Source organism: Lissotriton vulgaris, unplaced genomic scaffold (assembly GCF_964263255.1).
Source record: "Lissotriton vulgaris unplaced genomic scaffold, aLisVul1.2 SCAFFOLD_1853, whole genome shotgun sequence".
Lineage (NCBI taxonomy): Eukaryota > Metazoa > Chordata > Amphibia > Caudata > Salamandridae > Lissotriton > Lissotriton vulgaris.
Genome location: NW_028249619.1, coordinates 1,170 through 145,348, shown reverse-complemented (window position 1 = coordinate 145,348; position 144,179 = coordinate 1,170). Strand labels below are relative to the sequence as shown.

General features: G+C 43.2%; 1 protein-coding gene across 1 annotated transcript; it reads right to left on the bottom strand.

The window, feature by feature from the left end:
• Positions 1 to 25,616: 25,616 nt before the first annotated feature.
• On the bottom strand, positions 25,617 to 143,063 carry LOC147663525 (netrin receptor DCC-like; the record flags this gene model as incomplete). Its single annotated transcript, XM_086950388.1, has 13 exons — positions 25,617 to 31,497; positions 33,795 to 33,937; positions 78,107 to 78,319; positions 80,493 to 80,648; positions 83,337 to 83,453; positions 93,143 to 93,369; positions 94,893 to 95,055; positions 110,847 to 110,912; positions 112,023 to 112,055; positions 124,502 to 124,696; positions 136,385 to 136,492; positions 141,570 to 141,708; positions 142,825 to 143,063. Coding segments are annotated over 13 exons (1,889 nt in total), but the record flags the coding sequence as incomplete, so codon positions are not given.
• Positions 143,064 to 144,179: the final 1,116 nt, after the last annotated feature.

The following is a 144,179-nucleotide window of genomic DNA, read 5'->3' as shown; positions in this document are numbered from 1 at the left end:
AAAATCTGTGTGTGCTCTGTACTTACAAGTCTGTGATTGATCGCAACCTGAAAAAAGTGGCACTTCGTACCTTTTTACTCTGTGGTTCGGTTTCTCTGTTCATTAAGCTGTCTCCTCTCAAACTCGTTTCTTCCTAGAGGCAATACTTCAAGTTGTTTACTCTGTTGCTACAATTCAATTAGCAAAAAATGTAGCGCAATCCCATTTCTACCAATTAGGTGTACCTTTCCAAATTGCAGCAATGTCCGGGTATCAGCGGCGTTTTTACTCATCTAACTTTAGCAACTGGTTGCTGCCGTCTTCCCCCTTGTAATTTTCCTGAGACAGGGGCGTTATTTGTTAGTGATATTCAACTAATGACGTGAATGCATATTGTAAAGACGAGGATTTGAGCTCCGACTCACTTTTGTCACATTTTATTCCCAGCAACGGCTGCTCCGGCAGCTCGTATTTTCACATCCCGACCAACTGTTGTAAGGCGTGCCGTCCTCGCGTCTTCCTGTGTAAATATGGACTTCCGCTTAGTTAGTTTATTGAGACACCTTCCTATTGCATTCTGGGATTCATAGTTTTAAATGGCCCATTTTTACAATGTTTCCAAAACTGCGACAGTGGGGGCTATCAAATGTCTATGCCTTTTAACAGTGCACACCTCACCTCTTCTCTTTGAACCGCAGACTTGCGCTATTGCCGGATACCCTCTTGTTATGTAGTGAAATAAACGGTTTTCTGTGTGCCACCTTTTTGTAGGCTCAAAAAGCCACATTATAAATGCCTTCAATACTGGAGGTATCACATGGATATGCCTTGGAAAGTTCAGACATCTAATTTGATCCTGTAATTGTGCAATTAAATTTTAGGATCAAAAACGCTTATTTTCTTATGAGCAACATCGCCTCCTCTGGGGCCTGCCGAGACGGCTTTCAGGATCCTCCATTTTAAGTCATTGGGTCCATGATTTATTTATTTCTTTCCAAAAAATGAGCCACCATGGAGGCACTGGGGACCTTTTTATTTATTCTGGACCGATGGTGGACAATGCGTTGGTTGACTTGTTGGCTTGTCTTCCCAACCTTCGAGCATGGGCATACCACTGCATATACGACATTTTTGTTTTGCAATAAGTAAATTCCAGATGTTTCTACTTTATTCCATTATTGCAAAATTCTATGCCTTCAATGGGAATGTTACACACTGAGGACCGTGGGTACCCTTGCTCACTGTGCCACTGGATTCAAGCTAGCCTTCCTGAAGAAGGGTGACATACCCTGAAACTGGTCCCTGGATGCTTGTTTCCGGTCCAGGGAAAACCTGGCCTGGAAGATCGGTCTGGACTTTTCCCATGAGGCACAGGGTCAAGGCTGATTTGCATATGGCTGGGTCCAAACTGGGGTGGTGTAGTGGACAAAAGAACAATGGATTTAACCCAGATCTTTTGACTGGGGGAGAATGTTTGCATTGTCTTCATTCTGTCCATCATTTGTTTGCTGTAACACTTTTCGCCCTAAGTGGGATGGGTATGCACAGACCTGGGTCCCTTGCTCACTGTGCCACTGGATTCAAGCTAGCCTGGCTGAAAAAGGGTGACATACCCTGAAACCTGTCCCAGGATGCTTTTTTTCCAGTCCAGGGAAGACCTGGCCTGGCAGTTCGATCTGGACTGTTCCCATGAGGCACAGGGTCAAGACTGATTTGCATATGGCTGGTTCCAAACTGGGGTGGCGTAGTGGGCAAAAGAACAATTAATTTAACCCAGATCTATTAACTGGGGGAGAATATTTGCATTGTCTTCATTCCATCCATCATTTGTTTGCTGTAACACTTTTCGCCCTCAATGGAATGTGTATGCCCGGACGTGGGTCCCTTGCTCACTGTGCCACTGGATTCAAGCTAGCCTGGCTGAAGAAGGGTGGCATACCCTGAAACCGTTCCCAGGGTGCTTGCTTCCAGTCCAGGGCAGACCTGGCCTGGCAGTTCGGTCTGGACTGTTCCCATTATGTACAGGGTCAAGACTGATTTGCATATGGCTGGGACAAAACTGGGGTGGCATAGTGGGCAAAAGAACAATGGATTTAACCCAGATCATTTGACTGGGGGAGAATGTTTGCATTGTCTTCATTCCGTCCATCATTTGTTTGCTGTAACACATTCCTGGCCAGGGAACTGGGTGAGTACCATTCCTCCCTTCTTCTCGTCATCCATAATCTCAATGCAGTAATGTGGGAGGGACTGCTAGCAGCTGTACGGTCACGTCAGGAAGGGGGAGTCCATCCAGATGGTAGCGCACTGGCCCTTGCAGCCTGGTATCTTCATCCGGGTGGCTCCCGGGTGACTCCTGATATTAACCCAGGCCCACATGCATATGTTGCCCATTGGTTAACAGCCGGTAGCGGGCCCAATGTGCCGGAGTTAGGAAAGGTCCAGTATGTAATTATTAATGAAATGATGGTAATCCAAAGTGTTTGGCCTACTTTCCCTAGTGTATTTGCCCTATTTTTTTAACCAGTAATGTCATCAACGTGATTTATAACCAGTTCAAGATATGAGTAATTGCATCCATGCACTACCTATGATATCATCATTATTGCCTAATGGAGAAGTGTGGGTCAATGGTTAGAGCGGCAAACCCTGATGCAGAAGTCTAGCCCGGGACCAGGGTTCAATTCCCCGCCTCGGCCCCCACAACGCTAAGGATGCCTGGCCTCCACCTTGGGGGTGCCCAGGAGTGGACGCCTCACAGGGAAAACCAGGATGGGTTCCACAGCGGTATTCGTACAAGCACCTTGAGACCCTTGCGGGTGAGTAGTGCGCTATACAAGTATCAATTTACATTACCTAATGGTGGCAAAGTGATTATGATTTATGTCTGACCGATCCTGCATAATATGTACAGTTCGGATGCACTAAATGTGGTGCTACGCATAATGTTTTCACAATGTTCGTAGAACATGTGCAGCTTATAAGTATTTACCCAATGTTCTACATGTTATGTTTATGACGATGGCCTAATGGCAAAGTGATTCTGATACAGGTGATGTTATGACAATTGCGTAGTTGGCAAGGTGATTTGTGGTTCATGTAACTGTGGTCTGTGTGTTTCTATATAATACAAGTGATATTTTTATATAACCTTGTGTAGAGTCTCTTTTTGTGATGTACCTAGTGTGTCACTGGTGTGTGTGTTGCTTAAATGCTTTGCACATTGCCTTTTGTATAAGCCTGACTGCTCTGCCAAGCTAACAAGGGGATGAGGAGGGATAATCTTGGGTGTGTAACTCCCTTACCCTGACTAGAGTGGTGGGTTCTGCCTGTGTAAGGGGCGTACCCTAGCCAAACAGAAACCCCATTTCTAACAGGGAGCCAACTGTTAGACCTGGCATCTTTGGTGTGGTTTTCCCCTATCTTTTTGCCTCTACCTCCTGTATTTTTGATGCTGTGCTGGATTACGTTGTTGCTGGTTTAAATGCTTTGGGCACTTTGTCACTGCTGTTCAGTGTCAAAGTGCAAGTGCTCCCTGTGTAAATTGTTATTGTGATTGGTTATCCATGATTGCCACATTTGTGTCACCAAGAAGTCCTTAGCAAAGTGCTCTGAATGTGCCCGCGCTGGTGATAACAAATGCTACTAGTGGGCCTGCTGCCTGATTGTGCCACCCACATGAGTAGCCCTAAAATGGTGTTTCAGGCCTGCCACCCCAGTGCCTGTGTGCAGTCTGTGAACTGCCATGTCCTTCTGGTCAGTGTCCCTACTGGCCCGGCCTAACCCTTCCCTTTCTGTACACATTGGTCACCACTATGGAAGGCCCAAGGTACCCCCTTGGGCAGGGCACAGTGTATGTGGAAGGTAGAGCAAGTACTAGTGCAGGTGACATGCTCTGGTAGTGAATTACAACCATTTTCGTTTTTCACTATTGTAAGGCTATCATGCCCCATCGGCTAACATGGGGAATGCTGGCTACATTGGCTACCAGCACATCTTCCCATAGGAGCAAGATAGGACATAAAAGTCTGGTATCCCTGAACTCAGAATTTAATAACACACCTTTTAGGAAGGGTTGATTTTAAATCCTGTGTTTGAGAACAGCACTTTTAGAAAATTGCTGTTCTCTTGTCTGACCTTTCTGTGTGCCTTAGCCGGTTTGTGAATTGACTGTCTGGTTTGAGAATGACAGAGGCTGGGAGCCCCCAGGAGGCTGGCTGAATGACTGCCTCTGCATCTTGAGTGGTGAGAGGGGATAGCACCTGGGCCTCAATAGGGCTGTGCCTGCCTCCCACAATGCTGGCTCCACCTCCTGCTGGGCGGATGATGACCCTGCCCCTCTCCCTGAAAGGAAAGGAGAGGCCAGGAAAACAAAGTGCTAAAGGAACACCCAGAACTGGTTCAAAGCCCTCCTGCCCTCCTGCACAAAGGGATCAAAGACTTTTAGGGGTATAAGTACAGGACCCCTGACTACAGAAAATTAGATCATCCTGGAATCAAGGAACCTCTGCCCAGGAGAAAGCTGAAACTGAAGAAGGAAGACTGTCCTGCTGTTGCTCTGCTGGACTGACCTGCTGTTGCTTTGCTGCCAATAAGAGGGGAATGACTTTGCTTTGTGCTGTGTCCCCTTGCTTGAAGGAATCTCCAAGGGCCTGAGGAGAGCTGGCTTCCTGTTAAGAAGTCCCAGGAACAAAAGGACTTCACCCCCAGCTTCTCTGAACTCTGCTGAGAGAGTTATGTCCTCCCTAGAGTGCTTGGGCCAGTTGTGGTGCCTCTGGAAGTTGTACCTGTGTTGGGAAGCTGGAAACCAAGACTTTCTGCAAGTTTTGTCGCATCGCTTGCTTGCCCGCCGCCGCTACGAAGGCCAAGATCCTCACAGCGCCTGTTGCCGCTGCCAGAGTCGTTGCATCCTTCATTTGCGGGATGCACCAGTCCGGTGCGGGAAGATTACCATTTCTGCGAGTGTCATCGCAGAGCTTGTCATCACTGGGTGAGATCGTCGCACCGCTTGCTTGCAGAGCGCATCACATCGCTGTGAGCATCGTCGCAGAGCCATCGCATCGAGGAGCTGCGAGAGGAAGATGGCCGCTAGACCGCGCATCATCGCCCCAGAGTTTGTCGCAGCCCCAAAGATCATCCTATCGTGTCTTTGCAAGCTTTTTCACTACGGAACCTCCAAACCGGAATCCATACAAGGTACCACATCCCTCCCCATACAGACTGGAGTCACCGCAACATGCCCGCTACATCGAGCGGGGTTGTCGCATCGCCTCCTTAGGTCTCAGGAGTGACGCATTGCTTGTTTTCCACCGCACCAGCTTCTGTTTTGGAACTTTGTCGCATTTAAAGGTACTGTTGGCTAAATGTGAAGCAACTGTGATTTTAGTGTAGGAAATGGCATTAGCTAGGGATACATACTAGCCCCTTTGTTGTTTTTCCTTTTCATCAATGGAGTGGATGAAGCCTAGCAGGCGGATGTACCCCTTATTTCTGGGTTCCCTATTCCAGTGTTGTTATATACCGATGATGCTGTATAAATATCTAGGACCCAAACAGATTGCAGAAATTGATGGTAGCCTTCAGCCATTTATACAGCATCTAAAATATGCTTATTAATAAATCTAAGACTTTCACAGTGATATGCTGGAAACAGCCAAAAAATATAGGCCCTTTTATATCTAAGGCTTCCTAATCAACAGAGTGAATACATTTTGCTATCTGGGGGTCCAGTTTACAATTAAAGGCATAATGGTGCAACAGATTGCAAATGCTAAACTTAAAATGACCAGGAATTGTGAGGGGATTTGTAATCTTTCATCTAAACTGGATGAGCGCCCTGTTAAAGAAATCATTTAGATTTACAAGGCTGAAGTATTACCTGAGGCAATATTTGGGGCCTGACTGCGGGGCTACACTCCTAGTAAATCTCTTTTTTTCAATGTATTTTATTGGTTTCATAGAATATTACATGTTATATACAAAAGTCAGTAAGATAGAAATGGTCTCACTGAGCTGCTTTTGAATCACATAACTTTTGACTAACATGTATGACTGTAACTTGCTACACAGTTCAACACCAGCATCTTTGCATTTTCTAAATATACAATGGGGGACACAATATGGTCATATTGTACAATGTTAAGCGATACTATGAGAGCAGGATTGCCATTTGCATGGGCAGGGAGCGGGTGAACAGGGTCTGTGTCGTCATGTTTACATATGATGGTGTACAGAATCTTTAGTGAATTTGAATGTTCAGCCCGTAACGTTATAGGCGTCCAACCTGGGGGAATGGTTTCTCCTTTCGAGTGGAAACATCTGTAAGTATGTTTTCAGGGGCTGCCAGATGGTTTTTTGGTATTGATGCAGGGGGTTGGAGCGAGGCACATATATCACTGGTAGTATCACAGTTAACCAGGGGCTGAATCAAGTGTTTGACTTTGGGGTGGGATGGTACTCCCTAATGCAAAGATAATTGGTGCTTAGCTAGTACTAAGGCATTGGCAGATTCCCTTTGGCAATAGGAGGACATAGCCTAGAAGGGCTAAAAGTGTTGAAGGATCTATATCGGTTTCTACCATCTGTGATAATATGTGGAATACCTACTCCTAATATGACAGTATAGGTGCACAATTCCAAGCTAAATGTACGAAGCGGCATGGTCTGATGTGCATCTTGGGCAGTTATGGGGTTTGGTGGGATCGAGTTTGGATAGAAGGTGTGGGGTGGAACATGAACATTGCAAGTACTTAAAATGTAATAATTTGTGCCAGTGGTTGTTTGAAACTAGTTTGGTTTGCTCCCATTTGGTCAGGCAAAGGGAAGCCCAAAGTCACTTTCCCAAGCTGCCCTCAAACCCCTGTCAGTGATGGGCTTCATGTTGGATGCTGTATGGTAAAGTCTGGATACCAGATGAGTACTATCAGCTTTTGTGATTACCTGCGATAGTGATGAAAAATCGGGCAGTTCAAGGTGGGGCAGTGGGGATCGCAGCTCGAAGCGCACTATGAAGTCTATGTAGAATGAATTCTTCCATCTGCAGGGCATTGCATCCCTCATGAAGAGATGAGGCAGAGAGTAATCCAGTCTCATTGAACATATCGCCAATTGTTTGTACGCAGCAGGTGTGGAACATTTATGGAGTTTTTCCGTTCTGACAGGTAACTATGGATTGTTTGTGATAGGAATGTGTGGTGAATAAAGGTGTTCATTGAAGTTGTATCCATGCCCAACAGGAATTGTTTGAATATCCAATACATTTCTGGGTAGTCCATGTGATAAGATTGTTGCTAGCAGATAGGGGTAAATCTGCGAGCTCTCAGGCTTAAGGAACTGGAGACATGCATCAGGATGGTACCAGTGATAAGAGAAATTTACTTGTGCTACTAAATAGTAAAGATAGATCTCTGGGACTCCGAATCCTCTGCGTTCATAGGGCAATATTAGAGCACTCCAGCCGATCAGGTTTTCTCACCCTGTTTTCTAACCCATAACAATCTAGTAAGTGTGCCTCGGAGGCTATCAAAAAAAGGGTTAGTGAGCGCAATGGGGACATTTAGAAACCAATATAAGAACCGGGGAAGTACCACCATCTCTAGTATTGCGATTCTCCTGGCCATGGACAGAGGGAGTTTTATCCATTTTTCGATTAGTGTGTTCATCCTATCTATCGTGGGGCTGTAGTTCAGTCCTATTACCTCAGAACTTTGCCGGTGTAGGTAGATACCAAGGTACCTGAGGGAATCTGAGCACCATTGGAGGGGAAAGTCCAGAGGAGTCTGAAATGTGGCATCTGTCAATGGGAACATTTAAGACTTAGTCCAATTAAACGTAAGACCAGACTATGCTCCAAAACTAACCACTTCTCTGAAGACTGGAGAGAGGTTTGACTCAGGGCTTCTGAAAAACAGCATAATGTCATCAGTGTATAGTGATGCTAACAATGGGCTGCATTGAAATCTCAGGTCTCTCGCCAGATGACGCTCTTGTCGAACAAGGGAATCCATTACTACTATGAATATTAGGGGGGATAGGGGACATCCCTGCTGTGTACCTTGGGACAGTGGGAACTGATTCGTGGTAGTACCATTCATCCTTAAAAGTGCTATGGGAGCCATGTACAATAGGCGAACAATTTCACAAAAACCCTTAGGGAAAACCAAGTTTGCTCAATGTGGCATATAGGATTGGTCATTCTAAGGAATATAATGCTTTTTCAGCATCTAATAGGACTGCAGCTGCTGGGAGGTTAGGGTTAATTTGATTAAGGACTGCAAGTAAAGTCGCAAATGTACCAATGTAGAGCAGTCTAGAACAAAACCTGGCTGTAACAGGCAAATTATTGTAATAATTAGGAGAGCTAGTCATGTGGCCAGCACCTTGGTCAAAATGTTATTGTTGTGGTTTATAAAGATAGGTAAGATGAATAGTATTCTAGTGCTTTGCCAGGCTTCAATAGGAGGGCTAGAACTGCTTCTCGCCTTGTTTAGGGGAGGACACCGCATGATAGAGCCTCTGCATATACCTTGAGTAGGTACGGGGTTAATGCATCTTTATATGACTTATAAAAAACACCTCGAAGCCGTCTAGACCTGGGGTGTGTGCGCCATTAAGGTCATCATTGCTTGTGCAATCTCCTCACAGGTGATTGGCACGGTTAAGAACTGTTCTTGTCTCACCTCCATCCAAACCTTAGCAATTTCTGCAAAATAATCTGCATTGTTATCTGCGGTGGTATTGCATTTAGACGAGTATAAGTTAGTGCAATATTCCATGAAAGTGTGCGCTAATAGTTTTGGTGCTAGAGGAGATCATTGTTGCCTGGCATGGGTGATACAGGGTATTGGCTAATGTGTGGCCCGGCTTCTCCCCATCTCCATATATATTCTTTCTCTGGTATATTTACTTAAGTACTTAACCTCGCTGTGGGCTATGTCTTGAAACTCCTGCATTAACACAGCCTTCTCTGTACATCAGAGAATCAGTGCATCCCATTGTGACAAGTGGGTGTCTGGGGGAGGGACAATAAAATGCCTGGTTCGGGCCAGAGGCACAAAATCACTGTATTAGGCTGAAAAGGCCTGCTCCATGACAAGATCAGCCCACAGTCAACATTTGGTAGCAGAGTGGATAAGTCCCGGTGCTAGTGCGTATCAAAGGTGCCGCAGTGTCTGTAATCCTCCATCTACCACACCACAGCCTTTCGAGCTGCCAGATGTGAGTCAATTTAATGCTATGGGATGCATGTGGGAGCAGTATCCAGAAGTGACCATTCAGCTAGTCTGGGATCCTTACTTACAGTCCAAGGAGGGAGTGTGGTCTGCAGTAGTGCCTCTGAATATCCGCGGCTCTCCTACCATCCTAGAGTGCACTAGGATAGTGCAGTGCATGTATTTAATGTTGCTGTGCAGGTGTGTGCATACCGCAAGGCAGGCAATTGCCCAGAAAGCCCCAGGCAAGTGTTAGGAGGGGGAGCAAAGTCGACACTGTTGTTGTGGACATTGTGAAGTATTAATCTACATATTGCACATATTAGGAAGACCCCAGGTCTCCCCTAGGTGCCCCAGGGGCGGGGAGGGGTGGTCCTGTAATTATAGGCAATGTCCTTAAAAAAAGATCTTTTATAAACCAACCCTGGTGAGGGAGGAGTTGCACATTTCAAATATTTCCCCATTGTAAATACTTGGTGTCATAGGCTAACATGGCAATATGTTACAGATGCATGACTTGCTATCAAATTATGAAAAATATAATTTAAAGACTTAGCATAGGGGTATTGATATTTCCAAAAGATTGCTCTTGCTGAAATTATCATAACATGTACTAAAAAAAGTTATAACACTTTCTTCTCTGTAAGCCAAAATCCAGCCTTCCTGCACTTTTCCCCGATTTGTCAATGTTAACAGGCTTAGCAAGGCTGCCTTGATTAGGTGATAGTTGCCTATCCACAGGGGAGGCTATCTGCTGGAGAGAGCTATGCAGCCAACCAGGAATGCCAGGGCAAGGGGGGAGGGGTCATAAAGCATGAGGCCTCAAAGGAGGGCGGACAGGCAAGGAAAGCCAAGTCTACTTATCCCCAGTCACATGTGCCCCAACCAGATAGCAGGTTTAAGGAAAGAATTTGCAGATGTTTGGGGAGGAGAGCAATGGAAACCAGCGACTCTGATAGTTAGTTTAGTTAGCTCTCACTGCTGATATTTGAGCCATTATGGATTTTGAAAGAATAGTGCTTTCTGGGACTAGAAGATGCCACACTTCGGAGGAAGTGGCCATGCGCTCATGTGCCTGTGTGGCACCCAACATCTGTTTTGTCAGGGGTGTTCCCCTCTTGATGCCAGAAGCTGAGAATAAATATATGAGAGGTGCATAGCCTCTCAGGTCTACTGCCTGAAACCCCATGAAGAAGGAGAACTGTTCTGCTGTGACCCAGATCTACACCAAAGGGCCTGCCTAGGGAAAACTGTGCCTGCTGCACTATCTGGTACCACAGCTCTGAGGACTTTGCCTTAATTCAAGAAGGAGTAAGGAGTGGGCTCCCTAACGCTACAGGTTAACAGAGATTAACTGACCCTGAACTCCTAGCTCTCCATTACCCGCCAGATCAACTCTGTTGCCTCCACCATCTTCAACTTCCTTGGCATCCTCCGAAAGACCTTCAAATGGATACCCCCCAAATGCAGAAAGACCGTCACCCACGCACCCATAACCAGCAGACTGGACTACGGCAACGCCCTCTAAGCCAGAATCAACAGAACTTTGATACACAAGCTCCAAACCATCCAGAATGCTGCAGCAAGATTCGTCCTAGGGACACCACGACACAAACACATGACCCAACACCTACAAGACCTCCACTGGCTCACTGTTGAGAAGAGAGTGACCTTCAAACTTCTCACCCATGCCTACAAATCCCTCCACAACATCGGACCCAAAAACCTCAACAAGAGAGTCTCCTTCCACGTACCCGAAAGAAACCTCTGCTCCGCCGACCTCGCCCTGGCAGACACAGAGCTGGCAGACAAGTCTTCTCCTACATCACAGCCAAGATCTGGAACGGGCTCCCAGCAAACATCAGACGCTCCCCGAACATGTACACGTTCAGGAAGAGCCCCAAGACCTGTCTCTCCAAATGAACCAGAGCTGTGCCTCCCTCCGCCCCCAGTGGGGGTGAGCTTATAAAGCACGCTGCTCATGGGTGAGTAGCTTGCTTTATAAGCCCCTGATAATTTATTGATTGACTCTTCTCCAGTCAGAGTACCCCTCCTGGAGTGCGTACAGTGGACCTATTTGGGGTTGCCAAACTGCATTGTGGGAAGTGTAGTCCAGGCATGCCAATGACCATCTAGGAAATTCCAGACTCTTGGATTTGTGCTTTGGACGTACGTACAAGGAGACCTTCTGGAAGGACCTCCAGAAGTTTCTGAACATTTTGGAAAAAAGCTCCATAAGGTGCCCAACCTGACTGTGAGGGCCAAGATGGCCACCTTCAACTGCAACAAAGTCCGGATTCCAGGTCCGTCCAGCTCAAGAGCTCCGGAGGTCCAATTTGACTGGGAATTCCCTGAAATTCAAGCCGGAGAACCCTCACCGAATCTGGCCTGGTAAAGAACAGCAGACAACCTCAGAGGACAAAGCTCGAGAAAAGTTTCAAAGTGTGAAGGTAAAATTTTGACCAGGGCCTCCCGCTTAGTGTATCCGAGCAGGGCTCCATCACGGTTAACCTGAAACTTTGACTTTCAAGCATGACCAGAAGTCCTAGAGTGGCCCTTTTGGTTTCTAAGCACAAGAAAGTGTTTTTCTGTAAAAATTCATATTTCCGGTTCTCTATATTGGACCTTGATGGCATTGGTGTCATTTTAAAGAATAAAATATTTCCTATTTTTATAAATCGATGTGTTGTGCCTTACTTATTTACTGTATTGGTGTCTTTAAATGCATTACATGGCTGTCTCCTTAGATAAGCCTTATTGCTTAGTGTCACCTACCAAAGGTTGAGCAAGGTACTCATTTATAGAGACCCATTTTAGGACCCAGTACAGTGTTGGTGGCCTTGTTAGCGACCACCACCAATATACCATCTTCCAACAGCCTTTTTTTTTCGTGGTCACCCCCATTTGTTGTAAAATGATGCTGATGGGGTTTTGACTGTACAGTGGGACTCAGCTAACCAAGCCCCAGTGCATGCGCTCTGATTCCTAAAACATGTTGAAATTCGCTATGGAGATAGGAGCAATAGTGACAGAGGCAGCCAGGAAGGTTAATGAATTTTTTCAAGAGATTTAGGGATCAGAAGGCTTCTGGTCAGTGGCCTTTCATGTTGGAACATGCCACTAGTTTTACAATATTGAAAATCTCACCCAAATTGGTTCAGCAGGGTTCAAAATATCATCCTTTGAATTTGATGGTCTTGCACGGTTTTCTGGAACTACAGGACTACTGGGGAATTTGGGACTAGGGACACCTACCGCTGATGGAAAATTACATGCACAATTGCATTTTTACTTCAATTTATCTTTTTTTTATGATGTGTACTCTGTGAATTTCTGCAATTCCATACATTCAATGGATATTCACAAAGAAGGGTGATAACTATCGCCATCACCAGTCATCGCCAGAAAAGTTAACGCTGCCTAACTCTGATTAATATTGCCATGTTAGCGGGCTATTTTCAAGCACACAGTACATGGCAAGAGTAACCGGAAATTGGTGTCAAAACCCACATACTAATCATCGCGATGGCAAATTAAAATTGTGCGTTAGCCAGCGATACGTTGTGAATGGCCGATAATCACCTGAAAAGACCCAGCATCACTACTTTAAGCTCCCTGCCCAACACTGCCGCTGATGAAAGCCAAGTGTCACTGTGAGACTGGCAGCATAGTGATCACAGAAATCAGCTTCCTCGAAGTCTGTCCATTTGTTGTAACCACAAATACGGTCATTTTAGTGGGGCTAACTTAGGCAGACACCTTCCAGCTGGAATACCTGCATCTTAAAAGGCGTCTGGCTGTGTTCCCTTCCATGCTGCAGGTAGTCGTCCTGCTTAGAACCAGCAAAAGGCAGGTGTAAAATCACTGGTGCTACAGAGGGTTATTCTTGTTTTTGCTTCACAGATCTGGCTGTTCATTGTGAATGTGGTGTCTTGGTTTTCTTGTGTGTTTTTGCATGGTAATGCCTACTCTGCATCTCGTTAGTGTTAGTTGGTGGTGTCCACGGTGGTGATAAATTTGGGGGCAGTTATCGCGGGAATACTGGTGTTGTCTGCAATTTGCACCAGCTTGTGAATGGGGTGTTAAATATATCTTCACTTTTGCTGCGCTAAGCCGGCGATACATCGGAGTTAACTCCTTGTGAATATGCCCTTCAATTGTTTATGCTTAGAGAAATTCTCTCCTGCCCCAGGAGAGTTCAAACCCTCTCCTCAAAGCCAATCCTATCCAATCCAATCCAATCCAATCCTTCTTTATTTCGGTCTGTGGACCATAAAATATATAAAAACAGATTAAAACTAATAAAACCCAGGTAAAACCATGATAAAATTAATACAAGGGGTGTTAAAAAAGTCAATCAGCATTTAGTCCAGTACTGGTTCCTAAAAAAACTTACGCGCCCACAACATGAAAGATAAAAAACTAGATATAGCGTAAACAGTTGGCAATTGAGTATTATACTTCAGGAGTCTTAAGGTTTCATTCACAACGCCTTGTACCCAGGTTCCTACACAGTTCTACCAGCCATCTTTGTCTTTTTTTTAAATATCCTGACAAAACAAACCATACATGGAGTTCGGTCTCCTCTTCCATACTGCATGCAGGGCACCCCAAGGCAGTGCTGCCGGCCCATTTGTTAGAAAAGGCACGCACGCAAAGGGAGAAAACCGTGCCTTAACTGTGAATAAAGTTTCCTAGCCAGGGCTGGTTGTATTTCATGTACAAAGTAAACAGAACAAATTGGCTGGATAGGGAAAGTTTGAATCATAAATTTAGGTCACGCAGTCAATTTGTACTACGTAGCCAAGGTCTCTGTACCAAAACAAATTTATTTAATTTTTATCTGGTTTTTCAGTTTTTTCAAAAACGCATGGGCAAACCAAAAACTGTCACGACAGTGAGTACATGAATACAATATTTACATATATACACACGTACCAATATACATTATTTACAGAGTGAAAGAAACACAATTGAATAAAGACAATTTATAAATGACACACCAAAAAAGCAATAACGTGATTCAATATTCAGATATTAGTTGCATTTATGTGCAGTTAGAAAATTCATACAGAACACAAGGGTACAACCAGTCCATGGAGATGTAAAACCAAGGGACAGGCGGGGACGGATGGATTAGTACACCTGCCTGCCTAACAACACTGTGGTTTAATGTTTATATTGGGTTGCACCGTTAGGGTCCCAGATGGTATATTATTTCTTTTCCTAGGTGCACCCTTTTGAATAACCACAGGGTGGAAGTGTCGACGCGTTTCGAACCGGATTAGTGACGGTTCTCTTCAGGACGGGGACTGGGATCAGTAAGTCTGTAACAATATACAGAATGGGTGTCAGAATTGGAGACCATAGAATTCGTAGAAAAAACTTTTTTAATGACTCCACACCATGGAATAGACTTTTACCTGCACGTGGCAAAGAGTGTGCCGTGGTGTCGGTAAATCGCCAAGGAAGGAGAGATTTCTGTGAAAACATACAAAGGTGAAGCTTAGCACTCTAGTCCGTGGTGGAACGTTCGAGATCTATCCTAGTAATGTCACCTAATACCATCAAAGGTAAGAGCTCATACCTGTAGTTTAGCCGGTTCAAGTTCTTTTACAATATGTTGTCCGCCACCCGGTACCAACACGAGGGAGGGGGGCCGCTTACATGTTGGTTATTTTTTCTTAGCGCAAGCTGCAAATGACACACAAACATTGGTGCGCGAAATTAGGAGACTGCTTCTGTGTAGAACAGAGCATGAAAAAATGCGGAGCCTTGAAACGGTTCCTACCTGAGTTACTAGCTTGTAACACGTGTAGCGTCGGCTGTCAAAGAATCAGTTCGGAGCTGGTGTCCGAATGAGTCGGGACCTACATTGAAACAAGGCGAGTGTGTTAAAACCCAACATTCCCATGAGGCGAGGGGTTAAAGCGATGTGGCGCTAAGCGCGGTTAGCAGGAGACCTGCAGTGCACTTACTTTTTCTTTTTCGGCAGGATTCAATCACTCGGAGACTCTTGACGCACGGTCTGTCTGTGTGTCTCAGCGTTTTCCCAGAGTATTTGAAAACTCCCTACTCTGTTGGCTTGTGGGTGTGACAGAGGAACCGAGTGAAGGATCATGGTCCATGTAGTTCGGGGCATTTTTACCATGAACATTGACAAGCTTTTAGAGTAAAAATCAATGTTACATTATTGTCGACTTGTGCACAGCCGATGGGGCAGCCTCGAGCATTTGGGGATTCAACGCGTGATCATACCGGAGCGTTGGTATTTATAATCATATTATCAGCGTATTGGGCGCTATGTCAACCAGGCTGATCGATTTGGGGATACTCAGAACTTTCAAAGATAGTGACACGGTGCTAAGACAATGAAACAGCATACATGCTATGTACACCATGTAGAAAATGAAAAACATAATTGAAAAACGGTATTAAAAAACAGCAGCACAACCAAGCTCAGCCGAGAGGTTAGATAGGAATCACAGACTGGAAATTTCAGACATTTCGTTCAGGCCAATGTTAGACGTGTCAAATTTTAGGATGAGGTATGCCCAATGCGCTGATAATATGATTATAAATACCAACGCTCCGGTATGATCACGCGTTGAATCCCCAACTGCTCGAGGCTGCCCCATCGGCTGTGCACAAGTCGACAATAATGTAACATTGATTTTTACTCTAAAAGTTTGTCAATGTTCATGGTAAAAATGCCCCGAACTACATGGACCATGATCCTTCACTCGGTTCCTCTGTCACACCCACAAGCCAACAGAGTAGGGAGTTTTCAAATACTCTGGGAAAACGCTGAGACACACAGACAGACCGTGCGTCAAGAGTCTCCGAGTGATTGAATCCTGCCGAAAAAGAAAAAGTAAGTGCACTGCAGGTCTCCTGCTAACCGCGCTTAGCGCCACATCGCTTTAACCCCTCGCCTCATGGGAATGTTGGGTTTTAACACACTCGCCTTGTTTCAACGTAGGTCCCGACTCATTCGGACACCAGCTCCGAACTGATTCTTTGACAGCCGACGCTACACGTGTTACAAGCTAGTAACTCAGGTAGGAACCGTTTCAAGGCTCCGCATTTTTTCATGCTCTGTTCTACACAGAAGCAGTTTCCTAATTTCGCGCACCAATGTTTGTGTGTCATTTGCAGCTTGCGCTAAGAAAAAATAACCAACATGTAAGCGGCCCCCCTCCCTCGTGTTGGTACCGGGTGGCGGACAACATATTGTAAAAGAACTTGAACCGGCTAAACTACAGGTATGAGCTCTTACCTTTGATGGTATTAGGTGACATTACTAGGATAGATCTCGAACGTTCCACCACGGACTAGAGTGCTAAGCTTCACCTTTGTATGTTTTCACAGAAATCTCTCCTTCCTTGGCGATTTACCGACACCACGGCACACTCTTTGCCACGTGCAGGTAAAAGTCTATTCCATGGTGTGGAGTCATTAAAAAAGTTTTTTCTACGAATTCTATGGTCTCCAATTCTGACACCCATTCTGTATATTGTTACAGACTTACTGATCCCAGTCCCCGTCCTGAAGAGAACCGTCACTAATCCGGTTCGAAACGCGTCGACACTTCCACCCTGTGGTTATTCAAAAGGGTGCACCTAGGAAAAGATATAATATACCATCTGGGACCCTAACGGTGCAACCCAATATAAACATTAAACCACAGTGTTGTTAGGCAGGCAGGTGTACTAATCCATCCGTCCCCGCCTGTCCCTTGGTTTTACATCTCCATGGACTGGTTGTACCCTTGTGTTCTGTATGAATTTTCTAACTGCACATAAATGCAACTAATATCTGAATATTGAATCACGTTATTGCTTTTTTGGTGTGTCATTTATAAATTGTCTTTATTCAATTGTGTTTCTTTCACTCTGTAAATAATGTATATTGGTACGTGTGTATATATGTAAATATTGTATTCATGTACTCACTGTCGTGACAGTTTTTGGTTTGCCCATGCGTTTTTGAAAAAACTGAAAAACCAGATAAAAATTAAATAAATTTGTTTTGGTACAGAAGACCTTGGCTACGTAGTACAAATTGACTGCGTGACCTAAATTTATGATTCAAACTTTCCCTATCCAGCCAATTTGTTCTGTTTACTTTGTAGTTGAGATCCGGGCTGGGTAGACGTAGGATCCAAAACCTTTCTTGTTTCACAGTGTATTTCATGTAGGCATGGGTCCAATTTATAGGTATCCTTTATGTTCAGAAACTTAACTGTGAGAGAACCGAAGGCAGGATTTTCATGGAGTTGGACGAGTTAACCCCCCGTACCTACTACCTAATTGTTTACACGAGATTGTACTGCAAGCAACCTGTGAATTACTCCAGAGGCTGTCTCTACCTATTGTGAGAAAACCTTCCTTAATGTATGCAAACCAGGCTAGTTTACCTATACTAGGGAATCCCAATATTTCTTGCAGCTCTGACCTATATTCGGCCAATTCGGGCAACTCACAATTGCTGCCAGAATTTTAGGGGTTTACATCCAATTTCTTCTGCAATTGGTCTACCCCTAGGTCCATGCGCAGTGTGAAAAGTGGGGAGCTCACTGGTAGGCCGAACAGCTGTCTAAAGAGATTATTCTCAGTCTTAATAATGTTCTTGGGAAGACAATGCCCCGAGAGTTTGGCCCCATACATGACAGCACTCCATAATTGGATTTTATAGATCTCTATAACAGGTCCTACTGGCTCATGAAAGGAATTTCTGCATAACTTGGCCAGCCTGCCTGTAGTGTGGGCTAGCTTAAAAACTCACAGCAATGTGCATTGTTACCCCGAGCACCAGGAGCATTGGCTGTCCCCAATGCTTGAGGGAAAAAAGACAGCATGGCCTTCTGATAAAATGTGGGCACATGTAAGAGGAAAGCAGTGTATCCCTTAATGCCTCAGTCCAACCAAGGGAGCAGCTCACCGCAAATCGTCTAGGTCCTCACGGCAGGCATTTTAATACTGACATGTGTGCCTCGTTAATCCAGGTGCATCCATATTGTAATAAAGGCTTAACTGTCAAAAGGAACATTAAAGATGCATCAAGGAGGTTGCAGGAGCTATGGTGAAGCCATGGGCGTCCCCAGACATTTTTACAGGGGGGGGGGGGGAAATGTTAACGTCATCATCATCCTCCGACATGATGTGTGTCAGGTGGGGCACAAGAAACTCTGGGGCGCAGAACTAGAATAGACTCAATTAAATGCCAGGAATCCAGGACATGTGACTGATCCTGTCATAGACCAACAAACACCACCTGTAGGGAAAACGCTAAACTTTCTGACGAGGTGCTTTATCTCTGTCTGCTAGGTGTGCAGACTTCCGGGTCCTCGATCCAACACCAATCAAGGCTGTCTTCAGCACGATTTGATTTTTATCAGAATACTTTAAAACAGCCTATGATTAAAGCACCAGATTAAATATACTGTATGCACAGTGTATGTTAGGGATTATTTGTAGCACACATATTTACCAATATTGGCTTCTTGGTGCTAGAATTCATGATAACTTTTATCCAAAGTTAAAGCACAGCGTCAAAGTTAGTAATAAATAATGCAGCAATCATACACGCTAGTGATTCGCCAATGGGTGCTCCCTTTATTAGAATTCCCTGGGCATTGCTAAATTTTACACACATTCAATTAATTTATACAAAATAAAATGTATCGGTCCAAATGTTAGCTATATTTTTTAAAAGAAACTTAGAGTCCCTCTACGTGTAGTCAATGTCAAACTGACAACGTGCGCACGTTTAGGGATATAATAATGGCCAGCTCCCTTATGCGGAAGCCCGGCACCATAAATGTGTGGCACATGCGGTGCCCGCAGCGGCGGCACATCACAGGTCCAGGGATGCTGAATCTTACACAGTGGTCGAAGTGGGGAAAAAAAGTAGGGGAACAGTGGCTGGAGAATCAGAGGGTGGGAATAACCCAAGGATTGGATCTGTGGGTGGAGCCAGAGGTGTGGCCAGAATGCGCAGACATCCCATTTTTTTTGTATTTGTTTGGCATTTCACTGCCCAGTTTAATCAACCAATGGATACACATGAATATTTAAGGTTATAATGAGTTATTGACATTAAAATATATTCACAAAGTGGGATATGCTTCTAATCACAGAATGTGCCAAATACGATAAAATGTGGAAACACAAGCCATTTGTCTCCGAGCCATGGAGTTTCTGTCATCAGCACTTCTCCCTTTTTCCACAACAGCAGTTCAAACATGAATGGTAAAATATCCTAGTTTGCAAATGTTTTCTCTAAAATTATGTCTCCGCCATATTTGCCTCATAATGCAAGATCTGCTGCATGATCTGACCATTTAAACTAATGAATTGTTTGTAGCTCAAACATATCAAAAGTAAATATAAAATGTGACTTGTGTTGCTGCGGAGTGGATGGCCTATTGTAAAGGTTGACTGGTCACCTTTCTCACTGCTGCGTTTGTATGTTACACTGGTACTAATAAGGCAACATCTTTCCAGAGACTGCTAGCGTGTGTACACACGTCAAAATAATAAAATATCTAAAAATATACTGCATTACGCTGCAACCTTTTTTTTAATGAATAATTTAGTCAACACTACGTCATAATGTTGTCATCCTTTGCTGCATAATTAATTCCAGGGGCCCCATAGCAGGCAGCACAGGTTAAAAGTGCTTGTGAATGAAGCAGGGAGACTGTGAAGTTTGAGAACTTAGTTTGGTGTGCATGCAAATCCAGCATTGCCAATCCCTGGTGAGTTGCAGCTACTACTGCTGAAACAAGGCCAATGGAGGTACCAATCGGTGAGGCAGACTGGCCTCCAGGGCAGGGCCAGCCATAGCACTGGTGGCGTCCTGTGCATTAATGTTTGTTAGTGCCCCCCAAAGACCACCTCTGCCAAGGATTCCCTCACTACCACCCTTTAACTGTGCCCCCCAAGTCTCCGTACCCATTGTCTCTCAGATGCATTTAATTTACAGCGCCACTCATACCATTGTAGGGTGTCAGAGCACTTCACATCACACACATTACACAGAGACAATCAATATGTGTGTAAATCACTTTATAGAAAATGTTATATAAGACTAAGGACTACAAGGTGTAGGAGTCACATGACAACCATACTAGTAGCCGGTATAGTTTCATAGGGATTGGTCTGGAGAAACAAAATACCCGGAATTTAAAACGTAATACCATGGTTGGGGGTTCTCCTTAATAATCAGAATTGATTTCTGTCCAAAAGAACACTTTTTGGGACATTAGGATAATCAAATACTGGGGGTGGGGGGGACATAACGCTCTAATTTATACCTTGCAGTTTGTATGCAGATCTTAGATGACAGTTAATAGTTCACTGTTCTAAGTTAGGATTTTACCTTATAAACTGCAAGTAACAAAAGGATCTCTATGACAAGAGCAGTAGCCCACTGACCCATTTACATTATGTGCACTTTGTGATCTGCATGGCGCATGTTCTTTGCAGCCGGTACATTAACCCTCTGAGCTACCTTTGCATGAGTCAAAACTCCCACTAGACAAAATTCTGATCTCTCTCTAGGAAGAACATTAATCACCAGAGTCGTCATGACATTTTTATTGTTGCCGAAAAGTGCTGGAGACAAGGAAGGAGGCAGCAAACGTTTTTAAAACCATAATATATTTGCAAACATGATGCCTCCACCTAAAGTCAGCACCCGGTGCGGTCACACTGGTTGCAACGCCCTAGAGCTGGCCCTTCTCAAGGGTCCTGTGACCTCAGTGACTGTTGTTCTAGGGTGTGCTGCTACATAGGCCTGGCCGCAAGACTGCAGGTGAACTTCAGTATGGATAGTGGTGGACAAGCCTTGAAGGTTAACCTACACTTGTCATGCTAGGGTCCACCTGCTTGTGCGAAAACACCAGGACTTCTAAGGTGTTGCAAAGCCTTCTAAGGTCTAGCATGTGATTGTGCTCTCGCAGGAGAGTGGTCTGGTGGACTGGTTATTAAGGCTGAACCTGGTTCCCAGTTCCAAATTCTGCAGCTCTGACCGTAGTGCCACATCCTTTCCCCCACTGAACACCGTACTGCCCCACTGAGAAAAACTCCCACTGTCTTCAACTACAACCCAATTGTTACCTGCTATAAACACCTGGATGCAACTCAATTTATATTATGCACTAGACAAGAGCAATATGCGGCCTACAAAAAAAAAGTAACAACATCCTGGAAAAAGCAAACACTTATAGGAAATGCAAAATTTAGCAAACCATGGGAAATGTAAGCAGGAACAACATGGTTACCTTAATGTTTTTACACTCACTATTCAGAAATCAGTGAGTGCTTTTGACTGAAAAGTTAAGGACACGACTACAGGGCCGTGAATGGACCCATTTCAATGGCTATTGCTTACATCCTTACAAAACGTAAGCAGTATGGTAAAAAGATCACATCCCTGGCGCAGAGCACACATTTTGTTTTCCAATCCACACATTGCAGTACATCCAGGATTGGTGCACTAGTTCCAAGTCCAGGGAAAACAAATACAAGAAAACAAAAATAGCGCTTCACTGGCAAACTCTGTAAAAGTGGCGCTAATGTGTTTCACTGTGAATAAAATCAGTTTTGCCAGTTTGCTACCACTCTGTCTTACTTTATTATGTATCTATTTTTCATATTTTAGCCTTTTATTCCCAATGCTGCACTTTGGAATTAAAATGCAACATTTCCAGCAAAAGCGTCTCTTTTTTGGATCCATTTCAAAGGGAAGCAAATAAAAGAAAGGAGAGGAAAGAGAGTGAAAACCCCATCTTGAAGTCACGGTTTTCATGGGCGTCCATAGGGGGGGCAAGAAGGGTCGCTCCAGGGGGGGGGCAAGCGCCCCTCCTTGCCCCCCTGTGGACGCCCATGGGTGAAGCCCATACGTTCTCTGAAGAAGGAATGAGATACATTTTTGAAAATTAAGTGCTTCTGAGGGACTTTGCCACTCTCCCACCATCAGAGAAATTTTAGGAGGTAATCTGAAGTTGGGAGCAATCCCCCCACAAGAACCCAAATGCAGGAAGCAAATGAGCCACCAGAGGACTCCCTGGAGGTGAAATGGTTGCCAAAGAAGGGTAGAGCACCCACAGCAAGTAGGGTAACCAGGGCCTGAGAATCAATAGTGGCTGCTACCAGACCTGGGTGGTCAGGCGGGAGCAAGGAGGTGGGTGGGGGGATGTAAAAAGTTTTTTAAAAACAAAAACACTTACCTGTGATGGCTGACCGGCTACCGTCTCTCCTCCGTCCTCTTCTACCTGACTCTGTTCCCGCAGCAGGACTCCACTCTGCAGGTTTTACCACTGGGATGCCCCGTTGACGATTGTTTGACATAACATAACATAACATAACAGGAAGTAGCAGGAAGCACCCGGCTCCCAGCCTCCCGATAGCCAATCAGATTGCTGCAATGCAGCGTTGTGATTGGTCTGAGCACTGTGGATCAGTGCTCAGCCAGGGAATGGAGGCCTAGGCATGTTCTTCACACAGGTTGTAATGCAGTCTGCATGGAGAAGATGCAAAGTGCACATGAGTGTTTGGCTGGCCCCAGAGGGCCAAAAACTTATGTGCTATAAGGTGTGGGCAAACCACTCCTCCCCTGCTCCTATCTCATGGGAAGAGCCCCAACCCAAACGCAAAGCTGCAGCAGAAGGAACCAAGAAATGTTGATAACACAAGTTATTTCATTTTATGTTTATTTTACTTAGTGGAGGTGCCACCACTGCTGAGACTAAATGAAACCAAGGTGGTTGGTCGCTTGTGTTGTGAGCTCAGAACTGGTTGCTGGACAACCTCATACCCAATAATAAAAGTGGTTGATATTTCCTTAAGAGGAAATCTTGTATCATGATAAAGCAAATAAGCTCGGTTTTTACATTTTAAAATAAGAATGCATTCATGTAATTTTAGACCCTCTGGGCTTATATTTTGATTCGACCGATAAGAATTTGTTAAGGCTGTAGGCATGTGATTTTTATCATAATTACCCCTGACAATGACAGCGTAATTGTGAAATTCCATGTATGTCTTTTCTATAAGCCTGCTTGTATAGAGGCGTTGCTGTTTTAGGATTAGGGTTATTTGGTGTGTAAATTATTACATAGTACCTTGCAAATAACAGAATCATACTAGATTTATGGAGTTTGTTGATCAATGACTTTTCTGTAGGTTACTTTATGTGTACCCTGGTTATTCTGCAAGATACCTGCATGAAGGGTTCCAATATGTACTGCCACCTGGCTTACTATAATTTTGTGCAAAATATTTTGTTGTGTTTGCATGAAAGTAGAAAAAGCATTGTCTGGACAATGATTTCTCAAGTGTTATTGTGCATGTTGCTGTGTTCAAATTTCTAGTCCACCTCCTTTAACCAGTCTTGAACTGCTCCACCTCATTACCCGAGAGTCAAGAGTTTAAAAAGGCTACGTGGTCCTCAGTTTTAGAGTCTGCAGTAAGGAGGCCCCTGGACACCAGCGGTGAAAGGCCCCCAATAACTCAGTGGAGGCCCAGTAACATTTGATTGCCTTAGAGCTTCCTAAACAAGATTTCTCACAGGCATAATGTTTGGAATGTTACCCTTTAAATAGTGAATATAGCATTAAAGCCCAGCGCTCATGGTTATAACAGTTGCTAAAGGTCACAAGCCCAAGTTAATGACCTGAACCATGAATGACTGCCTATAACGAGGGAGAGGGTCCAAAGCATAAAGCCAATAATGCTATTAGAACATTCCACGTACTGGGGTAGAATGATTGAAACAACCAGAGACTAAAGGGGAGAACATTATTGAAATGTTAGAGGCGAAGACTAAGCCTGCCATTCTTGACTATGAGCTGCTACATTGTCTTCAGTGAAACCCCCAACATTCCAATGTTCTAATTGTGATTAAAACATTGGAATATTGGCGGCTCCACTGAATATAATGAGGTATCAGAAGGCCAAAAAGGACTGATAAAGGCTTTCTGTTTCAACATTCCAATGTATCTTTTCTGTTTCTTCGGGCCGGATTCACAGAATGAACTTAAGACTCAATCCTAAACTTACTACTGTGTTGGTATTCACAGTTTGCACTTACTACTTTTGGTATTCACAGAATGAACTTACTCATTTCGGTATTCACAGAAGTTAGGAATCCAAACTTTAGGACTCCTAAATGCCTTCTGTGAATACCAAAAGTCTTAAAATTAGGATTTTTCTCAGTTTAGTAGTAGTAAAGTTAGGACTCCTAACTTTCGGACTCCTAAATGCCTTCTGTGAATACCGAAAATCTTAAACTTAGGATTTTTCTCAATTTAGTAGTAGTAAAGTTAGGAGTCCTAACTTTACTACTACTAAATTGAGAAAAATCTTAATTTTAAGACTTTCGGTATTCACAGAAGGCATTTAGGAGTCCTAAAGTTAGGAGTCCTAACTTCTGTTAATACCGAAATGAGTAAGTTCACTCTGTGAATACCAAAAGTAGTAAGTGCATTCTGTGAATGCCAAAAGTAGTAAATTCATTCTGTGAATACCAAAAGTATTAAGTGCAATCTGTGAATACCAAAACAGTAGTAAGTTTAGGATTGAGTCTTAAGTTCATTCTGTGAATCGGGCCCTTCCTGTTTAACTTGTAGCATACTACCCTCAGTGGATGAAATGTTATAAGGGAGAGTGCATTTATTTCCCATTGAAGCACTCGTGAGCAGATCTGCTCTACTAAGTCACTTGTCACTCAACCTATCTGCTGAGAAGTGCTTTTTCCACTGTGGATTGCTTTAAAGCAATCCTATCCCAGTTTGAGGTAACCTCACTACATTGCACTAATTCCTGGATTATGTGTGAATTGGTGAAAATTGAAGAATTTTCTGCATCATATGAATATCATTATTCGAGGGCGAGTTATTTGCACAGTGTAGTATATTCCTCCCGTTATGAGTGCACACATAGGGTACTACATTTTAAAACGGTATTTACTGTACTGAATTCTGCTTGCAGCATATTCCCCTTCCCCCAGTTTTTTTTTCTAGCAAATTCGTACTGACGAAATCTGACAGGGGAAATTCATGAGTGGAGTTTACTGCAAAATCTGGTAATTCAATTAATGTAAAACCCCATAATCAGGCTCAAGGACTGAAAACTTTGCTATTTACTGTACTGAATTTTGCATTCGAAACAGTTCCCTCTGCACAATTCTTTTTAGCAGATTCGATTTAAAGAAATCTGTCAATGAAAATTCAAGAGCGAGTTTACTGCAAAATCTGGAAATGTACTAAATGTAAAAACCCATATCAGACTTGGCGCCTAAAAACCACATTGTGTTGAAAACAAATTGCAGTTATTTAATGTTAAGGCTCACATTACATAATGATGCTTGAACATGTTTTATGCGGTAAGCGTCAACAAAACACAACACAGAACGCCCACGTATGTATCAAAACTTTATTTTTTAAACAAAAGAATCCACCATCGGAATAACATTTCTATAAAAAAATGAATATGGGACTGTTCTACAGCGCATTACAAAACCCCCATTTTTTCCATGTTGTAGTATACAAGATTATGTGTAGAAACAGTCATTTCTGTAAACTGTAAGCAAGATTCCTTTTTGTGAACAAATTGTACACTTAAATATTGCAGTTACTAATCTAATTTGGTTAAAAATGCTAGAGTTTGACAATTTGAAGAAAACTGCTATTTCAGAAAACCTGTTTCTAGGCTTTTTGAAGCAGCAAAATTCTTCTGTAATAAGGCTCGTTAAAGCTATAGTGTTCCCATGTCTGAGCAATGCGATGAGCAATCCTCGAGTAACATTTTGGGTAATTTAAAATACAAAAGCTTCTTCAGATATGAATGCCATGGCTGTGAGGAAAACTGCAACAATGGATGTATAGAATAAGTCGACAAGTAGCCAGATGCTGAGAATAACGATTAGGAAAATATGACACAGAAGGCATGGAACACTGCAGCTTTAACAGAACTTTCCTAGATGTCTGACAGATAGCTCTTTCATCATAAATTATCTAAAAGGAAACACTCTAAATAATAAATTAAATATTACTTATAAAAAAGTAACCCCCCATCTCCCCAACATGGTGACAACTCACCGAGATCGGAATTGTCAAGTATATTTTACAATGGGAAACACAGCAATTTCCCCTTCCTGTGTTACCACACTTTCTCGCACATGGGAATACAGGGACAGAACAGCAATAAAGAGGCTCTTGGTGAACGGGTCATTCCAATTGGCTGGCTGCAGTCAGGTCTGACCAATAAAGTAGGTGTTGGCATGGATTGTGCTGGGAGCCAGTTAAGTTATCTGTAAGTTGAGTGGTTCTTGTTGTGGCATGTTGGTTGTGTAAAGGATGTGCAAATTGTTACTCTAGCGATTATATAGGGCGCTTTCCTAATGCCTTGCACTAGAAATCAGTGACCAACGGCAATGCATGAACTGACGTGTTTTAACAATGGGAAACTCTCTCTTGAGCATTCCATTCCATGACATTTGATCTGTATTGTTTAAAAAACAGAGAAATACAATTTACTTGCAAATCACCCTAAAAAGAGGGCAGTCCAGGCAGAGGCGGTAGGCCACCTCCTTGCGGCAGAAGACTGCAAGAGACCCCGGACACAGGGATCTGTCTGCACCTGTGAAGGGCAGAATGTAGTATTAGCAACTCATACAGAGTTCTTCAAGTTTGAATGAGACATAGAGTGGGGCTAACAAATTTCACACACTTGATTAGTAATTTAGTGTTTAAGAATATGGTGGTGCACTACTGCATTTGCTCATAGGGATGCGTACATTTCTCGATATACTCACAGAAACATAAATGTTCCACTGAATGTTAAAGGAGGAGGTGATGCTTCAATAGTAATGAATATTTTGAAATGCATGAGGTTTATCTTTTAATATTAAATCATATAATAACCACTCCAGAGGTCTTTGTGTCTCAGTATAATATCCTATCCGTATGAGGCTGCTCTCCTGAAGCCAGCGTTTGATGTCCTTCAAACGGAGGGGAATGTTCATTACACATCTCTCAGAGCCCGAGAGATGGAGTGGATGAGATGCAATCCATCATAATTTAGAATCTGCCACCGACAGGTTTTCTGGCTCATAAACCGTGTGGATTGCTGAGTTACCCAGTAGATGGCAGGACATGAAGTTTATAATCTTGATTATAAGAGACCGAAGCTTTGTACTGTGCACATTTATAAGCATTACAAATACCAGCAGTGCCATTCACCACTTCATCACTCCCAAGCTAGTGCTGACACAAAGTTTCCTTCCTTCTGATACAAAGTAATGAAAAACAAGGAACAGTATACTATAGGCAAGAATGCATGTCCCGGAAAATTGTGGGTACAAATTGAACAGTCGCACTTTAACGATACAATGGGTTGCAGCAAAGAGTGAGTGCACAATCTGCCCCTGATTCTAAGTTGCATTCCACACACTCACTGTGTAATTATGCAGCATTTGCATACAATTGACACATTCTATGGGGGTGGAAATCAGGACTGTACTTATAAATTGTAATAGTTTTTAACTGATTTTATGACACCGTTTGGGTGGAACGATGAGCTTTTGCCTGAAAAGAGATTTTAGGCCCAAATGTAATCAAGGCCCTTAGCTAAAATCAGTTCCTTTATTATGAATAAGTCTCTTGTAAAGTGATAAAATCTTTTTATGTAGAAACCCAAGGAATAGAAACATGAATATATGCGTTAACATCTTCAGACCCACAGTAGTAAACCACATTTTATGAACAACAGTTTATAGCACTAATTCCTGGATCACAAGTGGGCCATAAAATGTCTATCCCCGTGCAAATATCGGTTTGTACAGGAGTCAGAATTTCAAGTAGTACCTAGTATAAAGCACCCAAGAATTACAAGCTGTAATGCACTATTTACTACCACACTTTTCCCGACATCAATGTCGGCATTTTAAGGTGGTCAAAATTTACAGTGGTGAAAATTCCTGGTAACTACCGGGAATGTGGAATGGGGTGTAGTAGGCATGAAACTCCATACCTTTCACTACATTTCCAAGTTTGAACTCTGGATGGCAGGTTTTTACTGAACCAATTATGTGCCTCACTTCATGGTATTGGTATTGACTGGGCCTGGTGAAAATATTGTGCCCCTCTGCCCTACTTGTGATTAAGCAGAAGAGGAGGATACATGAGAGGAGAGAATGAAGAAGTTTGGGTAAAGAATGTCAATTACCAATAAATGTAAGAAGTAGGTAGCAGTGACATAAATGCTCTGTATTTATTAATTTACTCTATTTACAAATGTGGAAGAGGCTCTCCTTATGGTATAGAATGCCGTCAGTAGTTGCACTAACAGTAATATATATTATGTTAGTCCTCTAAAAGGTATCAACCAATACTCAGAGTCTATTTGTTTTTCACGGACCAACCTCCTATAGAAACAATCTTTTTTCCCAGTCAGCAACGTGAAAGAGCGAAGATATTTCTCTCATACATATTAATATTTTTAGAGTCATCAGGCCAGAATACACATATTTTGATGAAAATATCAAGGCCTCAAATTAATCTTATTGTATTATTTTTTTATTATAACGTGGACTAGCTGGACCTGATTTATAAAGTTATTTTGTGGTTCAAATTACATTTGAAAAAAATTGTCTTTTCAAGCAGCTTTACATTTTGGGATTGAGAAGAGGACATCAGGCTATGGTCCGGGTTCACAAATATCTTTAATGAGAAAGATATTTTCACTGTGGAGACTAAAAATGCTGAAAGCACCCGTGTACATGTGGGCCATATAAAATGACACAAGCGAAAAACCCTTTCTATAGTAAGCAGTAGGAAGTCACAAAGAATTCCAGAAGTACTTCCAGCAAATTTAATTGTTGCAGCTTCTCAGGAGAACTCTTGGAAACGTTTGTGAATTCAAAAAATTGTTTCAAATAGGAGAAAACCTTAGGAGGCAGACTTTACATTGTGAATTGTTCATACAGTGTTTTACTCCACATTAAGGTGACTGACTTGGGTAAAGGCGTTTGTGAATCAGTCCTGATAATAATTTACACGGCAACTTACTTGCAGAAAAAAACTTTGCGAATTAGGTCCATAATTAGCGTGTTCGAAATTTACAACACTAATTTATAATAGGTATCAGATATGTATTTGAAGAAACCATATTCCGTGTCTATATGTGTGAGATTTTTTTTCTTCTACCAAAGTAGAATGTAATACGGCGTTTGAGTGCTGTTCAGCACCTCCAAATTGCGCCAGATCCATTATTCTATGTGCCTAAATAATTTCAAAACACACAAGGGCTAATATGAAATGTGGATACTTTGCGTATTTGATATTTTGATAGGAATTGCATTAGTCTAATTCCTAATTCATTTGATTATGGTTTTTTCATTAAGGATCCTATAGGTGACTGCGATTCCCTTTCATTGCTACCGGATATTTATTCTCATTTATATCCTCTTTTCCCCCTTTATTCAGATGTCTCTCTCATGTTTCAGTGCTCTGTATTTCAACAATTTCCATTCGTCATGAAGTATAGCATATAATTACTCTCTTCATAAAAGGAGCAATTAGTTGGTGAAGAATCAATCCCATCCAGGTACTTTTAAATTATGAGCCACTCAAGCTTGTAATAGAAGAGAGAAGTGAATGAAATAATTCAGCTGAATCTTTCTTATTATTCAAGCTTCCTAACCGACAAATATGCAAAGCCATTGCTTAATTTGAGTTGGTGGTTGCCGGTGGGGGTCACCAGACCTTGTTTTTGGGGTCCAGCACTTATTTTCCTAATCAGACACTTCCTGATAGGAAGAGATGGAAAAACACAACAAACAGCGTATGGAGTATCTTGTACTGGATTAACGAGGTATTAGGTGTATTTAAGACTACCTTTCTTGTTATTCGGATGCACCCATGTCTATTTGCACCAGCCGTGGGCTTCTTAACAGACATTCGGGCAATGGCACTCTTTCTTTTACAAATTAAGAATTGTCAAGAGAGAAATTTCTTTTAGGCAACACAGGTGTACACTGCTTTAAATGTTTATGTTATGGATGCACAGATTGGTGAATCAATGAAGAAGCAATTGTTATAGATATTTGCAGTAGGATTTCACAGAGACCATCTATCACAAGGGTTAACAAAGGCCGTGATTGGTTATTCAAGTGATCTTTCATGTGCTGCGTGTGGTCACTGGGACAAAACAAGAAGTTTATTGGTGGGATAAGAATTCCACCATTTATGAATTTAAACTGATAGATTAAATGGGTGTCTATGTTATGTGTTTGTGTACCTATAAGCACCGTCATGGACAAGCACGTTGGAGGCATGTTAAATTCCCTGTGTTATCTCTTATACCACATTCTGGTTCTTAAGCTTCAGGCCAAATAATGTTTATTTAGATGACCCTGAATCCATTTTGATAATTTGATTATAGGAGAGAAGGAAGCTGGGAAAACATTTAATTCAACTTATGATTGGGTGGTTTCAAAAGCTACGCATCCATAATTATAGTGGTTCAGGTTGAAAAGGAAGATTACAGCGTTGTCTGGAAAACAATTGTCACTTTTTTGAATCTGTGCCTAAAATTGATGCTTTCAAGTCAAATGGATGCTTTTGTCCTTATTGTTTTTCTGCCCATCACAAGCATGGTGTCCACAATTACTCTGGCCACAGAGAAATACTTCATGTTTGTGCTGCTGAGATTGTTTTCAAATATTTGAATCACTAAATTATAAAAAAAGATGTTGTCCTGGGCCTTATTCACAACATTTGAATTCGAGGAAAGGTACGAAAATCTGGTACTTTTGAAATGATCTGTGATTTCTTTGCGAATTAAATTCCGAAATGTCCTCAAGCACACCAAACTGGAATTTGTAGTTGCAATTGATTTTATACCGGATTCCGCGGATAGATAGTGAACAAAGACAGTAAAGTGTTCTCAAAATACCCAAGTTCCCACAGTGAAAGAAGTATTCGATCGTTTACGGCAGCATCATATTTGTATTTGCCAGCGAAAAGTATTTTCCACGATTTAGCATTGAAAGACTCGATAGAAAACATTGTAATGTAAAGTCATTGGCACTGATGAAGTTTCTCTTTTAAGACATGGCCACTTGTGGTGACTGTGTATCACAAATTCGGGTGTGCTGCAGTGTTCCCCTGACACTTGATCTGTTTAGCCAGCAGCATTTTTAGAAGCACCTAGAAGGCAGAGCCTGTGATAGCGTTCAGTTGCTTCATTAAACCCTCCAAGCTTGCCATCTGCTCGCTCAGGTCATCTTGTTCATATACCTGTGAAAACCCCAGAAAAAAAGCTTGCATTAGCATACTGTATTGTAATCAGCAAATGTACAGCAGTCAAAGTTAATAACTCCTAGCACGATGCCTGGGCTTTGTATGCACAAAAAAACTACTTGTGAATTAATAGCTAGGAAAGGTGGTGGCAGTGTTATACTTAGAAAAGAGACCAAATACTATTATTCAATGCAGGGGTTTTTGAAATAGTGATTGACAGTTTCAATGTTCATTTGAATTACTGCCAGCTGTGCAAAGGGACAAAATGCTCTTGACAACACGTCAGCTGTAAGTTTTTTTGTTTTCTGACTACAGGGCTGAAAAAATAGAACATTCAAGTTAATACTCATTCAAAATGAAACTGTTTGCTAAGTTTAGACTCCACTGGAATAAAATGAGGTTGAGTTTAAATATTTCTCTGAAACCAATCCCTAAGCGTAGGCTTTATAAACACTCCTCAAAATCCCTTTACATTTCTAAAATTGATAAAGTTCAGATCAAATATTTGTTGAGCTTGGCAACTCTTTTTACTGATAAAATGTTAGTGTAACCACTACTCTCCAAGGAGGGATGGCATAATTTAATTTGTAGAAAAGTGAATTCGGATGGTTATAAGCCCAAATCGTCCTACCACATGAACTGAGAACAAGCATCTTTGTGCTGCTAAAAAAATGGTAAAATATAATAATCCTTTACTCAATTCATTAAAAAAAAGTTAGCAAAATGATTTGGACGAAAATGATGTTTCCTAACAAACAGAGTGATTCTGTAGAAAGGCAATTATCCACATACCAGGAACAATTTGATAAAGAAGAAAATAATAGGCATAAATAAATGCTCTACATGTGATAGTGAAAGCATTTCATATTTCATATGGTGATTCAGCAAATATTGTGTCTTTTTAGACCTTTTCAATTAAAAACAATTAGTATCCCCACTCCACTACAATATAATTATTATTCCTCACATGATTTGTCACTTTCTATATCGACACTAACCAAATGCAGGAGGATCTTACGGTGAGATAATGCAATTGGAATTATGTTTGTGATTTGAGAACTATCGGACATCAGTCCTGATATGCACTACACTTTTTGAATTAAAATTCTCATTTGTTGGTTTACCATTACTTTAAATTGCAAATAGGCAGTTCTAGAACAAAATCAATTTTTATATAATATTGGGAACCTTTTCAAATCTGAAAAATATTTGCTTTGATAATGCAGATTGAGTCACGGCATTGAAAACATTTGATGACCTGGATTTCTGTGGTATCTAATATTTCCATAGGTTGAGTGCCGTGATTCCTACATCAACTGAGTTTTCATGGACATCCAAGCAGAGGCATGTAGTGGAATAGACTGTTGTGCCTTGGCGGAAAATATAACTCGGTGGGAGACTAGATATGAGGCAAAGGTAACATTTGATTCACAGGCCCTGGCACACTTCAGTGCACTTTACTAGGGGCTTACCAGTAAATCAAATATGCCAATCAGAGAGAACCAATTTTAACAACAATTTACATAAGGAGCACCTGCACTTTGACTCTGATCAGCAGTGGCAAAGTTAACAAAGCATCTAAGCCAGTAACAATGAAATCCTGGGGTTGAAGGCAAAAAGTATGGGGAAACCATGCCAAAGATGCGAAGTCTAACAATGGCATTGTTTCAATAAAAGTTTAATAAGTTTATTGCAAATTAAGTTGGATCGTTATCTTTTTTTATTTTCTAACTATATATTTTTCTACTGTGCTTTTAAACAACATATTGTGTTGTCAGGTACTTCTAGCCTTGCTTTTCTCAGGCCAAGCTACCCAGAGTAAGAAAAGTAAATTATAACCTTAAGTAAATGCAGTTTACAATTAATTGTCCCATTGACAAGGTGATGTGGGAACTCAGTCAAACCTCTAATGAAGACGCCCCTCTCTATCATAAGGTATGAGATGGATTCATATAAACAAACAAAAATTATAGTTTAGAAATATTTCTCCTGAAAAATACTATTACAAAATACCTTCTGTGAATATTTAAGGGATATTACTTTTTGCATTTTAAGGCACTGAAAATATACTATTTTTTACTTGGGTATAACTGAAAACCAAAATGGAAAATAGCAAAATCTGTAAACCAATATAGATTTTGAACTAATTATCACAATATATCTTGGAGAATCATGTAACTTTTAGCTTTCAACAAAGGCCGTCAATGTATTATCTTTTTTTTTTAATCTGCTATATCTCAAAGTGGTTTTGTGTGAATGGATATGTGAAAGAGACTATTATACACTACCCTTACACTGGAAGGGTCTTCTGAATGTTTGTGGCCTTCTTCTGTTACTTCAGGTGCTGTTGGCACAGAAACCGGAAGGAGAGGAGATCTTGCCTTTCCTCCCAATCCCAGAGATGCTGTTTTTACTTGGGATTTAGGAAGGTTTGACCCTGAAAATTAAAAGTAAACAACAATTAAACATGTTTTTTTAAAACAGCAAAATTGTGACAAGCATGAATTCATTATGTTTGCTAAATATAATCTCTTTATTTCACAACTTTTCTGGGTACCTTAACAGAAGAGCAGATGTCTGACATCATGGTACAATTTTGGATTTTTTATAAGGATAATCATATACTGTATCAAAAGGATTTGCCAGACCGTGTGCCAAGAGAGAGGCAATGTCAATTGCAATGTAAAATCTGAAAGGGTGTATTGAGCGGCATCCAGTTTGTCCACAAAGTCAGGAGCTGTGACACATTTGTAACCTAAGCACTGACCATGTTTCATGATTCCAATGTACATGACATATATCTGCATCTGCCTCACATTAATGTTCCTAAACCTGCCCCTTGTGAACCAAAACTGAGCCTGCATACGACGAACAAATGTTAGTTCTGAAGTCTTGATTATAGTAAATAGAATTCTATCACTTTAATATGCATAGTCTCATGTTAGTAACCTACATTTAATGCATAGTATCTATTTCTGACTAAAAGTAAACCCAGGGCTAGGTTCATCAAGACATTTTGCTGAAGCACAAAATGTAAAGTGAGGCCAACCTGAGAAAAAGTATTTACTTTCCAGTGCAAAACCTTTGTATAAGTTGTTCATAACAATATTTAATATGCAGATGCCATGCACACATGAAGGATAGAGAATAGAGCATGGTAATGTACCTCTGACATCACTACAAATGGCTCTGTGATGATTGCTCCTTGAGCAACACAGCACAGCAACATTGGTTGTGCTACTAGAGGGAATACAAATTCTGCAATGTGTTTTCTAGTGTCTGCATTCAAAGACTCTTATGTAATTGTACAAAGACACAGAATTATACTGGCCAGAAAAACAAAAAGATAAAATCTGAAATAATTATTTCATAACAGAAGGGGAGTGCATTGAAAAAGTGAATGTGTAATACTACTTATAAGAGAAAATGCCATTGCCAATTGGAGTGTGTAGAAAAAAATGAAGTTCTAAATGAGAATTTGACTGATTTCTGAGGATTGATCAATAAGTAGAGTTTTGACTAATATTTATGATGGATGGCTGAATGAGTGATGGCTAATGAATTGACAGATCACGATGGGCATATGGATGATGATGAGAAGAATGAATATGAGTGTGACAATGGATAGAAGAATTAAAGTAATGATGAATGGAAAATGAGAATGACTGCTTTAATAAAATGGATAGGTGGGTGAGCGTGTGAGGATGAATGAAGGTGAATAGGCAAGTGTGATATTTTAAAAAGAAAAATAAATGCAATTGATAGTAAGGATCAATAAACATTTTGATAAAAAATGTAGAGGTAGGATAAAAGGTGAGAGCGTGAATATTGATTTTTAAGTAGGATTATAAAGAGATTATCGAATCCCTCTAGATGTCAAATAGCTGTATGAAGGCAAATGACCTATTCTCGCAAAATTGCCCATTCTTTACAAAATAATGAAAGCTACGTTAGATTCTGAGTTCGGTGAGACATTGCTAAGCTAAAGATACTAATTTTCTGGTGGCTTCTAATAAAACACTCACATTATAGTTATAATCTAACCATTCAAAATGCATTGCATACCAATCAGCTCGTCTGCCATGCTGAGACTATCAATGATTATCAATCGATGGTAACTCTACCGCCCTACTGCGAAAAGCATCATGAAACATGTCTTCTTTGATAAAAGATGTCTGTGTCAGCACTTACATCGGCTTTGCAAGCCACTGCCTGTCGTAAAGGGCCTCGAACGGTCCGAGTGCAAGGCCCTGGAGTGACCTTCAGTTGAGATTAGCCTCAAAAGGATCTTCCATAGACATGGGAATGACTCTGTCGGATCCAGTGACGTAACAAGCCCAGTGGTGCGGGGGGCCAGGCTCTAATGGCCCATCTGGCACTGTGCATTGGCGGCAGACCCTGGCCTGAGAGCTCCTGATTGGATCGCCAAATGGGATGCAGCGTAGGCAACAAAAATGTTTTTTATTTATTTATTTCGGTACTTAACTGTAATGGTCCATATCCCGCATTTTACAACCCCCCACCCTGACCCTCCTCTGCCTGACATCACCGCCCCGGTATAACGCCCTGCACGGGCCGGGCCTGCATATGGGGACCCCTCCATGTACTTTGCTGTGGGGGGGCTTTCAAGTTTCGTTTCACCGCTGGCCCGAACCTCTTGCTAGAAGTAGTTTTTTATGAAGAGTGGGTGGAAAGAACATTTCAAAGACTCACATCCAAGCAGCTGCTGCTGGTGACCTCTGTCCCTGGATAGTGATGAGCTGTTCACTATAGTTATGTAAAGTACAAATATGAAAAACATTTTTGAAGCTCTGGGGGTCAATCACTTTTTTCAGCAGAGTCGAGATTCCTTCAATGACAGCCGTGCTCACACATACATATGCTTTATTTGCTGCTCCTCGTCAATCACACATAAGAAATCAAAGGCAGAATTTGGTTCTAGTGAATTATGTCAATGAATTAAATGCATCTGTCACAGAGATGTGCGCACAATCCACAGGACATGGATTATAATCCAACCTGATACAGATGGGTTTGTTAACTATTAAATTAGGTAATAGCATTACTTTTGATGTAAAGTACTAGAAATGACAGAAATGCGATGTGAACTAATTTTCTAAAAACAAGTTATTCCAAAAAGTTACACACTGTGGCGGGTTGCTGCACTGCATTATGTTAGGCCTTCTATACCGTAGATAATTGCCCCGTCGGAGAGATGGTGATTTCTCCCCTCCTGTAAACACAAAGGAGAGCTGGTGCGGCTTCTAAAACATTTTACTGTGTGAAAGCGACCAGGCCTTTCCATCCTCAGCAGACAGTGCAATGCCTGTCAAAGCCCTGTTTGAAGAACTGACAATGCCAGGACAACTGAACAGCCCCCAAGCACAGCCAATGAGATGAACAGAATTTGTTTATACACTGCTTTCAAAATTAGCATAAATAGAAATCGAGAAACTGGCATGGGGAAAGCGGCCTAGAGGGCAGCAGACCTACTAGGTGAAGACAGTCACATGGGGCAAAGGCTGAGTAGGGTAAGAGAGAGAGGGTGTGAATGAAAAGGGAACTGAGAATTGGCCTCGAGCTATTCTTCCAACCTGTTACCCGGTAAACTGATACCCAGTATGCATGTCACAGATTAATATTTCACCTATTTAAAATTGTGATTTTTATATTCCAATGCAATCACTAACATTCTACCTCATTAATGAGAGTTATATCATAATAATGGATGATGAATGTGAGAGATCGACACGCTAATAGCACTTAATCCCACCAATGCCCTGGTTAATGTAATGTGAAAAAGTATTTTTACTGAATGCCACTTTTCATTTATTTTTCACTTTCAAATAACAAACGGTGAAAATGACAATTTTATTTGGGATTCATTAAAGTGAATGTATGAGGCTAATTTGTGAAAAAATGAAAGCATCTTAATCTCTTGAATAGTGTTTGTTGCACGACGAAAACTGCATTTGTGCAGCAACTCCTGAGGAAAACTGCCTCAGTAATGCATCAATATGATTAATATAATTAACATCACCCCCAAACATCATTCCTAAGTCAATTAAACTTATGACCGTTAACGTTTTTCTATGTAAAAGGTGAATTTAGACTCAAGGATGATAGCTACCCACAGCAACACTACATGGACAGCCCCACAGAAATACGTTCTTCCCCATTCTAACTTCTCTGTCTTCAGTGTCTCTCTGGAAGGAAGACTCATGCCTTTCCACCAGAGGCAACCCTTGAAGCCTCTACTTGTTTTTTTTAGTTTGATATAGCGCAAACTCACCCTGAAGGTATCAGAGTGCTTTACACGAGCACCAGTTGTGTTACAGATGGACACATTCGCTTTGTGAGGCACAGGGATATTAAGTGAGTTGCCCACAATCACAGGAAGTTGAGCATCCCTACTGAGACTCAAACCCGGTTCCCCAGCATTGAGGTTGACTGCTCTAGCCATTAGGCTACACCCTCTCCCCTCTTACCGAGTATCTCAGAGACACCAGCCCTCACTTTATATCTTGTATTTGTATTTGTAATTTGTAAGATGCATTATACCCAATAGAACCAACCTAATTATTAAGGGAGGGAGAAAAGACAGATTTTCAGTTTCTTACAACAAACAGCATGGGAATTGATGCCAGAGCTGCAGGTGGGTAACGCATCCCACAGCCTGGCTGCAGCTACTGAAAAGGTACTCCCTCCACCTCTGGCTTTTCGAATTCTTAGTGCATTCACCTTCCTGAGCGAAGACCACCTCAACGGTCTATTAGGGGTATACCACTGAATCCCATTCTCAGAGCAAGCAGTCCCTCCAACTGCAGAGGTGGAATGAACCAAGTAATACACTTTACATTCTTTACATTGAAGATTTACATTTCAACGCATGGAAGGCCTTCTCTGCCCAGCATTATGGAAACTCTTCAACTTTTTTTAATTCAGTAATGCACTGGCACTAATTAACAGTGGTCTGCTGCACAAGTGCCAAGGACAAGGCTTAAAAGCTACATCCCCACTTCAGAAACAAGAACGTTTCCAATACCACTGACCTGTGAGGATCATTCTATGGTACTTTCTGAATGTAGAACTACATGATGTCCATTGCACCTAGTCTATTCAAGAGCAGATATGCTGCTCAAACTTCTCATGTCTCAAGTCAGCCCACAGAATTCAAAACATCATGGACACAGAGCACCAAAAAGCATGGTTAACCCTTCATCAGAAACTCCAGGAGTTTGGCACAGTAACCATGCAACTGCAAGTGCAGATGAGTAAAGTATAGCTCTTCCTGGCACATGAAGGCCTTCGCTGAGCCAGATTTTGCTTTGTTCATTGCTATGCCACTTTTGGTAACTATTCTCCCCAATTTCCCATGAAATGTGAACAGGCCCACCATTGCCCCTCAGTGGCCTGGGCGCCAGAAGAAGTGTCCCCGCACTTGGAGCTCCATTGACTAGCGTTTCTGTTCAAACGTTTAGCATCCGACTAACTTGTGAAATAATCATTTCTTGATGTCCTGCATGCTTGAAAGTAGGACTATATATTTTGGTGCACTAGACTGTAATTCTCTTTGTGCGTACTTTATCAGGGCAAGAATTTCTTCCTTTTTCCTATTTGATTAAATCTTATTTTTGAGCTCTCATTGCAAATTATAGTGCATATTATGGTGGGTGTGTGTGTGTGTGAGCAAGAGAGTGAGAGAAAGAGGGAGGGAGAGAGAGTGCAGACATTTTTCATTTTACTGGTGAAGCCCTCAAAAGCTTTCAAAATATCCCGCTTAGTATAGTTCCTGTCGGTCGTTTGGGCAAGACTACACCTGTGAGCGCCATTACCCAAAAAAGGTGTCTGTGCAAGATTTGCCCCCCATAAGTTATATCCTGCAGGTTTGATTGCAAAACCTAGTTTTCACAGTTTGTAAAGTTGGTGCAGTGAGTGAAGGTGCATGAATTTTTTTTAGCACTGCTCTGATTACAAATGAGCTCTAACAGCATTGTAGGTTCAGAGACAGAATATCGAATCAAAAATATCGACTTGCACAAATATCGAATTGAACATTTTGTGGGCCAGAAATATCGATATACAGATCCTCGTAGTCAGGAATATCGTTTTTAGGTAACTAATATTGATGTTAAAAATATCGAAGTGTTTAATATCGCTGGCAAAAATATAGTTTTTAAAAATATCATTTGTTTATTAATGTTATGAATTTTAGTATTTATTTTATGTGTGTTTTGTGTTTTTTTTGTATGAGAGTTGTTTGTATTTTTATTATATGTGTTACATTTTTAGTAGTTATTAAAAAAATATATTTTAATTTTGTGTTTTTTGTTTTGTAGCGGATTGTGGTTTTATGGGGGAATAGGGTAAAAAGTAATTTAATTATATTACATTTATTGATTTTTTTTATATTTATTATTATTTGTTTAATTAAGATTTTCTAGTGTTAAATCTGTAAAGGATGGGAAGTAATTTGTATTTAATTAATTAATATATAGTTGTTAATTAATTTCAAATATTTTATGTCTTTTGGGTAATTGTTTAATGTTTTGTCTGTTGTTTTTACTTTTAAAGGGGTAAAGGGTGGGTTTTAAATACATTTTAATTGCTTTATTATTAGTTGTTAATAGTAATAGTTTTTAATTTATAAATACGTTTTAACTGTGTTTTAGTATTTTTGAGTTTAATTTAGGTGCGTGTTGTGGATATCATAGTGTTAAAGGTAATGTTTATTCGTTTTTTATGCATCTTTTTTTATTCATTATTAATTATGTTAATTTTAGAAACAAATGTATTAGAAATGTTGAATATTTGATTATTGGTGTTGTGTTATAAGGTAGGAAATACAATAAATACATGAATGTATTAATTAATGTATTTGTTTGTAAATATATCCAGTTTAAAAGAATGTCATTTTATAAATGGATTTATTGTTTTATATTATACATTATTTGTAAGTTTTTTATATGTAGTTAATATTTTATTTTTGATGTTTAAATAGTTAATATATTTGATTTCTCATTTCTAAATATTGTTTATTTTTGTATGATTTTTTTATAATTGTTAATGTTTTTATTCTTGTTTTAACTGTTTGAGTTTGAATAGTAATTTTTAGCCCTCTTTGCTATCCAGCACTTTCCCTACGGTTGCTCTCACTGGAGTGGGAATAGTATTTTTTACCTCTCCGCTATCCAATAATTTCCCTACTGTTGCACTAACTGGAGTGGTAATGTCCTATTACTTACCGGTAATCTTCATTACTCCGGGTTCCGTTGTCCTCGTTCCCTTTATACTGACTAGTGAGATAACCTATCTCCATGACAGAAAAAAGAAAAGCAGGAATGCTGTTGCACCCCTCCCCCTCCCCACTGGGAGTGCATAAGGTTACAATACCCAGCATTCCTCCTGAACCACCAAGCCCCAGATGAGGGCCGGAAAGTCCAGAGGGAAGGAGGGATGTTATGAAGGGGACGAGGACAAAGGGACCCGGAGTAATGAAGAATACTGGTAATAGGACATTAGCCCCCAGTCCCTCCTGTCCTCGTCCCCTTCATACTGACTAGTGACAATACCCAAGTAGCAACCGGCCATCATCACACAACAAACCACCAAGACACAGAACCACAGCAAACCCAGCAGTTTATTGAAAACAGCACAGTATCAATGAAAAAATGGGAATCAGAAGCATACAGCCCGAAGAACCCCCAAACCAAATTTAGTGTCATCCCCCTGAACATTCTGAATCTGGTAATGCCTAACAAAGGTATTAGCAGAGGCCCAAGTAGCAGCCCTACAAATCTCAGAAAGGGACACACTACAAACCTCTACCCAGGAAGCCGCCACCCCCGTGTAGAATGCCCCTAAACCCCAGCCGGGGGAGGGGTGCCCGAAAGGGAATAGGCCAACACAATAACCTGCTTCAACCAATGACCAATGGAGGAAGTGGAAGCTCAGCAACCCCTGGAGACCACCCCAATGAAAACAAACAGGAAGTCAGTACACCAAAAGGAATGAGTACGGTCCACGTAGACCCTCAAAGCACAGCAAACATCCAGCAGGGACCACGGAAGGTCGTCCTCATCCACTTGAACAGAGCAGGCAAGACCAGCTCCTGAGAGCGGTGGAACTCGGAGGAAACCTTAGGAACAAAAGAGGAACCCAAACAAAGAACAACCCCATCCACAGAAAAAGAAAAAAAAGGCTCCCGAGCCATCAAAGCCCCCAGCTCCCCCAGGCGACGAGCAGAAGTAATAGCCACCAAAAAAACAACCTTAAAGGTTACAAACTTCAAATCAACCTCCTCCAAATGCTCAAAAGGAGCAGCCACCAAGGCCCTCAAAACCAAAGGGAGGTCCCAAAGAGGAAAAGAAGGCCGAACCATAGGACGGGAATTTGCAAAACTGCACAACAAACGCGAAACCAGGTCATCAACATTGGGCAGATTCCCCAAAGGGGCACGGAAAGCCCGAATAGCAGTCCACTGGGCCCGCAGAGTCGAGACAGACAAACACTTCTTAAACCCATCCCAAAGAAATTGAAGAACATCAGACAAAGGACAAACCAAAGGAGACAATGCCAGACAGAGACACCAGGTACAAAAGGGGGTGGTGATGGACGGAGCATCTGAATCAATCAAACACTCACACCCAGTCAAAAGATCTGGGTTTAATCCATCACCGTTCTTTAGCCCACTCTGCCACCCCAGTTCAGACATGGCTATATGCAAATCAGTCTGACCCTGTGCCTCATGAGAACAGTCCAGCCCGAATTGCCAAGCCATGTTTTCCCTGGACCGGAAACAAGCTTCCGAGGACCGGTTTCTGGAATTCCAGCCGTCTACAGCCCGGCTTGCTTGAATCCAGTGGTAAAGTGAGCAAGAGACTCACGTCTGAGCATACCCTGCCACACTTATGGGGGCCAAAAGCGGTACAAAAGGGGGTGGTGATGGACGGAGCATCTGAATCAATCAAACACTCACACCCAGTCAAAAGATCTGGGTTTAATCCATCACCGTTCCTTAGCCCACTCTGCCACCCCAGTTCAGACATGGCTATATGCAAATCAGTCTGACCCTGTGCCTCATGGGAACAGTCCAGCCCGAACTGCCAAGCCATGTCTTCCCTGGACCGGAAACAAGCTTCCGAGGACCGGTTTCTGGCATTCCAGCCGTCTACAGCCCGGCTTGCTTGAATCCAGTGGCAAAGTGAGCAAGGGACTCACGTCTGAGCATACCCTGCCACACTTATGGCGGCCAAAAGCGGTTCAAAAAGGGGTGGTGATGGACGGAGCATCTGAATTAATCAAACACTCACACCCAGTCAAAAGATCTGGGTTTAATCCATCACCGTTCTTTAGCCCACTCTGCCACCCCAGTTCAGACATGGCTACATGCAAATCAGTCTGACCCTGTGCCTCATTGGAACAGTCCAGCCGAACTGTCAAGCCATGTCTTCCCTGGACCGGAAACAAGCTTCCAAGGACGGGTTTCTGGCATTCCAGCCGTCTACAGCTCGGCTTGCTTGAATCCAGTGGCAAAGTGAGCAAGGGACTCACGTCTGAGCATACCCTGCCACACTTATGGCGACCAAAAGCAGTACAAAAGGGGGAGGTGATGGACGTAGCATCTGAATCAATCAAACACTCGCACCCAGTCAAAAGATCTGGGTTTAATCCATCACCGTTCTTTAGCCCACTCTGCCACCCCAGTTCAGACATGGCTATATGCAAATCAGTCTGACCCTGTGCCTCATGGGAACAGTCCAGCCCGAACTGCCAAGCCATGTCTTCCCTGGACCGGAAACAAGCTTCCGAGGACCGGTTTCTGGCATTCCAGCCGTCTACAGCCCGGCTTGCTTGAATCCAGTGGCAAAGTGAGCAAGGGACTCACGTCTGAGCATACCCTGCCACACTTATGGCGGCCAAAAGCGGTACAAAGGGGGGTGGTGATGGACGGAGCATCTGAATCAATCAAACACTCACACCCAGTTAAAAGATCTGGGTTTAATCCATCACTGTTCTTTAGCCCACTCTGCCACCCCAATTCAGACATGGCTATATGCAAATCAGTCTGACCCTGGAAGAAAGAACCGAAGCCGACCTCTGACCAAGGATCCAACGCCGGCAGCTAGATAGTCAGGAACGAGGCTTCGTAGGAGGGAACTTCACCTTCTTGTCACTACCCGTTCCAGACTGAAACGACCCCTAACCCTGGAAAACTGCCTGCGAGACAGAGAATGGAAGAAGGGCTTAGGCTGGGAAGAAGCCGGCACAGAGGAAGACTGCTTGAAAGAGGGAGAATGCTTCTTCTCCTTAAACAGCCGATGCAATTTGCCCTCCAATTCCTCACCAAACAACATAGAACCCTGCAAGGGCAACCGAAGAGCAGCAGATTTCTGGGCCGGATCCGTCTTCCAGTCCTTCAGAACCAAGGAACAACGAGCAGCCACACAAGCACCCCCAGACAGGGCCGAGATACGCACCACATCGAAGGAAATGTCAGACAGAAACTCAACCTGCCGCTCAACCTGAGCCAGAAGTTCCGAACAGTCAGTGGCATCATCCATAGATCCATACAAAGATTTCAAGTCCGAAAGCAGAGACGGAACCACATAAGACCCGTAAATGTCAGCCCGGAGCGCCAGATGAGAACCAGAATAAATCTTCCGCAGGGAAGCGTCCACCCTTTTGTTCACCGGATCCCGCACCACACATCCTCAGCCAAAGAAGTGCGCCCAACGAGACTAGCCACAAAAGAATCCACAGGAACAGAGTCTGGCAAGTCCTTGGTCATATCCTGAAGAGCTTTGCCATGAAGCAAGGGAGCAGGATGCGATCTGGATCCTTCCATTCCCGGTCAAGTACCTCCTTGACACAATGATGAACTGGCATAACCACAGGAGCCGAGCACTGGAACTGGTGAAGCAAGGAACCCGCAGAAGTACTAGGGACTTCATCAGCTGGAAACCCCATATTAGCCGTAACATGACCCAACAAGTCCGGCAACGTGTCCTTGTCTACATACTTGCCCTTCTGAGCATCACCCCCCCCCAACCATTCATCCTCAGCCCCAGAGGAAGAAGAAGGAGGCGGAGCTCGACCAGTGGACTTGGACCTGGGGGGCAACCCACCTCTCCAACAAAGTCTCCTTAGTCAGCCGCTTTATCCTGGCATCAGCACCCCGGAAAGATGCCTGGAACGCGCAGGAGAAGGAGATGAGGAAGATGAAGCCAAGGAAGAAGAGGAGGACTCAACCACATGCCTGCTCTTCTTTGCATGTTCACAAGTGAGTGCAGGAGCACAGGACAACGAGGTGCAGCAAGCCACCCCAGGAGCAGGATGAAAGGCCACCAAAGCACAGCCAGTCACCACAGGAGCAGGACCTCAGGCCACCCAAGGACAGAACACAGGCAGTCCACCTGCAGCCCAGGACCACAGGAAAAGCGATCCAGCAAGGGGGCAGCCCAAACGAAGGAACAGGCAGCAGCAGAACAACCCCAAAACAGCAGCACTGCTCAAGAACCAGTAAACATAGAAATGCAAATAAACAACCAAAAATACCAATACTGATAACCAGTTAACACACCTTGAACAGACACAAAAGCCACTGGTCAGTCTGTGTCCTGAATAATCACTGATCTTTATTTCATTTGAAAAGACAATTCATTACATGTTACCCTCTTTCTGGAGGTAGGTTATCTCACTAGTCAGTATGAAGGGGATGAGGACAGGAGGGACCTGGCGGTAATAGTAATTTTTACCACTCCACTAACCAACACTTTCCCTACTGTTGCACTCACTGGAGTGGGAATAGTAATTTTTACCTCTCCGCTAGTCAACACTTTCCCTACTGTTGCATTCACTGGATTGGGAATAGTAATTTTTGCCTCTGCGCTATCCAAAACTTCCCCTACTGTTGCATTCACTGGAGTGGGAAAAGTAACTTTTACCCATCTGCTATCCAACACTTTCCCTACTGTTTCACTTTGTGGAGTTGGAATAGTAATTTTTTCCCCTCCGCTATTCAACACTTTCCCTACTGTTGCGCTCACTGGAGTGGGAATAGTAGTATTTACCACTCCACTATCCAACACTTCCCCTACTGTTGCACTCGCTCAATCAATCAATCAATCTATCAATCAATCAATCAATCAATCAATCAATTCAGGGTTTATAAAGTGCGCTACTCACCTGTGAGGGCTCCAAGGCACTGAGGGGGGCGGGGCAGCGGCTCCGGATCAGTCAAAAAGCCAGGTCTTGAGGTCCTTCCTGAACATGTGCAGGGTCGGGGAGCATCTGATGTTCACAGGGAACTTGTTCCAGGTTCTGGCTGCGATGTAGGAAAAAGCTCTCCCGCCGGTTCTGTTTCTACAGATGCGGGGGACCTTTGCCAGGGCGAGGTCGGCGGAGCGGAGGTTTCTCCTGGGTACGTGGAAGGATAATCTCTCGTTGAGGTGTTTGGGTCCAATGTTGTAGAGAGTTTTGTAGGCATGGGTGAGGAGTTTAAAAGTGACCCTTTTCTTGACAGGTAGCCAGTAGAGGTCTCTGGAGTTGGAATAGTACATTTTAATATTTTGCTATCTAGCACTTTCCCTACTGTTGTACTGATTGCATTGGGAAATTTAAGTTTAAATATTTTCTAATAGTTCAACATTTTAAATTATTGTAGAATTTATTCTATATTTTACATTATTGATAGAAATATATTTTATTTTTATATAATTTTAAAGTTTTAAAATAAATTAAAGATAATAGTTTATTGATTATTTTAAAGTAAATATATATGTATAAAATATTATGTTTACATGTGTTTTAATTAAGTTTATTTGTTATATTTTGTTAAAATGTATATTAAATGTAATTTATTTTGCTAAAATCAATATTAATATTTAATATATTTAATATATGTTATTTTATTTTATATATTTAAAATAATATTTGTTACATCTATATTTTTATTAAATATTTTTGTACTTACCTGTGTAGGTATGAGAGTCAATATGTTTGTATTCTATATGTTTTTTTCTGATATTTTTAACATCGACATTTTTGTCATCGATATTCTATCAGTGAACCAGCATTGTGCATGCCAAGTCACATTTGCTTTTACAGGAGGGCACACAGCACAAAATATCAGTTTCAGCACCTTGGAGATAATACAAATTGCAAATTTTCTCACCCATTCTGAAGTCTGCAATCCGAACAGTGTGGAAATAGCTAATCTGCCAATTACACATGTGCAATTACTAAAACTAGCAAGTGTGCAATGTATGCCCATGATTGCACCTGTCCTGTCATTAAATTTAATATATTTTACCCTCTCGGAAGAATGTTCCTAAATGGCAAGAAGGGAGTACCTTGCACAAAATGTAAATAACGGTTTCATTAAAAGTCAATTGTTGTGCTTTGGTATGTATTCCACATTGCAACGTGATGCCTAGAATCAGTCACTAAAAGTCTCACTTATGTTCAGGTCTGCATGCACTGAGTTGAAAGCCTGGGTCACAAGTTCTGCCTTCAATATCTTTACATATGCTCAAAGCACTTGAGGGGTAGGCAGGTACATTTCATCTACACCTGGACCTTGATGGAAAGTCATATGATCAAAGGGAATGATGCTGAGATGAAGGAAGAAGCAAAGTAACATCAATAATAGAAACAAAAGGCTGTACGATCAGGGCCCAACAGTACATTGCGGGTATCAGGTGTCTCCCTGGGATGCTGAAAGGGTGGGGCCAGTTTTGGCCTGGCGGGGGCCAGTTTTGTTAATGGGGGATGTTGTTTCAGCAGTGCTGCAATATCAGTCCCCAGTAACAAAAGCAACAGTGCTGGGGGACAGTTTAGTAAAGCAGGAGTGCTTCACACTACATCTAGGCATGACATTCTGCTCTGCTCGTGGAGTTAGCTGCGTTTTTCTCACTCCATGCTCCACGCAACGTACAGAGTTCCTACCCCGGGTGGAGGTTTTTCCTCGCTCGCACTCGCCAAAGTTAAGTTGGCGAGCGAGGAAAATCTTCCTCCAGACCAACTCCCGGCAAGATTTCCCAAAGCGGGCGGTTAAGGTTGGCCACTACCGCTCACGTCGAGAAACCTTCCATTTGCGTTGAGGAAGCTGCCACTCGAGTAGGAAATCTACTCGAGCGGCCGAAAGAAGCAGCTCCCTCTTGTACTGGACATGGTGCCATTCATGCTGATTTTCCAGTACGGGACGAACACCCGGCACAAAAAATCTGCGCAAATGACACAACCTAATGCATTTCGCTGAGTTACGCATAGAGGCACTCCGCAAACTTCACCCAGGCCTACTTCACACTCGCCTGTCCCTTGCCCCCAACCTCTTCCCCCTCTTCCTAGGGATGGTCACATAAAACTGCTGGGACTGCTTTGTGCTCTCAGTCAGGCCCTGTGTAAGATGATGTTCCATGAGCCTGGTTCCCTGTTGAAAGGCTGAAGAATACACTGATATCTGATCTTAGCTTTACTGATACCTGAAGCCACATTCAAGCTATGTACTCAATATATTTTCCCTAATGCCTCTCAGTTAAAGAGACTTGTTTATTTCTAAGCTTCCGTACACTGGTTTCCTTGAACAGCAAACCCATTACTCCCGCTGATATTGATTGTAAACCTGCTGAGGCGAATGTAGAGAGCACAAAAGCAGTGACTTTATTGTTTTGCATTTCAGCTCCACATTCAACATGTAAGTGAAGTGGTAAATCTGCGTGGGGGTATTTCAAAGTCATTAGTTTAATTGTACATTTTGGAGGTTCTTTCCTGCTGAAAGATTGATGTTCTCTTTAGAAAGGAAAAGGTGTGTTTAGAGCGTGTTAACAATTTTTATTAAGAGGGTTGAAGTAATAATGCAGACAAAGTGCACAAATAAACCCTGAGCTTAGCACTGCCTACACACTGAAAGCACACTGGGGGTGGTGGGATCTTTGATCTACCCAGAAGTGGATGCAATGAATTGTCACACAACAAACAATATTGCATTCAAATCTGATAATGCTCTGAAGGGGCTTCAATGTGCTTGCCTTTTTGTCCTATATACACTGCTAGTCACCTCGGTATAATGTGCAAAGCTTGTATGGGTTGTTTCAAATGGGAGCCAGCTCTTCTGTACCAGACGCAAAGAATTTCAGATAGCATCATATTTGGACTATTACATATATTTTCGATTATACCAGCCATGAGAAACGTACGAAAAAAAATTCATTTGATATATGTTTCATATATAACCCCCCCTCTCAAAAAAAAAATTGTGTAATTTGTAGCACACTTTACTAGTAACAATATAATGGGCAATAAAAACAGACTAACAAGCAGCAGTGTGTTCCAAAGTCCGGTTACTGTGATCACGGGCATTGTGAAGTGAAATCTAGACCCATAGATCAAGGAAACACTTGAAAGGGTAAGCGCTTGCACTAGAGTCTCAAACAGTAAGAAATTTCAGGACTGGTAAATCTCGAAGCCCCCAAACATTTGGGTGATTCATGCTTATGTCCATTCAAGTCACCCACTTTTTCTAAAATGATCAGGTTTTTATTTTGAAAATTCCTTTAAGAAAATGATCACCTTCGGGTGTATTAACTGTATAAAAAAAAACAGATTAACATACCAACCCTACAAGATGCTAGCATGATTGTTTAAAATGTTATACCGTAGGATGTGTGTTTAAAACATATGTACTTTTGTATATGAACTAATGGTACAAATACACGTTCATGCTGTTATGGAGAATGTACTATAAGCACATCCTTAGTAATTAGATATTAACTACTGATAATGACAAAAGATTTATTTTCAACTTAAAACAATGAAAAAGTACAAACATATTAACTCTATAATTTTTGGGTTGTGTCACTTTAAAAACACAGCCAGTGTTAGGACAACGGTGATCATTAAGGCTAATTGGTCAAAGTTAAGGCTGGGGTTACAATAAGGATAGGGGAAGAGAACATTGGCATGTTTAATTAGGATATGGGAAGGTGAAGTTCTCCACAGGATAAATGGAAACATTGAAATGATGTGTTAGATGTCTTCATGTAGAAAGTGTGTTAGCTCAGCTGGTGTGACTGTTGTGAAGACATGTGGGGCAGATTTACAAGAGAATGAAGCATCTGTAGAGATGCAGTAGTTTCCCTGCACCTCCATGCGAAAGCCTTGCGCCACCATGGATGTGCAAATTTACAATACGGCGCACCGTGGCGGAAGTATTGACAGAAAAAAAATACCTCCCAGCGGCCAGCTGGCTGGCCACCGCCGCTTCTCCTGCGTCCTCTTCCTGGGAGAAACAGGAAGCAGGAGGCACTAGGGCTCCCACGTTCCCTGAAACCAGTCACAACGCTGAAATGCAATGTTGTGATTGGTCTGAGCGCAGTGACATGGAGCTCAGCCAGGGGCTGGAGGGATGGGATGTTCTCCATGCAGACTGTAACGCAAGCTGCCACTGCAGGAGGACGAAATAAAATGATAACATAACATTACTCTCATTTAATTTTTTCCTTTCTTTTGCTGCTTTATGGCAGTGGGACCGCGCCACTCTACATTAGCAGAGGAGCCACCACTGTTGGCCACCCAAACAGTCCATGTAATACATATTTGCACCTCACAGTAACATTTCTGCTAATAACTCATGTTTCCACCCAAATTGTAGTGAGATGCCACTCATAATAAGGCCCAGACTTCATTACCTCCTCGTTAGAACAAGTCCCAAGACAGGAAAGAGTTAAAGTTCATGAAAAATGGAGGTGTACTTTAAAAAAAATGAGAAGTCTACTTTGCAGCACCCAAGGCTTCTCACTACAATGAGAAAAGTAACACATGTATTCCTACATCCATTTGACACAAAACAATTACGATTTCACTGACACAAAGTTCAGCTGTTCATATTCCTTGCTTGTGTTTCCTATTTTTGCTATCATTCACAACAAATTTACACTTACCAATTATGAGTGCATTCCTAAATGTTTTGAATTGTTAGATGTTGATACTAATTACAAGTGATAATAATAGTTTGTGTTTTATATTAACTCACTACCCCTTTGTTGATCAACTGCTGTATTAGCAGATGCTGGTATTGCAGAAGAATGTGGTCCACATTTTACCAGTATAACAAGGATAACAATCCGAACAAACCCAACTTGTAGTCTACAGAATACAGAGATCATTAAAGACAAAACCTCCAACCAATGAAATATATTTCCGGAGTTGAAATACTGAGCAAACTGTGTTTCAAAAAGAAGACTTCCTCACCATTCCTTAGCAAATACTTTGATGACAATTTTTTTATACTCAACTCAGTGCCAAGATATCTTTCTTGCCTTGCTCTCCTAAGCAGGACTCATATGTATTCAAGGCTTATAAAGCACGGCCTTTTAACCGTGCTCCTGAGCGGTGCCAGGGAATTCTCAGCGGTACACTAAGAATGAACTCTTCTCCAATGAACAAAATGTACATCTCAGTTTTGTCCCATCAATTATTAATTTCCAAACGGATTTTGAACTACTACACCAATTTACAGAGATAAATGCCAAAGCGATGGTTCAAAAATTCATAAAATAAAACGGATCTCTGACTCAGCCAAACAGTATCACTGAAACGTTAAACATAGCAAGATAGACAATTTTACTAAGAGGAAGAAAACACGTTTTTAATGTAATTGTCTCATCTTGTCTCTATACATCTTTATTTTATTTCAGTTTATTATGTTTGAACCAACTTCTCCTTCGTCTGTCCTGTGAACTGATGATATGCTGTTGACTATGTTTTTTTCTTTCAATAGCACTGAATAAACACGTATTTCAAAAAAGAAAAAGATATATATACATGTATACACACACTTGCATATATCCATGTAGAATTTTCTATTTTATAGATCTATTACTTTTCCCAGCAAATACCATTTAATTCCATAGAGTATGTATTGCATTTAAATAACAAAAACATAGGTGCCTAATAAACTAGTAATTGAGGATGAAAGAAACATCTGATTACAGGTGACAGTGATGAAATAATGTGGTACCTCACTTGTTCTTATGTTGTTACACCTCAACGCTCACTCTTTGAAGAGTTCACCCTAAATAGCCCCATCTACATACAAGGACAATTATTATTCAAAGTATAATTTTATTACTGCAGTGGTTGCCTGTTGTTTTATGTTCTCTACCATCAAATAATTATCATAACCCAAGTGGATTGATGTCAGAACACAGTGTAACTGATTTAAATGTTCTTTGGCTCTTATGGTCCGGAACATCTGTTATTTACCCTTGTAGCCATATGGCGTATCTTTTTTTGTGAGCTGATCCTCTGCTCAGGATCGATGTTACAACATCACTTCATTTGTTAATGTAACAACAGATGCATGTGTAACACATGTTGTTGTTTTTCAAATCACTGCAAGACATTTGAAGGTGTTATCTGTTTAACTGTTCAGAGAGCAATATATATATATTTATATATATATATATTCACTGAAAAAACCATAGGCTTCAGGGGCGTTATAGTTAATTGGACATTTCACTCTTACAAAACCAGAGAAATTCCCCCGTTATAGTTAGTTCAGCTAACTATAACTCACGCCCCCGCAATGCACTGCTGATGACGTAACATATTACATCACTCATGACATGGTCAGTGACATCACTGATGACATCACAATGACATCTCAAAGTACATCACTGATGGGCCCCCCTTTCTCAGGCCAATTATGGCCCCGGGGACTCCATCCCCCGGGCCGCCGTGCCTTTTTGTTTTTGCCTCGGATATAAACAAACCAAAGCACATCTTTTGATAGAAAGTGTTATGCCTTTTAGTGATCTTGCTATTTTAAATCCTCGTTAAAAATGTCTCACAATTTTCAAAAGAGGTTCACTCCATGAGAAATGGAAATGGAGGAAATTATAATTTGGCAGAAGGTATTGAGGGAAGCCTGGCTCATTTTAGTCAACTAAGGAACATCTGAGACTTACTGTAGTGCACTCTGGGGTTATGTGGATGCCATTCAATTGCACAAAATTGAAAATAGTTCCCACTGAAAGCTTTTAGATCTAGCACAGATGCAATTACATTTAACCCCTTCGATGCTAATGACGGAGTGGTTCCGTCATGAGCGTCAGTTGGCCTGTGCTCATGACGGAACCGTTCCGTCATGAGTCCATAAGCCCAATAAAACTTTCAGCACAGCGCAGGAATTTGCGCTGCGCTGAAGAGGTTAAGAGTCAACTATAAACATGTTTATATTTTATTGAGGATCATTTAGAATTGAATCCTGTTCTTCGTTAGATTTCAAAAAGGATTAAAGGCTGTGTGTTCAATACCAAGAGGACACTGGAGACTATAGGCCAGATGTACAAAGCCTTTTTCCGGTGGCAGACGCTCCAATTTGCAGAATCGGGCTGCTGACAACTCTGAAAATGGTTTTTTAAATATACAAAATGCAAAATGCGATTCAGTAACTTGCCACCGAATTGCATTTGCGCAATGGCACTTTGGTATTTGGAAGGGAGTATCTAGAATGCTCCTTCCAAATATCGAATTGGTATGGTATGTTTTACGGTTTTGCGACTGAAATCTGGTTGCAAAACAGTACTTCTGAACCAGTTTAAAACTTGTGGTAACCCATTCGCAAAAGGAAAGGGGTCCCTTGGGTACCCCTTCCCCATTGAGAATGTAAATTTTAAAAAAATTCGAAAGCAGGCAGTGGTCTACCCTTCAAAAAGAAAATGCAAAGTTTCATTCTTTCTTTTTAAATGCATCCCGTTGTCCTTTAAGAAAAATGGGCAGCATTTAAAAAAGAAATGCTTTATCAAAAAGCAATCACAGACATGGTGGTCTGCCGATTTAAGCAGGCCACCTTCCCTGTGAAGGCTGCAATTCCTAATGGGTCGCATATTGTGACCTACCTCATTAATATGCATGAGTTAGGTCTATTTGCGACACTAGGAATCGCTAATGAAACTCAAAGGAGAATCATACATTACGAACCCCTGTTTCCTAATTGTGATTCTGAGAGAATCACAATTTGGAAATTAGCATTCCTAATGTTAGTACATCTAGCCGTATGTTAACTAAAAAACTAATAGGATGTGCCCTGGATTTGTTGTATCCATTGTTCATGCCCTTTTCGGAGATCTGGTATTATCTCAAATCCTATGGGAGATGCTAATTCAGAGTTTAAGAATCCTCTCTAGCACACAGATTGTGTACATAAAGCACAATACATTAACATAACAGACAAAAAAGCATATGTTTCCTTCACTTCTGTTTTTCAGACTGGGCATGTGTTTCCTTCACTTCTGTTTTTCAGACTGGCGTCTTCTTTAACTACTTTTCTTTATGGGGAATTACAAATATTTTGATAATGTGTAGATTTCAAATATTCATAGGGGATATAAGTAAAAGGATCCAATGGGTTGAATGCTAGGATTGCATTTGTGTGCATGATATTAGTTTTGAAACATGTATGTACTGCCTGTTGTCGGCAATCACTTCAATAGAATTTAGTTAAATTGCGGCACACCTACAACGTTTGCTGCCCATCTGAGTCATGCTTAAAGATGTTCTATAATGTTAATAGTATGCAGTTGAGTACCTGAATTCCAAGCCCATTATAAAGGGTATATATTATCTATGTGATACCATAAGCATATATCTGAGCTGCCCCTTAATGGACGTTCTTTCTCAAAGAGTCACGAAAAGAAATGTGCATCTACAGATATCTGCAATCCTCTGGAGGATCTTTACTGTGTTATCACCAGGAGTTATGCACAGAACCCTCTAGATATTATCTGATAGGTTACAAATCATGAAGATTTGTGTTATCATTTTTTGTTGAATTTTTACATAAAATGGACTTACAGAGGTTTAGCTGTCTGGCAGGTGATGGCCTCAGGGACGTTAATGGTGTTAATCAACCTGAGACGATAGTGACAAGTTTTTCTTTGTGGTTCTTATGAAACGTTTTGCCTCTAGCCTGTCAATCTCCTTTGTTTGTGATTCCAGGAGAGGCACCATTTTGAATGAATTAGTCGTATTCACATACTTTTATATTGACCTGCTGACCTAGCTCCCATATGTTGTAAACATGAGTTCTGGAATTACCATCTGGCATGATGCAATAATAGATGTTAGGGAAGCTGTCAATATGGCAGGTTGTTCTCTGTTTGGCACGATAGTCAGGTCAATGTGTGACCATCTTCTAAAAGCATTAGTGTTGTGTTTCCCTTCTACCTTTCTCATCAAATGACCTAGTCTTCTATTCCTCTTATCTTTTTTTGTATGTCTCTACATATTTTCTATATCAGTTGCATCAACTCCATCACTTTGGAGATTTTCTCTATTTTCTCTTTCATCCCCTCTCCCATTCCCACCAATTTATCCAAGATTGTGAAGAGTGCAGACAATGCAACTGGGATCATGAATATAAGAATCATGAAACCTATTAAAGGGCTTAACACCTTGGCTGCTGGCAGTTTTCCCGTCCTGTGCTGGAAATTGCCATTTTGCTGGTGTCATGACGAGCTCAGCTTGTCATCAGCACAGCTCAACCATGCATCATGACGAGCTGAGCTCGTCATCAGCATCGAAAGGGTTAACCTCTGTGTTACTATGTGTTAATGACCGGTGTAGCTAGCAGGGGTTTGTAGTGCAGCTGCTGTGACAATCAACAATTGTCTGCAATTTTCTTTAGTTTTGGGGGTGTGGATGGTGTGGGCAGTGCCAGCAAAATTCTAATTAGAAGGCAGTGCAGCCAACTAGTACATGTTGGCTATAGGTATGCACCCATGCCAGGAAGGAATCACCACTCTAGTAAGGTTAAACTAAGTACACACTAAAAAACAGGCTGTTATAACCCTCCTGTAGCTTGGTACCAAGCAATCAGGCTTATCTAAAGCATTTGTAGAACACACACACACACACATACACCTACACACGCACACAGAGTAGCACAATGGGCTTCGAGATTGTGAACGGCAACGCTTGCTGTGCGATGAGATTATCTTGCAGTGGCTCACACTGATGCTTCTAATGAGTGGCGCAGTTCCAGAGTGAACTGGTCTGTTTGTAGGTGCAAAGCACCCAAATGCTTGATTTCAAGGGTTGAAAAATCACTTCTAAGGGCCCAGGACTGTAGAAGTGGCTCTTGGGGGGCAGTGGCAAGTTGGAGATTGGCCCGGGAGCTGTAGATGATGAGTTGGAAGTCTTTTGTGTCCCTGTGACTTCAGAAGAACAGGAGGCAGGGATGCAAGACCTTGGAGAACACTTGGGAGAAGGCAGAGTGCAGCTCTCCTTCAACAGAGTCAGAAAGCAGCAGGCAGCAGGGCAACAAACAGAAAAGCAGACCTTCCAGATCAACAGTCCAGTTGAGTCCTTTAAGCAGCACAGCAGTTCCTCTGTCAGAACTTTAGTTTCACACTCAAAAGTGTCTGATGTAAGGGGATCAGAGACCCAGTGCTTATGCCCACAGTGCCTTTGATGTGGGGAGTGACTTCAAAGCAACCCTCTGAAGTGCAGAAAGATCGCTTTAAAACTGTGGAGGGTAATCAGTTCTTTGTGTGGGGTCAGGACACAACCTATTCAAATGAAGTTTTAGCCCCGCCCTTCCATCCTGTTTAAGCCAGGAAATCAGAATGCAGATGTATGTAGATGGGTACTCAGACATACCTATCCGTTCTGTATCTGTCTAGAGAGAATGGAGGGGGGCACAAATTGTAGCTGTCATCCACCCGAGAAATGTATTGGAGTCAGCTTGTCAGGCACACAGAACATTAAGAGCAGAAAACTGTCCACTTTCTAAATGTGCCATTTTTCAAACAGTAATGGTAAATTGAACTTCACCAGTACGTAGGATTTATCAATACTATTCCAAACATATGAAACATGAAAAAGCTACATGAACACTGTTCCCCTCTGATCAAGAATTACACTCCTAAAAGTGTATTAAAGTACATTAAATATGTCAATCAGTAAATACAAATTACACACATGTTTAGGGAGGAAGCACATGCACATTAGCACTTACTAGCAGTGCTAAAGCGCATACAGTCCTAAAGCCAACAAGCAGATATAACAAAATGTAAAGGACAAAAGCAAAAAGATTGGGGGAAGACCATCCTAAGGCTAACAGGTATAACACATGTCCCACAGCTGAAAGTGGGGTTATCTGCCCAGTATCTAGGGAGTTTTCTTCACTAAGACGGAAAAACCTGGAGGGTCCATCAGCATTAGAGTGGTCTATCCCTGGTATTGGTTCTATCATGAAGTCCTTACCCTGTATCTCAACCCTTATTTGTATGAGCCACCTGAGGAGTCTGTGGTCAGTCTGAGTCAGGAAGTATGTGCAAAACAATCTAGCTTCAGTTTCTTCAGTGCCCAAACTACAGAAAAAGCTTCTCTCTGTATAGTACTCCACCTCTATAACCGGGGGAGTAACCTTCTGGAGGAACAAGTTACTTACCTTCGGTAACGCTTTTTCTGGTGGATACAATCTCTGCCTGTGGATTCCTCACCTTGTGAATATCCCTTTGCGTCAGCAACATTCGGAAATTCTTTATGTAGCTTCGCGCTGACGTGGACGACGTCACTGAGGCACGGCATTGCGCGCGACTCCGCTAACGTCACCGACTCTATAATAGGCCCATGCCGGCGTGATGACATCAGTTCCGCCCTTTTTTCTGTGCCTTCGAGGCACACAGACGGACCGCCAATGGGAGATAAAAACACAGTATACACAGTACACAAATGTCAAGATAACACATATAGTGTGAAACCAATGCAGGAAAGCAATTGAAATAAAACATTTCATTTGACAATAAAAATATTAACATTACAGTAACTCAGGTATAGAAGAGTGAACAACAAGGAGGCGGGTGGGTCAGTGAGGAATCCACAGGCAGATACTGTATCCACCAGAAAAAGCGTTACCGAAGGTAAGTAACTTGTTCTTCTGATGGATACATCTGCCAGTGGATTCTTCACTTTGTGAATAGAGTCCCACAGCAGTCCCCACTCCGGGAGTAGGGCGTCCACTCTCCTATACCAGAAAATCTTGGAGGACATAGCGCGCAAAGTGGCTGTCCCTCCTCACCGCGGAATCCAAGCAGTAATGCTTTGCGAAAGTGTGGAGGGAGGCCCAAGTCGCCGCTCTACAAATGTCCTCTACAGGTACACCCCTGGACAAAGCAGATGTAGAAGACTTCGCCCTAGTAGAGTGAGCTCTTATACCCTCTGGAGGTTCCTTACCCGCCAGGGTGTAGCAGATCTTAATGCACAGGATAATCCATCTCGATAGCGTGCGCTTGTGCACCGCCTTCCCCTTCTTGCTGCCAGTAAATCCAACAAAGAGCTGGTCATCCACTTGATATTCTTTAGTCCTATCAAGGTAGAAGTTCACCGCCCTCTTCGGGTCCAAGCGGTGAAGGTAGGGAGGGTAATGGACTGCCCTAGATGGAAAGGAGTTACCACCTTCGGCAGAAAAGCAGCCCTGGTCCTGAGTACCATAAATTCAGCATGAATGGACAAGAATGGGGGCTTAGAACTAAGAGCTTGAAGCTCACTTACCCTCCTTGCCGAAGTAATTGCAACAAGAAAGACCATTTTAAAAGACAACAGCCTTACGGGACACTTGTGCAATGGTTCAAAAGGTGAACCCATTAAAAAAGTGAGCACAAGATTCAAATCCTATTGAGGAACAATAAAGGGAGTAGGAGGGAATTTATTCAAAAGACCTTTAAGAAACCTCAAAACAATAGGAGATTTAAACAAAGATGGCTGATCCGGCAAACAGAGAAATGCCGATAATGCCGATAAATAACCCTTGATAGTAGCAACCGCAAACCCTTGCTGAGCCAAGGAAAGCGCAAACTGAAGTATATCAGATAAACGCGCCCTCAAAGGATTGATGTACTTCTCCCCACACCAAGCAACAAATTTAGACCATCTATAAGAATAAATGGACTTGGTGGAGTCACGCCTGGCCGATAAAATGACATCCACCACATCGTGCGGGAGAGAAAATTAATTCAGGTTGCCCCGTTCAATCTCCAGGCATGAAGGTGTAAGGTCTGGAGGAGGGGGTGTAGAACCTGCCCCTCCATCTGAGAGAGGAGATCTGCCCTGAGAGGGAGACGGAGCAGTGGGCACGCGGAGAGGTGGAGTAGATCTGTGTACCACACCCTTCTTGGCCAATCCGGGGCAATCAATATGACTTGGGCCCGGTCTTGGCGAATCTTCCTCAGAACCCGAGGAATCAAGGGTATGGGAGGAAATGCGTAAAGGAGTTGTGAGTCCCAACTCAACTGAAACGAATCTCCCAGTGCTCCCTGCATTGGAAACTGGGGACTGCACAATGACGGGCAGTGCGCGTTCTCGTGAGTGGCGAACAGGTCCACCTGAGGAGTCCCCCACGTCTGAAAGATGTGACGAACCACCTCCGGATGGAGCCTCCACTCGTGATCGGCTGAAAATTGCTGACTGAGACTGTCCGTACGCACGTTCAGAACTCCGGCCAGATGATTTACCATCAGACAAATCTAATGGTCCTGAACCCAGGACCAGAGTCGCAGAGCCTCTCTGCAGAGACACTGCGACCCCACTCCTCCCTGCTTGTTGACATACCACATTGCGGTCGTGTTGTCCATCAGGACCTGTACCGACCAACTGCGAAGGGAAAGGAGGAAGGCCTTGAGCGCCAGACGAATCGCCCGCAATTCGGGAAGGTTGACATGAAGCAACCTTTCCTCTGGAGACCAAAGACCCTTGATCTCCAGATCCCCCAGATGAGCACCCCACCCTAGAGTGGATGCATCCATTATCACTGTGGCCACCGATAGAGGCAGTTGGAAAGGATTTTCTTGAGACAGATTGCCTTCCACGCTCCACCAAGACAGATCCGCTGCAGTTTCTCTGGAGATCAAGATAGACTCCCTGAGATCTCCGTTGTGTTGAAACCACTGCCTGGGGAGGCACCACTGGAGTGCCCTCATATGCCAGCGTGCATGGTTGACCAGCAGATGCAGGAAGCCATCAGACTGAGCAGACGGAGGACCTTCAGGACTGGAACGACCGCTCCATTGTGAAATAAAGGAATAATTTCCTCTATGTCGCGAATCCGCTGTGGAGGAGGGAATGCCCGACATACAGTTGTAGTCAGTACCACACCAATGAACAGGTTGCGCTGTGAGGGCACCAGGTGAGATTTGGGTACATTTATCGAAAAACCCAACCTGTACAACAACTGAGTTGTGACTTGCAAATGATGGAGCACTTTCTCTGGAGATTCCGCCTTGATTAGCCAATCATCCAGATAAGGGAATACTGGAATCCCTGACCTTCTGAGATGTGCAGCCACCACAGCCATCACCTTGGTGAAGACTCGAGGTGCAGTAGTAAGACCAAACGGAAGGACCGCAAACTGGTAGTGTTGGGACCCCACCGTAAAACGGAGATACTTCCTGTGTGACTTCAGGATCGGGATATGAAAATACGCATCCTGCAAGTCGATCGACACCATCCAGTCTTCTTCCAGCAGCGCCTGAAGAACCTGTGCAAGGGTGAGCATCTTGAACTGTTCCTGCTTCAGGTAAAGGTTCAATATCCAGAGATCCAGGATTGGACGAAGTCTGCCATCTTTCTTGGGAATCAGGAAATACCGGGAGTAGAATCCCTAACCCCTTTCCTGCTCCGGAACCACCTCTATTGCGCCTTTTTTTAGCAACGCCAGGACTTCCTCCTGCAGGAGCAGCAGATGGTCCTCTGAGCAAAAGCCTTGGCAAGGAGGGTAGTTGGGAGGGAATTCCTGAAAGGGAAGAGCATACCCATTCTCCACGAGATTGAGAATCCATAGGTCCGAAGTGACCGATGCCAATCTCGTAGAAAATAGGTAAGCCGGCCCCCCACTGGACCCGCATTATCCGGAATGGTGGATCTAGGGCTGCTTTGCTGTGTTGGGAGGGGGGTGGGTAGAGGGAGAGGAAGAGGAGGAGAAACTTTACGACGTCTAGGACAAGCTCTTTGCGTGCCCCTGTATGACTTGAACAGCGTATTTTGCTGCGGCTGCTGTTGCGATTGTCTGTAGGTCCAAAAGGAAGACCTGCCAAATCCTCTGAATCTTTTTCCCACAGGACCACTGGACTGTAGGCCCAAAGATCTTGCCGTGGCTCTGCTGTCCTTAAACCTCTCTAAAGCAGCGTCAGCCTTTTTCCCAAATAAACCTGACCCATCAAAGGCCAAATCCATTAAGGCAGCCTGAACATCCGCAGAGAATTCAGAGGACTTCAGCCATGCAGCTCTCCTGGTGGCCACTGAAGATCCCATCACTTTTGCCACAGAGTCAGCAGTGTCCAGCCCACTCTGAATGACCTGCCTAGCAGCAGCCTGAGTGTCAGCAATCACCTCTTGAAAGTCCTTCCTATCCTCCTCAGGAAGCTTTGGAACCAGCTGTTTGACGGAATCCATCAATGCATGGATATAGCATCCCATAAGACAAGTAGCATTTGTTGATTTGAGCGCCATACTTGCCGAGGAAAATACTTTTTTCGCAGCCTGGTCCTGCTTCTTCGATTCCTTATCCCCAGGAACCTGTGGAAAAGCGCCCACAGATTTTTTCGAGCGGGCAGCCTGCACAACCAAGCTCTCTGGTAAGGGGTGCGTGGATAAAAAGTCTGTGTCACCAGGCGCCACCCTGTACCTTCTCACAACAGCCCTCGATACAGCAGGGGCTGTAAGCGGTCTTTTCCACACCTCATATATAGGCTCCGCCAAAGCATCATTGAAAGGGAGCATAGGCTCGACAACAGAGAAAGGTGAATGAAGGACCTCTGTTAGTATATTGGACTTATACTCTGCAGTAGGTAGTGTTATATTCAACAAATCTGCAGCCTTCCTTATAACTACGTGATAAGGTGTCACATCCTTAGAAGGGGCATCAGAAACAGAGGGCAATTCCCAATCAGGAGACAGCTCAAGGCCACTAGCCTCTCTTAGATCGTCAAAAAGATCCTCCGAATCCTGCAGCTCACCTTCTTCTATATCTGCATCACGGTACCTCTGCTCTTCCAGAAGCCTCTGGGTCTCACGCCTCGACCTCGCCTTCAGGAATGACGTCGACGGATCCGGAACCGACTCCGCAGGAGCCGGCATCGAACTCGAAGCCGGAGGGCCAGACCGCTGAACACGAGGTCGGGTCGGATTCGGCGTCGAGGGTATCGGCGTTGATGGTCTTGGCGTCGAAGGCTTCGGTGTCGAAGGCTTCGGCGGCGCTGATAAATGCCGGTGCCGAGAAATGCCATGGCGGCGTCGGAGGTGAAAGGTGCAGGAGCGTAAGCCTGGGGAATACCCAGATTGTATGCCAATGGACCCGTGGGACCAACCGGTGAACCAGAGGGGTACATAGCTCTGGAATACACTCGATATATAGCATTCAGGAACTGAGTAGGGTCCTGACCTGGAGCTGGAAAAACTGGATAAGAGCCCACAGGTTGCTCTCGAGGGAGCAGAGTCTTCTCGACTTCGACCTCTACCTCAGGCTGGTGCACCGGGGTCGACGAACCCGCAGGCAATGGAGCCTCCTCTTCTCCTTCTTTTTCTTCTTCTCCCTCATCCTCCTGGACAGGTGAATTAGATGGAGCTAGAGAAGGATTCAACAACAGCTTCGGTGAATGAACGGGCGAATCCACAGGCGAAGCCTCACCCTCAGAGTCTTGAACTTCTGGAGTCGGAGTCACCTCATCCTTGCGAAGCAACTTTATCTGCGACTTCGGTCTCGAGCTCGAGTCCTTCCCAGAGTGATGACGAAACTCATGACTTCTCTTCTTATGCTTCTTCTTTGATGACCTTGAAGCATGCGCTGAAGACGACCTTGAGTGCAATTTCGAACGAGACCTCGACCTCAACCGTCGAGTCCGTGACCTCGATCTCTTCTTGTCCTTCTTCTTCTGCAACTTGGCAACAAGGAGCTTTGCCTCCCTCTCATGAAGTGCCTTGGGATTCATCTTCCTACAAGAAGAACATTCTTCGATGTCATGGTACGAACTCAAACACCAAACGCAGCACTCGTGCGGATCCGTAATCAACATCATCTTACCCCATTCTCCGCACGACTTGAATCCGGTCTTCTTCGTGGACTTCTCGACAGGAGACAAAGAAGCAAGAAGACACCGAAAAGAACAAACAGTAACAAAGTTACTAAACAGCTACAGAGGATCCCTCAATAACCGTTAGCGTCAACGATGCGGAAAAAGGAAACTGATGTCATCAAGCCGGCGTGGGCCTATTATGGAGTTAGTGATGTCAGAGGAGTCGCGCACGATGCCGTGCCTCTGTGACGTCGTCCACGTCGGTGCGAAGCTACACAAAGAATTTCCGAATGTTGCTGACGCAAGGGATTCACAAGGTGAGAAATCCACTGGCAGATGTATCCATCAGAAATAAAGGCTACAGGTGGGTGTTGGCCTGCCTCAATAAGTTGATATAGTCCAGCCCCTATGTCATGCTCTGAGGCACCTGTTTGTACAAAAGAGCCCTAAGCACAGAAGCTGTGCACATGGCTTGCTTTCAGTGAATCAAATGCAACTTGGCATGCTCTGTCCAATTTACATTTCTGGGCCTCTGGTCCTAAATCTGGAAAATACAAAATCATGATGATAAACATATTCATAAATTTAGTTATCATGGAATTGATCATGTTAATGTGGATAAGAGGGGTGGTAATAGAACATTGCAATTAAGACGTAGAGAGGCCATGTGGATAATGAAACTTCGGGCTGTGGAACGGGGATTTAATCTTGATTCAGAATTACAATACTTTTTGGGCCAATAATATGAGAGTTTTTGATGAAGATAAGAATCAGTAGAACAATAGATATGTACAAATTGCCTTTTGTATTTACTACATGTGAGTGTATATGGTTATATTCACATTAGTTTATTGACTGACCATATGAACTATGTTTGTATATTACTGTTTTTTACTAAATTCACTTTGCCCTTGACATGGTTTCTTATATATATAAATATTTGTCCTAGTTATTGTAACACTTCCTTTTTCTTCTCTTGACCTAAAACTTCCTTTTCATACCTTGTCACTTTAGTTGTGATTTGCAGCTTTGAACATGTGAAGGGAACAGAGCTGTCTCTCAAATATGTACTCAACCAAGTGTAAAATGATTGGCCCAGTGGAGCGGTCCTTATATCTTTAGTGCAGGACGTAGCGGGCTCGAGATCGGGTAAGGACGTGCCGATGGACCCGACTTTAACTTCTTATTTAAGAATGTATATTTTATTTTAATAATTAGAGATGAATATGATTTGGTGTTTTTTCACATTGGGAGGTTTTGATTAGGTCATTATATTTCTAGTTTTCGGTAAATTTGCAAAAGGAATCACTGCCATTCACAATAATGAAAATAGATGACAGACTTAGATACTTTATGAGGAATATAAATGTGGATTGAGTGTGAGTTTTATATAACTTTTCAAATATATATCACAAATACAGACCAGCATAAATACATTTATGAGTCTGGTAAGAGTAGAAAAACGGTAATGAGTCCTTTTTGTACACTTCATTAGTTTTTTACTTCTCTAAGATGGCCCCCACTGGTTTTAGCGTATAAACATTGTCTGTAATGGCGCACATGCAGTACGCGAATCAACTTTGTCGGAGGGACAGATATGTTGGTCTCAGTGAGTGACACTTCTACTGTTTAGTACCGATGAGAATTAGATATGTTTATGGTAGAGTCCTTGTTGACTGATGTTTTATTTATATTTTTTTTAGATCTCACGTACATGTGAACTGATTACGAGATATTTGTAGGAGAGATGAAGTAGGTGCTTGAAAATTATTATTGCACTTTCATTACCATGAGTATCAGGATATGGGATATACATTAATATCAATTTATGTTTTCAACTTTGATTTATAGGAATGGGAGTTAATTTACAGACGTCGTAGATTACAGAGGTATTGAGTGTAGACTTAAAAGTCACAAGGTGAGCGGATTCTCATGCAGCTTTTTAATATTTTGGAAAGGACTTTGGAATACGGGGAGTATATTGTTTTTTCTGCCCACATTGTAGGATATTATCGGATTGACTTTTATTATTGCTGATTGCTGGATATATGCGGTTACACACTGCTCTCTTATTGTCGTTTTGGATAAAAACCCAGGTGAGCAGATAACAGTAAAGTTTATAGATATTTACATAAGTGTCGGTTGGATTAGCGCTTCAGCATGAAACTTTGATTAAAACAGCTTACGGTCTGAGTGCCATTTAGAGCTAGATTCGGATAGGGTAAGAATTGAGGGAAACCTGTGTGATATATAACAAGATATGTACTTTTTGAACGATAATAACAAATATAACAATCCTTATGATATCGAAAAGGATGTTGTCCCTTAAGGAGGAATGCTTATTATTACTTTACAAAATGCTTTTGCGTATTAGTAAATTTTAAGCAGTTTCTTTCACAGTGGCGATAATTACATATTATCTAAGGATGTTAAATACTGGAAAGTTTTGAATTTGAGTTTAAAAGTGAAATATACATATTATCCCAGTAGTTTTTACTTCTTGGTGGAATTGTGCACTCAACCCTTGGTGTCTTTTGTATATCTCTGTTTCTCTATACTTTTGTTTCTCTCTCTGAACACCAATATGGAGATAACTCTCGATTGGTCTAAACTATTTCTTAACTTAGTTCACTTTGACTCTGAAATTGTGACTTTGACAATAGTGTTAACATTTATATTATATTGATTTGTGTATTGATGCTTTTGGGTTGCAGCCCTGCCGAAGTCAAGTAGCACAGATTAGTGCTTGACAAAACACGTGTTGGCTGCTTTTTGCTATTGATGATGAATTGGGTTTGACCTTTGGATTTATTGGAATTACTGACATGTGTCAAATAAAAGACATTGGATGCCCCTACTGTTGGATCATTTGTTCGAGACAAATCTGGAAGAATCTACTATTTGAATAACAATAAGAACTGATTGGCGATCCACCATATGTGCTTTGAGACCTACAACTTGTGACTAACATTGCTTCCTTTTGGTTGTACCTAATGGTAAATAATTCATATTATTAATTCACAGTCTATTTGTGGAAGTGCTCAGAGAGGAATTATCTGTGTATTAATTGAAGACTGTGGGGTTGTCTGGTAACCGACCACTTTCCACCCTTTTGAGGCACTATAAATACATGAGTTATAGTTACTATACCCTTACTGACGGTAGTGCGCCCTGTCTACACCTGGTTGCCAGGATTTTTTTTATAGTGCAAATGTAGAGTGGTTGAATTTTTGCCATACCACTCCTTCATGACAGCTTGGCTGGTTTCTAGGATGTTGGAAGCTAACTTCCACAGCTTAGTCATTTTGCTCCTGAAGGCCAGTATATAGCTCACTACATCCTGTAGAAATTTTCTGGGAGATTGCTCCCAGCCTTCCTTGACCAAACTCAGAGGTCCTTTAACAGGGTAGCCAAACAGAAGTTCAAATGAGGTATAGCTCACTCTCTTGTGTGTTACTTCCCTGTAGGCAAACAACAAGTATGGCAGGAAGATATCCCACTTTTTCCTCAAGGCCTCAGGCAGGCCTCTAATCATGCCTTTAAGGTTTGTGTAAAGTTTCAAAGAATAAAACAAAAGGAGTGCATGGAAGTCAATAACGCTGATAGGTTACTTGAGGTCGCGCTAGAGTGGGGTAAATTCAAAGTTTAGGGCGACCGCGATGGAGAACGGGCTGGATACTGTTCCAAACAGGTCCCTCTGATAGTTTTACCTTCCCAAGTTGAGCCAAGGGTCCCATTTGCTGGGGAGACAGTTGCCAGGAGCAAGTAGAGTATCGTTAGCAATGATCCTACAGGTGCAAAGAGTTGGCCTGGTGTCGAATAAGCAGACAGGGCCTCACGATCACTGGTGCTCTATGCTCATGGTGCAACAAGACGATGTTGCAGCGGCTCATGCTGATCCTTCGAGCAAGCGGCACAGTTCCCAGCAAACGGGCCCTTTCACAAAGATCCCGAAAGCCTGATTTCAAGGGTCTAAAAACCATATCCAAGGGCCTAGGACTCTAGAGGTGCCTCTTGGGAGACGGGATTGAGTTGAAGACAGGCCCAGGAACTGTATGGGGGTGTAGTATGTGATGAGTTTGAAGTCTTTTGTGTCGCTGAGATCACAGAAGAACAGGAGGCAAGCCAGTAAGCCCTTAGAGAACATTCGGGAGAGGGCAGAGTCTAGCTCACCTTTAACAGAGTCAGAGAGCAGCAGGCAGCAGGGCAAAAAATTGGAAAACAAATCACCCAAATCAGCAGTCCAGTTGAGTCATTTAAGTAGCACAGCTGTTCCACTGGCAGAGCTTCAGTTCCAGACTCAATATTGTTTGATTTTAGGAGGTCAGAGAACAAGTGCTTATGCCGAAAAGTGCATTTGAAATGGGGGGGGCGGGTGACTTCAAAGCAACTCTCTGAAGTGCAGAAAGATCCCTTTCAACCCAGTCCTGTATGGCAGGCTGTCTGTGGGGGGTAATCAGTCCTATGTGCTGGTACAGGACACAAATATTCAAGTGAAGTGTTAGCCACTCCCTTCCATCCTGCCAAAGCAAGGCCATCAGAATGCAGATTATGCAGATGGGTACTCAGACACACCAATCCTTCCTGTGTTGTGGCTATTGAGAGGGAATGCACAAAGTGTGGCTGTCACACAACCCAGATGTGTATTGGAACAGGCTGTCAGGCACACAGAATAGTAAGTGCAGAGAAATGTCCACTTTCTAAAAGTTGCATTTATTGATACCTTTCCTGACATGTAAAACATGAAAAGCTACTGCTCCTCTCTGATCAGGAATCAATGCTTTAAATGTTATTAATTAATTCCCAATGCTAAACTATGAGAGGAGTAGGCCTCGCAATAATTAAAAACAAAATAGACTGTGTGTCACCACCAGGACATGCAAAATATAAAAGTACATGCCCTACCTTTTACTTCCATAGCACTGTTTCCTTAGTGATGACCTATATGTAGTAAAAGGGGAGTGTAAGGCTTGGAAAGTCGTTTTCAATGTCAAGTCGAAGTGGCAGTAAACTGCACACACAGGGCATTCCAGTGGCAGGACTGAGACAGGTTTGAAAGGCTACATCTGTAGGTGGCACAGTCAGTGCTGCAGCCCACTAATAGCATTTAAAATACAGGCCTGGGTATATGATATACCACTTTACAAGGGACTTATAGGTAAATTACATATCTTCTTCAACTATACAGCAAATACATACATTTAGGGATGAAGCATGTGCACTTTAGCGCTGATGTGTAGTGGTAAACTGCTCAGAGTACTAAAGTCAACAAAAAAATAAGGCAAACCGTGGAGGTCAAAACCAAAAAAGATTAGCGGAAAACCACTCTAAAGCTGCCAGGTCTAACATTACTGAATTTAAGGGGGGCCAGAGATATATTCTTAGATTTAGAGGAAATTCATTTGAGCATGTAGTATGAAAATATTTGATACCGCTCCTTTGGCTTTTTTTTAACTTTAGTTCCTTATGTCTGGGATTCTAGAAATAGCTAACAACACACACATGAAGGCAGTAGAAACGTACAGCAGCATAGCAAGAGTTCCTGCTTTTAATTAGAACTGCCCATAGCTATTGTTCTGGTTATGCAAGCCCAGTTGGTGGTTTGTCTCTCTTTTTCTTGATGTTGTTAGGCTAGAGAAAAGCCTCACAAATATGAGCAGTATCAACTAAGTCATATAAACACCTCCTTGTTTACTCTTTGGTCATCAATTCCTTGTCACTGTCATGCTCCAAGCTGCTCTCCATGCCTCCTGCCACTGACACTATCTACCAGCACATGTCATAGTCCTCCCTGTGGGGCTCTTGATCTTATCGGTCTAGATTGCATGTTGTAACAAGCAATTGCAATGCAATAGGTCTCGCATTAGGAAAGTGTGAGCTATCGGTATTGTAAATGACAATTCTTTTATTTATGTGTTGGTTTTGAAAATAGCGAAACTAATAGCTTTGTCATTTACAATGCCAATAGTTTTAACTTTTGCAAATGTGACACCTATAGCATTTGTAATGCAATATGTGTTGTATTTACGGGACTTAAATTTATTGATATTACAAATAACAATGGCTTTTAATTTTTTGTAATAATTAATACTTAAATAAAAGTTATTGTAATTTACAATTGCAATAGCTTACATTTTTGTAAATAACTTTTGTGAAGATTATGTTCAGTGTATTTTATTGTGACGAAAATCCAAGAACAGAGGTGAAATAAATAACATCTTTTTGTGACATTTGTAATAAATCTTGAAACATTGAGAGAACATATTTGAACTAGTTGTTGTTGCACAGATTGATACTGTGGTGCCCCTGAGTGATGCTGTGGTGAGGGCGATAGATAGAGTGAGGGCGATAGAGTGAGGGCGATAGAAAGGACATGGATCGGGATGCAACAAAGAAGGAGGGAGGGAATGTGGGAGGCAACACAGAGGGAGGGTGGATGGTAGGCAACACAGAGTGAGAGAGGGCGGTCAGTAGGCAACTCAGAAGGAGGGAAGAGGCACTACAGAGGGAGGGTAGTCAGGATGCAATACAGAGGGAGGGCAGTCAACGGCAACACGGATGTAGGAAGGGCGGTTGGGTCGAAACACGTTTCGCAACAGGGAAAGAGCGAGGGTGGATGAGAGGCAACAGGGAGGGATGGTTGGTGAGAGCCAACAGTGAGAGATAGGCATCAGTGATGGAGGGTGGGTGGTTAAACAACAGGGAGGCAACACAGAAGGTTGGTGGGCGGGATGCAACATGGATTGCAACACAGTGGGTGGGATGCAACACAGAGGGTGGGTGGCCGGGATGCCAACACAGAGGGTGGACTGCAATACTGAGGGTGGGTGGGTGTAATGCTACACAGAGTGTGGGTATAGCAACGCGGAGGTTAGGCAACAGATGGGGCTAGGCAACAGAGGGGGTTAGGCAACAGAAGGGGTTAGGCAACAGAGGGGGTTAGGCAACACAGAGGGTTAGGCAACACAGAGGGTAAGACAACACAGAGGGTTAGGCAACGCAGAGGGTTAGGCAACATGTAGGATGGGTGGGCCAGCGGTGAGCCCCACGGAGGGCGGGTAGGCAGTTGGCAACACTAAGGGTGGGAGGTAACATGGAGAATGGGTGGGTGGGCGGCGGGCAACACAGACGGTGGTTGGGGGTTCGGCAGGCAACACGGAGGGTGGGTGGGTGTTAGGCAACACAGGGTGTTTGGGCGAGAGGCAACACAGAGTGGGTGGGTGGGCAATAGGCAACACATTGAGCGAGAGGCAACACATTGGGCAAGAGGCAACACGGAGGGTGGCTGGGTGAGAGGCAGCACGCAGGATCAGTGAGTGAGAGGCAGCACGGAGGGTCGGTGAGAGGCAGCAGCTGCCCCTGGTGTACTCGTGGCCAACTTGGCTGTTCAGGACAGTCACATTGGTCTGTGTGCTCACTTGACAAAGTTGTTTCCTGTAGTTGCACCACCCATCCCCTCTCAGAGTGCTACCAACTACAGAGAGACTCAGTGCCCTGTTATCGCAGCCAACGCATGCGCGCTGGCTAAAACAAGACCTAAAAAGGACTTTAATGCCTTGCTAAAACAATGTGCGAGTTGACGGTAATGCCAAAAGATATCTTACCCATCTGACAGTAATATGCATCTGCTCCTAAATATGCATGTCTGTCCCAATGCAGTACTCCGTGTCCTGGAAACTCAAATTAGATACAACATAAATCCAATCTTATTCAAAACACCGAGAGGCAAAGCCAACTGCAATAATGAATTATCGATAGTAAATGCCATGATTCTCACTGTGTCTGTACGATGTCTGAAACTCAGCCTATGGCGCATGACGATCCCCTTCCAAAGACAAGTAGTCCGTATTCTAAAAAATGTAAGTGACGTTCAACATGAGCCTAATCTTATGAGAAAGCGGTGTAACACGAGCAACATCAATGTTGTTTCATGCACGGTAAACCTCGTAATTCTCACCGTGTCAGAAAATTCAAAAGCCTCTTTCTCCTCCCGTGTGTGTCACGCAAATGCCGAAGTGCATGCAGACTACTCGTCATGCTCAGTATATTTAAAGGAACGGCATGTGTATGAAAAGACGGCGCCTGAAAACGCAAGCCTACGTATGAAAAAAGTTCATATCAAACTTTATTATGCAAGAGTCCGTGAGACCAAATGCAGGTTACTCGAACTGAAAAACGATCTGTATATATTGAATAAAATATTCATAGTATGAACCTTTAATTGGCATGCAGTGTTTACCGCTCCGTGAAACCAACTAAGTCGACCTCAAACATAACAAATATTAAACAAGGCATCCCTGTACCCCAACATCCCAAATTACCAGGTTTCAGAAGACAACCCAATATGCACGAACCCCAATGCATAGAACTTCTACAGCATAGGCAAACTAGCAACTGGAAGTTCGGCAACGTGAAGCTGGTCGTGGGACGGGACTTCCGCCTTCTGCATGAAGCCCGCATCCACGGAGTGCCAGAGAGCAGCATTGGTGACGCGGGGCTCCGCGGTGGCTGCAGAAGTCAGGAGTGGTGGCGATGAGGTGAGTGGGGCATAGTTGTAAGGGGGGGCGGGTGTGTGTGTGCAGCGGGGGGTAGGGGGCGGCGGCGTGTGTATGCGTGCGTGTCTGTATGTGTGTGTGTGTGTGTGCAGGGAGTGTGGGGGGGGCGGCAGCGTGTGTATGTGTGCGTGCGCCTGTGTGTGTGTGCAGGGGGGTGGGGGCTGGCTGTGTGTGTGCGCCGTTAGTGCATGCGAGCCAAGCGAAAGCAGGGGCTGTGTGTGCGTCTGCGCAAGCGCGTCTCAGAGGCGCGCTCCCGCGGTCAAAACTGAGAATGGAGAAGCGCGCGTCTGACTCGTGTCTTCATTCCCAGAAACGGGTAACAATAGTTGTCGATCTCGACAATCAATGCTTCGCATTGATTACGTCGAGCTCGACCTAAAAACTGGAGACAAAAGAGAGTTTTTGCAGCTTTTGGTGGTTCAAAGATGCATGCGGCAAGTTGCATCCACTGTCGGAGCCCTTATTTGTCACTTTCCACTGCATGCATCCAAAGTTGAATGCCAAATCAACCAATGCCCAGCTATCAATATTTGTCATCAGAAAATGTTACTTCCCTTTACATTATATAACATATTCTATAAACATCTATTAATGCGCTATGACATTAGTTACCAAATGAAAGATTTAAATAAGTCGTAATCACGTGATTTATTTATTTGTTTCTCTACGAATTAGGCAATTTTGAATGTTATCTTGGAGTTTTTGGAAGTTTCAAAGCTTTTCTAGGATGCAGCTTTTTAAACCGAACTCATGTAAAAATGTTGGAAGATTTTAATTTTCAAGCAAATATATATACCTGCTTCCTTTTTTCATTGCCACATGAAACAGTTTTTATCTATGGAGAAAACCCTTTCCATAGACCCCCACTAATATTGACCTGGAGTGGTATGTATTACAGACCTTTTCAGGAATACACCTCTGACTGTTTTCAAGGCCAGAAAGGGCTTAGAGTGGAATTTGTGACTACCCTTAAAGTATTTACTGCTAGGACATTCCTGCTCTAACAGGAATGTCTCCTCCGCAGAACATCTACTCACATGAAACTCTCTGTGTGAGTAAAATCTTTTAAGAGTGTAGAATTGTATATTTGAATTAAGAAAGTTATTTTGTACTCATGAAAGGAGCGTGTGAGTGTGTGTTTAACGTAAAAGTACAAAGTACACAGTAGGTTTTATAATCAAACCCAATATTTGAACCACAGAGTTTAACATGCACATATGGCGTGATTCTATCTGAATAAAATCTAAAATAACATTGCTCGAAAATCTCCAGCAAATATGTCAATGCCACCCTGTTCTGAAGCAAGTCCGAGATATAATTATATATTGCTGACTGAATGCTTTTGTTTCTAGCTCCCACGCTTTTTATCACTAATGTACAGAATTAGCCTGTTTTAAGATTGTGTTTGATTTCATTTCATAATTTAATTGAAAATCTACTATGCTTTCTTTGCCACCACATCACTTTGAAATACCACATGTATTGCAACAGAGTGCAGCCAATGGATTATTATGAATGCATTGAGATTATTAATGTCACATGACACTTGCATGGATAATGAATTTATTACCAAACAAGTTCTAAAGACCTAACCTAAATTTTCCAATCGCATTCACCAACACAAGACTCTCTTTATCCTATTTCCCCAAACAATTTAATTTGACAAACAAAGAGAGAGAGAGAGAGAGAGAGAGAGAGAGAGAGAGAGAAGATAACTGGAGAAGTGGACCTGTGTACAGATAGGGCACACTTTCCATGTTTGCGCCATGGTGCACCTTAAAGCAGGTACGCTGGGTAAAAACATGGAAAGTCTCAGGGAGAGCGTGCTGCCCTCTGGGCAGCCGGGAACTCACGCGGCCCCCAGTGCAGCACATTGAAGAGGAATGTAGAGCAGCTGTCTAAAAGCTGCTCCTTCTTTCTCTGTGCAGGTGGCTCCTCACCTGCACTTTTAAAAGTGACTGCACCAACCTTGAAGGGAATGTCTGAGTGCCCAAGGAAACCCCTTTTCAACTGTTTACAGGACTGCATTTAAAAGGCACATTGAAAAGGCTCCACCTTTTTGTAACTCACTTTCAGTGCGCATTCTACATACATGTTTGTCTCTGTGCCCACACCGGTACAAAGGCATGAGCGCACACTCAATGCAAATGAGGAAACACCCTCTAATGATAGCGATGTATGTGTGCCAGATCTATCTGTATTACAAAGGGGCCACAGAAGCATCTGCAGCCCTTCTATAATTCCAAAGAGCACCGGGGGTGCATAAAGTGGGCGAAAACACCCATTGTGCACCGGGGCACTTGTGTAATAGGGCCCCTGTTATTCTAATTATTTAAGAACCCCAGTGCCTCCAGCAACTAACTGTGTTCTATTCTTTCCAGTAATTGACAGGCAAGGTATTGAAATGCATCCTACTATTTAAGCGCAAGATCATTTCAGTCCTCAAAGCACAGCGTGTTAACATTCAGGAATGGCTCTATGCATACATAACACGGGTTTGTGGGTTTGGCATGCTCAATGGAGGAGCTGGTGCATGAAAAGTTGGAAAGGTCCATCTGATAAACTACTAGTCTAATGTTGTTACCAGAAATTGGGTTATTAATTTGTAAGGGGTGGGAGATCATGCCACCTTATTAAGCACCATCTGGTTAGATCAAAACACAGTTCTTAGAAATTCTCAACTTAACCCTGGTAGCCGTGAGACAAGCAGCAAACAATTCTACAGAGAAGTGTTTGCTATGTTCAAGCAGCACCAACAATTTTATAGTAAAGAACACAACAAAATATAATCTCAAACCCAATATATAAATACAAGTTCTTGGGTCATCAGTTGAGAGGGATGAGAGGCCCAAATTCTTGGACTGGTAAACCATAAAAGTTACTAAATAAGCCTGTGCTTAACCCTCTAGTAGCTTGGCAGGAAAGCAGTCAGGCTTAGCGGAAACGTGTAAAGCATTTATACAGCACTCAACAGTTATAAAGTGAAAACTTATCACAGGAAAACCCCCAAATTAATTTAGAAAAATAGAGTACATTTCAACAAAGATAACTACACCAAAAAGACAAAAATCCAACAATTAGAACCAGAGTTAGGACTCTTTCAATTGTCAGTTAAGAATAGCTCCAAAAAGCACAGGGCAGGACAAAGTCAGGCTGACCATGATGGAGCACAGTGGGATGCAGGGACCAGGTTCATCCTGGTGGAGAGTTTAACTTCTCACACAGTCCAATTCCTCATGAGGAACCTCAGCCAGAGCTTTGGTTTGGCAGGTGCTGCAAAGAGATGTGGTCAGAGCAGAGAGCAGGTCACTACTGGAACATCACGTTAGTGGGAGATGCAGTCAGTCATTCGGGATAATGAAGAGACTGAACATCTGCATTTTACACTGCAGCCCAGTTCTTGCAGATTTTAAGTAGAACTATTACATTTTGACACCAGCCAAGGGCTTAGGACTTGGGCTAGCTCCTATTAGGGGTCAGGAGAGGCCAGCACAAAGACTCAGGGAGGTCCAGTTGGTGCTGGTCAGCTGGGCAGTTTCAAGGAAGACCTCTGGAAGCTTGTTGTGATCCTGACCCTCAAACAGGAGGGCAGCTAACTGCCCTTGAAGTCCCTCCTGGGGATCCTGGGTTAAAGGCAAGCAGGTCCAGTTTTCTTTCTTCAGCCAGCAGGGCAGTCTTCCTTCTGAATATTCCACAGGCCGAGCACTGTTCTGATGAGAGATTCTGAGTGTGCAACTTTTATACCAAGTGCCAGTTTGTTTATGAGGGTCCCTCTCTTTGTCTAACCCTAAACTAGTTCTGGTCAGTTCCTACCTTTTCCCCTTTCTTGGCTTAAACTGTCTACTGTAATAAAGGTCTAGACAGACATGTAAAACGTAAGTAAACATCTGACTTTTTAAATACCATACACCCTACCCTATGAACCTTTAGGGCCTACCTTAGGGGTGACTTATAGGAATGAAAAAATAAAGGCTTAAGCATGGCAAAAAAGTTAATTTTGCTAGGTACAAATTGAACTTTAAAACTATACTACATACTGCAGTGCAGGCCTCAGACCTGTTTTAGGTGCTACTTTACTGAGTAGCACAATGAATGCTGCAGCCCACCTGTATTTAATTTACAGGCCTTGGGTACGTGCAGTACCAATTACTATGACTTTTAACTAACTTTATAGTGCCAATTAGTTGTATACCAATTTTACAGTGTCCGGAATAGAGAAAGCACAAGCACTTTTTCACTGGTTAGCTGGGGTAAACTGTGCGGAGTACTAATGCCAACAAAAATAGGGTCAGAAAAAATAGACCAGGTAAACAAAACATCTGGGGAAAAACCATCCAAAAGATGGTTATTTCTAACAATAAACAATTTGAGAAAATGTTAACGAGCAGAAAGACACCAAAGTCATCAGAATAGGTTAAGGAGAATTGAAGATATGATTGCTTTAGTTTTTTAAGGCAAACCATTCCTAGAAAAGTAAAGCACCATTGAAAACAACAGTTCATGGTTGACCAGGACCTAAGCACAATTCCCTTAACTTACAGGAAAAACTACTGTGGTGCCCAGATTCCAACATGTCAAAACCCCACTGCCACTAGGCAGGACTGTCTGTTGCTCATAAGCCTTTCAAAATGCGTTAATTCTAGAAGAGTGCTCCTGCCCTTGATTTTTCTACCATTGTGTTAGTTCTCTGCCAAACATTGCACAGAAGCTAGTGGCGCTGAGAGACGCACTCTAAAATCTAACTCTGTCTCACTGGGAGATTAAACTCACACTTTAGGCACCTCAACCTGAATTGTATCCAGGCTTGCTCAGCTGTCCAAAACAATTGAAATGTGTGTAGTGATGGTTGCTTAAAAAATATATATATGTCCTAATCGTAGAAGGAAACACCAATTTCCCAAATATTCCATGAAACACAGGGGCTTATAATGGTGTGAGGTGTAAACTGGTGATACAGAGTGAAAGCCACTGTTTAATAGGTCTCATTCCCTTTCCTCTTAGATTTTCAACCCAAGAAAACTAGTCTCCTTTTGCAGGTTCACTGAAAGTGCACCTGATCCTTTCAACAGAGAAAAGGAACTTTCTTTGGTTTGGGAGAAAATCCCATTTATTTGCCCATTTGTAGAATTTATTTTGGATCTATAATGCAGTAAGCTTGACACTCCATCAAGCATTTTCAATTTACCCTGAAAGGGGACCATGTGACGGCACCTGTATGCCGCGCTCTCTGCTGTGAAAGCCTGCTGACAGCAGCCACAGCAGTGAGCGGTCTTTAGGAATTAGTAATCAGTAATATCTGCCAGATATCCCATGCCTGGTAACAGCTCTGCAGCAGCAAGCAAATGCAGGGTTGGCACTGATTGTTTGTCTCTGATACAGGCAGCATCCATTACAACAATGTATTGATGGGAAATCTTTGTGCGGTGAGACCTTGGAAAAAACATAAAAGAGATATGGAAAACCAACCTTAACAAAAGAGCTGAAAGATGCATAGAAATTGTATAATAGGGACTTTGTGAACTATACAAGCAAATAAGGTCGTACAGACTTCAGCTGTGTAAACACATAGACATGTTTAATCGGTTGGAGCAGACAGATCTAAGCATCTTGAGCTAGAACTGATTATTAAAGGCTTTATTTAGAAGTATGATGACATATACTCATTTGAAAAACAGCAGCGATGTAATATCCCTCACAGGCGTAAGTTCCAGCAGAGAAATCCCTGCAAGAGGATTCCCCATTGTGCTGCAGTAGCATGGTGCATTTCCACAATAAGACATTAGAGCATCCTCTGACAGAGGGACTCTGACTGCCTTGCTGTAGTGTGGCGACGGGAATTCCTCTAGTGGAATATTCTCAAGTAGAAGAAGGAAATTACATGGTCACTTCTTTTCAGAAGTTTGCATGATACCACCTCTTCTCTGAGTGAGTCGCCGGTTTTATGCGAACTAACATCTCACCTGCTCTACGTGCACGTCCAGAAGAGAACTTTAACATCTAGAGGGAGCAATGCATTGTTTTTTGAAAGAATAAGCTCTAAAGAGTTTCAGAGTTTACCAATAATTATTGTTTGAAGTGCTCTAGAAATAAAGCTACACTTATCATAACCAGGCCTTATCTTAATTTGAATCTGTTTGCTGGCTGTATGTGTTTTTGGCCAAAATGCCAAACATGTAAGTTTTTCTTCAAATTAATTTATGTTGAACAGCTGTCACCCTAAAAGTACCTTTGCAATGGGAAATGTTTTCCAGCAGACGGCTACCTAGGGTAGGTTTTCTTGCTCTTCTTGGTTTAGTTGCCGAGCTTGCAAAGGTTCCAATTTTGAAATTCCGCAATGTCCAATTATCAGTTATCCCCCACCCACCCCCAAGGATGTCCTTCAGTTGGGGGAAGTCATTTTGCTTTTGTTAATGTCAGTAGAAGTGGAGTTAAGAATATTAACTCTATACTTACCTCTGTATTTTCTCCTTCATGATATTTTGGTAATCAACATTTGGTCACAACATTTTAGTAGACAATATTCTGACACACAATATCGTCTTGCTTTTTTAAATAAAAAATATTCTATTCGAATGAGCAATTGTCATTTCTGTAAATATCTAAACATGCACCTTGATCTTGTTGTACACCTCGGGGTTGTTGATTCTCACACCATCCCTCTTCTTGCATTTGAGGCTCAACACTCACCATATTCGTGATTAACAGGATACATTGTAATACATCCAACACACCTCTAAGGACAACACATAGTGTCAACAATTTACAACAACAATGTTTGCTTGCTACGGGATTGTTGCCTGGAATCTGACAAAGTAAGCACAAATGGTAGTGATTGACGAGGGTCATTGTGACCTGTTTTGTTCTTTTTCATTATTGAAGAGCCCTGAAATTAATAAATGCCATTTGCATTATGCATTGAACAATGGGTGATGGTACTAAGGAATATATTGGTATCTAACAAAATATGTACAATGTTACCTGTTTGAGATAAAAGTGGGGTGTAAGGGACCTTAGGTTCTATTGCATTCATTGGTGGAGGTAGCAAAGGGTTTGCAAAGCTGCGGAGAGGATGCGTCGGCCGAACGCAGGCAGTGGGGATGGTTCTGCTGGGGGCATCCTCATTATTTGAATGTTCCAGCTGTGCTTGTGGTAACATTGATGACTGTTGTGTGGATGGGCCTTCACTAATTGCTGCAAAGAAATATACAAATTAAATATGACTTTAAAGGCCCCAGTCCATAAATAACTGTCTTATACCAGTGATTTAAAACTCAGGATTGGCATGTTTGCATGAGTCATTCCCAATTGGTATTGGTGGAAATTACAATTCCATACAGTTACGACAGATACACAGCTGGTTAGCAGAGATGATGAAGCTAGCAATGATGGACATTCACATTAGGAAACAGAGATCAATGGTGCATGGTTCAATGTTAGATGGACTATTTGCATAAGCTGTGAGATGGACTATGAACTAGTGATATACATTAATACTACTGAAGAGAGATCAAAATGTTTTGTGTTTCATTTAGTGAAAGGCCTATCAGCTTAAACGGGGAAAAAATATATATGTTTACATTTTCAAGGTTCCTGATTAGCGCTTAATTAAACAGACAAATGTATTTTTAGTGGACGTCGAGTTTGCATACATCTTGGCCTCCCTTCATATAATTAATAACACTTAGCCATATATTGCCATCTTATTAGTGCAATATACAGGTCTCTGCTACATCCCCTAATGTGAACTGCCTCAATATATGCCTGCACTATATCTGGATGCTAAAGCCTGATCCTGCAAAACGTTGACAGTGGGGTTTGAGGTACCCAATCAAGAGGGCCTGAGGAAAAAAGCAAAAACCCCAACAGTGGCAAGTGCCCCAGAGATGCACAATCTAGCTCAGGCCCTGCAGATTGTGTCTAAGATAGGGTGTACTGGAAGTGCCTGTGGTGAGGCGGGGTGGGCCCCTGGGGGTCATAGGAATCACTTTTACTTTCCTTATGACTTTGTGTGTAGTTGTATGCCTCTTATGCGCTATGGTACAATCTTCACTCCCCAGAGGAAGGCGCACTAATAAAATATCTCTATGCAAATGAGGGAACACCATATCCAGAATGCCCAACAAAGACACACTACTTATTACCAAATTACACCAAAGAGAAACATACCAAAACTTACTTCATATAGGGGCAAAGTACCAAGAGCCATATTAAAGAGCTTATTTGTACCCAAAAAACATTAAAGTGTGTGGAAAGTGCAACTCATTTTTGTACAAATAGCTTTGTGCTCTTTGTAAAATGATGTTGATGAATGGGACAGCGCTCTCAACTACTTGTTTTGGGTATGCTTTTGTGTGGTTGTAAAAAAGCAAAAATGAAAAGACAATCCTCCACATTACCATATGTCTCATAGGAATGCCTCAAAGATCACAATAGAATACCCCTTAGCCCCACCCACCCCCTGCTTCCCTATGAAAGATGCGCTGGAGGTGGGACACTACAGGAACTGTGGAAAAGCTGTGGTTCTTTTCAGCCACAGTTTTTTTGGGACAGAGATTCACCACAAGGGGGCTTAGTGATACTGGAAATCACTCTTTTCCACAGTTTGAGCTCTTGATCCCTATTCCTACCAAGAGTATTCAATAACATTTTAATTACTGTTGAAAAAATATCACCTATTATGAGCTACATATATGTGTGAACAATGTCATGCCCTAGGAGAGAATAAACAGAAACTTTCAAGACTAGTGTCTCTGGTGGCTCAATGGACTAATGTATCCTCTACAGGGGTCTTTGTTCAACCTCATGGTCACAGGTTCAAATCCCGTGTGTACTCAGCCTCTCATCCATCTGAGGTTGATCAAATGAGTACCGTTGAATAACAATAAACATCTGTTATTCCGCACCAAGATATCCCCGGGTGAACGGCGCTTTACAAATACACATGTTATTTTATTGTAGTGAAATGAACCACTTATTACTCTACAGAGCTACAACAGAGAAGATCAAGTAATACATGTAATATAAAAAGTAGTGAACCCAAGAAGGGCGCGGAAAGTGGGGAAAAAGAAAGTCATGACCATGGAGATGTCTGAAAGCATGCATATTGACAGCTTGGATTAGAGGAATGGGACAGTATAAGTACTACGGATCAAAGGTGTAGCGAGAAAAGAGAATATTTTTCTAAAGGAGTGTGTTTAATTTAATGGGAAGTCTCGTTGGTCCATTACACCCACTTGACAATTAAATATTCTTTTACAACAATCACTTTATTTGCCACATACATTTTTAAGGTTTAACAATGGGTATTGGAATAAAATTGACTCCACGACATATAGATGTAAAACAAGTTAACAAATTCACTTACTTCGACCTGTTGCAAAGCCCCTTTCTACCGACAGGGTAGGGAATGGCACAGGCCGTAGTGTAAACTGCGGATGTGGATAGACACACGTTGGGGACGGAAGGATCCCGGGGTATTGGGCACTTTCCAGAGTTGGCACGGGTATTGCACTGACTACAGCTGGAAGAACAAAATACAATTTTAGGTATATTTAGAAGAAATGGGACGATCATTCATATAATTATTGAATTATTTTCTTAGCTTTTAGTTCAACAAAATATTAACTCTCACTGGTAGGATGAGATGGGTTGCTCAGAAAACGCTAATTCTTGGTGCATTGTGAGGTTTTATTTAGATTTTTGCAGTAATTTATAAATAAGTAATTGCATTTCACCCTAGATAATTATAATTATGACACGTTTAGCGTTAAATGAGAAAACACATGTGATAACAGATTTTCTATATGTTTTTCTCCAATTACAGCGTGCTAATCTAGCACTGGCTGCTTTTTAGTACTAAGCGGTACAAAAGGCGGTGGTGATGGACGGACCATCTGAATCAATCAAACACTCACACCCAGTCAAAAGATCTGGGTTTAATCCATCACCGTTCTTTAGCCCACTCTGCCACCCCAGTTCAGACATGGCTACATGCAAATCAGTCTGACCCTGTGCCTCATGGGAACAGTCCAGCCCGAACTGCCAAGCCATGTCTTCCCTGGACCGGAAACAAGCTTCCGAGGACCCGTTTCTGGCATTCCAGCCGTCTTCAGCCCGGCTTGCTTGAATCCAGTGGCAAAGTGAGCAAGACACCACCCCCTTTTGGAATGCCAGAAACCGGTCTGAACTGGGGTGGCAGCGTGGGCCAAAGAACGGTGATGGATTAAACCCAGATCTTTTTAGTACTAAAGCAACAAAACACAGCAAGTACTCGGGTCTGTCCACCAGTATTGAATGATGATGCCTGCCTAGAGGATAGAGGACTGTCTCTATTACTCTAGAAACATCTCTGTTTAGGACCTCTTCTTATAAAGTCTTTCTCAGTTAGTTCCCCCTACTTGCCACAAGAAATCGGTACATGATTGTCTGCATATAGCTGTGTTAGGATGGAAAGCAATTCAGAGGGGATTTCTCTTGTTTCTAGTATGCTCCAAAGTTTTTCCAGCAAGAGAAGCTCAAAGGTGGGCCTCAGGTCAATGTTGGCAGGGACGGCGCCTCCACTAGGGTGGAGGAGCATTACCCCACTGTTTTCTCACAGTGTAAGAAGCAGAAACATAAAATGGTAATAACTACCATGCGAGAAAGCAGAAGGGTTTGGTTGGGAGTTGGCGGGTACGAGTGTCTGCTCTAGGGCAGGGGAGGAGTGGCTTGCCCACTCCTTAGGGCACTCACTGCTTGGTCGGGAGGCAGGACAGCAGTAGAGTGGGTCCTAGGAAGGTAAGTTTATTTTATTTTTTTAATTACCCCCCCCCCCCGCAGCAACCCCTCCCACCTGACCCCCCTACCAGCAAATCATGCCGGCCATGACTGAATGTAGTCATATATGTATGGCATGTATGACTCCTGGTGAACTCCATTGTCAGGCCTTGCTCCAAGTCCAAAGAGAATTGATACGAATTGGGGCTTTCTAATTGATGACTCCCTTTCCATCTAGGACCAGGTAAAGGCTGTGAGTGGGAGCCGCTATGGACTCCTGCTTACTTTTCACAGACTATTTCGGTTGACACTGGTAACATCATGGAGGAATGTTGCACAATCATTGATTATGAATAGGTTAGAATATGGGACTGCTTCACATGTTGGAATGGCTGATTATTTGTTCAAGCATCTAGTGGGTTAACAATAGCCCTCACAGCCCGTGGTGTGCGGGCGGGCAATGGAGCTCCAGGGGTCCCCCTCTGGCACTATGTACAGGTGGTGAGGCCTCTAGCCCTAAAGCTCATGACTTGACCAGAGCATGGGAAGGCCCTATGTGTTCCCTGGAAGGGGGTGCCTTCAAGTTTCAATATGCCAATCAAGGACCTCCAATCAATTCAAAATGCAGCAGCAAAACTGATTTTTAATTGCCGAGCAGTAGTTCAGCTACAGGTTGTTTGAATTCTCTTCACTGGCTTCCAGTTGGTATGACAGCCATCTTCAAGCTATTGTGCCACAGGCATAGATTGCTTTACAAGAACGGGCCAGTAATTTTGCGTGGCAGAGTCACCTTCTTTAAGTCAGCACATATTCTCAGCTTGTCTATAAAGTCTCTAGCCCATATTAGGAAAATCTAGAATGGGAGGCTATTCTTTCAATTTTCTGGTAGCTTCCTATTGGAATACCCTGCCTCTTATTCTATGCCTGACTTCGGATCTGTTAACTTTTCGGAGTATGTTGAAAACTTGTCTGTTTCCACTTCCCTGCCTTAGGCAACGTATGGAGTTTGGTGAATATGAAGTCTAGCACCATAATATCCCTGAAGGGATGATTGAACACTTTATAAAAACTTTAAATATAAAGATGCCCATGAGAAAGGTCTACAGTCTTCAATTTACAGATGAGGAAACTAAAAGCCTGGCTGAAAGTGGTAATTCATGGCCTGAACCTTGCCTGCCAATGAGAAAGTATTTGATTTAGCCATTTATTTACCAATTCATTCATCCATTTGTTTTGTTTACTCAGCACCTGCTAGGAGACAATCTTCTGTAAGATTTCTCTGAGGCTTAGTGGCTGATAGTTCCTTAGCCAGGTTTAGGAACCTTTTTTATGGATCTGGGGTGCATCAAACCTGAGAACAGATCAACAATTACATATGTACTGCCCGATTGTTCGTTCAACGCCATATTTCTGTCCTACATTATTGGACGTATGATAGAAAGGTGCTACTCACAGGGATTGTTTGGCTGAGAATCCATTGGAATCATGAGCTTGGCGCGTGTTGCTCTGCGGGCTGCGAGCGAACGCTCTAATGTAGACATACTGCTTCCAACTTCCTCTGTATCAGGCCCTAGGGAAGACACAATCAATTGATTCATAATGTAATGCCTTATTCAACACTACAATGTGCGTTAAGCCTTGATACAAATGTTGGATCTAACGTAATACTCAAGGAACCACAATTCTCTGGGGGACGATGATGTTTTAGATGTTCACTGAGCAGGCAAAATTAAACCAGACTTGTGAGTAACCAATGAGCATAGTCACAGCCCAAGAATGAGATTAAAATTGTCCAGGCAAATACAAGAATAAAAAATGTTATAATGCTCTGGTACTAGTAAAATAACTATTGGCCACACAAAGGAGGTGTCTATTTTTTCTTGTAACATCTTTATGTCAAATATATTATAACAAAAACAAACGTTCCTAATAGGCTAGGTACAATTGCTTAAAAACTGGTGTGTAGCTATCTTTTGAAATAATCATTGACACATGCTGATGTTCTTGATCAAATTGATTGAGCAGGGCACTTTAAAAATAAATCTAAAACACTTAATGAAAACGTCATATGACATGCTGATGAAGATAAAAATAATAATGTTTTAAAAGACTTAGGGCCCGATGTAGGTAAATCTAATTTACCACTTCTAAAATACCAAATCATACTGATGCGGTATTTAAGAAGTGGTAAATTAGAGGGGGGGAAATGTAGGTAATTCTGATTCGGTAAATCAGTATCCCCCATTGATTCCAAAAGGCCTTGAAGCCCATAGGAATCAATGTGGAATACCGAATCGGTATTTACCGATTCGGTAATTACCTATTTGTGGAAAATCAGTAGTCCCTACCTCATCGGAAGGGCGGAATAGACAGGGGTCCGCCACCCTCACGCCGGAACGAACAGCGTCCCTTGGTCATCGGACTTTCTCTCTTCGCCCACAGGATCCGCTAACCCACGAAGACCCGGAAACAGACAAACCGGATACCGGAAGTGAAACCCCGGCAAGCGACCCGGAACCCGACCCATCCGGAAGCGGAAGCGCGTCCACTGCAGTCCGCCAGGAACATAGAAAAGTCGGGAGAACAGACGAAGCCTCGTTCAGCCTAGCGGACTCGTGGCAGGAGACAGCGAACGGCGCGGAACCCCCGACGGAGAGCGGAAGGAAGGAGGAGATCGGAGAGAAGGCGGAAAGCGGAGAGGAGAACGAGGAAGAGGACCTGTGGTCGGAGGACTGGTGGCGACCTCCGGAGGTGGCTGGAGAGCGGCCGCAACTCGTATGAGAGTTGCGGCGGGGCACGTGAGTACACTCTATCCTTTCTCCGTGTCCCTTTGTATATATATTGTAAATAACTGTAAGCCTTGTATATAGAGCCTCACGAGCACCCTGCACTAGCCTTAGTAAATAAGAGAAATATCACGAGCACTGTGTATATAACCTCGCACTTATCCCAGACACCTTCAGTCACTTTACCCCTCCCGCTTGCTCATTTGGTCTTATCCCCTCCTACCCTTCCCACCTTCCCCACGTTCATTTCCTGGCCCACTCACTCCCCGGTGAAGGTGGAAGTATTCGGTAGTCCTCACTGGACTGGACTAACCCCTTTGTACTCTCTCTCCCTTACATATCTCCGAGGAGACCCATCACCCGGCCGTACCCTGATGACAACAACCCGCAGAGGATCACGACCAAGACATCTACCCTGCATCAGAACCCACCCGTCTCGACGCTTACCTCCGGACTTTCTTTCCTGTACCTCTGTTACATAAGACTGTGTGTGCCTAACCACCGAATAAATCTATAACCATAGCTCACTACATTCGGCCTCCCAGCCTGTTATTCCGGTCCGCCCAGCCCACAACTCCACAGGTGGTGTCAGAAGTGGGATCCGCCGGAAGCATGGAGGCCGCTGTCAAACAGCTAGCGGAGAGCCAGGAGCAGCTTGGCAAAATGATGGAACGCTTTCTTAAAACCGCGGAAGATGACCGTGGCCAACTCCATGACGTCCTTAAAGGACAGGGGACCGCTCAGGACCAAGCCCGTGAAAAACTGACCACAGTCATGGGACAACAAAGACCCACAACATCCTTACCCTCAGTAGTCCTCCAAAAGTATGTGTCGGTGAAGACCCCGACTATTTTTTCACTAATTTTGAGCGCTTGGCCCAGGCTGCGGCATGGCCTGCCGATCGCTGGGGCCACTATCTCGGTCCTCTGTTGACTGGTGAACTACAGGCCGCCTATCAGCAGGCCAATATCCAGGGACTGACTCCCTACCAAGACATAAAAACCTGCATTCTTGAGAGACTGGGGATTGACGACGAAACGTACAGGGTTCGTCTGCGGCAGGCCAAAGAGGGCCCCCAAGAAACGCCGCGGGCTCTCTCATTCCGGATACAGGACTTGGCGAACAGATGGCTGAAACCGGCCACCGCCACTAAGGACGAGATTCTCTCAAAAATATACCTGGAGCAGTACCTGGCATCTCTTCATCCAGCCACCCAAAAGTGGGTAAGACAACACGCCCGCCTGACTCTGGATAGCGCGGTGGAAATAGCCAGTGCCTACAGTAGAGCCCAAGAGTCCCAACGGGTCAAAGAAGAGCCACATCCACGTATTCCACATGGCAACCACTCACGTCCCCAAAGACCTCCTCCCACGGTCAGAAGACCGGATCCGGCTCCCCTGATGCCCTACCCAGTCATGCCTCGGCCTACCCTACCTGGTCCTCAGTGTTATCACTGCGGAGGGTACGGACACATAGCCCGTGTGTGTCCTCAAAAGGAGGAGCCCATGGACATAGGGATGGCACGGAATGATGTATATCTCACCAACGAAGTCACCCCTCCGCCTTTCCGCTGCCCAGTGAGAATTGATGGACACCGCGTGATGGCTCTGGCAGACACGGGATGCAGACATAGCGTCCTACGACCCCAGGAACTACCCCATCCTGTCGGGCCACTAACTGGAACTGTCGCTATCAAATGTGTCCACGGCGACACCAGGAGTTATCCGACGGCCCAAGTGCGGGTACAACAACACTCAGATAAGGGAAGTATGCTAACAGTCGGTTTGGTTCCTAATCTCCCTGAACAAGCCATATTAGGTAGCGATTATAGTGGTCTTCCCCACCTCCTGAAAGACACTACAGACTCCCTAAAGAAATGGTGGGCGGAGGCCCCGTTTCCCCATGGATCTCCATCAGCGGACTCTCCCTCGAAACCCGGAAAGACCAAGAAGCAAAAGAAAAGAGAAAAAAGGACCTTTACCGGTTCATACCCTGCTCAGGTAGACGTTCATCCCTGGGAAACGGACCGGGAATTCCGAGCCACCCAGCAAGAGGATCCCGTATTACAGGAAGCCTGGAATCGTGCCCTGGACAATGAGGACCCACTGCAAGTAGGTCCTTACTTCTTTCGCAAGAATGGACTCCTCTATAGAAAAGGGGGGCCACAGCTCCCCACCCAGTTAGTCATCCCAGGATTATTTCGGGACAAAGTCCTATATCTGGCCCACAGTCACTTGCTGGGAGGGCATTTCAGTGATGAAAAAACGGGGCAAACTATCCTTGAAAAGTTCTACTGGCCGGGCGTACATGGTCAAATAAAGCAATACTGTAGGGAGTGCCCAGTCTGCCAGAGAAACAGCCGGTATCGGCCCCCCGAGTTCCTCTCCAGCCCCTTCCTCTTATCGATGTCCCTTTCTCCCGAGTGGGTATGGACCTGATAGGACCCCTGTTACCCTCTAGGACGGGTTGTAGGTACGCTCTGGTGTTGGTGGACTATGCTACCCGGTTCCCGGAGGCCATCCCTTTGAAACAACCCACTACCCAAAACATAGCTAAGGCCCTCATCTCCATCTTCAGTGGAGTAGGGTTCCCTCGAGAGATCTTAACAGATCAAGGTACGCCTTTTGTGTCCTCCCTCATGCGTCAAGTATGCGCCCATCTGGGTATCAAACAGATAAGAACTTCGGCGTATCACCCACAGACAGACGGGTTGGTAGAGCGATATAACACCACATTAAAAACCACCCTCAAAAAGCTCTTGGGCCTTGAGAGCAAAAGGTGGGAGGAGATGCTTCCCCTTGCCCTCTTCGCCATCCGTTGCAAAGTGCAAAGTAGCACCGGGTATTCCCCATATGAATTGTTATATGGACGTGCCCCGAGGACCCTGTTAGACATGGCTCGCGAGGCATGGGAAGCTGAGCCAGATCGTACCCGTCCCCTCCCTGAGTATGTCGACAACCTCCGAACCCACTTAACACAAATCAGAGAAATAGTGAGACAGAACCTGATAGCCTCGCAGGTCATCCAAAAACAACAGTATAACAAAGGAACTAAGGCCCGTTCGTTTACACCTGGAGACCTGGTGTTATTACTTCTGCCCTCCTCTGACCATAAACTATTGGGGCAGTGGCAGGGTCTCTTCCCTATCTTAAGACAAGTGACTCCCGTCACCTACAAACTAGATATAGATGCCACCCGAGGGGTCACCCAGATCTACCACGTTAATCTGTTAAAGAAATGGGAGGGGCCCCTCCCAGCAGTCCTGACAAGCTCTCCCTCTCTGCCCTCTGAGGGCTGTATAGACCCCGACCTCCCTGAAAGGAACAAACAGGACCTTAAGCGGGCCTTATCCACTGTCCAAGCTGTGTTTTCTTCCCTACCCGGGCACTCCACCATCGTGGAGCACGCAATCCACACCGAAGCAGGAAAAATAGTGCGACAAAGACCCTACCGGATCCCTGAAGCACGCAGAGCAGTTATAAAAGAAGAGACGACCCAGATGTTGAAGATGGGTATAATCGAACCGTCCAACAGCAGTTGGAATTCCCCAATCGTTCTAGTACCTAAACCCGATGGCTCCACTCGTTTCTGCATAGATTTCAGGGAGGTGAATAAAATCTCTGCCTTTGATTCATATCCTCTACCTCGAGTAGACGAGATGGTGGAGCGTATAGGCAAAGCCAAATATATCAGTACCCCTGACTTGTGCAAAGGGTACTGGCAGATCCCTTTAAGACCTGAAGACAAGCCGAAAACAGCGTTTTTAACCCCTGAGGGTTTATTCCAGTTCAGAGTGATGCACTTCGGGCTTCATGGAGCCCCGGCGACTTTTCAAAGGGCTATGAACCTGGTCTTACGACTCCATGCCAGCTATGCCGGGGCATACCTAGATGACAAAGTCATATATAGTGACAGCTGGGAACAACACCTACACCATTTGCAGACAGTAGTACACTCCCTGGGTAATCACGGCTTTACCATCAACCCCGCCAAGACCACCTTGGCGGCCCAAAGTGTGAAATATCTGGGTTATCTGTTGGGGGAAGGGGTCATTTGTCCCCAAAACAATAAGATCCAAGCCATTCACTCCATACCCTTCCCTCATACCAAGAGAGAACTTCGTGCCTTTCTCGGGTTGCTGGGGTATTACAGGAGATTTATTCCCAGTTTCTCCCAGATAGCCGCTCCCTTGACAGACCTGTTGAAAAAGACCTCCAGAACCGAAGAGAAGTTACAGCAACCTACTCCCCTGCTGGTACAGGCTTTCGACCTACTCAAACAATCCCTGTTGTCGGAACCCGTGTTAATCAGTCCTGACTATTCCCAACCTTTCATCCTGCAGACAGACGCCTCCGATCAGGGTTTGGGGGCGGTCCTGTCCCAGAAAGATGCAAAAGGGGTCGAAAAACCGATACTGTATATCAGCCGGAAGCTCTTTCAGCGTGAGCAGAACTATGCGGTCGTGGAGAAAGAGGCTCTGGCGATTAAATGGGCTGTGGACAGTCTCCGGTATTATTTAGAGGGCCGGGAGTTCCTCTTGTACACGGACCACGCCCCACTTGAGTGGATGGCCCGCAATCGGGGCCACAATGACAGGGTTCTTAGGTGGTTCCTATCCCTACAGCCTTTTCGTTTCAAAACACTTCACCGAAAGGGACTAGACCAGGGCAATGCTGATTACCTCTCACGTTATCCAGCTACCTCCAACCCTACAAGTAAGACAGCTAGGGAAAGGGGATGTGGAAAATCAGTAGTCCCTACCTCATCGGAAGGGCGGAATAGACAGGGGTCCCCCACCCTCACGCCGGAACGAACAGCGTCCCTTGGTCATCGGACTTCCTCTCTTCGCCCACAGGATCCGCTAACCCACGAAGACCCGGAAACAGACAAACCGGATACCGGAAGTGAAACCCCGGCAAGCGACCCGGAACCCGACCCATCCGGAAGCGGAAGCGCGTCCACTGCAGTCCGCCAGGAACATAGAAAAGTCGGGAGAACAGACGAAGCCTCGTTCAGCCCAGCGGACTCGTGGCAGGAGACAGCGAACGGCGCGGAACCCCCGACGGAGAGCGGAAGGAAGGAGGAGATCAGAGAGAAGGCGGAAAGCAGAGAGGAGAACGAGGAAGAGGACCTGTGGTCGGAGGACTGGTGGCGACCTCCGGAGGTGGCTGGAGAGCGGCCGCAACTCGGATGAGTGTTGCGGCGGGGCACGTGAGTACACTCTATCCTTTCTCTGTGTCCCTTTGTATATATATTGTAAATAACTGTAAGCCTTGCATATAGAGCCTCACGAGCACCCTGCACTAGCCTTAGTAAATAAGAGAAATATCACGAGCACTGTGTATATAACCTCGCACTTATCCCAGACACCTTCAGTCACTTTACCCCTCCCGCTTGCTCATTTGGTCTTATCCCCTCCTACCCTTCCCACCTTCCCCACGTTCATTTCCTGGCCCACTCACTCCCCGGTGAAGGTGGAAGTACTCGGTAGTCCTCACTGGACTGGACTAACCCCTTTGTACTCTCTCTCCCTTACATATCTCCGAGGAGACCCATCACCCGGCCGTACCCTGATGACAACAACCCGCAGAGGATCACGACCAAGACATCTACCCTGCATCAGAACCCACCCGTCTCGACGCTTACCTCCGGACTTTCTTTCCTGTACCTCTGTTACATAAGACTGTGTGTGCCTAACCACCGAATAAATCTATAACCATAGCTCACTACATTCGGCCTCACAGCCTGTTATTCCGTCCGCCCAGCCCACAACTCCACACTATTCTTGCATGGGTGCAGGGGGTGTCACTTTGACACCCTCTAGCACCCCAATTACAGGCTTGTGAGCCATGTGGCACACATACATGCCCTAAGGGCATGTCTATGTGTCACATGGCACAGGTGCGCATGCACAGATGTGCATGCACACCTGGATTCGGTATTTTACCACCCAATTGGATTGGGTGGAAAAAATACCGACTCCTGAAGGCATGTGGCACTCTTCAGAGTGCCACCTACATCTCTATTTACCTATTCTGTACATTTACCGATTCGGTATTTTACCGAATCGGTAAATGTACAGAATCGGTAAAATTACCGTATCTGTACTTATGTAGCCCCCTACATAAGAAAACCGTAACACCGGTCGGAAACAGCCGAATTCGGCCGTTTCTGACCGGTATTAGGGCTCCTACATCGGGCCCTAAGGGCCTAACTATGAGTTTGGCAGTGAGGGAGCGGAATGCAATGCCCGCGGCCAACTCAGGCACTGCCAAGCCTGTGATCGCACCGCCCGCCAGATTACGAGTTTTCTCGTGTCTAGTGAGCTGTTTTTGGCAGTGCCTCTAAAAATGGGCTTTCACAAGACAGTGGTCCTTAGCTTATCCAAATCAAAAGTGTGAATAAAATATAGGCCATAATAGGATTCTATATTTGTCCACTGTCCAGCCGGACAGGGTATTTATTTGAACAATGAGAAACAATTAAATCATGTTTTAGGCACAGTCCAGTACCTTACTCTAGAAGGACAAACAACATATAGGAAGAAAGAGTTTCACAGGCAAAAGAGAGCAGTACTGGCCACTTTCAAATCAATATTAGATTAAAGGTTTGCCAGGAAGTGCTAGACACAACTAAGATACAACACAATGGCTAGGTTGTGAGAGCACTATATTAGTCGTCGTTTCGATCCACTTTTGCTCTAGTTACATGGGATCATCATCAGGACTAGGATTGAAAACAATTGCCTGTCTATACATGTAATTCAACTGCCCATTAGTAGGCTCTTTTTATCGGTAGTGTTTGGCGATTCCACCTAAAGGAGTTGGTGTGAACCGCGCTGTCAGAGTAAGATTCCTCTGCCTGAATTACAGTGTCCGCGCAGATGCAGTTGGCCTGCCGGGTCCTGTTTACCGCCACCCAAATTTCTCTGTTGCAATGTCTTTCATTCCGAGCAGCATGGGTTGAACTGCCGGGTTGGGCTCGTAATTCGCGCTGCATCTGTGGGAGTACAATGACTCCGTTGCAGGTGGGGGTCTGGAAACGGGGGAACAATATCCTATGCGCCTGGTGCTGTGATGAATGGGCACTGCAATGGGAATGTCAAAAACAGTTCCTGTAAACTCCATTCCGGGCAGGAACTTGGATGCATGCACACTGTGGGCACATGTTGTGCCCCCTTGCATACGTCGCCATACAAATGGGCCATCGTGTCATGTCTGGCCCCCTTTGCTTCAGGACCACTAGCCTTTTCATGGAGTGAATACCTCCATGACATCACTTGTGGTCCAGCAGCAGTACCACCAGCATATTACTGAGGCCTTGGCTGCAATGCCACCGCAAGGAAATGGCAGTTCCTTGGCAGCTGCAGTGGTGCAATGGGGATCGAACTGCCCAACTTGTAATGGGGGTTCTGACCACCGAGGTGCCTGTGGCTGGATGGCCACCTCAGTGCCCTACTGGTCTGGAGGTCCTCAGACCGTCAGACTTGTAATTAGGCCCTAAGAGCCTTTTCTTGAGTCTGTCGGCAATGGTAAACCCACTGAAAGTTCAAGTTTTCTGACTACCTAACTCGTGTTGAGGTGGACAATCTTAGTTTCCAATGGTGAAGCCTCAGCTGCCTGTTCCATCGTAAACCATCCACTGTTGTGAAAACCACCACAGGACCGGTGTGGCAAAAACGTTTTTGGGCCAAAATTGCATGTTTTCTTACTGTTCTTCTGCCATATTGACAGAAGCACAGTACCCCAACCTTTTCCACAGACATTGCCAGGAATTTTAAATTCGGAGGTCCTGCCACCCATGTTCACAGATCAGGCTCTACCACCCCAGTAGTTTGGCAGCCTGTCCACAAAACTTTAATTGTTTTCCCTAAATATAAAAAAGCACCTCAAAATCAATAGATTGGTAATACATCTTCCTGAGTAATATACCGTCAGCTTTTGCAGCAGATGGGTCTTGAAATATCAATTTCATGTTGCTGAGATTTATCCTATAGAACCTTTTCAAAAACGACTGATGCTGTGGAAAGCTGCAATCTAGCAAACATGTTATTCCAAAAACTTTTCATCACTTATCATCAAACACATGAATGAATCTCAATCATTCATAGTGTAAGCTATTACGAACTACCATAAAGCTACCGAAAAAACATCTCAAAAAGCAAAATTATTCTCTTCATGGTTTAAAAGGTATGCTGGTCAATTTTTGGGACGCAGAGAAGGCATGCTTTTGGTAATCCAGAACCCCATCAGAAGGGATAACATAGTAGATGCCAACATTTCCTAATACTGTAAATAAATTTGTATCCACAAACAATTCAGCCACTGTATACCAACTTTTCAGCTTCATCGCAACATACGCTGAAGCATATTAACACACAGTGTCCCAGTTATCTTTACATTTTACAAGTATGTGTTAAAGATGACGTATAGATGGGCTAGTGTGTCTGTTAAGCAGACATCTTAAGACTTACCTGATTGTGAAGTATTTTTGCTGCTTAAGTGGGACTCCGATTGGCTGTGACTCACTGGAGTGAGATCTTTACAGCTTTGTCTTGGTGAATCCCTCCCGGAGGGATCAGACCCTGATGGTTTCTCAATGTTCTTCATCTCCATCTCTTCATGATGAATCCAAAGATCTGGAGGCCGCAGGTCCTTCTGGCTTCCTTTTCTTTTGCCAGCGCTATGTGTTGCACGTTTTCTGAGAAAAGATAAATTGCTCTATGTTTTCATTTTGATAATGTAAAAATGGAACAATACATTACCATCATCACACTAAGCAATATCAACATTGAACACATTCCAACTATATTCCAATTTCCCTGCCTCTCAAACACAGAAGTACTCCTGCTTCATGATTAAAGTGGAAAGTACATCTGTGTGACTGGACAAGGATTGTACTGCTGAATATCGACCCCAAGAATACTATTGTACAAAAATATTAAGGACAGAATATCGAGAGACAAATTATCGAAAGGTAAATTCATTTAGGAAAGTATAGATTTACTCTTCCTGACTCCTCATCTACATACCTTGAAGATATTTGAATCACATAGCTAGATATATCTGGATTGATAGGACACAATATTGAGGACAAAATATCAACAAAAAGTTGTCAATACTTTTTGTTGATATTTTGTCCTCAATATTGTGTCCTATCAATATAATCCGGGGTCAATATTCATGGTGCAAATGCTGGATTAGTGAGATTGTGGCAATATTTCAATGTCTCCATGGTGGTATCATAGAGAGCAATCACTTGGTAAAGAAAGGGAAGGATGAACAAGAAACTGAAATGAGCAAGAACGTTTTATGCAAGGTTCACAAAGAAGAGGGGTTACATTTTACAGATGTTCTTTGCAAATGCCAGGAATCTTTTCCTGCTACAGGTGGATAAAGTCAATGCTGAATCGGACATGACAGGTCCTCACTGGTTTATTTTGGATGCTGGAGAGAATATTCTGTCTGCTTTTGTGCTGAGAATGCAGGGGAGTTAACACCTTGAACTATTTGAGAGATATAGAATATATCTATGGGTATAATTATAGCATATACATGGCAAGCCATAAAAAAGGTGACAGACCTTTTGGATAAGCCTTTGTTTTCAAAATTTGTAAGTGTAGTAGGACTCTCATTCTGGCCTAGCCTGCAATTCTGATGCCACATTATGACTTTCGAAAAAACCAACACAGCGAATACGGATAATTATGAGATGGGGGTACACTGTGGAGTTGTGTCCACTGGGGAATTGGTAATTTCCACACATACTGAAGTTACTCTGCTTGATTGTATTCATAGTTCTTTGTTTTTCACCTATTTCCCACTCCGAAATTCTATCATCTTTTAAGCAGTAAAATCATACAAGGGAATCGCTGGGAATGCAGTATTATCTCATTGGGGTAATTCTGATTCTGCCAAAGACACAAATCAGGATCACCACCTAGTTCAGAATTTGGACTTTAATATGGCAATATGGACAGATTTAGCCTGAATGTATACCACACTTTTTGCTCTTTTAAACATTCTCTACAATGAGAATTTACCATTCCATTGCAGAAGCCTTCCTTAGAGGATATGTCTTGTGCATACACAGTAACCGCAGATGACCTTGCAGCTGTTGAGCGTTATTGACTGCATGAGGACTGCTCTTTCTCCAATACATTGGTACTTATTTCAGTGTGAAACTTGCTTCACTTATTGACTTATTGAATTATTGGAACTTACTTCCTCTGTTGTGCTGAGGAGCGCCTTGTGCATATCACCGCGACAATTACCACAACCACCACAGTGATGGCCCCTACAGTGACCACGATGATTACCAGCAGGTTGCTGTTTTTCTGAGGGGTCACACTACCATGAGGAGGGCGAATTTGTCCAATGGGAGACTCTGAAAAAAAAAGGCAAAGGATTTTTTTTTTTTGTGACACCATCAACATCATTGAACAATCCATTTCACACTACTTAAAATGATCGTTATGGTATGTACATGGAGCATACCTGACATGAGCTTGATCTGTCAACTACACAACATTATTAACACAAAATATACCAAATACGTCTCTGTAGATACTTTAAAATATGCCATGATAAATTACCCTATATCTGGAGTTTTATTCTGATGGAGATCATTAGAATGCTACACAGGAGTCCCTTTGCTAAAATGTGCTACGAGTAGTCACAAGCATATTCATTAATGGAACAGACCATTTTTAACAATTAATCACATACCTCGCAATCTCTGTAGCCTTCTCCAGGCATTGTGATTCCCCAAAACATACGATGGGGTATATTCTCAAGAACATGTGATAATCATCGACAAATAGGTTAATGCAATTTCACATATCGCCGTCCATTGCGGGAAAATAACTCTGTGTCAACGTCACATTCGCAACACAGCGGTAACATGCGATAGTTTCCCCATAATGTGTCAAATGTCCACGATAACATTACTGGGACGGCGATACAAAACCAACCCCAAACGCCAAAAAAGTTGCATTGGGCCAAACTGCGATAAAAAAGTCAGCGATAAGCAGCGCCAGGCCTGCAAGTCCCACAAGTCAGGCTGCAAAAATCAGTATGAAAGCGGCAGCAAAAAACACAAACAGTACAAAAACAACTGCGAAGCACCATAGAGGTAGCCGGAGCAAGTACACAGGACAACCAGAACCCTACAAGCCCCAAGGAGGACAAGCCCGGGACCCCAGGTTCAGGGAAGGGCAAGGAGAAGAAGAGGAAGACGTGGTTCAGTCCGCAGGAAAACAGGATCCCGATAATGGAGGTGGCACTGCCACCATCTAATTACCATTGGGGAAATTGTCAGCCCTAAATGTTGCACTTACACTTGTCAGAGTGATGTGCTAATGCAGAGGAGTGACATGCACTCAGGGAATGTGTCTTGGAATGAATTTATTTGCACATGCTGTGCCTGTGGTCATTTTGTCCTGTCCCATGATTACTTAGGACAGTCCCAATGTGATTTACCCATGTGAAGAAATAATTAATGATAGTGTCCCTTCTGGCTATTCCTGCTGCTGCGACACTGGGGTGTGGTCCACCTGCCTCATCCTCATCATCGTACGATGCATCTCGCACATGGATCCATGGAGCATAGGTGCATACACATATGTTGTGCAACACACAACATGCAATGATCATCCTGCACACTATTTGCGGGCTGTACAGGAGTCTTCCACCTGTGATGTCCAGGCACCTGAAATGTGACTTCAACACTCCAATTGAGCACTCCACAATGCCCATGGTGCGTTAGTGGGCCGCATTGTACTGCCTCTGGGCTTGGGTGTTCGGGAATCGGAGGGGGTGTCATCATCCAGGGGCAGAGTGCATATCCTTGGTCATCTGTGACAGGTGAGAGACATGTGTCAATCCTTAGTTCTGCATTCTGTTTTGGCAGGCTTATTATTATATTGGTGTGTGATGTGGGGCTTTGGGATTCATGTTTGACATGTCTTGCATGTGCCAAATGAGCAGCATCCATGTGTATTACGTTCCCTCACAGCTGCTCCTCACCCCGAGCCTATTTACTTGTGTGCGCTGCGTGGTTGCTTCACTTGCACTCCTAACACACACCATTGTAATGACTGTCTGCGCATGTCCACAAGCCTGACAATGACACTGTGATATTGCCAGTTTAAAGTGGTCAGCCATGTGTGTGTAGGCCCATTGTGAGGATATGGAGGACACAGAGACACATGCAGTAGTTGCTTTGGTGGCCATCCTGGAAGTGAACTACGCCGTGAGCCACAGGCTATTAATTTCCACTCCTACGCTGGCCCAGCCCACTCCGCTTACACTTACAAGGGGACGACATAGCCACATTTCCAAGGTCTACCCCACTGCCTGAGGGAACATGGTTGTGTTCACTGTCTACTATACTACATACAACAACAGAATATGTCCACATGGACATGCCTGTGCTCTGCATACTTGAGTCTGTCCAGCACATCACCGTCTCACTTGGCATTGTGTTCATTCTGATACATTGGTCACTTGCCTGCTTCGCACATACTTGGTTCCCACCTCTCACCACATCTTGCTATTGTGTGGCAGAGGTGCCATGACGTGGATGGTTTGTCTACATGGCTGGGTCCTGTTACCACAGTTCCTTGCGTTGCTGTGTCTGGTAGGTGAGCATGTTGCTTGGAATGTTGTATGTGATGTTGTAACATGTGCATTCCCACAGTATTGAGTTGCATGATTGTGGAGTTGAGGTGTGTGGTGTGCTCATTTGGTACTTACCAACGAGCCGTGCATTTCCATAGGTGCCATCTTCAAAGCGCTGGTTGATGATGGACTATCGGAAGATGTAGGAATCATGCACACTACCGTGGCAGTTGGCGACGACGTTGGTGAAGAGTCCCCGGTGGTGCACTATTGCCTAAACATTGATGTAATGCGTGTGCTTTCTGTTGCGGTAATTGTGTGCAGTGTCGGCAGGGGGCACAAGTAGGACATGTGTGCAGTCAATTGCCCCAACACGTCCGGGAAGTCAGCTATGGCATAGAAGCCTTGCTTGGTCCCCAGCTGTTCATGCGCAGTGTGGAGGAAGTGAAGGTGTTGGGGTACCAAGCTGATGATGGCATCCAAGACAGTTGTGATGAACTTTGATAGGGCTAGCTGTGAGACTCTTCTGACTCTGGCGGTTTTTGGTTTGAAGGTACCAGATGCCAACAGGTGCAGCACAGCCAGCAGCTTTGTCTGCGGAGGGATGTTGGTTGTCTGCTGTGTTGATACCATCAGCCTGTGGGCCAGGATGTGGAGGATGGTTGTCCTTTTGAGCCAGTAGTGACTTCCTCTGACATTAAGTCTGTGAAGCTGGTGTGTTTTTGGAAAGACCGCTGACTTATTCTGCGCTGCCTCTGTGGTTGTCCAGGGGATGGTTGTGGGCAGTCCAGGGGGGGTCTGGGGTGTTGGTGGTAGGTGTTGTGGGCCTCTTGGGTCTCCGAGCTGCATGATCAGTAGTTCCATGACATGTGTTGGTCTTCAGATGTGGCTCTTGGCTGGGCTCCCTTTCATACTGCAGGTAGTCATCCTACTTTACACCAGTGAAAGGCAGCTGTTGAATCCCTGCTGCTAAGTGCCTTATCGCCTGTTTTTGGATCACATCGCAGGTCTGACTGGTCGTTGAGAATATTGTGGTGTTGTTGTGTGTTTTTGCACAGTAACGCCTACTCTACATATCATTAGTGGCAGTTGTTCCTCTCAGCAGTGGTGATGTTTTTTGTGGAAGCTATCGCTGGAAAACTGTCGATATCGTCAGGTTGCACCAGCTTGAGGATGGGGCGATGATTTTTTTGCCACTTTTGCACCGCTAAAGTGCCGATAACTCAGAGATAAGTCCTTGAGAATATGCCCCAATGTCTTTAAAAATGTGCCCATTTTGCTTAGTCTTTTAGAAAGGATTGTTTCTCAAAGATACCATGCCTATGACAAAGAGATTTCCTCTCATACATGATAATCAAGAAAGCTGGTTAATCCATTTTAAAACTTATCTTAAAACTACTCATAAAATGCCCAATTCTTTGAAAAATGCCAGAAATGTACACCTACTGTTTTCGTTCCAGATAAGGAGTACATTCCACCTTTTAGAAATGTGCTGAGGTAGTTGCAGAGTGTTTGAATTACCTCTAGATTCTTTTGTGAATATCAAGATCTTCCAGGTCTCGAGCATTAAAATGGGAAAGTGTGCAGGTGAACAGCATTACAGATTGAAAATGTTGTTTGTGGGAGCTTTAGTGAGTACAGAGAGTGGTCCCGGCCATGAGAAGAGAGACCAGTGCTTATGTTAAATAGGAATTTGAGAATTTGAACATAAATTGATTGTCTACTAGCAGCCCGTCCTAACCTTGTCCGGGAGCAATCAGGCTTCAGGGCCCCAGCCCGCCCCAGCACCCGCCTGCCCCGTCATTGTCCGTGGGTCCCCCGGAGTAGCAGCCTGTCCCGAACTTGGCTTCAGGGGCCCCGCCCGCCCCGACATTGTCCGTGGGTCCCCCGGAGCCTTACTTCATCCACCGCACCTCCCCGCGCTCCTGAGTTCACCGGTCCGCCGCTCGTCGCCGCTCCTCGCCGCTCCTCCCCGCCTGTCCGCCAATCCTCTCCGCTCCTCCCAGCCTGTCGGCCGCTCCTCGCCGCTACTCCCCGCCTGTCCGCCGCTCCTCCCCGTGCTCATGTCCGCCGCTCCTCCTCGCGCTCCTGGACGCCACTCCTCCCCGCGCTCCTGATGTCAGCACGCACGTCGCGGCCGGCGCTACTTCCATGGGACTACGTTTTTTTAAACATTTTTTGAATAACTTATATTTCTTACATTTATATAGCCTATGTCCATCTGCACACCCTGACAATTTCAATGGTGTATCGGGTGTGTGGATTGGCACTGTGGTTCCCAAGTTTACCCGCCTCAAAGGTTCAAAGTTCTTCCTTTATAATAGTAGTATAGATGATAGAAAGTGTTTCTTGGGTAGAGGTGGGACAAGGAGAGAATGTCAATGATACTCATCTGTGTATTATATTGGAGGGGACCAAAACCAATGGACTATTATCATTAAAATTATATAACAAGAAGAGTACCAATATTGTGAAAAATGTCTAATGGGTAGGCTTGATAGCATACAGTTAGTAACATTTTATCAGGGTGCTAGGGTGAAGGATGTATCATATAAAATGGCTAATTGATTCACAAACTGAAACTATACCTATAGCATGCGGGACCCACCTGGGTCTCCTGGAACTTGTCTTAATAGTCTGCCTAAACAAACAGGCTAACCTTCAGCTTTTTACTGAATAGGTAGAGACAATAGCATTCTCATGCATACCACATCAAAGGGGCCATTTATAAGAAGGATCAGCCACAGCGAGATGGGGGGCTGCTAGATTGGCATTCCTTGTGCTCTGCAGTTGTCTCCAGGTAATGTCAGGCTTTAGCCTGTAAGTCAGCTACAATAGAGCTCACTGGTTCAGAAATTTAACTGCACGTAAAGATGTTTTGAACCATATTCAGCTTGCCACCACCAGCTGGTACAGAGATCAACGGACATTGAAGACGTGATCTCTCTTATTCAAACTGACAATGCAAGGCATCTCCTGTCTCGGCCTTCTGGAGCTGTGCAATAATTGAGAGGTCTGCACATAATCTATTGCAGTAATTAAGCTGAGTGGTAATGTAGGCTCTGACCACTATGGTATGAGTATTTCTGAGGGTAGCTGCCGTACAGGACTGATTTTTGTTGTTGATGGAAATAATAACTTGTCACTTTGAGGGTGATCTGCCAGGTCAGGGAATCTCCAGCATTTAAAAGAAAGCCGAGCTTTTTTTTAAACTTGTTTTCTGGTTGAATGATGTGACTAAACTTTTTTGAAAGTGCTTCTGATAATAGCCCCTGGTGGTAACAGGGTGGTGCAAACTAGGTACATTATAAAACTAAATTGCCATGTCCAATTTGCACATCATGTGGCCTCTACATCAGTAAGCCATATGTCTCAAACCAGGACAAAAAAGACCTGGACTGATAGATATATAAATCATTCCATGATATTTTTGAGGTATCAAATTGGACGTCTCCCAGGACTTTGCAGGTTGAAAGGCTGATGCTCTTTATATGGGCATGAACCTAGCATCTTCTATTTTCTGATTGATGAAGATTGAAAACTCCCGGTGTCACTAGGAATAACAATATGTCTGTGTAGTGTGGCACCTTATGACTACCGTGGGAAGTCAACCATATTGGCTTAGTCCAAGAGGATGAATATTCCTTAAAATTCAAAGAGTAATATAAACCTTGACTCCAGGATCAAATGGGATGCATCCTTCCGGCTGCATATCATTAAGAAAAGTGCATTTCCTCTTCTACATTACCGTAAAGAATAAAAAGGAGCAGTTAGGAGACCTCTCCCTTTAAAATATGTATGTTAGAAAGTGGGTTATTCGTAGCTGCAGGTAGTTACCCACAGCTAGTAGTAATGCCACAATCATTAATAAGGTTCAATCAAGTTTCAATGAAAGAATCCATGCTTCACACTTGGCAGGTTGGCAGATAACAGTCAGGCTTAATTCAGGAGACAGGTGTGTAAAGTATCTAATATCACCAAAACAGGAAATAGATAAAAGACACAACAAAATAAAAAACAACACAAATTTATCCAAATAGAGTATATGTTTATCTTTCAAATGACACCAAAACAAAAACATTCCAATATAGGGAACAGGCTGTACGGTCAAGCAGGACTGGGAGAAAGTCAAAGTTTAAGGCTGATCACCATAGAGCGCAAGTCAGATGCAAATTTTAATTTGATGATGTGGCCTTCTTCAGCATAATGCCTCGGTCAGCTCTTGGGGTCTACATCTTTTTCATCAACGGGGAGGAGCTCCAGAGCATTCAGCAGGCTAAACTTGAGCGGTCAGGCCAGGCCATGGTTCAACATCATCAGCAGACTCTCACCATTGATGCTGGTCTTCTTCTCGAGCTTTTACAAAAGTGGACGAATAGATCCCAAACTTAAGGATCTTCTTTTGAAAGGTTCCTTGAGGGTCTGAAAGGGTCCATAGCACCAGCCAAGAGATCAGAAGCTCTGCTTTATCTGGTGGGGTTCTGGGACTCCAACTCCCACAATGCACCTGATCAATCCAGGTGAGGCTGATCAGCTGGAGTTATCCTCTTAGTGGATGTGGTAAGTGGCATCTTCCGGCACTTTTCTATTTGTTGCTACTCAGGAAGTCCACTCCATATCCTTGAAGACAGGCAAAGTCCTTCTTGTGCGGAGTCTTTGAAGTACAGCAGGTGCAGGACTTATGAGTGCACTTGTCTGTTGTGAAGCTCAAGGGTCCAGCAGGGCAGTCCTTTTTCTTCAGATGCTTTCTGAGGTCCTCCTGAAGCTCTCCTATATTTATTCCCCATTCTGGACTGGCAACGGGGTGGCACCCCAAACAATGGGGTTCAAGTTGCCATCCTCTGCCGTGACAACTTCCTGGGAAGTGCGGCATATTTTGGTTCCAGAATGCACATATCTTCGAAAATCTAAATGGAGAAAATGTCTCCTTGGAGTGCAGGTCTGGCTAACCCAAACCACAGGTGTGGCTAACTTTTCCATAGACTCTCCCTTCAGCCCCTTTCCTAATCTAATTAGAGGGCCTTCCATGTGGCTGGTGATCAAGGAGGTGGGGTCTGGCCTTGGTACTGTAACATCTGTGCGTCTACCTTTAAAGTCCAGTTTATATCCCTAGCCTTCTTCCTGTCCCTGGCTTCTCCAGGAAACAAATGTTCTCCTATCAAATGGCTGTATTGTTTCAGCCTCAAACCTAATAAGGGAGCAGCTTAACTCAGGCTGTCAGAGGCTGTCCAATCAGAAGAGGCTTCAACAGTGTTGTTTAAGGTAACTTCAGGAAAGTAAATGCTAAAACTACTTTCATACAATAGTTATAATAAATTCGACCTTGGCAAGTTGGCGGATTTATTATAAATAATATTTTAATACTTTGAATTAAGTTGCTAGCTAACTCTTGTGAAAAGTTAGACACTATTAAGTTTTAATACAGCCTTCTCATGTTAGCCTATGAAACTAGCAGCACTACAATGGGGAAAAACAACATTTGCTGTTTTTCCATCACCAGGGCATATAAAACATATTTTCTAATGTTCCTGCTTCTTATAACAAGGTAACCTACTCATGGGGCACCTATGGTAGAGCTTAGCGTTGACTTATATGTCATACAAAAAGTAGTTTGGGAAGTATTTTTAATTCCAAAGTCGAATTTGGACACAGTTTTATATTAAAACCAGCCTGCAAGGCAGGCCTGGCTTGTAAATGACACCAGACACCACTGCAACGCACATGTACGTGCATTAAGTCCACTGGGGTCTCTAACCCTACATGCCCTACCATATACTAGGGACTTACAGGTAGGTTGCCTGAACCAATTGTAAAAACACCAATTATCATATACCTTTTAAGGACAGAGCACTTGGTTCTGTTTAGCACAGCCAGGGCACTTTCAGAGTCCGTAAGCACAAGTATCAGTCAAAAAAATGGGGGCGATCAGGGCATAAAGGATGACTTTCCTACAATATAAATATGAGAAAGGACATTATTATTTTTCTAATTATGGTAAAAAGTTATTCAACTCAAACAGATCTGTTTGGTTACAGAAAAACTACTGACGCATCCTCTGCATGGGTGACTGTCAAGCGCTAGAATGCGGACTCTGCCTAAACCCCTAACACTACTCTACTTTGTACACTTTTTCAAAGTGGGGCTACTCTTCCCTGAACCAACAGGAGACCCCTAGTTTCAGAACCAAAAAGGCAGGCTGTTACGCGGATGGTAAGCCGAGATTAGCTTCTTTGGCAATGTTACTGATGTGACCATCTTTTGCAGCTTCAAGGACTCCCTGCAGACTTCACAGCAAAGGATACATGTTTTTTTAAAGTCAAAATGTAAATATTAAAGATTCTCCCAAACGCCACTCACAGAAGGACCGTCTCTTAAAGCTGAGTGAATTCACTACAGAAGACTATCCAGGAAGTGCTTAGATGTAACTCTTAGAATACGAAAATGTATTGAAGCTTGGTTTACTGACATTTACAAAACTGTTTCATTCCTTGTGAGGTTGTCACTTTCAGCCAAGCTCTGCATCCTCATGGGATGTGACATTACTTTCTCATTTATATAAAACATCCAGTCTTCAAAACATCTGAAGTGCTAGTACTGAGAGCCTGGCATTACCCACACATTTAAAGCACTTTCACTTTTCCAGGTTGTCTGTAGACACAACCTGGGGCGGGTTCCATTTCTCACCACTACTAACCTGATAGAGTGCTTACTGACCCCTGGAGGCCCTGGACGTAACGGGGTTGTTGACAATACGTACAGCACCAACAATGACACGACAGTTTCATCAGAGATTCTGTAGGTTTTGTGAAGCATTTGCAGCAAGATGTTCTGCATTGTTTTATTCCTCATATGTTATTAAAAGCGTGGCTTTTTACTTTTCAAATGAGAACATTTAAATGAACTGCCCTTTAAGAAATAGATAATTTCACCATAAAGTGGAACAAGATGTTCAATGCTGCTCATGGAACAATTCGTGGCATTTGCTTAACTTGATATTTTGATGCAAGTGCAACCAAACTCATCCTTTTATGTAGGTGTTTTAAAGTGCAGGGACATGACATTTACACTGTGCTCAAGGCATCGGGGACACAAAGAGTGTGCTCTGTTACAGCAGTAAGCAGAATCAGACCGTGTTGTTTGTTCATCTTTCTTTGATCACTGAGGTGACATGTTTTCCATGTAAAAACAATGAGTCAGACTTTAGTTGAAATAGTTTGCAGGTGTTGCGCTAATCACATCAGAACATGCTGCTGATATATCATTCTGCTGTATGTTTTTTTATTTGGCTCAGATGTAGACAATTGTGATAACTGATGGGGCAGTTTAATACTTCTGCACCACCCTTAAAAACCTTAAGACGTTCAATCTTTGCTTATAACTTCCCAACACTGAATGCTGGACCATTTGACTCTGATTTGGAGTTGTTTGCAATAGATCAATATAGATAACGAAGGTCCTTCGATGCAGGAGGATTTTGTTTTCAATGGAATACATACAGAGAATAAAGGTCCTTTGACTCCAGTATGTATTCGTTTACTGTTAGACCTGACTTTCTTTGAGCGCTATTTCTCCAAACACGTTGCCTTCGCCCCTTCAGTTTCCTGCATTGCTTTTTGTTGGCTTTAGGATCCACGCACTTTTACCACTGGTAATCAGTGCTTAAGTGCTTGTGTTCTCGCCTTGAAATGTGTCAAAATTAGCCTACAGCTGCTTGGTACATTTAATTTACTTGCAAGTCTCTAGTAAATTTTACTTCATTTGCCCAAGGTCTTTACATTAAATGCTACTAGTGTCCTGCTGTGCTTGTTGTGCCACTCCTAAAGTAGTACTTTAAAAATGTCTCAGGACTGCCATTGCAGCCTGCAGTACAATTTTAAATTGCCATTTCATCCTGCTTGTCTAAATCCCAGGCTACCCAGAGTGGCTCCAAGAGTCAGTTAGCTGACTTGTGTGAAATATATGGACACAGCAAGCTTCAAAGGCCCCCATGAGACTGCCCAGCCGCCCTGCTGCAGCTTGACCTGCTTGGACCTACACTTGGACATGTCTGAGCTCTGCTGTTGGCCTCTGCTGGATGAGTCCTGATCCCCCAGAGGTGTCCCCGAAGTCCCGTACCGTTAGCTGGTATGAGTGAAAGTATCTCCAAGAAAAAAAGGTGGAAATCCTGACGTTTGGGGCCTTTGTGAATGTGAACTGTGTCATCCATGACAACCGCCAACACGCATCTCCGGTCAGGCTTTCTTTTCGCACCAACAGTGATAGTCCATGTTCAACAGCAACGTGAGACCTGCACATTGTTCTACAGTGGCGAGTGACAACCCGCGAAAATTGCTACAGTGAAGCTCCAGCAATGACTAAGTCTTTGCGTTAAAGTAAACCCATCCACAGAGCCCAGCCTGTTCTTTGTACAAAAGGCCTCCTTGTATCTATCTCAGATGCCAAGCCAATGTCAGACTTAAGAAGGCAACTCTTCAGAGGTACTAACCTAGTCCCAATACCCGACCCATGGTAACCCCAGTCAGTGTGATTTTTTCCTGGCCTAATGCCAACATATGCCCACACGTGGTCCTTTGCACTTTAAAATTGAATACTTCCATTTCTACAGATTGGATTTTTGTTATTCTCATAATATTTATTATTAAAATGTACTCAATGTAACTATATTGGTTTGGGATTTTTCTTGTGTTGCATTTTCACTTTATTTCTGTTTGTGTGCTGTATAAATACTAACTCTAAGTTAAGCTTGCATGCTTTTGTGCAATGCTACCAGAGGGTGAAGCACAGGTCTAGTTAGTAATTTTGTAGTTCACCCTCACAAGGGGTGTGCTTTTGGGTGAGTGGAGCTTCCAGTACCCTCAAACAATAACCCAATTTATCACATTTAAAATGAAATCTAGCCATGAAAATACCACAACACGGTTAACGCTACATAAGTTTCCCTAATGCTAAATACCTTTATCAGAGTCCTGGTAAGTGAGAGGGTGGGGAAATAATGAGCATTAAAAGTTTTGTAGCATAACATTTTTGAATCAGTGTAGCTATGCTTGTATGTGAAGTTTGCCCCGCTCTTTAACACTGAGATTTTGGCTACTTTCTACAGCAGACACCTGTGTGAAAAAACGAAAATGTGAAATTCCAATAGGCCTGCTAACTCTCATTACTGAGTGTAGTAAATGAATTGATTCTGCATGGGCACCCCAGATTTGTCAGTGGACTGTATTTTTGCTGGTATTTGGAATCTGTGGACTAGACCTTTAGACAAGGTTCTACAGTTTGTCCAGAGAGCACCCAAGTCAGGCAGGAAAACCAAGTTCATCCCTCTCAGTTCTGCCGGAAGAGGGCCGGACTGAGAACCAGAACCCCCCCTGGCAAAGTGCTCGGCCGCCCCCCCCCCCCCCCCCCAGAGGGTCGTAAGGGGGGCGCAACCGCGCTCTGTGCCAGGGCCGGTTATCGGCCGTTTTTGTTACTTAGCTGCAAAAACGGCCCTGTAACAAAAACGAGCCACAGGGGCCCAAAACCGGCCCCCAACCATGCGGCCCATCGGGGGATTGCCCGGTGCCCGCAACGGCCAGTCCGGGCCTGTGCCGGAAGAATCAAAGGATTTTTGGTACTCTTGTAACGCAGAAATGCTGCTTAATTAAAAATTCAGCCACTCTGCCAGAGGAAATAAATTACGAAGTGGTTTATAAAGTTTAGAAACCACTGAATACCACTTGGTGCACTTGAATACTATGCAGTGAATAACTTTTAATTACTGCAGCGTATGCAAGGGCTCTGAGTGATATATACACAGTGGTTTCTAAACATTGCATATACTACTCACCGGAAACCTTGCGTACTCCGCAGTCATTAAATGTTAATCACTAGCACTTCAGAGTATGTAAGGGGTGGGCGCTGAGTGATATCCAGTGGTTTCTAAAGTTTAGAAATCACTGCATACCACTCGGCGCCCTTATATACTCTGCAGTGATTCAAAGTTGATCACTGCTGAGGTTGTAAGGGTGCCAACTGAATTGCAGTGATTTCTAAATTTTAGAAACCACTGCATACCAGCCAAGATGTGCCCCTACATACTGTGCAGTTATTAAAACTTTTAAACACTGCAGAGCGTTCGAGGGCACCGAGTGGTAGTTGGCTGTACTTTTTTCATAGAGCAAAATGCACCATCCCACCCATTTTTGACACAAAAGTGCATACGAAAATATTGCCCACGATACCCTTTCATGGAATCTAACATAATTTCAATTTCATTTTCCCAGATTCAGCTGAATTAAACTGCACCAATTCCACCCACCCTTACTTTTCACCTTAATTTAAATAGGTTCACCTGGACCTTGCAGTAAAGATATATGGCCTTGTAGAGCTTTGCCAGGCTGCTGCTTCCATTCTTGCCCTACTGGGGGATTTTGAGGACCAAAAAGGTCAAATCTTGAATCTGGGCAATGCAGCACATCTACTTGACCCACCAAGCCAAGTATACTTGTACAAAATACAGTTCAGTGCTTTTATTGCCGGAACCAGAGAGGGACTCTTGCCAGCCATACCCATAGTCCTTGCCTGTTGAAAGGTTTTGACTTCCATTTCAGAGACTAAGTTTGAAAGTAAAATCTTTGAGAGGACATCAAGCTTCATGTTTCCGACCTCTGCTCCATTGCATGCAGCTTGAGACCGCACCGAGGTCCTGGTCCACTGTAAACTGTTGTTTTTTAATGGTGCTTTACTTACTGTAGGCACTTTTTGCTTTAAAACCTTATTTCACATCCCCAGTACCCCTTGTCCAGTGTTTTTGATTTTGCTATCTTGTTGCTCATTAGATTTTTCTTAACTTAGTTTGGGAATTTTATTGTGTTGTTATTTCAACCTCTCTCTCATCCTTCCTACTAATGAAGCTGACCATTACACCTGTAGTACTTGATAAATGTCAATTTCCTTATAGGTTATGTTATTTGCAATGTACAGGACAGATTCTGCCATCAGCATGGACTCTAACTCTTCACCATCTTGTACAAAATGCTTTATATATTTCTCCAATACGCATTACAACCAAGTCAGCATTAAATACCTTGAATACATGTGTATTGTGTAGATTAAAGAAATAACTAAATGCCAACAAAGGCGGAAGAGAGCAAGGACATCAAATTAAGTGGTACTACTCTGCCTATTTTTCGTATGTTTTTCAACTCAATTTTGACCTGCCAGGCCCTTATCATTTGATGAGCAAAGCATATAAATAACTATGTTTGTACTATAAGAATAGACACATACATGAATACATGCTGCTGTTTATCAAGTACCACTTACAAAATTCAGCAGGCTGTTACATAACATGCTGTCGCGAGGAAATAGGCAGCGAGACAGCAGTACCAACAACACTAAATTGAAATAATTGCTCTTCCTTAGAGGAATTACACAGCAGCTGATTTAAACTGAGCTGTACATTACAGCAATGTTCTCCCACTCGCTGCAGGAAGTAATGAGTCAGCGCTAATCATATGCTCTGTGTCCTGTAAAATTAGTGTTTTTCCTGCAGGGCTTTCTACTATACCTTGGGTGCCTGACTCGTGTTTCCTCCAGAAGATGAAAGCAGGGAATTTGCCAACAGGCAGAGCGAACGAAAAGATGTTCATGGCTTATCTCCTGTGAAACCCAGTTGGTAATGATCAGAAGCAATTAATCTATTGTAATCTACAAGGCTTTCCCCTGTGTTTTCACTATCTGGTGAGGCTTAATTAGTGTCTTGTTCCCCACCAGGAGACATGAACAAATTGAAAAGCAGCAACTCCATGGATTGCACGTGGGGTTGCTTCCGCTTGTAGCTAGAGATGCAAGGATTAATTAAGTGGCGAAATCCCAGCTCTACGGGCTTGCATATAGGGCTGAGCTTTTGTGTGGCTACACTTTGATTAATGAATTTAATTATTGCGTGTGTATTATTGAAAGTTGTGCTGCACTTTTGAAAACTCATGCTTGTATATACATCTTGGTTATTGTGGCTTGTGTCAGATCCTCATCACGCAGCGACCCCCCTGATTCACACACAGTTACTGTAGGAGGGATTGGGTGGACTTACTGTATCTCGGTTGGGCTGCATTAAAGGTCTGAGGCCTGCTTCCTGCTGATTTAAGACCTGCCCCCTGCTGATTTAAGACCTGCCCCCTGCTAGTTAAGAGCTACTTCACCATCTGTGCTGGCACGGCTACCTCCCATTTAAGACCACCAGAGCTCATGATCACAGTGTGCAGAAGAGGAGCATCCAGCCAGGCTACTAAAGTCTTCCCAGTGAAGCTTTTTGCTGCATTTGTAGAGTTTGCTTGTGTTTATATTTATCAATTGCATTTAAAAGTGTTGAAAACGTGCATTTTTCCATCCTACATTACAGAACTAAAGACTGGAAAGATTAAAGCAAACTGGCTTCTTTTATCCCAGATTGCAATGATCTCCAAGCATTTTTGTAAAAGCCACTTTAATGTTAGGTTGAGTCTTTCACTTGTCTTGATCGTTCATCAAATGAAGACATATGTCTTTTCAGTAATGGGCCGTTTCTCATTTTTGCTTAAAATCCAATTTTCCATGTCACATCCCTAGCAACCCTGATCTGTCAGCTCATCACACAGAACAGACTCTTTATCCAATCATAAAAAAATAAAAATATTAAAAAATCCTGTTAAAAAATGTCCTCGTCTCTAAATTCGAGTCCCACCTGCCTCAGCAGCCGAATGGGCGCTTGCAACCCTTACAGAGTCTGCAATAACCTAGCAATTGAAAACAAATACTTTGTTGTGCCTTCTCTATGTAAGAGGGGTTGTGACTGAGAGTAATGGAGAACACTGGTAAGTAACCAGGCAGTACCTCTTCATGCACCTTCTTCAACTCAGTAATGACAAAAATGTGAATTTTCCTAGCCTGAACAAAGCACTGATACATCCAGTAAGACAAAATTGTAGTCAAACTCTTACTTATACCAATTAGAATGATTGACTGATAATAATACTAGCTTTCCCAAAATTAGAAGAGAAACCTCTATAAATGTTTTGCAATCTACAATGACGCATACATTCATTACACTCAGAAATTAGTTCTAGTTTTTTTCACCTTGTCTACTCCAAAAGAAGTAAAGATGCTCATATGACTCTCTCCATTCATCTAGAGAATGCAGCAGTGTTGATCAGTGACTTGAGTGGGGCACCAGCAAAAAACAGCTCCACACTGCACTGATGGAAATCCAAACCCTAAGGGTGGAACATCCGGTGGTGGAGAATGGATTGTGGAGAGGGTCTGGGTGGTGGTGGGGAGGGGGTGTCTATCCACAGGGATCTGTTGTCTCTACCATGCTTTAGGATTTCCTAGCTTGAAACATACACAGTTGTCATATGCTCCTCTAAGCAACTTGGTGCACTGATAGCAATGTAGTTTACTCCTTTGAAAGAAACGTTTTTGCAGCTTACATGCACAGCTATATAAAAACACCTTAAAAGAAACAAATAAAAAAAGAAAAACATACGTTCCATAAACATGTGCACCTGATAAAGTCAGCTTTTAGACCAAAGGATAACTTACCATCAATGCTGTTCCTACCAATTAGGTTGTTATCTACAGGCCAATATACACCATCTCCATGACGACCTGCGGATGACACAACATACGTCAATGATGTGGATTTATAGGGAGCAGCTAGAGATTCACTGACGGAGTGTAAATTACTTCTATTCAGGAAATGTTATTTTTTCTGTAGAAAGTAAATCTGTATTGATGTGTAAAGTTTGTTCCAAACAAAGCTGGAGTTCCATCCTTTCTAAAATAATATTGTCTTTCCCTGTAAATGCCACAGATATGGAACGCCATGGTCATGCCACATATCAAAGGCATGTCATCAGCTACATTTCTATTTGTCCTCGCATGCATTTGTGAACTGTTTCCAGTACACCTAAAATGGTAATTAAATATTGTATCCAGATGGAGTAGAGCTCTGGATTTTAGTACTTGTATCTATCTTAATATGCAAATTAAGCATAGTTGTCAAATTTCTTGTTGCATATATCTTGGAGAGCTGGTGTTAGGCTGGGCACTAAAATAAGTGTAGATTTCTAAATTTAATAACTGAAATTTTTATAGGTGAACTAAAAACGTCCAAACTCATATCTTTGAGTAAGGTGCACATAATGGTATTTTAACCCAGGGGCTCTCAACAGTGGGTCCTGGAGAGCCTTCCATGTCAGATTTTTAAGATAACTACTTTTATCTAAATGGAGATATGCTAAAAATCTGGCATGGATTCAGCCCTCCAAGGCCGCTTTGAACCAAATATATTGTTGGAAGGTTGATGTAAATGATTATTTAATTTTCGGTGTAGCTCTCTGCCACTCCATTTATAACCAGCAAACAAGGCGTAAAGTCAGCTTGAGAACCATTCCCGGTGCAATCACACTTAATGTGAATTATGCAGAAGTACAGAGGGCCTAAAAATGTATTTCGCACAGAAGAGCTTGACATTTTAATTGGTCCTTCAAAAAAAGAGAGACAAAACAATTTCATCCCATGATAATTTGCATTTTTGCCATCAGGGTGCAGCTTCGACTGAGCAGAACATCATTAACAAGATTAATCCCCACACCAGTCTCTGCCTCATCAGGTGAGAGGACCAGATGAAAAGCAGAATGCAAAATGACGACTGACATGAGGCCTAACGCGCAGCACTGATTCCTAGAAAAGCTTGACAGATTGAGGCCGCCGTACCTTGGTCATTAGCCATTTTGTCAGGGTGCTCCACTGTAAGAAAAGGACAATATTGTTAGATCATGGCACCTCCTGGCACGTAAAGTGACAAACCACACACAGAAAGGTGGAATCATGTTTTCATATCACATTTCTTGGATTGATACAGGTAAATGTATGCAGTTTAGTGTTCATCTTCCTAAGGGTAGCAACAAAAAAGCAAAGAGATGAATGAATCTATTGAACCTGTCAGGTAATATACAGCGTTAAAAAGAAACCTATTTTACTAAGGCGTTTGTGCATATAGGTGCAACAGGAAGGCAAACAAGCAATATGTAACTGGAATGTTCTACATCTCTGACCAAGATGCCTTAAGCACCAACAAACGTTCCATGAAAAAGAAAAGTACAACTATGCATGTCAAAGGCATGAGTGGCAGCCTTTCAAGGGTGTATGAAGGAAGTGAGCTGTAGGGGGAAGGGCTTCTTCACAGAGAAAAATATTTTCTTTGTACAAAGAAAGCAAATTCAAATGTCGGCATGACTTAGTAAAGCAGAATATTATGTAGAAAATCACATGAATATATAATAACAAGAAGGATACTCCTATAAATTAATGTCTGTCAAAGATTTACAGGAGTACTCTTGAGGTTCTCTGCAAAAAGCTGCAATTCATGTTCCTGAGTTTCAGAATGTATATAATAATAATGCAGAAGTATTAGTTGCCTAAAAATGCACATGTACAAGTGCACATTCTATGGATAACAGTGAGGGGTTATCCTAAATAGCTAGCCTCATCTGGCCTCCTGCACCTTGGGTGGACATTCCTGATCTGGTCACTTTTTTCAATAATCTCTTTATCTCCTTGTCTCTCAACTTGCTCAGATCATTAAGCGACACAATTCTACTTAACAACCATGCACAGAACTTTGCATTTCACCTAATATGAAGTCCTCCAACTCTTCATTTCGGTAGTTTCTACTTTTTAATAATAATTGTGGCAAGTGATAGATTTAATTAAATTAAAATGCACAACTTAATGTTCAAGCTTCAATTCCGCAAAGACCCAATTAAAAAGTCTTCCACAGGTTTGCAGTGGAAATGGTGTAAAAACAGACTTAGCTTATAACACAATTTAGTTTTATGCTGATACTTTCATTGAGCATTATTAATTAAGACATGCTAGCTGCAGAAATAAAAATAATAAAACAAACCACTTTTTATGCATCAAAATACATTCAAAATATATGTGAATCCAAGCTGGAATGTCACGCATTCAATGATAGACGAATTTTCGTATCGTAGTAACCAAACATTTTCTCAAGAATGTGCGAAAGCGTAATCATTATCACCGGAATAATGGTTTGCATTAAGAACTTTTTTTATATTTAATAACCTCTTAAAAGCAGACGCAGCTGCTTCTCAAAGCAGCTCTTCCTGTCTGCAGAATAAAAAGGTGTTAAAGAATGTGGTATGATTTCACACCCTCTTTCTCTTCTCCCTGCGACCAGTCAGCTTATTTTGGTCGCATCCCCCTGCCGTGAGCAGGAGCTGAAAGATACCATCATTCAAGCTGCGCTGAATCAGAAATAAGTTTTGTAACGTCAAACAGTCGGACGTGAAATCATTTACAATCTCATAAAGATGGTATTTTCATTTAAAACGAAGGAATGAAAGATGGTAGACAAAGATGATGTGATTGAAAGTGGAATATATTTGATGAAAAATGTATCAATTATTTACCATTCTACTTTATGCCTATTAAAAGGACACAACAATGAGACCGCCTTACGAGGTTCATGCCGTGCAGGAACCAATGTGCATGCACACAGACAGGCACATGTTAGGCCCCCCTCTGTCCATCCACATATGTCCGAGGCTTCCTCTCCACCAGGCTTTTCATGGTGGTAGAATCGCCATGAAAAGCCTGGCAAAGAGGAAACTCGTAATATCAGGGCCGGACTGGGAACCAAACCCGGCCCGGGCAAAGTGCTCGGCCTCCCCCCCAGAGACCCCCGGGGGTGGGCGTGAGGGGTGGTGGAGGGGGGTCCGAACCAGCACTTTGCCGGGGTCGGTTTTCGGACGTTTTTGTTACAGGGACGATTTTGCATCAATGCTGCAAAAACGGCCCTTTAACAAAAACGGCCCCCAGGGGGACGAAACCGGCCCCCACCCTTGCGGTGCTCCGGGGGATTGCCCGGTGCCCGCAACGGCCAGTCCGGGCCTGCGTAATATGCTTGGCGGGACTGTGGCGTCCCACCAAGCATATTGGCGTCTCTGACCTCCGCTCTACACCAGTGAAAAGTGGTTCCCTGGCAGAGCCAGCGATCCTAGTGCAGTCCGGCTGCCCGAGTTGCAATCGGGCGGTGGGGCCGCAGGTGCAGCAGTGGCTGGATTTGCCACTACCATGCCTGGCCCTACTCGATTGTGTGCTGTTAACTATGCTTCGAAACAGCAACCTCTCCGCCAGGCTTAAAAAGGGATGCACACACCAATGGGCATAAAAGGAGATGTGATTGAAAGTGGAATATATTTGATGAAAAATTGATCAATTATTTACCATTCTACTTTATGTTTGGGGACAACCTTGACAAAAAATGATTTGTGGCTTCGACCCAAAAAAAAAGATATATATTTTTGGCTTCGACCCGGACAAGCTACACAGTACAGGTGTTCTAACAAGCGATGTCACATGAGCATGTACAGAATGTGTTATACACTTCCAATGACAATCTGGAACAAAGGCAAGTCAAAAAGGGAGGCATGTAACCAATAGGATGAGGAGAGGATTGACCTCGAAGCTGGGGAACCTGGTTCGAGTCTCGGCAGGGACGCTCAACATCCTGTGATTCTGGGCAATTCACTTAACCTCCTCATGCCTAACAAAATGAATGTGTCTAAATGTAAGGCAACCGGTGCTCATGTAAAACGCTCTGATATCTTCGGGTCATGCTTTGTGCCATATAAAACTCTGAGAAATAAAATAGACAGAAAAGATTTTAGAAAAAAAATAAATGTAGTAAAAAAAAGAATTTCGAATTCCATGCGATTTGCATTCATACAAATCACAAAAATAGCACAAAATGCACATGCCCAATTCATTGACAGTAATTGCTAAGCTACCTTACTCATAGGCACAACTCATACAGAACTCTGCAGCTAGACTGATGCATAAACAGAGCAGGAGGTCCCACAAATCTCCACTTGTCCCCCCTGCACTGACTTCATATTTCAAAGTATCTGACTGCGGTGCATTAGGCATTCTAGCTTTTATCATAAAGGACTTCTTTTCTTCTGCTGATTTTTCAGTTGGCTAATCACCTTTCTGTCTACATAGAGCTTCCTCTAAAGCCTAGGTTTGCATCGATTAACACATGCTCACACCCAGTGGTGGTTGGTGACATTTGAAAGAGGTGAGGCGTAAAAGTTAGGGATGAGCTTTAAGTCGGCTGAAAATGCGGAAAGGATGACCTACAGAGAATTTAGATGTACTTAAAGTACCAATAGGCATGTGGGAGCTAAATTGTGCAGAAAAACCCCAACAAATGCCCAAGCCTGCAACACCCCTTCCTGAGTTAAGTTGAAGCAGCTCGTGAACATCTGCCTCACTTTCACAAATAAAGTAATAAACAAACAGCAGGCAGCTTTGTAAACGCATTCATGCTGTTTCATTATTTGCGCTTACCTCTGGAAGTGCCGGCAAAGGCTGGTGTGTGCTGCACGCGCTCAGGGCTGATTGGGGTTTTGCTGCTCCGGGGAGATCATCATGGCCAGGACCAGGGGTTAAAGGCCAGAATCAATGCAGGGGGTTTAGGACCGAAGCGGTGCAAACAAACGGCTGAAGAACTGGTGAGCCGCACCAAATGTGCATGACTCCTTGGTACTGAGGAAAAAACATTAAACCCCCTTCACACCACTTCTTACCGCAGACTAGGAGCATTTGTTGCTCCAGGCTGCTATGGGTGCACCGGCTGAAACCACAGGCAAAGAGTTCTGGGAATGCGGTACGTAACGAACAAGGGGGCATATTACCAAGGGGGGCGATAGGCAATTATCGCCGATTTATTAGCCATTTTCGGCCGCTAAGTGGCGATAATTCTATCGCCCTATTAGCAAGCTGTCGCTAAGTGATGTTAGCGACAGCTTTTAGGCGATAGCGAGCGTTTTGGGGCCCGCTTTGCATGTCAGCGATGTTTATCGCTAATGACATGCAAAGTGGGCGTACCCAACCAGTTAGCGACTTAAAGCAGTTGCTAACGTTGCTATCGCCTATTAGCAAGGCAGGCGTAGCGTTGGAAATATTTGCGCTAAGCACGAATATCTCCAAATACTAACACCTGCCCAGACCAGTTCTTAGCCATGTTATCCAATGGGAGGTGGATAACATGGCTAAGAGCATTTTGTCGCTAATGCGTGAATATCGCTGTATTCTCAGCGATATTCACGCATTTCGCCGCTATCGCTGGATATTTTAGCACAATGGAGAAAAACGTTGCTAATAGCATGTTTTCTCCGCTAACATATCCAGCGATAGGCAGCGATAAGAAAATCGTCGCTAAGCCTATTTAGCGATAAATATTGCTACTTGTTGGTAAAATGCCCCAAGGTATTTCCAGGAGCTGCAGTCCTTATCGAAACCTTTACCTTTGTGGGTCACTTCTGCTTCTCTGCTGGCAGCAGGACACTGTCAGCTGACACCGGAGGGCCCCGGCCCTGCCCCCGCAACTGGCACAGGCTGTACCTAAACATACGTGGACTGTAACTCCACAATCCCAAATAAAATATAAAATGTACCAATAGAGCTCATCCTCAAAGACCAGCGGGACACCTAGGGACAGAAACAAGCCCCAGGGTCAATATGTACTGTGCGCACTGCGCCTGACAGAAAGTTGCTGCAAATGAAAGGCATATGTGCCCCTCCGTCATCAGGGGAATACAGGTGCTACTGGGGTTGCATTCTCAGTGGTACAGGGTTCCCTACACACGATAGTTACACAACCAGGCAAATAGGCAATAGGCATAGAGGCTTAACAACACTCTTTCACGCCTGTTAAAATACAACCTTAAGCCGTTCATACTGACATAGCATGAAGAAACGCCGAGCTCAAGCCTCCGATTGTCGCTGCAGCAAAGCTGCTGTATTAAAGGGCGGCAGGGAAGTGCTAGAGTAAAATAGATGCCCGTGGCTGTCAATGTGTGGCTCTGCAGACTTCCTGGTGGTGACTCTTTGCTTACTGCCATCTCGCGGAGAGGCACATAGAGACAATGGCTGTCTGAAGGAGCTACGCAAATATCTCAGGGGCTCGCCACTTTGTGTTTTTCCTTCAGCAACGTGTCACCAACCTCAAGGTGTCCTTTCAAGGCCTGCCTCAAGGAAGCCTCGGGCAGCGTTGTGTTTTTATGAGGAGCTTTGAGGAAAGCAAGGGACGGGTAGGGAAAATGCAGCATCTGTTACTTTTTGGTGGGAGTTAGAAATGTGGTTTACATTTGGGAATGCATTTGGGAATGTGATGATTTTCTTGCAGCTGCTCCTTCTCTACAAGAAGGTGGCTTAAAAATATTCCAGATAGGGCACTGGGCAAGGTCTGCATGGCCCGTCTTAAGACAAAGAGACGGAAGATCTGGGGGAGACTTCTAGGCACCTGATGTAGAAATACGTTCCACCAGTGCTGCACTTCACACCTCTAAAGCACCAAGAGGGCCGGATTCATGTCCGCCATCCAGGATAACCCTGTTTATGTAAATGTGCCCCTCTGAGTATCATCATTACGTGGCTGTAACAAAAGCCTAGCCTAGATCATTCCCTCCTGGACCTATGCTGGACACCCATACTCTAACACTTTGGAAAATACAGGTGCAGCATTCCGGACCTTATTGTAGACCAAGGTGTCATAAGATAAAATATATTCAAGGAAAGTTCAGGAGGAGCCCAAACATATTCTTTGAAAAAAAATATAAATAAAACAAAACGCACATCAGTGCGTAAAACAACCTCCCAGCACTGGTGACGAGAAAGAGTGCAAAGACACAACTGGAATGTAGCAGATTGTCGGGCATTGTGGCAAAGAAGGAAATATGCAGGGTAGTGGTGCGCAGGCGGGCCAGTAGGGACCACCACAGTTATGGGCAGTGGCACAGGGGTTCAGTGGTCAATGCCACTTTGGCTAGGGCAGCAGAATTCTGGGGTTAATCTCACAGTTGATAGGACTCGGTCTCCCTGTAGCATCTGGAGTCTCCGAAGTTTTTTTATGTTACTAATGCTAAACCAGTTGCGGATCGCGGGGAGCGGGAGGTCGCGCGGGGGGAGTGGGAAATTAAATAATAAACTGAAAACTTACTTTAAACCGGTCCTCGCCACCTCTGCTCCCCTGGCTTGGAACCTTCACGAACGGCCCTGGAGTGGACTGGCAGCCTCTCTCAGCCAATCCTGGTGCTGCCAGCAGCGCCAGGATTTCCTTATGTCACGGCTACTCTTCGCCAACCGCACGCCCATAGGAGACCGAGGGGCTTCTAATGGGCATGGGCAAACAAGTGAAAACACAAGTGAGCATGAGTGGGAACGGGCTAATAATTAGCCCTCTGTCTCCACTCATGCACACTTGTGGGGCTGCCTGCTGCCCCTGGTGACAATCATGTCAGTCAACATGACGCCAGACCGCCCACCCCGTTCAGTCTCTGAAGGGGTGGGCGGTCGGACGTCATGTTGACTGACATGATTGTCAGTTCTCCCTTGGCATCTTTGAACTTAAGTAAACTGATTCAGTTTTCTTAAATTCAAAGACGCAGAGGGAGCTGGGGACGGGGGGCTACACCTCCACACCCCAATGGACGCACTGTGCCTGCTCACACCTACTAAGAGGCAGGATTCCATCCCGGGTGATAGTGTAGCAGAGCAAAACAGACATCAGCCATTCTCTTTTCTATGCCTCGCTTTTTCAAAGCCTATATGGGTGGTTGGTGTTTTGCGTCTTGAAAGCCAGTGCCTGGAAGAGTTTGCCGTCAACTTAATGAGTCATTTCCATAAAAACTTTTGAGCTAGCTGTTTGCATCTTCATATATTTTGTGTTATTTTTTACGGTCTTCAATAGGATTTGTGCTTTATAAAATACTTAATGAAACTAATTGTGGCAAAATAACATTTATGATTTCGCTGTGCTGCGCAAACAACATTCACGTATTGTTTACCGTAACAGATGATGGCTTTGCACTTAGTGCTGCTTCAGAAATTGAAATTCTGGACGAATGTCATTGGAGGTGTTCATGTGGACGCTCCGGAGGTGCTAGCAATGGCTGGCGGTGGATTTTGTGCCGTACGTCTCCTCTCCTCGCGTGCTTGATTGCGTGGGTGGATGGTCCGTAGACGTTTGTACATACTTGCCATTCCGCAGGGATATTTTTTTTCCCTGCCTCGCAACAGGACATATGAAGCATGTGACTTTTGTAGCATTTATCTTTTTTTGCCCAGCAGGAAAGGTAAAAAAGTTCCAGACCACTGACTCATATATATGTATCTTCAATGTACACAGATATGGGTTTATAAATAGGAAATCTACACATACCTATTTGCACCAGGCTTCTCGATATTTTGTTCCTCTATATTTTTGACTCAATATTAGGTCCACACAATGTTTCTGTTTCCAATATTCTGCCAGTGATCCAGCTTTGGAGCTCCTGCTATTCCTAGGACTGGACAGGGAGCTGAACACACCTGCAATCACTATTGGCACTTAATGCCTCAGGCTTGTGAACAGTAATATGCAACACTTAATTTTACTTAATAAGCAAGAGAGTTTCTTTGCAGGAAAACGGACATGAAGGCATTCTATAACCTCACCTAATCTCTACTACTACTCTCCCTAAGCCTTTTAACACCCCTCAAAGAGCCAGATTATTACCTTACAGCAGAGGTATGCACTACTGTGCCACCACCCTGCCAAAGGTCACTGTCACCCGCCGCCTGATTACTACTTTACAGTAGTCTGGTTGGCGAGTGGCATGGCAGTTCCCATTGTGGTGCCATTTAAAAGGTGATGGTGCCTTTTAAAAGGACACAACAATGAGACCGGCTCACTAGGTTCCTGCACTGCATGGATTCGAAAGTCTGTGCCGTGCAGGAACCAATGTGCATGCACACAGACGGGCACATGTTAGGCCCCCCTCTGTCCATCAACATATGTTGAGGCTCAGGGGGCCCTGAAGGGCCCCCTATGTTTCCTCTCTGCCAGGTTTTTCATGGTGTTATGTTATGTTATGTTATGTTATGTTATTATTATTTGTTAAGCGCACATACGCCCAAGGGCTTCTTGGCGCTGGTGAGAGAATCAAACATAACAATACATAGAGGACATACAATCACTGTTTACAATAAGCCTGAGAAAAAAGAAAAGTTTTAAATGCCTTCCTAAAGGCAAGGAGGTCCTTACTGTGTCGCAGAGTCAAAGGGAGGGAATTCCACAATGAAGCAGCCATGAAAAGCCTGGCAGAGAGGAAACTCGTAATATGCCTGGCGGGACTGTGGGGGTTGCTATTGCTAAGCTTATTGCCGCCTCTGACTTCCGCTCCTACACCAGTAAAAAGTGGTTCCCTGGCAGAGCCGGCGATCCTAGTGCAGTCCGACTGCCCAAGTTGTAATCGGGTGGTGAGGCCGCGTAGGGCAGCAGTGGCTGGATCTGCTACTGCCATGCCTGGCCCTACCCGATTGTGTGCTGTTAACTATGCATCGAAACAACAGGGGTGTAACTTGATGAATAAGATTGGGGGGTGGTGTGAGCTTCAGACTTTCCGGATTTCAGGCTAGCATATAATATTAAAACACATCAAGACACAAACAGGGAGTATGAGAGGGGCCAAAGGGGCAGTGGACAGAGAGAGGAATATGGATTTGTAGGAGCACTAAGAGAGAAAACACAATTTATTGTAAAATAACCAATATTTTTGAGCACCTTCAAAACAGAGAGGGGGAGTATGCATGCGTTTTTGTCTGGTTGTGTAAAGATTCCTGATGAAATCCGACAGACATCTCACCATACCCGGCGGAAAGTACCTGTATCCAACTATTCGTCTGAAAATACATTTATCAGGGGGAGGTGTAACACCCCAAACATGTCCTTGAAGCTACGCCACTAAAAATAGCAAGTGGCAGCCGGTGCAAGTAAGAGCGGTGAGGTGGGGGGGAGTCAACAGACAACGATGAGAGAAAATAAAGTAAAGAAAAAAAGAAAAACACTTACCTTGCACTTGCCTCATCGCCGAAAGCAAGGTAAATGTTTTTCTTTCTTTTATTTCCCTTCGCTGTCGTCTTTCAACTACCCCCGCCCCGCCCCTCCACCCTACCACTCTTACTTGCAACTGGAAACAGCGATCAGTTGCGATATGTAAAATAAATGTTTCTCCTTAAAGTTTCTTGTGTATATAATTGAGTGCACTGGTGTGCCTGTGTTTCAATCACAAACCTGATGAAAGATTATAATGAAGCGCCGTGGTCCACTGCTGGGTAAAATTAATAACATTTGTCAGGAATAACAAATGTGATACCACCTCATCCTAATGATAACAAACTAAAACAGCCACTAATATTCCTCAAAGTTTTGCTCTATGTTGTGCGACGTTTCCATTTAACTAAGTATTTGTTCAGTTTTTGGCCAGTGCATATGTGAGGCAGAATATCTGAAGCAGATATTTATAACAAAGCTGTAATGCTCTACAGCCTATTTGCATTTTTTATCACTTACATTTGTAATCCAATCTTTCAAAGATCTCTGTAAAGCTATAATATATCACTGTTTTTGGCTCAAGACAAACTGAGTGGGGAAGGCTTCGCCTCCGGTTGGTGGTTTATGAGATGCTTTAAATCAAAATGTTCAGTATTTGACTTTATGGATTTCCTTTTTGTATTTAGCATAAGTAGTTTAAAACATCCTGATAAGTGCATATATTTGCTACTTGATGATTCATTATTACAAGACAGGTACATCATTTTGGGCTAATAGCAATTAAGAATGGGGCATTCCTGCAAATTTAGAATTCTGACAGGAAAACAGAGGGGTGAGTCACAGAGGCATGTATAATTCGTTTGCTAGTGCTTCTACAGTATTAATTCATATACATTTAAAAGCCTTTGAAAATTGTTCTCAAAACTCATAAAATCGGAAGGTTCATGGGATATCATTTAAAGTTGGTGCAAACAGAAAAGACTGTGCTCTCTTTGCACTTTTACTAAAAGGGAGTTGGAGGTTCAGCAGTGACAGGAAGTTTAAAGTTTCAGTAGTGATGGCCATTGAAGGGAAGAGCGGTGGGGTGGTGGCGACAGAGTCGAAAGACAATGAGGAGGGAAAATAACATTTTTAAAAAAGAAAGCTACTTACCTTGCGCTTGCCGCATCGCCAACTCTATAATGTGGCGAGCACAAGGTAAGTGGTTTTCTTTTTTTTAAATGTTATTTTCCCTTGTTGTTGAGAGTCAACTCCTCCACCCCACTCCATCGCCCCACCACTATTACCTGCACCGATTGTCACTGAGTTTCTGGGGCGATTTACAAAGGCATTTATGGGATGTGAATCAGTACTCATGTTTTACTACTGGTGATGCTGTGTTGTAGCAGCAGCATGTTTAGGAACAACAGAAAGTGATGAAAGTTCAACCTTGATTAGGTCCTTATTCTTCTTAGCAGAAACATAACCTGGAAATATCTCCTAGACCTGGGAAATCCATAGGGCTATTCCTCCACCTGGGGAAAGTCTGAGGATTTCATAAGGCTCAAGGATCACAAGACACAATTATATTCTCAGGAACTCCTTTGCTCTGGTGATAAAAACCATGTCCCCACAAAAAGGGATATCCTATGCATTCACCACCTGTACCTTTCTTTCATGAAGTATTGACAAGGCAATAATCATTTCACCCCTGAGGTGCATTCATTTTAGGGATTATCATTTTATTTTGGGGTAAACCCCTGAAGATCTGTCTATTTGCAAATCAACTGGACCCTGCCAGCACGTGGCTACCCTCATGGATGACAAGAAGCTCTCTACAAATCTACTGATTGATAGATTGATTGATTAACTAATGATATTACTGGAAGTGATTCCTCCTGTTTGGAATGAATGGACAAATGCATATGAGCTCAGGGGTGGGAAAATCCATGTGGATCCATGTGGATTCTCTTAGAACCAGTAATGAGGAAATAGGGAGCTACTTCCAGCGCTGAAATGGTAGGCTTCACATCCACAAAACTGCCATCCTTCCACTCTAGTTGTTTATGTAAAAATTGGATGGTGATTGTCCCCTATTCTTCCATTTTGATTTTGGGGGTCACCAACAGATATTGAGGCATAAATATTATTTAGCATTTGGCAGCCTAATGAATGTAGGAATTGACAGGGGCAAACTCAGGTTTAGAAATCTTTGTAAATCTCTGTTTGCATCAAAATACATGGATAGATGCATGGGAACTCCAATGCTCCACCCATATAAATTCTACTCGACACAGAGTAACTTAAGGCAGCATTATGTATTGCATTCTGTTACTTTGCATTTACTAAACCATGTAATGGCAGGAAAACCCATGCATTGTGGCTTTATGTAGCTTAGCAAATGCCACAAATGAGTTTTCCTTTGAGCTGCACCCTAGTATTTCATGTTTGCATGGGTAATATAGTCACGTTTTCCACAACCTGGAAACTATATGACTTTGAAGTTATTGAATAAAGGTATTCATTAGGTTTGGTGTGGTAAATATATACGTATTTTTTTTATTTCTATAAATCTTGCCAGTTTCTTTGGTCCCAAAATGCTTTGAGCGCACTCCCTTATTGTCTTTATAAATACTTAAATATCCCAGACTTATGAAAATACCATCAAAAACTGTTTAGGACTCATCAAATGAGGTATTTTTTCTACGTATTAAGATGCCAGTGTGGAGCTAACTTATCTACGTGTATGCTCATCTACTTATGCCCCACGTTTGTCTCAACAGGTAGTACTTATTGGGCTAATAAGCAAACATGCACATATAGTTGCAAGAAGAAAGTAACAGGGAGACTCCAAGGTAAAGTTATGTGCCAAGAGCACTATATATTAAAAAAAACATATATTGGGAAAAATGTGGGTGTAACCTTGTGTGCTCATGAGGGCTGGATTAGTAAGAAGTGACACGGTGATGAATGGCACAAAGTGAGAAAAGTGAAGGAATTTACAAGGTACTTTTGGTTCACAAATACATATTTATACAGGTTACAGAAGGGTTTTTAGCAATTTGTGAACCAGAGTGCAGCACCAAAGCTTGTGCTGACAAGTCAACGACATTTCAACCCCTTAGTAGGTTATGGTCATCTTCAGGACCAGGTTACCGGATTGTTCATGCTGATGTGGGGCAGGATCAGGATGAGAGAATCAGCGGGAGTATTTCCAAGCCTAATCCACCATAGTGCAATAACATTAAATAAGCATGAAAAAAGAATGTAAAAAATAATTACAAAATCATTAATATGAGATTATTCAAACCTTTGGGAGTTCTGAATGGAATGGGGTCTGAAAGGGGACCAACTCCTTTGGAATTACGTGCTTGCATTCGAAAGTAGTAGACAGTGTCCAAGCTGAGATCCATGATTTGATGTGTGAGTCTGTCGCCGCTGATGGACTCCATGACCCAGGTATCAATTGGTGAATTTTTGTCCAATGTGTAAAAGAGGATGTAAGCTGTAAAATTATAATAAAAAAATTATCATTTAAAATTAAATGACCATGCACCGTAGATAATAAACATTCATAGTTAATTAGATGTAAACATTTTTATTAAGAATCATATCACATTTACTCCAGACGTATACAAGTAAAATTAAACAAGCCTATTGTATTAAACAGAATCATATCTATCAGACCAGAATTACTTAGTTACCTGGATACTAATTCCTCTATAAAGAGACAAAATGGGATAAATTGCCATGACCCTTTCGAGCCTAACTAACAAAGCATTTGCCAAGATAAAACCACTTGTAAATTACATTAAAAAATTAAACTGTAAGGACTACGGATAGAGAATGACAGGGTGCCAACATCACCAGTTCTCAAAGCATGTCGCTAGGAAGGTGGGGTATGGCTCTTGATAATATTCAGATTCACCATTCAGAATTTAAAGTCATCTCGTAGTTCCATGACATTATAAATGAAGTCCTGAGGGACTTCCAATATCTTTACAATATATACCAGGGGGGTACTTTATCCCATACATAGTCTGTGTATGCAGTATTTATATAGCTTGAACCGAGCCTAAAGGTAGCTGAGCACTGTACAAGGTCAGAAAACAAGTCTCAACCTATCAAACATGTGAAAGAATGTTTTGGATTTCAAATATATTTCAAAGGACTGAATTCTTAACAGAAATGGAAAAATCTAAAGAAGAGTTTCACAGAACTGGCAGGCTAAAACAAATGACAACATTTGAAATATTACCCTAATTGCAACGCTATTCAATTTGATATATTTAAAATACTAACCATGTTAGTTAAACACACATTTAATTGACATTTTCCCTGTATCATGAAGGTCTCATTTTAAAGGTATAATAATATAAAACTGCTTATGCATTCATGGACTCTGGTGATGAATGCAAAATAAAGCACACAATTATGTTTGTACTCTTAGGGGCCGATTCCGATTCGGTAAAATCCTGTACGAATAGCTGTACGGAGCATTTTTCCCGTACGAATCGTATCCTCGAACGTCCCCATATGTACGCTGTAGTACGATGCGTACCCAAAGCAGTTCTCCGTCTGAATCGTACCAAAGCCCGTACGACACAATAATCCGTACGAATCGCATTCGGAATGCGCAGTACATGATGTCCGTACGGATCGAAGCATAATTTTCTGACCCCGCAAGTATGATTCGTTCAGTCAACACTCTGCACGACTCTTTTATTATGAGAGCTCAAAATGTCCGGAAAAGCAGAATTTGACTCGAAATGCATGCAAAACGGACCCCCGTGATCCTAGGGGTACGGTTCGTACACCTACAATCATGGGGTACGGTTCGTACACCCCATGATCGTAGGTGCACGAACCATACCCCTAAAACATTGGGTAACGAACCGTACCCCATGATCGTAGGTGTACGAACCGTACCCCTACTTTCCTGCAGAACGCTGCCCGGCGTGAGGGGAATGGCATCATCGCAGAAGCACGTTCTTCCATCTACGGACGCCGTGAGGGGAACGGTAGTAATCCAGCATCTCCAGACTACATTTCCCAGCAGCACTGGGGGCCGGCGCAGTCCTGTGACGCTCCCAACACGCCCGGAGGCGCCTTAAGGAACCGAACGCCTCCCGCCCCGCGGGTTGTGCGCTGGACTAGCCGGGCTGAGCCCGGGCAGAGGGCGGGCCGTCTGTGGCCGTCGGGGGACGATTTGGGACGGCACAGGCCACTTCGCTAACATCCAGCCTACTAACTGTAAGAGATTTGTCCCTTCTTTCCAACACTGGTTTAATTCTGTACTGTATCATATTACAATAGCACAGCCACCTATTCCACCTCCACAGGTTACATGGGGAAACGAAAATTGATGGAGAGGGGGAATGGGGCAGACAATGTTCAAAAGCTCCGTAAGAAGAAAAGATTAGGCAAAAGGGCTAATCACTCTGCCACGAGTGATGTAATTGACGGCATTGATATACTTGTGGAGGAGTGCAGGGAAATCCTCGACACTAATCAAACTGTGCACCTTGAGTCGGACAAGGGTGGGGACAACCCGGCCATAATTAACGTCTCCAATGAGCAACCTAAAATACCGGCTATGTTTAAAGCCAAACGGAAGCGGAAAAGTCAGGAAAGTTTAGACATCCCTCTAGAGGTATGCCTTAATGAGTTGAACGAATCTCCTACTCTTATGGCAGGGCCTATCCTTGGTGATCCTGAGTGTGACATTGAGCAAACTGTAATAGCCCCTGACATTCTTCTAGGTAAAAGGTTTGCAGTTTTAGCAGAGGTTCATAATGAGCCTCTCCCTCCTACCAATAACACCTGTGACAGGGACAACTCATTGCCCATGGATATGGGTACTCTGTCCAACCTGGTTATTTTATTAAAAGATGAAATAGAGGCACTGAGGTCATTAATTGTTAATCTAACCACCCTGATTTCTGAAAAAGATATGGCTACATTAAATTAAAAAACCAAAGCAGGGCAGCCAATATGAAATCCAATCCCAAGGAAAATCGGCGATGCCAGTAAAGTTCCCCAAGGCAGATGGGAAAATCAATCTAACACCAAGCCAATGGGGAAATTAACAGAACTAAATACCAGAAACTCTGTGCAGAAAGTGAGGGACATTAGCTCACCTCCCCGAAGCCCTAAAAGCAAGGGGAAGGGTTTAATAACTAGCCAAACTATCAAGAGGTCAGCTGCGCCCCAATTACCCTCGCCCAATATGACTGATGGTTCATTAACTCAAGGGGCAGGAATTAAAATGAACCGTTACTACAAATCTGACCCTAACAAAAACAAAAATATCATATATATGACTAACGTTCCAAAATTAACAAGTCCAATATATGGAAACAGAGAGCACCCGGATTCTCTGACTAACAAAGCCATTCATTGGCTGCGCCATGTCAGAGGATGCCGTTCGGTAATTAGGGAAGACATCATAGCGGCGAGAAGATTGAGTCACCCTGATCTTGTCAGTGACTCTATAGAGCTAACATTGAAATCCACTTTCCTTGCAGAAAATCTTTTTACCTTGGAGTTTAGATGTAGTGGTCCATCGCAAACTCAGATACAGTTAAGGAAAACATGCCCCCATACTGTAATGCCCATCCCTGCTACCCCTGAACGTATGAGAGGGAAGGCTGGCTCTGGCCTAATCGACATCGATTGACAACCATCACTTCCCCAGCCAGTTGCTAGTATGAATGAAAGGGCACCAGCTGGAAAAGAGAGTATGTTCCCACTGAGAAAAAACAAGGTTTTTGGGCCTGAATTGTGTGTTGCCTTTTCAGACAGGCAACATTTGCAGCCAGCTCTTGAGAGTGTGAATTTCTACCCCTCTACCCATGACAAAGGTTTAAAAAGGGATGTGGCCCCTTCAGCCAGAGAAAATCTGGAGTTTGTGCTTGCGAACAAGAATGACATTTACTCTAACCACATTGATTTGCAAAGTCTGGTCGTTCAAGATCGACCAGTGGTTAATGAGGCTGATCCTCTATCCAAGCCCCTGGATGACAACAAGGACAGGGGGGGAAATTTTTCTCGTGGAACATTGCTGGACTCGCCTCAAAACTTGATTCTGGTGATTGGGTTTGTTTTATCAATTCCTTTGATTTGTGTATATTTCAGGAAACCTGGTGCTGTGACCCATCCTTTGCGCAGGGATGTCTGATTTACTCTGTGCCTGCACTAAAGGGCCCCAAGGGGAGACCTATGGGTGGTCTTACCATTTGGGTCTGCCAGTCATTGAAACTGGTCGTTAAAGTAATTGACACTAGCCATAGAGACATCCAACTAATCAGACGGACCTCGGATACTTTGGGTCTGATTGACGTCTAAAATGTATGCGCAAGGAGCTCCAGGAGTGGGAGGCTAGAGGTTTTAGTGTCCTTGGGTTCCCTACTTGAGAATTACTCCCAAGACAAAAACATTATCATTGCAGGTGATTTCAATCGAACATTTGAACCCCTAGCCACAGATGAGAACTTCCTTGGTGATGATGTGGATTGGCAATGGGGTGTTCCCAAATTAGAGCTGAAATCAGTTGTCAGATGGACAGAGGATGTGATTGGTTTAAATGCTATATGTCTAGAAAAAGGTCTAAGAGCACTCAATGGGAGGACTTTAAGTGATAAGCATGGGGCAATGACGTTTGACAATGGGCGGCATAGAAGTCAAATTGATTATGTACTTTGTAGCCTGGAACTCTGTCCGTCAGTATGTGATATGGAGGTTGTGGGAAGGTGTGAAAGTGATCATAATCCTTTGTGTATAGAACACAAATGGTGGGCATCTTCTAACGGGTCCTTAGGTTCCATTGCTTCTATCTCACCTTTGATCGTCCCCACGAATGACATGCGAAGGCTGAGAAGGACTAATGTAGTGTCCAACTTGCAGGCCATGGAGAATATTAATGCCGAGGCTGACAAGGCAATATTAGCCCTGGAAAATAACACGTCCTCTTGCTCAGGTTTAGGTAGTGTGGTTGAAATCCATGAAACCCTTTTCTCTTTAATAAAGAACCACTTTCTTAAGCCTGTAAAGGACAATGGGGCAAGAGCTCACAAACATCCAGGATGGTACAATGTTTGTTATCGGGATGCACGACTTGCCCTGGGTGCTGCTATAAAAGGGAGACAGGCCACTGTTATACAAACTGCCAGAAGGGAATACAAAAATACTATAACAAAGGCAAAAAAAGCTTGGGATGAGCAACACTGGTCTGAACTAAAAAGAGCTAGTGACGGAAATGATTCTAGATTATTCTGGAATATTGTGAAGTGGGGAGGCGAGGGTTCTCCTGATCCTCCAAACAACAATGTTCCGGAAGGGGAATGGGTTAAATTTTTCCAAACGCAGTATGCTGAAACAAACCAAGTCCATACTGCAGTAATCATAAGTCCAACCTATTTCAAAGAAAATTCTTTCTGTCCTAAAGAGATTTTGGCTGCTTTGAATTCTGTGGCCAGTGGGCACGCCCCTGGATTGGACGGTGTACCAGCCGACGTCTTTATCAATGATAAGGAACGTTGGTGCAATTACATCTGTCTAATTATTAATGCTATTGCTAGGGGTGCCGAGGTACCGTTATCCTGGAAGGGTGTGGTAATAATACCTGTTTTCAAGAAAGGCGACCGATCCCAGCCTGGCAACTACAGGCCAATAAGCCTTAACGACACTTCTCAAAAGATAGTAGGGCGTGTGATCGTGAATAGGCTACTTGACTGGGCGGAGGAAAATGATGCTTTGTCTCCCTTTCAGGCGGGATTCCGTAGGTCCACAAGTACGGTGGACCAGGTTTTCCGTTTTAACTTACTGCAGTGGAGGACCGTGGTCCTGGGAGGGGGTAGCCTGTATACGGCTTTTGCCGACTTGCGGGCTGCCTTCGATCTAGTTCCACGGTCCAAGCTGTGGTCTGTTCTAAAGGACTTGACTCGCTCCTCTCCCTTGGGCTGAGTGGTCGCTCCCCAGTGTCCTCCTGCTGTGTCACTCGGTATCGTTGCTGCTTTCATTTGTTTATATTTGTGCCTAATAATTGCTGCCTGCTGTGTGCCTAGCTGCCTAGCTGCCGCTCTGATAATTTAGCACTTTACAATTTAAAAGCGCCGCTTTTTCTGTTAGCGCGTTTCCGCTGTGCTCCCCCCTCCTCCTCCATTTTGTTGGTGTTGTTGTTGTGGTCATCGATAGCTCGCCCCGCCTCCCAGCTGAGACGCCCTCGCCCCTCCCCCTCCACTATCCATATATGACAGGAGTTCCAGCGCGCAGCGTCTACGCGCAGCGTTCGCGCCCAATCCGCGCCGAAGGTGCGCCAACGGTAAGCCCGTCTACGCCCGTCCGCGCCTGGACCGCGCCCAGCGCCATGCCCCCTGGCCCCCGTCCCTCCCAGCCTCCCCGCATTACCTACGATGCCGCCACCCTCCTAGCCCTTAACCCCGGCCGCGCACCCAACTGCGTCCAAGCCGCCCCTGGACAAACGCATGGACCTTTCTCCTGCTTCTCCTGCAAATTCAGCGGCACCCTCAACATCTCTGCTACGACCACACCACAGATTCCCGACCCCAACCACCTACAATGCATCCTTCTCAACACCCGATCAGTCCACAGGCACGCCATTGACCTATGGAACCTACTAGACACCATTTCGCCGGACATCGCCTTCCTTACGGAAACATGGATGAATGCTTCCTCCGCACCAGACATCACCATTGCCACCCCTGAAGACTATAAGATCACTCGTAAAGACCGTACCAGCCACACAGGAGGAGGAATCGCTATCGTCCATAAGAAATCAATCCGCATCTCAACCAGCTCTGACGCCAACCTCGCCAACTCCGAACACCTTCACTTCCAGATCCACATCGACCCCAAAACCACACTCAGAGGCACCCTCCTCTACAGACCACCAGGACCCCGCGCAAAATTCAGTGAAGACATCACGGACTTCATCACCCCACACGCGCTCCCCTCCAAAGACTACATCCTTCTGGGAGACCTCAACTTTCACCTCGAAAAGATCAACGACCGCAACACCGCCATCCTCGTGGACAACCTCGCCAACCTGGGACTCAAACAACTAGTCACTTCCCCCACCCACATCGCAGGTCACACACTCGACCCCATCTTCACATCCAGCAACCATGTCTCCTTCAGCCGCACCACTGACCTCCTCTGGACTGACCACAGCTGCGTTCACTTCACCTACAACAAACCAAAACCCAGCATCCACCTCCAACCTACCCTGCAAAGAAACTGGAACAAAATCACCACGAACCAAATCTCCGCATCGCTCCTTCAAAACACCCCAGCCCTCTCTTCTAACGCTAACGAAGCCGCCGCCAACCTCACCCTATGGTTATCCAACACCGCTGACACCTTAGCACCACTGAAAAAACGTCAAAACAAACCTGGCAGCAAGAAGGCCCCATGGTTCAACGATGATCTCAGGAAGTCCAAGAAACTCTGCCGCTCCCTTGAAAAGGCCTGGAAAAAAGACCCAACCACCAGCACCAAGGACGCCTTCAAAAACGCCACCCGCATTCACCACCAACTAATCCGAAAAGCCAAGAAAACAGCATTCAAGGATCGACTTGACAACAACGCTCACAACAGCAAGGAACTTTTCAACATCGTCAAGGAATTTTCCAATCCCTCGGCCAACTCCAACGACATCACCCCCTCTCAAACCCTCTGCGACTCCCTAGCCTCATTTTTCCACAACAAGATTGCAGACATCCACAACAGCTTTGACAACCAACCCGGAAACCAACCCACCCTACCATTTGCTGATCATCTTCCCCCCGTGAACACCCTTAACGACTGGAACCCTATCTCCACTGAGGACACCATCCGCCTGATGAATTCCATCCACTCAGGATCCCCCACAGACCCATGTCCTCACCACATCTTCAACAAAGCAGACTCCGTCATAGCACCGCACCTCCGAGACGTCATCAACTGCTCATTCAACTCCGCCACCTTCCCGGAAGACTGGAAACACGCTGAACTCACCGCCCTTCTGAAAAAACCCACAGCGGACCCCACCGAACTCAAAAATTACCGCCCCATCTCGCTTCTTCCATTCCCGGCCAAAGTCATCGAGAAAGCTGTCAACAACCAGCTCGCCGCCTTCCTCGAAGCCAACAAATCCCTCGACCCCTCACAATCTGGCTTCCGAGCAAAACACAGCACTGAGACCGCCCTCATCGCAGCAACAGACGACATTCGAACTCTACTGGACAATGGAGACACAGTCGCCCTCATCCTCCTTGACCTCTCTGCAGCATTCGACACAGTCTGCCACAAAACCCTTTTACAACGCCTCAATAACATCGGAATCCAAGGAAAAGCACTTGAATGGATCACCTCGTTCCTCACCGGAAGAACCCAGAGAGTCCGCCTTCCACCATTCAAGTCCGAGGCCTCTGAAGTCATCTGCGGCGTACCACAAGGATCCTCACTCTGCCCCACCCTCTTCAACGTATACATGAGCCCCCTCGCGGCCATCGCACGCCAACACAACCTCAACATCATCTCTTACGCGGATGACACTCAACTGATCCTTTCTCTCACCAATGACCCCAGCACCGCCAAAACTAACCTACACGAAGGAATGAAAGAAGTTGCCGAATGGATGAAACAAAGCCGTCTGAAACTGAACTCAGACAAAACAGAAGTCCTCATCTTAGGTACATCCCCCTCTGCATGGGACGACTCCTGGTGGCCGGAAGCCCTCGGAAAAGCACCCATCCCGACAGACCACGCACGGAACCTAGGCGTCATCCTGGATTCTTCACTCTCAATGAACAGACAAGTCAGCGCCGTATCCTCTTCCTGCTTCAACATTCTTCGCATGCTCAGAAAAACATTTCGCTGGATCCCCTCCGACACAAGGAAAACAGTCACCCACGCTCTGGTCACGAGCCGACTGGACTACGGAAACACCCTCTACGCAGGTACTACCGCAAAACTCCAGAAGAAACTCCAACTAATCCAAAACGCCTCAGCCAGACTCATATTAGACATCCCACGCAACGAACACATCTCTGGTCACCTTAAAGACCTCCACTGGCTACCCGTCAATAAGAGGATCACTTTCCGACTGCTTACCCACGCACACAAATCACTCTACAACATCGGTCCAGAATGCCTCAACTCACGACTGTCCTTCTACACCCCCTCCCGCCAACTACGTTCTTCCAGCCAAGCCCTCGCCACTGTACCTCGCATCAACAAGACCACCATGGGAGGCAGATCCTTTTCATACCTGGCTGCTAAAACATGGAACTCACTCCCCGCTTACCTTCGCCTTACCCAGAACCACCTAGCATTCAGAAAGCAACTTAAAACGTGGATATTTGACAAGTAATCCTCCTCCCCTTCCTAAGCGCCTTGAAACCCTCTGGGTATGTAGTGCGCTATACAAATTATATGACTTGACTTGACTTGACTTGGGTGTACCAACTGAATTATTGACACTGGTAATGCGGCTCCACACAGCGACTTATGCCAAAATACAGTGGGGAGGTCAGGGTATGGTGACAGAGGATTTCCCGGTGGAGAGGGGAGTCCGGCAAGGCTGTGCAATGGCATCTACCCTTTTTACACTATATATTAACAGTGTGGTTGCACGTATGCAATCTGCAGAGGTAGACGCCCCTTCATTAGCTGGCTTAAAAATGCCTATTTTAATGTTTGCAGGCGACACGCTCATCCTATCAAAAACTCCAAGTGGTCTGGTAAGAGTTTTCTAGACGTTAAATTGTATCCTTGCTTGGAACCTTATTGGGATATCATAGCTAGGCCTGGCGATAGAAAGCTCTTGTTTCAACTGAGAGCAGGCTCACTTACTCTCAGATCCTTGACAGCCAGACGGGATGGTGGACTGAGTGATATATGCCCTGCGTGTGGTTCGGCTAAAGAAACAACGGGCCACCTTCTATTCACTTGCCCGGCTTACTCTGACCCTAGACGTGTATGGTTAGGACCAATGTGTAGGAATCTGGGGGCAATCAGGGGTAATATGCACTAGCACTTTAACATGGATAGTAATAGCCACTGCTAAATACTTAGGATGGGCATGGTCGATTAGACAGAGACTGCTAGTCATTTGATTATTCTCTGTCTGGAATGCCTCTCTGCATTTTTATATTCTACTAACGGTTTTATTATAAACTGTCTTAATCTATGCAATCTTATCTTTTTTAGTATTTTTTAAATCTATTTCATCTTGTCATGTATTTAAATATCGCACTGGTTTTCATTGAGTCAAAATTTGTAAATACTATGCTTAGTATTCGTAATAATGAACGGTAAATTTAATTGAATTTTTAATTATTGTATGTCCTGCTTTTATGAGTGAAATCTCAAATAAAGCATACTTTGACTTGATTAACTTGTTATAAATAATCATTATACAGTGCGAAATCTGTGTATTCTAAAACTGATGATTACAGGTTTTATTATTGCTCAGCTCAGTGATAACCATAGTACAGATTCCAGATCTGTAAATTCAGATTGCACATTGCTGTCAATGTGAAGCTTGCTAGTCTACTGAGTTACCTTGATGGATACCGGAAAAGATTATTGAGTTCTTGACCTTAGTGTGCTATGAAGGATCCTTTTACTGATGCGTCCACAAATATTATGTCTGGACTTCATATGTGTTTTGATATTGTTGCAGCTGTTCCTTGTCACATTGGCCTATGTTGGCTATTTAATATGTTTATAACTAAAATATTTACACCTACGGGCGGGGGGTTTTGGTGGAAAAATACTCATCCTACGCAACCACTTATAAACCCAATAACACTTATTCAGAAAACCTTATTTGTGTGTCTAGGGGAAGGAGAGCATCTCCTAAAATAGCATGATGGTCTATGGGAAATTTTGGAATACAATTTTAGTATGGAATATGTGCCTCAGAAGAAAAATGTACTGGCTGACTGCTTATCCCGATTGCCCTCAGTGGTTATGACTGGTGCATTGAGTGAGGAAGATAACTGGTTGGCGGCTAGTGTGAGCATAATTCCTGAAGGCAGGATATTACAAGAGGAATAGTTGGAGGCCATTGAAGGAGACAACGTGTTTCTGGAAATTGAAAAGTATCCCTTTGAAGAGTGGCCGAAGAAAGGCAGTGCTTCTCCAGATCCGGAGTGTTTCTGACAGGTCAGTCAGGAGTTGTCAGTCATGAATAGAGTGTTGATGAAAGGAACTTTACTAGTAGTACCTTCTAGTCCAATGGAGTATATAGTTAAACTGGCACATGAGGGACACATTGGAATGAGTGCAACCAAAAAACAGGTAAGAGAATAGTATTGGTGGCCTGGACTTGAGCGAGAGGTTGAGAGGAACATTTCAGAGTGGACTTGATCGAGAGGTTGAGAGGAACATTGCAGAGTGTGTATTATGTGCTTGGAGTGATAAGTCATAGAAAATTGTAAGATACCCTCCAGTGGAGTATGATAACTCAGATGGTCCTTGGAAGAAAATCGGATTTGACATTACTGGTCCATTACATGTGAAGGGAAGTTGTCCCAACTATGCCATTGTAGTAATTGACTACTTTTCAAGATGGCCTGAGGTGAAATTTACTGGGGAAGTTACTTCATAAAGAGCAATTGTGTTTCTAAAAATGTTGTTCATGAGAGAAGGAGTGCCAGACATTATGGTTTTGGATAATGGTGTCCAATTTGTATCACAACATATAAAAGATTTTCTTCTAGAGAAAGGAATAGAGCATGTTTGGTCATGGGAGTATTATCCCCAAAGCAAAAGTCTTCTAAAAAGGTGGAAAAGAACTTTGAAGGAAGGTTTACAACTGGCACAGAGGTGTGGCACGACAGCCAGGGTGACTGACGCTGGACTCTGGGGATCACGGTTCGATCCCCAGCGCTGGCGGCAGATTAGCCCAGCACCATGTGACTCTGGGCAATAGCTTGCTAAATCTTCCAGACCACCCCTAGTGCCTAGAGACCCTTACGGGTGATTGTTCGCGCTTTACAAATGTGTATTATTATTATTATTATTGCAAGCTCATATTAAAAAATTCACACAGTGTGCAAGCATCAACAAGTCCAGCGCCATTTCAATTACAAAAAATGTAACATTATGGAAAGGAGACAAACATTGATAAAAACATTTGTAGTTTGGCAAGCCACTTTATACATTTTCAAATTTCACAACTCACCTGTAATCTTGCCGTTGGCTTCCAGTGGAGGTTGCCAGCTGACAATGACAGCTCGGGGTTTACCTTCCCGCGTAATTACCGTCAAGTCCTTGGGAGCGGAAGAAGGGGCTAAGTAAAAAAGAGAAAGCATTGTGAAAACTAGCATGCAGAACTCTCTGAGCTTCACCATCACAGAGCCAGTGACGTACAAATCCGAGAGCTCGTCTCCCCAGTGTATTGTCACATCAAACTTTCGAATCTCGTCAAATTCTACCTTTAATATTTCATGATCGCAGGCATTTGTCTTCTCTCGGAAGAAGAAAGCAGCAAAGGGTATTCAGGGAGTCTACATAAACATTTGCAAATTATTCATTCGTTATTAGGTTACTACAGATCATTGCTCTGCAATGGTGCAATTTACATATTCTGTTATGTGTTTTGTTAAATAACTTAATATTTAACAAGAAAAAGAACTAGAACTTAATTGTCAAATTTGTAGCAAAAATGATGCTCATTAACCAACCTACATTTGCCATTTTTCAATTGTAAAGCGCAATTTTCTAAAGGTGTGGAAATAATGTGCGAATTATAGATGTTTTCCCATTGTATGATTGTAATTTAGAATGGACAAACTCACTATGTAACAATGTAAGTGGGGGAGGCTATCTACATATCTACAAAACACAACTCAGCACAATGACGCCAAACATAAGGTAACTCAATGCCGTTAGTATACTGTTGTATGGTGTTGTTGTTTTTTGTTGCCACTGTGTTTTTGTGCAAGTAAGGTATGCTGTATTTTAGCTATTGTGCCAGTGTGTTCTTAATGTGGGATGCTGTGTTAATGTGATCTGCTATATTGTTTTATTCTTTTGTAGCCTTATTGTTTAGAATTGCTATTTGGTGTATTGTAGAGTCGTGTTTCATTCAGCCTTTTCATGGTGGTGTGATTTTGTTGTTTCATTCTTGTACTATTCGTTGGGTGTATTGTATCTCTGCAGTGTAGCCGTGGTGGTGTGCTGTGCTGTTTTGATGCTATTGTGGTTCTGTTTTGCTGTTGTACCACAACTACAGCCCTTGTGCTTAAGTATGCTCAAGTATACATGTCACATTGTACCTCCGACAAAAATATGTTTTAATGACCCACTCTCACAAGATGTTTGCACAATTTACCAATAACATGTAATGACATTAACCTAAAAATGTTTTGTGATCCTGCGTAGACCAGGGCGACTGACTCCGGAAGCTGGGGATCACGGTTCGATCCCTGGCACCGGCGGCAGATTAGTCCAGCACCATGTGACTCTGGGCAATAGCTTGCTTAATCTTCCTGACGGCCCCCAGCGCCTAGAGACCCTAACGGGTGATTGTGCCCTTTACAAATGTGGATTATTATTATTATTATTATTATCAAGTGCCTGAATAAAAGAGTGCTTGTTGAGCCCACGTTGCTGAGAATGCTGGAAAAGGCTGGAGGACATCAATCCTAAACAATACCCATTGGATGTTTAGAAAGGTGAAAGGCTATGGGTGAAGAGGTTGCTGGCAGCTTATATGTCCAAGCAACAGGAAAACTATTTCACTACAAGGCCAGACGTCATGTAGTCTTCTTTTTGTTTTCCATTTCTTACACTTTTATTCTACCTTCTACAATTAGCAAAAGGATAAAGAAACCCCATAACAATAGTTGAGTTTTGGGAAGGTAAGGGACTCTTTACACTTCATTTCCTATTATATCATAATTCTAAATACATATTTACATTTATCGTTAAAAAAACAATCTGTGCTATTAGGTCAATCTGCATACACTTGTGAGCACAAAGACTAAAGCAGGTCTCTCCCAATGCCTTCCAAGTTTCACAAACAGTAGCATCCAATAGTGCACCGCTGGAAATGTAATAATGGCCTTATTGTAGTCGGTATTTACATGTCCACCCAACCTGGGTCTAATGTCAACTGTGCAGTGGTGAATGTTTCATCAGTTCATATTATACAACCACAGACACGTGCTCATCTTTATGGGCAGAAATGAAAATATATTAAGAAAAGAAAAACATAAATAGCCTGTTATGCAGAAGAGGAGTAGAGAAAATATCTAATAATACTTGGAGCAGAGCGCCCTAAAAAGGTTACTGCGAGGAATCAAAAGCATGTTTAATGAAATCTGAAAATAGTAAGTCCTTCATTAAATACCCTACTCCTCATAAAGCAGCAGATGGTTAATGAGAATATTGAAATGAGCAACATACTTAAGTTTGAGTAAAGCTGCTCTTTTCTCATAAGTAGGCTGCTCTTCGATTTTTACGTTCTGTAAAGTATAAATCAGTCTCCTCCGGGCTTACTAAACAGAGTTTCCCATAAATCTGAACTGGCAGCTACCCCATCTGGCAGCTTGCTAGAAAAATACACTCACAACACTTGTCAAAGTTTAAAGTACATGCAAAAAGACAAAAGACAAATCTATGTGGACTTTAAAACAGCCCTGCGGTCCAGCAGGGCAGGATGTTTCTCTGCTGAATGAGGTTATTCGCTGACAAAGTGTATTTCATTGTCAAACCGAAGGAAACCCTTAGCGATGACAATTGCACATCAAACCTGTATGTACAAATCAGGATACTGACGTATGGGTCTACGTAAGGATATATCTTTTAGTACCTTGAAATATAACTATTTTTAGTATCATTAAGTCAAGCCACACTATTTCTTTAGCAGTAACATGCTTTTCTCGAACAGAAATGGGGGAATGAATAGAACATTTGAAACAGTGATCAACATATAATCAAAAATGTGCAAGGAGGAGAAGGCATGGGTACATTAAAAGTGAGTAAAATACAATCAAGGTGCCTTACCATAGGTTTTCCATTTACATTGTCACTCTCTGCTAAGGGTGGCAATAGCGGCAACACATGTTCAGTAGGGATAAAGCCAGAGCGGTGCAAAGAAATTGTAGCAGGTTTCTGCTTTCACTATCCCACGATCACAGCTCATCCTTTTAAACATTGTTTTATTTCTGTTTAAATCTTGGTAAGCTTCATTTGAAAACTCATTATTAAGGGATGATGGAATTTGCAGACAGCCTATAGTGACCCCTTGTAAATTACAGGTCTTTTTTCAGCAACATAAACCCCTCCTATGTGATGCATCAGGCAGTGCAACCTGATGGCCACTTTGTCACTCACCAGTGCCATCCAGGCTCTTGCATTGTAGAGGTTTTAGTATAGAAAGTTTATTTAGACAAGCTAATTTTTATATTTAACAAAGGTAGAAGTAAAATATATAAGGCAACACGTTTCTGAGACAACCTGGGATAGAACTAAGCCTAGTAATAAAAACAAATATTGGATCCCAGAGATCAAATCATACCCCCTTATGGTAATTGGTTAGTTGCCTTGGATTGGCTGAAATGTGATATTGTGTTAACACCAATGGGCTGTCCTGACCTACCCAGAAATCATTCTGGAGGCCTTTGTATTGGTATAATCTAAATATTCACCTTATAGTTCAATCTCAAAGGATGTCCTGAGCCACGGTTACAACATTATGCAATCAACATGTCAGGAATTAATAATGTCTTAAAGTTGTGGTGATTACATCTCAAAAGGAGATCAGCTGTCATGTGGTATTAGAAAAGGCTCAAAACCACAACCAGATGCTGTTATTTGACATGCAGACCAAGTGTGGTCACAAAACAGATGCTTGTCACTGACATTGCAATTAACAGTCACTTCCAGTTTGGTAGCAATTTTTAACTTCCATACCAATTTCTATAGTTGACAGCATTTTTGTCTGGCGAATCAAATGATGTGCTCCGCTTGTGATAATTGTGGTATTCGTCCAAGTGGAATACCATAACATCAGTGGTAATATGTCATTATATCCACGTCGAGATTACCTCTGTCTGGTGGAGGAGTAGAATGTTTTGTGGTGTGTAGTACATATGATCCCTGACCTGAGTATATCAGGCAGGCTTACCTCTAGATCAAACTATAATGCTAGGAGTCAGAGAGAGAGAATGTATTGCCCTTTCTGTTCTACGTGTTCTCCCTGTAGCAGCAAAGGAGCTTGGACTCCTGCTAGAGTTCAGTATTCTAGAATTTTATTAGTAATGTTATATGTTAGTCACTTGAAATAAAGCACTTTTTTTAATAAGCCAGTACGAGATAATATTGTCATAATGGAAAAGTATTATGACCATTAGGATTTGTCAGAATTAAAAACTGAAAAAAAGAATTTTGGTATTTGCATATATTTGTTTGTATTTTATTTTTGTAGATTTCTATGTGGCTACACCGGCTCTGGTGTGTGTCAGAAAACGTTACATTTCTTGATTTTTGCCCTCTTCTTAATTGCAATGATCTTATGTATTTAAATCAGAATATGCCTATACGGGTTTCACTTTACCTACATTTGAGAGTAGCTATGAGGATAGCTGCAATTTGTTCATCTCAGATCGCCTTCATATGGCAGATGGTGATAGTAACAATCTTGTGATAGTAATTTTTCAACAGCACAAATTAGAGATGTTGTGGTGGCTATTCTTTCCTTATGTAGTATGTATACAATTGGAGTTGAATGAGAAATGAAACAGCTGAGCACCCTACAATGTTTAATCTGCAGATTAATCCTGGTGAGACTAGGTACGTTCCTTTGAAAATGAAGATGTTCAGTTGTTTGCACAAGAAGATAAGAGATGGGGTCCGGGGTATCAGCAGATGTTCAATTCACCGGGTACGTATTCAGGAACATCACATATTTTCAGCTGTGCCCCCAATGGGGATAAGTTTGCTAATTACACGTACACACAATATTTAATTTTGGACCGACCTTCTGCCTCCTTCCAGTATTTAAATCGATATGCTTCTTAGTTGAAGGTCACTGAGGTGTTCTTCTAATTATGTGTTTTAATTAAATTGTATATCTAATTTGCAATGCGGATAGTGTCCTCAGATCCTCTTGAGAATGACTGTTATTTACCATTCTCTCCTGTGGTGTGAGCTATTTGAGACAACAATCTTCATCAATGAATGTAATTCGATCTTGTTTATGAGAATTACAGAAGCAATAGATAAAGCGATATATAAAAAGGAGCCATGATATTTGCCTGGCACAATACTAAAACTCTGAATTCATGAACAGACCTTTTTTTAAATCTCGACTACCATTTCAAAGAAGCCTGACTGAAGTGTTTTTCAGTATTCAGAATTACCTGATTCATAAGTGGTGGCATGTGCAGTCATACTCCAAGTGCTTGACCGTCTACCTTTTGTTACTGTGACCGAGAACTCATACATGGTGTTTGGCTTCAGACCCGTAACTGTGTGACTGAGAGCTGTTGTATCCGCAGACTATGCAAAAAAATGATAAACACACCATGTTAGTACATGACAAAAGTAACCTTTCGAAAAATACTCATGCGTCAAAGATCATCTTGAATGAAAGTGTTGCGTTCCTTCATTGAAGGATCTATTTTTAATTAATTATAGCATGCTTTAAACCATTCATTAGGTGGCGTACAAACAGCTATAGACACTATTCTTTGAAAACTATAAATTAACTGAATATATATATTTTTTTTTGTGGGCAACAAAGATTCCCCAACATAGTAGTAGAAGAGGTTCTACACACCTGTTAGAAAAGAACACATGCAATTCAAAGTATTTAATACTCACCTGTTCTAAGCACAACTCCAAATATACTATCAACTCCACATATAAAACCCTATCTAAATGCACAGTAATCTCAGCACCAATGGAACATATGCAATATGACGAATACCATGACCATACTCCTCTTTTAATACACAGTGACATTGTGGGTATTTTAGCTTATTGGCCATGTTCAAAATAAAGAAGAAAGGAGAATTACGCAATCCAATGGTTTTCTATTTGCTACTTTTCAATAAAGAAGCTGTAGAGGGATACAGGATACAACTCTGTCAAGAGTGTCAAATAGGGGACACCCAGAGCCAATTATAGTGTGCAAAGTATATGCCTAAGCCAAATGTCAGTGCATTGCCTGGTTTATAAAATGTACATTATGTTGACACAATAGGCCCAACTATGTCCTTTATACGTGAAATGTAATGATCTACTTTAAACATTTCCTTCATTTAGATGACTATTTGATATTAATATATTTTCAAATGCTCTAAGTTCTTTTTAAAAATATATATATATTTGGCCACATTACAGAATATATCACACAATCAATATAATTAAATCGGACATGCATACCACACTTCTATCAAATGATAGGATTTTAACAATCCAAAAAGTGTACATATGTCTTAAGATGATATATTGCTTTGTCAATTGAGACACAACATGCTTGTCAATTTCATCCCAAACACACACTCATAGATGTTAAATAAATAGGATTAATTAAAAACTAAAAGTATGTAATCAAAAGGACATAGTGAGCAAAGCACAAGTCAACAATAGAGCATTTTGTTATGGAGTCACCTTGTATTTTGCACTGGTAGAGTAGCTCGTCCTCCAGCGAACTGTGTAAAAGCGAACTTCTGTTGACTTCTGGTTCTTTGGAACAGAGTTGTCTGCCCAGCTGACTCTAACTGCATCCTGAGTAAGGGCTACAGCTTGCACACCTACTGGGGGGAGCATGGGGGTGGAGATATCTGGGACTGAGGTGGGGAAATCATCAAGCAAAGGATAAAAATCAACTTCTAACGGGTCAATGGGATCTGGGTAAAAAAAAGTGCCAAATGAGCACATCGAATGAGAAATTAAATAGCAGTCAAGCACATCACGATGAGTTACATGTAAAATAATGATAATCAATGATGGGAAAAGACATAAGAAGAACAGAGAAAAAAATAGTTATTAAATAGGATACTGAGAGGTTTACAAAATAAGCACAGCCATTGGCAAATGTACATTTCATATGTATTATTCTTTAGCACATCATTTCACTTCATCCATGAATGTGTATCCTTCATAAACATTCAGATCCTGATAAAAGCAAATGTGTGTTCTCTTTATATAGAAATAACAAAGCCATTTGAATAATATTTTACTGACAATAGAGAAAAAATCAAGTAAAGAAAGTAGAGTGCCTTGGGAAAAATACATTACTTAGAAATTGATATTCCATATAACTGTAAGAAAATCTACATATTTATTCTTATTGCTATCATCCAGTATGCAACATGACAACTCATCACTTTAATGTATAAGTAAATAGCAGTGTCAATTATATTTTTATAGCGCAAAATGTGCTCCCTTAGTACACATGGATCCCCTTTACTCAGTGGCTTCCCTCATATTGTCCTATTACACCACGCACCACCTCAAGGAGGCTATCATGCACAAGGTAATATTTCAAAGATTGTTGCATTAGTGATAAATGTATAAAAGCATGTTTGTTTATCCATGCGTGTATGTGAAGTTAAATTAAATAGAAAACTTAGTTATGTGTGAATGTTATGGTTTGGCAGAACATGTGTATAAGCTAATTTGTAGTATTGCACGCCTGCGCCACTTGCTTTTTTGGGCACGCTTAAGAAGAACTACTGAGCTGTCCAATTATGCTGCTGCCCTTAACAAGTTGATATCAATTGATGTTGGGATTAGAGTAAAATGGATAGTCAATATTAGTCAGCTCTTGGTCGAAATTGGTCTTGGAGAGACATGGGTATGTCAGACCCCACCTCCCAAGCAGGCATTAAAGCATGCCTACTGGGATTGGGTGCAGATGCGTGATCTATCAAACCCAAAAACTGGGAAACTTACTGAAGGGTTCTTTGAACATAAAAACATCTCTAGATTGGAACCCTATCTTGACTTCATACAGTTTCCCA